The following is a 144,179-nucleotide window of genomic DNA, read 5'->3' as shown; positions in this document are numbered from 1 at the left end:
TGAAGGAGGGTGTTGGGAAAGGAAGATGTCCCAGTGGAAGGAGCCAAAAGCCAAGGAGAACAATGGAGGGGAGAGCCAGCTCCATGACCGTGACCATGACCATGACCGTGACGGTGACCATGACCAGCGTGTGGGAAAGGGGTAGCGTGTGTACTGCGAGACTTCGGAATCGTCAAAGGCCTGTGACTTCCCATCGTTCCCCTCTTCAGATGGCAGAGCTCATTGTAGTTACCCTGTGCTTGTTTCCTTGCTGTATGTTCAGTGTGTGGGAGGAAGATTACTTCTGTTTTTAGCTCATAAGCCTTTGGATCAAGAGGAAGCACCTTGGGACCTGTTGTTGGTCGCCTTTTGCAGGTCTTGGAGGAGGATGGTGAGCATCACTGCGTGTGAGCATCTGTGGCCAGAGAGTGGACTATGGTTTACTGACTGCAAAACTGATTCCAGGGCTTCCCTAGTGGCGCAGTGGTTGAGAGTCTGCCTGCTGATGCAGGGGACATGGGTTCGTGCCCCGGTCCGGGAGGATCCCGCATGCCGCGGAGTGGCTGGGCCCGTGAGCCATGGCTGCTGGGCCTGCACGTCCGGAGCCTGTGCTCCGCAATGGGGGAGGCCACAACAGTGAGAGGCCCGGGTACCTCAAAAACAAACAAACAAACAAAAAAACTGATTCCAATTCTCTATGCATCTCTGTATCCCCAGTGTGGACCTGACGGCTCCATCCGTCAAGACGTGGAGTATATTTCCCCAACCCTGGAGGCCAGGTTGTGACCACGCCTGGGACTTCGTGCTCCAGGTCGTTCCTTTGGGTGGAGGTGCTGGGGCCAATCAGTTCTCCAGCCATTTGCTAAGAACTCAAAGCCACCCTCAAGGTCCCTGTTGTTCCTGGTGACGCCTTGCTGGCATAAGACCAGGGCCTTTCACTCTACTCAGGTGGAGGCGGGTCGTCTCAATAGGGAGAGAGCTTGCTAAGGAAGCTGAGACTGTGGGGAGGTAAGCAAAGCGGGGTAGTTGAAAAGCTCTCCGGTGCTGTTGCCCCGGCGATACCCGTGGCGTTCCTCAGTAAGCTGCTCTACTTCCGCACCTGCGTTTCGCCGAACCAATGGTACAGGTTGAGCCACTGCTTCCATGCTTCTGTTGCCCTCGTGCGCTTCCCTCCTCGGCTCTCTGCCCAGCTTTGAGCAGCACCCAGGTCTGTGAAGAGCCTTTGGCTGTGGGCCCTCAACCAATGCCAGCCCTTCCCCCCTCCCTTTCCACTCTGGGCCTCTGCACCTTTGCTCAAAACTGTTCCCACTGCCTGGACTCCCTTTCTCCTCCTCCTCCTGGGAAACACCCACTCAGACTAAAATGAGAGTCAGCTGCCACCACCGGCTCCTTCCTCTGTACTGTGCCACCTCTGTTCTAATACGTGCCAAGACAGATGTCATTTTTCTTCTGCCATTTCTATCACTACCCGCAGACTGGTAGCTCCACAAAGGCAGGAACAATTTCTTCTTTTTTTTTTTTTATGCTCAGAGCCTAGCAGAGTGTCTAAGATTGAGGAGGAACTTATCCAAATTCATAAAACAACTAAAACAGAGAGTCCCGTTCAGGATTTTCTGCTAAGTCTCAACCACGCCAATCTCATCCTACCTCCCTGACTCTCGACACTAATGACCTATTGTTTCCCAGTAGTACATTTCTCTAGGAAATGGAAATGGACTTTTAAACTGGAAGAAAAATTCATAAGGTGTGCACTTTTCTTCATTACTCCCCCATCACTACTTGTGTTGCAGGGAGAATTGCAGGTGGTGCAGCAAAGGGGAAGGTGAATGTTCATTTAGGAAATTTAAAACCTGGTTGAAAAGCAAAACGCTCTTCCCATGCCATTGCCTCATGTGGAACCAGAATATGGCATCCTACGTTTATCAGTCACGTGGCATTTTAGCAGTTTACTGTGTGCTTTTGCTTAAGCTCTTCTTACTTGGTGAGAAAGTAAATGAAGGCAGAATTCTAAAGCCAAACGGGGTCTACAGTCAAGTCAGTGGCATAGTGTTAAGGGATTCTAGGCTGAATGGTGCAGTTGGTGTCAGAAGGTCTGAGTCTTTGGAAAAATATGTGTCAAAATTCATGGCCCATCACATTACAAACCAGCCTGCTTTCCCTGTTCTCAGTGGATGGATGGGCTATCATACCACCCTATAGTAAATGCCATGATAAGGGTACTTACTAGTTTTTGGCACAGGCTACCTGACCCTGGCTTGAAGGAGCAAAAAGGCTAGGGAAGCTGAGACTGCAGGGTTGGCCTACAAGTGTGGATGTGTGTGTGTGTGTGTGTGTTTGTGTGTGTGTGTGTTGAGCATCAGTTGGCAGAAGATAAGAATGGGCCAGATCCTGAAGGGCCTTGGGTACCATGTCCATTCATTCACTCAGCAAATATTTACTGTGCCCCTATTACGCCATGCACTGTGACCAAAACATGTTACCATAACTGGGCTTTTATTCTAATAGCATGTAATAGCCAGAGTTCTAAAATGGCCCCCAAGATTGTCACCCCCTGGTACCTTCAATGTGGACAGATCCTCAGAGTATGAGGGAGTAACACTCCCATGTGGTTGAAGATTTTATGTTACGTGACAAAAGAGATTTTGCAGATGTAATTAAGGTTGCTAATTGGATGGCTTTGATTTCATCAAAAGGGAAATCATCTGGGTGGGCCTGATGTAATCACGTGAGCCCATTAAATCTGGGTGGAGAGACCCAGGGAGTTTTTTCCACTGCTGGCTTTGAAGGAGGATGAAAGTAGCCGGTCAGGAGCCGAGAAGGAAAGAGAAACCTCAGTCCGATAACCTCCAGGAGTTGAATTCTGTTGATAACCTGCGTGAGCTTAGAAAAGGACCCTGAGCTCCAGATAGGAATGCAGCATAGCCTATACTTTGCTTTCGGTCTTGTGAGACCCTGAGCAGAGAACCCAGGCACACCATACCCAGACCTCCGACCTAGAGGACTGTGAGCTAATAAATGGGCATTATTTTAAGCTGCTAAGTTTGTGATAAATTGTTACAGAGCAATAGAAAGCTAATTTAGGACATTTCACCACAAATTCAGATTTGACTAATGTTTGAGCGTCTTCTATGTGCTAGGGGTGGTGCTGGGAACGCTCATATATGCTAAATTACCTAATCTTCCCTTTAATCCTTCATGCATGATGCTACTTTTCATCAACATCACCAGCACGGTGCAGGAAGGGGGACCCCTTCCAGGGCCCAAGAGTGGCCTCTTGTCTAACACTCAGAAATGAATTGTCGGTGGAGACACACGTACTGACAGAGCAAGAGATTTTATTGGAAAGGGGCACTCAGGCAGAGAGCAGCAGGGTAAGGGAACCCAGGAGAATTGCTCTGCTACGTGGCTGGAAGTCTTAGGTTTTAAGGTAATGGGGTTAGTTTCCAGGTTGTCTCCAGCCAATCGTCTTGCTTGGCCCATAGTCTGACTCAGGGTCCTTCCTGGTGGCTGTGCATCTTTCAGCGAAGATGGAGTCTTATTATCATTTTTTTTTTACAAACTTTTACAAATTTTTTATCATTTAAATTTTAATTTAACAAATTTTTTTATCATTTTACAAATTTTTTTATCATTTCACTTTACAAACTTTATTAAATAATGAGCATTACTAACTTTCATTATCATATATACAGTATTTGAACTATGTTTTCCTAGATGCATAGTTTTTTGTTTGTTCAAGCCCTTGATCAAACCATGCCTGAAGCTTTGGCCACTAATGGACTTTTCATGAGCCATGAGCTAAATCATTTCCTCTAGTATTTAAGCCACTTTGAATTGGGTTTTCAGTTCTCTGCAAGTAAAACCATCCTGATACATTACTATTCCTATGGGATAGATGACCAAATGAAACTTAAGGAAGTTATTCCCGGAGGTCACAAAGCTAGTAAGTTGCAGAGTTGAGACTTAAAACCCAATCCTTTAGCCCCCAATTCAGGGCTTGTTCTGTTACACAAAGTGCCTCACCCAACTTACCTTTGTCCCGTCCTAACTGGTAGAATACCTTCACTTCTCTCTGAAAAAATCATTCTCATTTTAGGGATTCCCACTTCTCCTCATTCCTGGAAAGGGACCCCCAGCTTCACAATCTAAATGCTTCCACATCTCAGTTTCCAGCACCATCCTATGTCCCAGTCTTCTCAACCACAATTTAAATCCAATAATGGCAGAACTCTTTTTTTTTTTTTCCACTCACTGCTTTTTCCTTCAATGGGTCACAACACAGCCATCCTTTGGAAATAAGCACAGACCTTTCCGGTTAGGTGGAGAATGGGGCTTAGACCAGCACAGCAGGTGAGGAAAAGTGCCTTCCTGGTCTCTAAACACCCATCTGAGCTGGTCTCAGTCTCTGAGGAATGTCTCAGGAGGTGGGCAGTGAGTAAACAAAAGAGAAAGCCCAGACGTAAATGAGAAGCCCGCTCTTTAGCAAGAAAATGTCCCATTAATCACTGTCAAGACACCTCCACCTCCCAAGGGACTGGCATCTGAAAGAAAATTAAGTAACCAAATACAAGTTCCTTCCTGTCAGTGGAAGGCAATATTATTAGCAAATTAGCAAACGTATCCATCAGTGATAAAAGAAAATCAATGGGTTTTGGAGTTTTACAAAAACAGGAAAAAGGTTAGAACAAGCTACACATCCCTTATAGAGCTTGATGTCTCTCGCACAGGGATTAGGGCCCCGGCCAGCCTCACAGCCCGAGCCCCGCTTCCTCCCCTGGGGAGGGGGCCTTACCGAATTAATTGCTGCATACCAGCTGGCCAAAGAGCCCCCTCATCCTGGAGTGGGGAGTGCCTTCGGGGGCCATCACTTGGAAATCATTCTGGAACATGTGCCTGGTGGAGGAGGAGAGGTGTGGATCTGAAGCTGCCTGGTGATGTCACCTTCGAGCGTTTTCCCTGCCTGGCAATGAGTGGCTGGGCAGCTGGGAGCCTTCAAGTGACTAAGGGGGCAAGAAGGGGTGGTCTAGTGTCCTGCGTTTGGAAAAGTAGGGGGACATTTGGACTGTACAGAGAACAGCGAGTCAGCTGGTGGTCTGGGGAGGGGTTTTGCATTATTAATGTCTTCTCTTTATTCTTTTTTCTTTTTAAGAACCTGATAATAGTTACAGAGCCTATTAAAAACAACAAAAAAAACACATTTTCTGGAGATTCACACATACTTTGGGGGCCCAGTTACTCCAAAAAACCCCTCGTCTTAAGAAAAATCACTCTGCTCTGGAGACGGGCCCACCTGACATCCTTCTCAATGAAGTGCTGCGAAGGACATGAACCTGGCACTCTGCATCAGGGCGGCCCAGGTCGCTTTGAACTAACAAAGGGGGCCTTAAATCACGGAATGGAGCATAGCCTCCTTCCGACATCTGGAATTTTAATGAGGTAGGAGCAGGCAGACAGAGTCAGAAAGCGTACTTTAGGGCTCATAGAAAAGCTTTTTTTATAAGCATCTTGGTTGATTTTCCAAGCATACAGCGGGCACTTTAATAAAGATTTCTGTAAATTAATTTGTTTTGTTGAATAGACAACCATTGCTAAAATGTCTCCACCTGGGATTTTTTTCTCGTGCAGCCCAAGAGGAACCACCAGAAAGGGCAAGGGAAGTTAATTCCCACTGTCCAACCCCGCAAGACACAGCTTGGGGCAGTTGGGCTTCTCCACAGGGAGGACCGTGGGCCTTGGGACACGCTGGGGGGAAGCCTGTAACTGCCATCCTTCACCAGTTTGGAAGTGAAGAGAGGCACGGCCAGAGCACCTCTGCGTGGCAGCCCCATGCCCCGCTGGTGGTGGCTCTCGCCCTCCTGACTAGGTTTGCATTTCAGCCTCTTTATAGGTTTTTATGAACATTGACTTTTAGAAATGAGAGACGTCAAAAGTAACCTGAAGGACAGTATATGGTTTGCATGCTTTTGAGTCAGCATTAGGAGAGCTATAGGCTAACTTTTATGCTACTCGCTTATTCTATTGAGTATTAACGCTTATTTAATACCTGCCCTTTACCAGGCACTGTGTATAGAGTGCATGAGTTGGACAAAGTCCCTGCTTTCTGAGTTTGCAAATCTAGTGGGGAAGACAGCTAGAGAAGGCTGTCCCTGCAACATATGACAATTGCTAAAATAAAGGATAAACAAAACATTATAGGAACACAGAGCAAAGACATTTTACCTGCTCTGGGTGTAGGAGCTTCCGAGGGGGGTGACACTTGGCCCCAGAATGAAAGCGTGACTAAGAGTTCAACAGGCAGAGGGGATGAGGGTGTGGGTAGAGCAGGGCACGGAGGGCGTTCCGAGCCCAGGGTACAGCGCAGCTGACCCACAGACACACGACGCCTCACGACAGCAAGTGTGAGCCGAGTGTTCTTCCCCCCACACCTCCCCATCTGAATCCTTCCTGCTGATCTGCATGTTTTGATTTCGACAACAGTTTCTCCAAAACGATTTCTCTGACTTTCCCCACCTCGCATCTTGGGACTCCCTTCCTTTTCTTTCTTTTTTTTTTTTTTTTGAGAGTTTTTTTTTTTAATTGAGATATAATCGACATAAAACCTTGCATTAGTTTCAGGTGTACAGCATAGTGATTTGATATATGTATAAATTACGAAATGATCACCAAAATAAGTTTAGTTGACATTCATCATCATACAGAGTTACAGATTTTTTTCTTGTGGTGAGAACTTTGAGATCTAATTTCTTATCAACCTTCAAATTTGCAATCCAGTATTGTTAACCATAGCTACCACGCTGTGCATTACATCTCCAGGACTTATGTGTCTTATAAGTGGCCGTTTGTACTTTTTTTTTTTTTACATCTTTATTGGAGTATAATTGCTTACAATGGTGTGTTAGTTTCTGCTTTATAACGAAGTGAATCAGTTATACCTATACATATGTTCCCATATCTCTTCCCTCTTGCGTCTCCCTCCCTCCCACCCTCCCTATCCCACCCCTCCAGGCGGTCACAAAGCACCGAGCTGATCTCCCTGTGCTATGCGGCTGCTTCCCACTAGCTATCTACCTTACGTTGGGTAGTGTATATATGTCCATGCCTCTCTCTTGCTTTGTCACAGCTCACCCTTCCCCCTCCCCGTGTCCTCAAGTCCATTCTTTAGTAGGTCTGTGTCTTTATTCCTGTCCTTTTGACCCCCTTCACCTATTTTGTCCGATCCCTACTCCCCACCTCTGGCAACCACCGTCTTCTGTATCTATGAGTTTGGTTTGTCTAGATTACATATGTAAGTGATATCATACAGTATTTGTCTTTCACTGTCTGACTTATTTCACTTAGCAGAATACTCTGAAGATCTAACCAAGCTGTCACAAACGGCAGGACTTCCTTCTTTATGGCTGAGTAGTATTCCACTGTATGCATGTACTACATCTTCATTATCCATTCATCCATCAGTGGACACTTAGGTTGTCTCCATATCCTGGCTTTTGTGAGTAGTGCTGAAATGGACATGGGGTTACAGATAGCTTTTCGAGATAGTGGTTTCATTTCTTTCAGATCAAAGGGGACTCCCTTCCTAACCACTACCCCTGCTGTTCGCCGGTCTGTGTTCTCCATTGCTGAAGCCCCATGAAGACAAATCAGTGTTTCTTTCGCTCACAGTTTTCACCCTGGTGCTGAGCACACTGGCATATGGAACATGGCCTGCAGTAATCTCTCAAGAAATACCTTTGATATGATTAAACCAAAATTTCTACAAAGAGTCCATTATATACATTTTCTAACAGGAGTGGGAAAATATGCTACCATGTGCTCAAGAAGTTAGTGGCTTAATGTGAACTACATTATCAAGCATTTCCCATTTCCATTATGCGAGATCTAGTTGAGAAAAGAGGGGCTCTCAAGACACAATCCCAAGAGCAAGTCCTGTCTCTGTTACTAAGGAGCTTGTAACCTTGAAGGTACCTCCGGGCTCTGGGACTCATCTTCCTTCTCTGCAAAATGAGGGGATTTCAAAATCGTGTTTAATGCTAGTTCCCATTCTCACCCATGACTCTTTGCTTGTTTACTCAAGCCCAAAGCAAAGCCTGCATCCAGAATTTTTAATACAACTGGAATCAACCACCAACACATTTGGAATCAACCACCAACGCGTTTGGAATCTTCTCTTTTGAAACAGAAGCTTCCTTTTTGCCTTTCAAATAAAAGCTTTATGTTGAGCCCAGTTCTCTAAGAGAACCCAGGACTCGCTCTCAGGGAATGACATGGCACAGGTGAGGGTGTGGTGAGAACAGAATCGGTAGAACTTACTGGATTAGCCGAGGGCAGAGGGGCTTTTGTGCCAGTGTCGTTCTGTTTCCTGAGACCTTTAGGAATCTTAACAGTGTGGTTCTGCCCCAGAGGGTGTAGTCTATCAGCAAACACCAGACTCAAGGCACGATCTCTCAATTCCACTACCACCCAAGGACTTCAGGTATATTTGAAACAAAACAAGCAAAACCCAAACACTGCTATATACTAACTGCAGAATGTCTCTCACTTATTGGGGAAATTGCAGTTGCACGCGCCCAAACTATAGAAATGACCTCTTCAGCTGCAGAGCCTACTGATGTTTTAAATTTGAACCACATTCAATAGATGAAAATTGCTAGTTGAATGCAAAGCGTTCGCCTCCCAACGATATTAAGGTGCCAGCTACATTCAGGGGTTTTTGACGCTGTGAGATCCAAACAGGGCGCCTCCGGAATATGGGATGAAGTTTAGACGACGTCACCATCTGGACTTGAGTCTAAAAAGAATCCAGGTAAAACTGGATGATATATGCCTCCTTCCCTCTAAAAAATGACACACCAAAGACTGATACAAGTGTGTTGCTAGTGAAGCTAGAGCATTTACAGAATATTAAACCAAGGACTTAAGAGTTCCTCCCCCAAAGGAAGACCTTCATTTAGAATGCAAAATGAAAGATAAGCCGGAATCCTGGACACTGAAACATAGCCATTAGGAGGAAATAATGCCATTACAGAAGTTTTAATGACTGGCCAGGAATACTGGGAAGGCGGCGGAGAACTGTGGGAATTTGTTAGAGTGCCTTCCGATGCTGCTGAGAGGGGAGTCCCCTGTCCCTCTGGTCTGCGTCCCCCCAGTGTAAGTCAAGCCTATCGAGCAGTCCTGACATGAATGTCTCGCTTCTTTCCTTAGCTCTATCCGCTGGGCAGCATTCTGATTTTGATTTGGCGTCTCAAATAAACTTCCATATTAAAAAGAGAACATGCTAATCTTTGAAGCTCACCAGGAGCTTTGAAGGACCTCCTGGTGAGCTCTGTTTCTCAGTGAAAATTGATGATTTGCCATTTTGGTCTGTTAGGCATCTTAGAAGTTGGGTATGAATGAACCAGGCCCCCACAAGCAATAGACTCGCCCTGAGTGAGCTGACAAAGGTTCCTGAATCCTGTGATGTCACCAGGAAGCAGGCCTCCGGGGAAGCCGGCCTCCATACACTTCCTTGCTGCAACACCAAGCTTCCAGTGACCGTGGGATGAATGGATGCTTGGCAGGATGTACATTCCAACGTGTTTTCTCTGAGAGGAAGCGCATTTTCTAGAACGCTAACCAAGAGGATAATTGAAAAAAAAAAACCCAAACTCTTTATGGATAGGAAAGATAGCGCTAATGACGCTTTTTGTGAGTTATAGGTTTTAACGTTTGCAATAGAGGATGAAGCCACAGCAATCGCCTTGGAAATCATTCACTAGATATTTACTCAGTGCCTGCTACTTACAGGTGGGATGAGGGCTAGCAGGCAGAAACAGCCACCGCTCTCCTGCCAGGAACTTTCAGTCTAGGAAAAGAGAGAAGAAAATGTATATAATAGAGAGTAGAAATGGTACGCACTATAGAAGATATCGTTGAAATGTTGTTAATAGCTCAGAAGAGGAAATACTATTTATTTAACAAACACTTCTGTAATCCTTACCACGCGCCAGGCACTGTTTTAAGCGCTTAATGTGTAATAGCTTATTGAACGCGCCTAGTAATTTTTGAGGTAGTTACTATTATTATCCCCATTTTACATATGACACAAGACACAGTGAGAAACCTTACGAAAATCCTGTGGCTAGAAAGTGGCCAAGCTGGGATGTGAACTGTGGTGATGGTCTGGCCCCAGAATCCTTTCTCTCTGCCAACCTCCTGCTGTCTTACAACTGGCAGCTGGAGGACCCAAGGAAACGTTCACGAAAGTGAGGTTATTTTTCCAGAGCCTTGAAGAGGGTGGGCAGCTTTTGAATATGCAGACATGGAAGGAAGCACATTCCAGGCAAAGTAAACAGTGCTAGGGAAGGCGGGGAGGCTAGCGTGTTCGGGACTATTGTTTCCTAGTCAGCCAACAATTATCCTACTGCCTCAGCACAAGTTCAGGTTCAGAAAGAATAACTTGTTAGAATAAAGGGCCTGAATAAAGGGTCAAGTATGAGGGACAAACAATGGTTGAAAATCTAGCCTTTGAACTTCAGTTCCACAATTTCCATTCATTCTCTCTATCTCAGTCTTCAAGTAATTGACTCAAAAAGAAGGCGTGGGTTTGATAGGAGCAAACCAACGTTAAGGTACCGTAAGCAGGGCAAATCATATCCTGACGTGGCACGGACCCAAAGGCAGGGTTAGCCATTGCCCTAAAACCTCAAGGTTTGGTATTTCCTGATCTATAGGGAGGAGTAAACAGACCACATTTATTTTTTTATATATCCCGGAACAGAGGAGAAGGCAATGCTGGGAGACGTGGGACAATGTTCTCTTTCTTAAGAAAAATTCAACCCTGTTTGAAAAGTAAGAGCTCTTCTTTTGCTGCAAGGCTGTCTCACGAGGCTTTAAAGGCAACCAAATAATGATGGTGGCACTCTTCGTGAGCGATGACGTTACTCCCTGAGTACTGAGCTTGAAGAAGCTGCATGATATTTCGTTGAACTAATTCCTGATTTCCTTCGTCTCCACCCCCTGAATTGGGACTGTGACGAAAAACCAGGAAGACTGAAGGTCAGGTCCACGACCCCACAAAAGCTGAGTCAGGACAAGCGAATAAGTGTGCCAAGGTCCTGGGCCCTGTCTTCCAGGGTGACGTAGAGAGGGGCTTTAGCTTCTTTTGACTCCGACACCAGCCTCCGGCCCGTGCCCACACGCTCTGGCGAAGGCGGGGTAATTGGTGTGGTCATGGTGCCAGTAGTTCACATTTGAATAAAACACGGTCCAAAAATCAGATCGTCGGGTTTGCCATCCCCATCCCAAGGGCCTGCCTGGGGAAGAGAAGGTTTGCCTCCAGGCAGACATCGGTGTAGATCCTTGCTGTAGCACATGCTAGCTGTGCAACCCAGAGGAAGTTACCCAACTTCAAAAAATCTCAGTTTGCTCCCATGGAGAATGGAAATTATAACATTATATTTAAGAGGATATTTGGAAGAATCAAATACCATGATGTAAAGCACTTAGCACGGCGCCTGATGCATAACAGACGCTAGAAAGAGCCTCAGTTCCCTTGCCTGTCTTCTCCATGGATTCATCCACATCCTTGTAACGCCCTACATTCTGAGCACACAGGATTATAACCATTCCTCCTCCGGTTCAATAAGAAGGCAACCTGGAAATCAGAGACTCAATCCCTGTAACGGAGAGAAGAACTGGCATGAAGTGCTAAGAGTAGAAGTGACATCAGAGCCTGTTGGAGGCTGTAACAGGAAACACTGGCAAGAGAAAGGCCTTAAGTTTAAAGGGCGTCATGAAGTCAAAAGAGACAAACATTCAGGCCTCCTGAAGTCCGCTGTCTACTGAAGCAGCCATTCATGCCTCTGGCCAACGTTGCCGCCAACAGGATCCTCCCACGTGGGCCCTGAGCTCTCCACCACCTGCATCAAGCCCCAGCCAAGGAGAAGGATGGGTTGCCTGTTTCAGAAGGAGAGGAACTGGCTACTGACAACACAGCTCCTAAAACATATATGCGGCTCCAGGGTGGTTACACGTGAGAAAAAGGCACTCCTAGGCAACTGCATCATAGCAACATCCTGAAGAGTCTGCTTGCACCGTCCCACACAGGACCGTTACAGCCTCGCCGAGGACTCAGGCGCGCCCTCAGAGGATGAAGCATGAGTGTGGCGGCTGGTGTGTGGCAGGACCGGCCTAGCGATCACGCTACCGCCAGCCCTTTACATCAGAGGGAGGAAGAGCGCCCTAGGGGGAGAACTGCCCCAGGACAGGACCTCCTTCTCAGTCAGAGACAGCGGGCTGTGAGGAGAAAGCCAGGACGGCCGGCGGATGTTTTCAGAGAGGAAGACAGAGCTGCAGGAGGAGAGACGCCGGCCGTCACGTCCTCCACCTCAGACGAGGATCTGAGCTCTAGGGGGAAACACTCTGGAGGGAAAGCCCACCTTTACACACAGAGACAGTGCTCAGTGAAGACAAACGTTGAGTGGCCAACCTTTTTCAGATAGAGAGAAAGCCCTCTGAGAGGAAATGCCAGAGGGTTCACCCTCCACCTCATGCAGAGAAACAGAGCCCTCTGAGGAGAAAGGCAGGGGGTTGGAGCTCCCCTTCAGTCAGAGACCGTGCTCTAGGCTTTAGGAGGAGAAAGGCTGGCGAGCCAGCCATCTTCTTTGGGATGACCAGCTCACTTCTCCAGGCAGAGAGATACAGCTCTCTGACGAGAAACGCCCGATGGATGGAGGTTCTCCACCTCAGACAGGGAGACCGCACTCTGAGGAGAAATGCCAGATTGCCAGCTCTCTCCCTCAGAAAGAGAGCCAGCGCTTTATGAGGAGAAATCCCGAATGGTGCCCTTCGTTTTCAGACAGAGAGAAAGGGTTCTGAGAAGAAAAGACAGATGCCCACCTCTCTTTTTCAGACAGGGAGACAGCTTTCTATAAGGCGAAATGCCAGAGGGTCAGCCCCCCTCCTGCAATGGAGAGACAGCGCTGGAAGAGGAGAAACGCCCCATGGCAGACACACAGCACCTCAGATAGACACACTGTGCTCTAGAAGAGCATGACGGAGACATGTTCCGTCGGCCCTCATTTTTGGACAGAGAGACAGTGCTCTCTGAGGAGACATGCCAGGTGTCCACCTCTCTAAAAAGAACAGGAAAGAATCATATGAACCGATCTGACAAACATCCAATGTATATATTGTTAAATAAAAAAAGCAAGTCGCAGAACAATATATACAGAGTAGTCCCATTTTGTTTAGAGTATACACACAAATAAAATTGTACCTGTCTCTATGTGTGTATATGTTTTTACAAGTCTAGAAGGATGCACACAATACTGGTGACAATGTTTCTCTCTGGGAAGGAAGGCAGGATTCAGTGGGGTGAGAGAAAGAAAGGGGACATCTGCTTTTTGCCTCTATAGTTTTTTCCGTTTTGCTGGAAGTTTATACATTGAGAATGTTTTCATATGTTATTTGTGCATTTATGGATATGTAGTGAGGGGGTAAGGAGTTTGGGAGGAGGGTGGGAGAGTATTTTTCACACAGAGTCAACTACTGCCAGCCTTTGGGTGAACTCTCCTTCCAGAAGTCCCCCTATATTACATACACATATACAGATAAAGGTACAGAAAATACAGAAGTGAGATTCATGTATGCATTTGTTCATTCAACAGACATTTTAAAATTCCTACGATGTTCAAGAATCTGGGTATAGCTATAAACTTAAATTCCCTGATTTATGTAGTGAGGGCAACAGGTAATAAACAAATAAAAATATATAATTTCAAGTGGACATAAGTTCTACATAGAAAATAAACGAATGCTCTTACTGTAAATGCACCCAATGCAATCTGTCTAACAACAGGGGAATCTTTTCGTTTTGGTAAATGTAGATCCGCAGCAATATTTTTAATGGCTGGGCATCCATCGTATGGAGGATCATGGTTTCTTTTACACATGGTTTTTCTTTTTTTTTCTTTTTCTTTTTCTTTCTTTTTTTTTTTTTTTTTTGCGGTACGCGGGCCTCTCACTGTTGTGGCCTCTCCTGTTGCGGAGCACAGGCTCCGGACGGGCAGGCTCAGCGGCCATGGCTCACGGGCCCAGCCGCTCCGCGGCACGTGGGATCTTCCCGGACCGGGGTATGAACCCGTGTACCCTGCATCGGCAGGCGGACTCTCAACCACTGCGCCACCAGGGAAGCCCGGTTTTTCTTTTTTTATGTAAAAGAAGTCAGAAAAACAGAAATAAAAAAAGAAAGAACAGAGGGGCAGATAAAAAAGTAGCAAGATGATAAATTTAAATTCAATTCTATCAAGAATCACATTAATTGTAAACAGTCTAAACACTAATTAAAAGAGATTGATCTGAAAAGTAAGGCCCAAATATATACTGCTTAAGGGAAATTACCTTATATATAAAGACATAGGTAGGGTAAAAGTGAAAAGATGAAAAAAGATACACCATTACACTAATCAAAAGAAAGCTGGAGTAGCCATATTAATTATCACAAAATAGATTTCAAAATAAACAATATTACTAGAGATAAACAGGGACATTACTTAATGATAAACAGGTCAATTCACCAAGAAGGTACATATGGGGCTTCCCTGGTGGCGCAGTGGTTGAGAGTCCACCTGCCGATGCAGGGGACGCGGGTTCGTGCCCCGGTCCGGGAAGATCCCACATGCCGCGGAGCGGCTGGGCCCGTGAGCCATGGCCGCTGAGCCTGCGCGTCCGGAGCTTGTGCTCCGCAACGGGAGAGGCCACAACAGTGAGAGGCCCGCGTACCGCAAAAAAAAAAAAAAAAAAAAGAAGGTACATATGTTGAAGCTCTATTGTTAGGTACATACATATTCAGGATTGTTCCATCTTTTTGATGAAGGCGCCAAACAGTGAAGCTTCGAAATACATGAGACAAAATGTGATAGAGTTGAAAGGAGAAACAGACAAATCCACAACTATCAATGGAGATTTCAATATTCCTCTCTCAATAACTGATAGAACAAGTAGACAGAAAATCAGCAAAGATATAGACAACTAGAACAATTTTATTTAATTAACATTTATAGAATATTCCATTTAGAGCAGTATGCACATAATTTTCCAACGCACATAGAACATTCACATAGACCCCTTTCTGGGCTGTAAATTAAACCTTAATAAGTTTAAAAGAATTGAAGTCATACCAATTATTCTTGCTGACTACAATGCAATTAAAATAGAAAATCAATATCAGAACAATATTTGGAAAATCCTCCAATATTTAGAAATCAAACAAGTTGCTCATCTGAGAACAAGATATCTCACCATTTATTCAGACCATCTTTTATGACTCTTGGTTGGGTTTCATTGTTCTCTTCATCTATCATGTATATATTTTAAAAGTTTATTCTAGGTATTTATTTCATTTTATCTTATTTTATTTTATAGCGTGGCTGCTTTTGTGAATGGGGTCATTACATTGTATTTCTAACTGACTCTAAGGACATTGATTTTGCTTTTTTGAAAAAAAATCTGACCTCCTTATTGAACTCAATATTTCCAATGATTTCATTTTATTCAGCTTTTCAACTGTGTGATCAGATTATCTATAAATAAATAAATTAATAATAATAATAATGACAATTTCCCCCTCTTTTAAAATATTTATATTTCTTCATGCTTTTGTCTAATTGTATTGACTAACACTTTTGAAACAATGTTAAATAAAGTAGTGGTACCCAGGACACTTGTTTTGTTCCTGATCTGGAAGGCGTGCCTCTGGTATCTCACTACTTACCCAGCCTGGTTTCTAATGGCTGCAGTGAACTGATGGGTTGTGAAGGCAGACACAACCCAGTTGCCTTGAGCAAGTAAAACTGAAGAACCTAGTTCCATGCAGTGAACAGCCTCTGTGGGGGGAAAGCTGAGCTAAAAGTCTCAGACTTCAGCAGAGAACCAGGGTTGCTCAAGTGCAGAAGTGCAGCGCCATATATGCGGCTCTCCAGGTAGCTCCTCTGTTGGCTTTTGGAGAAGGAGAGGGGCTGAGAGCGTGATTTCAGGGGAGTGTAGACATCGCCTGACTTGGAGACTGAAATTCCTCAAGAAGTTCATTTGAGATCTGGGGCTTTTTGTTCTTTGTCCTGAAAAGATCCCACCGTTAGCCTTTGCAGCTTCCAGGGATTAGCTGACAGTAGTTCTGGGCTGAGAGGAGGGGCAGAAATCCTGGGAAAGACACTGGTCGCTGGCTGGCATGCAGTGCGAGGAAGAGATTGTTAGAAGGACTGTTAGAAGGACGCAAATACAAACCTTACTCTTTCCACAGTGTTGACTGAGGCTTCCCCATCCTTCCCAGGGCCCCTTATCAACCTTAGTGAAGGGAGTTCACACCTCTGAGGATCAGCTGGGTATCTTGAGGAAACAGCCCAGGGCAGTCTTTGGTGCCAGAAAATCCTGGCCGCTTCTTCAGAGGTGAGACTCAAGGTCACAGCACTACAGTGGAAATCATAAAATCGACTTCACAAGAAAGGCATGAAGGAATTCAATAATACACATAAAATTCCTAGCCCAGTTCTAGGCACATAAATGCTTGTTGCCTTGCTGTACTAAGGAGGGGGGAGGGAAGGGTTTACCTGATCCTTATTATGTGGATGGGGCCACTGAGGCTCTGTGCTGATGTCTGTTTTCCTCCTTTCCTGTTCCTAGGACTTTGAACCTCAGTAGTTAGCATGGGGTCAGCCTCGGGTGATTTCTACAATAATAAAGGAGTATTAGAAATGCCTGTTGTTTTTGCCACCTCTGTTGCTACCTGACATGAAATAGACTATGATGAAAACACTGTGGGCTGAGTGGGACAGTCTTAAATCCCACCTTCATGCTTCCCTCTTAGGCTACTTTTGACTTTAAAAAAAATACGCACAATGTGAGAGTCCCGAGTTAAGTTTTACTTGGGGCAAAATGAGGACTGCAGCCGGGAGACAGATAACACAGAAACTGTCCAAGGAGGCGAGGGGAGGAGCCGGGATAATAGAGGAGTTTTGCAACAAAGGATAGGTAACTGGGAACATCAAAAGATTATTGTTAAATAAAGAAAACCAGGTATCTCAAGTTAAGGAATTTAGCGCTTTTCTACGTATGGGAAGATGCAAGAGTCTGGGCTCACTGAAATCATTCCTTTGATATGCACCTCAGCTTTCTGGGGCCAGTATCCTGTATTTTCACAAACAGTTTCCTCAGGGCTCACCGCAGGGAGTGGCTTCAGTCTGATGGCTGCTAGATGGCAGGTATTCTTTTCAGCCAGGAGTTTCCTCAGGGCTCACCGGCTCACGCTGGAGGGCTCAATCATCGGTGACTGTGACATCCTTTGTTTATCGATATGGCAGGAAATAGTCCATTTATAAATATTCCATTTATCGCTACCATGCCGCCCGGAAGGATGGGGCAGAATCTCTCTCTGCTATGGTGACACCAGAGGTAAATGACTGAGTGGAGAAAGCGCACGCCTTGGGTCAGGCAGCTGCTGCCTCTGACCTGTCCTGGTCTTGTTAATGGTGGTGGTACCAAAACATACTCAGAAAGAGCCGTCATCACAGCTGCCCCCTGTGTGATGCCATAAGAGCCGTCATCACAGCTGCCCCCCGTGTGATGCCGTAAGAGCCGTCATCACAGCTGCCCCCCGTGTGATGCCGTAAGAGCCGTCATCACAGCTGCCCCCCATGTGATGCCGTAAGAGCCGTCATCACAGCTGCCCCCCGTGTGATGCCGTAAATCTCTAGCAAAAGATCCTGAACATCGTATCCACCTTCTCTCCAAGTAACTTTGTTTTAGGAGGGAAAGTATCATTAACACACAGACTGAGTTCACTTGAAGAGGAGAATCACCAGGGGTGCTGGATGAAATGGTAGACACAGTCTAAATAATAGAATGTTAGCCCCACGAGGGGGATGGTGCTTCTTGGTGACCTCCCTGTGCTGTGACTGGTACAGCAGAGAAAGAGCCAGGACCAGGTCAGAAAGATGCCTCAGTGCAGAGGAGGGACATCCTATCAGTGACAGCCAGAAGGTGAGACGAGTTGGATGTAGCAACTGGGGTGCAAAGGAACAGAGGTGGGGAGGTCATAAAAAAGAATGACAACAAACTAGTGAATATAACAAAAAAGAAGCGGAATCACATATAGAGAGAACAAACGTGTGGTTATCAGTGGGGAGAAAGGAGCGGGGAGGGGCCACATAGGGGTAGGGCAGTGGGAGGTGCAACCTACTGGGTGTAAGATAGGCTCAAGGATGCATTGTACGACCCGGGGAATAGAATCAATAATTTTGTAATAACTGTAAATGGAAAGTAACCTTTAAAAATTGCATAAAAATAAAAAGTATTTTATAGCTACTAAATTCCAGCACTATATTAAGAATAAAGTATTTTCTTTATGCACCTTCCAAAAAACAAAAAATAACATGGCTAGGAGCCGCCCCCGAACGCTGGCTCCAGCCACAAGTTCCACCAAGCATTGTCTTTCACTCACATGGGGCGGGTCTGACCCCCTGCTTCCGCTCTTTCCAAGAAAAGACAGTTTAAGCTTCTAAATGCCACACATGAATGCTCAGTTTTATAACTTCCTTGTGAAATGAGTTCCCAGAAAAGTCACTGTTTTGTTATTCCCTAAGTTCAGTGTTAGGGGGCCTGAATCTGGAGACAGAGACAAGCCCTCAAGTTTTTCTTTCACACCAGAAACCATCCACATGGGACAGCGACAGCCCCGTCCCACCCCAGCCAGCCAAAATGTCATGTGAAGTTGGGCCACGTCTTTCTGACTTGGTTTCTTCAGGAGTTGAGAATCTATCAAATGACAAACATGGAAGTAAGAAGAGGCAAAGAATACACATCTCAGCATTCTACGTGTGACTAGAGACGAGGGGCCCTGTCCCCTGCTGGTCTCACCTCTGATTCCCTGGCAGAGAGCTTTCCCTCGCAGGTTCCAAGGAGTGGCTTTTTGACACATGGAGGAAACTGGACATTTTCAAGCACTAGGAGGCAGTTCGGTCAAAAAGTGAATTTTGCCTTTTCCGTAAAGCAGCCACCTCTAGGCCTGGAGGGGGAGCTGTCCACAGGGTCGATTGCAAGGAAGAGGCTGACATGGAAAGGAAAGCTCAGCCCTTCTGAAATGAAAGACAGCACACGGAATAAACTCACTCTCCCCCACCAGCAAATGCTTTTTCCCTGCGCTGTGGCCCAAAGGCCTGTCCGGCAGTTGCCCACTTCTGTACTTAGTCTGCGGCGCAGGCCCGGTGATGGCCCCTGTGGGCCTTTCAGGAGAGCGGCCAGAACCAATCCAGCCATCGTAGGTGTGGAGACCCCCATCCAGCCTGGTCATACCTTCTAGGCTGGCATTCTGGAACTGCAAACAGGAGAAGTTAGCCTTGTAGGCAACCAGGAGGCCAGAGAAGGAGGCCAGCCGGTCCACAGACAGAGAGGAGGCAGATCTGACCAGAAGACAAGCCACTCAGGTACAGCACTGAGGATTCTCCGGTTCCTGGACCCACGTCAAGCCCTGACCTGCATTCTGTGACTCATCCCTGCACCCTTATAACATTTAACCCCCATTTTAGGTCATACACTTAAACAAACAAACAAAAACCTTGTTCAGTAGTGAAGTGAATTGGACCCGGGCTTTAGTTGATTGCCAGCCACCGAAACGGTCTAAGCTAAGACAGAAGAGAAAGTCCTTCATCTGGGCTTTATCTCACCCACGGGTGTCTGACTCCGTTTCCTTTGTCCGTGGCCTCAATCACCTCCACCGGCCACTTCCACCTTTTGATGATGGGGGTTCCTCATATGTGAGTCACCTCTGACTCTGTGTGACCTTTGGAAGGCCGCCTGGCCTCTCTGCGTCTCAGCCGCTTGTCTGTAAGACTGCAGTTGGCTCAGCTGCCACACTGTGCTGGAGGGAACCCTTGGTAAGATCTCAGGATCCTTGAAACATGTTTTGCACAGGCAGGGTTGTTGCACGAATGAACCCCGTGCTTATTAAGTTAGCTGCAGACTCTGTTCTTTCAGCTCCGCATGTTTGGGACCCTCTGTAATCCGGTTCCTTTCTCAGCACCCTGGCCCAACTCAACAAAAGCCTCCTTGTAGGAGGGAAGTCTCATGGCCCAAGGAGTAGGTGGAGGGTCCTGCCCTCTCTGGTGGCAGGGGGCCCATTTTCAGGAGTGATAGAGTTGAAAGAGAAGGGGATTTGGAGTCAGGAGTCCTGGATTTCAGAGCTGGCTCTAGCATTTGCTAGAAGTCTGGCCTTGGGCGAGCCTGTCAAATTCTCTGAGTTTTAGTTTCCAGATCTGTAAAATCAGGGTAGAAATGATCTCCCCTGTTGTGGCATTGTTGAGAGGATTCAAGGGGGCAATATTTGAAAGTGCTTTGTAAGCCAGAAATCTCTACTCAAATCGTGTGTTATTAAGTATCGTGATGCAGTTCTTTTTCACACCATGCTCAGATGTTGCAAAGTAAACATAACATCTTATTTTTCATAACTGACCTAGCTGTCCCCAGGAATGCCACCTCTCTGGGGAACAACTGTCACAGCAAGGATGTCGATTACAACTTGTCAGATTCCAAACGCTTTCTACATACTATTTATTTAATTCTTACAGCAACCCTGTAAGGGCAGTGAAGCAGGTGCCAATGCCAACTGCAGTTCAAAGAAAAGGAGGCTTGGATAGGCTAGTTAATATCTGAGTCTCTTCCTAAAAATGGTCTCTTTTCAGTTGAAAGCAGTCCTTTTCAAGGACATGCTGAGCTCTGCCCCACTCCATCCTCCTCCCCAAGATGGCCTCTGAGTAGGGGGAGTTCATGGAGTCCTTGTGGCTGCAGAGGTGGTCTCCGATGCCTGCGGTGCCCTTGTACTATTCTCTGTACTGTGGGACATGGCGCCCCCTGTCGGCCTGATGCTGCTGGTGCTGTGGCCCCTCTGGGTCAGCACAGCCCCCAAATCCCCCCTGCTGACTCAGCCCCATCTGGCTGTTGGTGGAGCTGGGTGTCACCCTGACACTAGCTGAGGACACTATTGCCCCTCCGGCCCACAGGGTCCTCCTTGAAGCCTCCATTGTGGCAACACCCCACATAAGATCACCACCCAGCCCCCTCCACTCACCATGTCCCCCTACGTGGCTTATAGAAACTCTTGGACGCCTTCCAAGCCACACGGGGGCACTCTGCCCAGAGGCAGCCTCCCATCCGTTTTACTCTGATGTAGTCACCCCGGAAATATTTATTGAGCACGTACTATGTTCTGGGCACTGTTCTAGGTTTTGGGGATCAGTGAACCAAACAAACATCCCTGCTCTAGTGGAGCTGACATTCCAGCAATGCCATGGCAGTGGACAGGGCATCCTCCTAGGGGGTCTCCTCCCAGGGTCCCAAGATGTGGTGCAAAAGCCCCTCTCACCTCGGCCTCCCTCTCAACTAACAGCGCCCCCTCCTGGGGAGAGAAGTCCAGGCATACTGATCTCAACCCACGCTCAACCCATGTAGCCGGCAGGTATAGGCATTTCACTTTACGGTCCTCATTGGCAAGGGTTTCCTTTGCCCCGATCCATCCCCTTCTGGGCAGTGAATTGGGAAGGGCTGAGGGGGTGTCTGCTCTCCCTTCCACTCTTTGATAGAGATGCAGGTGGTCTCGGCCCTTAACATGCCAAAGGGAAATATTGGGGATTTAGAAAAGATTTCCCCTCTTTCTACAAAAACTGACTTTCAAGAGTATGGTCCTGATAAATAGGCAAAGAAAGTCAACTTTGAGACTCAAAATCAAGTGGGGACCTGCCCTGTACTTCCTTGGGTGTGTCCAGCCTCGGGGTTCCGTGTTGGAGGTACAATGTTGATAGGGAACAAAAGATTTCAGGGGAAAGTGAAAATACATCAGCAACCTCAGGGACTAACCAGGACAGAAATATCATCAAACAAGTCTCATATTCTGACACATATGCTGAAGGTCAGTAACTTTGTCATGTGTTCCCTGCAACTTTCACTATAGCTCTTTATGACAAAGTCAGTGGGGATTGTAACAAGATTTACACCCAGTAAATCTTTCTTTGAATGAACAAATGATCTATTAGAGAGCATACTTCATGTTATTCATGTCAAGGAATAAAGTCTGAGGACCCTAGACTACAGTCAGTTCACAAAACAGTGTATTTAACTGCTATTTGACACCCAGCACTGAGGAATAGACATGAAGACAGTTCTTGCCTGTGAGAAGGAAGAGAAAACTTGCACATGTGAAGCAATGACTAACCTATTAATTCAGAGAAGGGAGAGGTGAGTGTAGGATGGAGTTTTCCGAGGCTCTTCCTGGAAGAACTAGAGACTGAGGTCAGCAAAGGGAAGGAGACAGAGGGCAGGAGGTGCAGCGGGCTTGGGGTGGGAAGACAGGAGTGGGCTTGCTGAGGGCTGAAAGAGACAGGCTGACCAGAGTGGACGGCAGAGGAAACAGCGGCGGGAATTGAAGCCAGACAGGGGCAGGGGCAACCATGGGAAACCTGAAAAATCAGATAGAGGACTCTGGACTTGAAATGGGTTTTGACCCAAATATTTTCAAACACAAAACAAGCTTATTTCTTGTTGGTATAGATGGAAGTCTGATCTCACTGGTGGTGGCTTTCCTCCTCACTGTAATCAGGGACCGGGCACCTTCCGTTTCCAAGGCTGCCATCACCTAAGCCTCCTCGTCATCTGCTTCTAGCTGGTACTCTTCTTAATTTTGCTCATATTCGCCTGCCTAGAACTCAGCGATTTGCTACATTTAGTACCTGGGAGTCTGGTAAATGTAAGCCAGCCACGCTCCCAGGGAGAGAAAATGGATTTTGGGTGCACAGTTAGCAGATTCTGCCGCGTATTCTTGACCCAGTCCATTCCCTCATCATCCAGGCACAGCTCAGGGAGGTTTGGGGAGAGAAACACCAGCTGCAAATCGACAGCTCGGCGGTCATACGTGATGTTATGAAGGCCCAAAGCTGTCTGAGGACAGTAGAATGCAGAAGAAAAGAAGGGTGTAAAAAGAACACTGGAATTGGGAAGCGGGGGCGGGGGCAGGATTGATTTTAGGAAATGAGTGAAAGAGTGCTCAGTGAATTTGCTAAATCCAAGGCGACTCCAGGGTCTGTGACCTCAGAGACCAGAGAGGGATGGCGCATGTGACAGAAACATGGACGATCAGTGCCAGGTTGAGGGAGCCAGTCTGGGGGAAGAAGGTGATGAGAGAAGGTGAGAAACCGAGCACCTTGCAAAAGCAGAAAGAAGGGATTCAAGGAAAGAGATGAATGCTAACGGACCTCAACCTTCTTATTGGGACTGAGACCTCAACCCCTTAGGACTATGTCCTGTGGTCCCCAGATGATGAATTGAGAGGCCGCGGGTCCACAGACCTTCAAGGGCTGAACCAGATAAGCTGGTGTCACCCTAACCTTCAGATCGGCCCCTGCCCGTTTTAGACACAGAGGGTACTCATGCTCCTTTTGAAAAAGGTTCCAGAAAAGTGGATGCTGCTTCCACTGTGAAGTCTAATACCACCATCCCCCCAGCTGCACGTTTAAGCCTCTTCCCATGTATCTTTTTCAAAGGCAACAGTACTGTAAAGCAGCTGTGGGGTAACACACACAATACCGCGGCTCACCTGGGTGGGATTGCTCAGGAAACAGAGCCCTCACTTTGCCATGGAGAGGCTGGAAATCAGTTCAGCACCTTCGAGCACTTAGGACACACGAGGCACAGAGCTGGAAGGAAACTCGGAGACCACGTCCTCTGCACCAACTAGTGGCGCCCAAGCCAGAAGCCCAGCTCCCGTTTCCTGTATCTCTTCACCATCCACTCTCTCCCACCTTCTCCCAGGCAATTATTTTATAATAAATGAGACAGGCTTTCCCAGGAAACCTCAAGATTGAGAGCAGGAGAGAGAAGATGTCCAGCCGTTGAGGTGTGATTCCCAGGGCCATGCCTGTGGGGAGAAGCCAGGTGTCCCTAGACCCGACAACCCTTTCCATTCTCATTAAACCCAGGCAGGCCCCTTTCCCCATCTCACGGCAAGACCGTCTCCTGCCCCAATTCACTGGTATCCCTAGAATCAGGGATTCCACCTACTTGTCCCTTAAAGGTCAACAGCCACAGAGCCGCGCCAGAAGGAAATGTGGTTTCCATTTCCCCCTCATTGCTATTTCCTTGCATCAGCCTCACTTCCCCATTCCTCATTGCTTCCCCCCAGCAAGAGGACCTCTGATCTGGTGCAATGAGCATGTAGCGAGTGAACGCTGAGCGTCAGATGGACGTTGTTTGCATCCAACATCCATCCTCACTAGCTGTACAGTCATGAGCAAGTTCTTTAATCTCTCCATCTGTGTCTTTATTTACAAATTGAAATTGAAAATATCCTGCTTTCAGAAGTTTTGTGAGAGCCCTAGCGCATAAATGTGACATACAGACAGAACTCGATACTATACTAATATCCTTTATTCGATTATTTATTCCAATCTATGCTAGCTTGGTGGTGGTGGTGGTGTTTTAGAGCACAGAGCTGGGCCAAGGAGGAGGAAGGTGGATGATGAGAAGGAGGTGCCCAGCCGCTGTGCCCTTCCCAGCTCTCCCTCCTGGTCTCACGCCCCACCCCACCACCAGCCTGGTTTCCTCTTCACCTCAGTACCAGCGTGCCCCCATATGACCCCACCTGTGGACTGGCCCAGTCACAAAGGCCCAAGAGACTCACGGCTTCTGGCTTTCCGTCTAAAGCAGCAGCGCTCTGACTATAGGGTCTTCTGTGACTCCCGTAGTCACCATTGCCATCTCTGGGCTCCTTCATTTGCAAGGCCTAATCAGGAAAGAGATGGGGGGGCCCTGAGGAGGAAGTGCCTTTGCCTGAATCCCGTTCCCTTGTCTGCCAGCAGCGACATCAAAATGGTACAGATGAACCGGTTTACAGGGCAGAAGTTGAGACACAGATGTAGAGAACAAACGTATGGACACCAAGGGGGGAAAGTGGCGGGGGATGGGTGGTGGTGTGATGAATTGGGAGATTGGGATCGACATATATACACTAATATGTATAAAATGGATAACGAATAAGAACCTGTTTTATAAAAAAATAAATAAAATTCAAAAAACAGAAAGAAGAGGCAGAAGGGCTCTGAGCTCACCTGGGGACAAAAGGGCTGGAAGTCCGTTCCTCTGAGAATGTGGTATTTGTGTTTTTCAGAGATGACTTTAATGGTTAATATTATGCATCAACTTGACGGGGCCTCGGGGTGCTCAGATATTTGGTCCAACGTTTTTCTGGGTGTGTCTGTTTCTGGATGAGATTAACAGTTGAATCGGTAGACTGAGTAAAGCAGGTTGTTCTCCCCAGTGTGGGTGGGTCTCACCCAATGCATCGAAGGCCTGAATAGAACCAACAAGCTGACGAAAAAGAACTTTTCTTGCCCGCCTGTTGAGCTGGAACCACAGTCTTTCCTGCCCACAGACTGGAACTTACGCCACTGGCTCCCCAGGGAGCGGACTGCAGATCCTGGGATGTCTCAGCTTCCAGAACGGCATGAGCCAATTGCTTATATCAATCAATCCGTCTCCAGCTGGTTCCTTTGTTCTGGAGAACCCTCATACATGCCTGCAGCAATAGCTGCTGTCCCACCCTTCTCCTTACTAGGAATGTTGTCGAGAGGTCGGGTCTATACCCCCTCCCTTTGACCCTGGGTAGGCTTGTGACAGAAACGAAAATGACACTATGCAACTGCCAGGTCAGAAAAGGTGATACAGCTTCTGCTTGGTTCTCTTTTCCTATTGTCACCTTTGCTGATATAACACAGAGAAGTTCAGAGCCCAAAGAAGCAAGAAAGCTAGAGGCAGGGCAGGGACCGGGACGGGCGCCCACCTCTCAGCCTGAGCTGTGCCCACCTCGGTGGACTCCCACTTCCCACAGCCTGGCCCCTACCTTACTGGCAGTTTGATCAGTCTCCAGGCTCCCTGACCCAACTCCCTTGGGGGCACAATGCTGAACGGATGTCCAGCACCCAGAAAACAGAACAGCTTTCTAGGACAAGAGCTCAGTGACAACCCACTGCTCAGTGACAGTTTCCTGAGGGACTCAGGCTATGGTCCTGAAGCATGTCTTCCCAGTTTCACTTTTAAGACTCCTGCTTGCCGCAGACTCCCGCCCTTCCTCTGACCCTGGAATCTTCCAGAGTATACTTTCCACCAAGGAAAGGGGAGAGAGAAAGATATTTCGCTCCCCATTGTAGGCCAGCTTTTATGTCTCGGTCGGAACAGTGTGGCCTTCCGATCCAGGGAGACAGAGATGGAGACAAGAGGAGACAGACAGACAGTGGGAAGCAGAGAGAGCTGGGAGTCTGAGAGGCCCAGGAGATGAACTCGGCTCAGCCAGTGTTGACGTGGAGCCTGCCCTTTGCCAGCTCTGCTCTGCACTGAGGGGAAAGAGGTAAATGTGCCCCAGCCTTGCCCTTGGGGCCCTTGGAATCTAGGGGATTTGGACACACACATAAACAAAGTCAGACAAAGACATGTGCTAAGTAAGCCCAGGGTGGTCACGAAGGCAGCACTATGGGATTGGGACCAGCTGGCTCAGGGCCCCAGAGCAGGCTGCAAAGAGGGTGACACGGAGCTGAGTTCATTTGTAGTTTTAATACAACAAACGTATTCTTGAGCCCTGGCTGTCAGTCAGGCACCGTTCTATACTCTTTACTTATTTAACTTCATTTAATCAGCAACAAGCCTACATGATTGATATTCTTATCACGCCCATTCTACAGATGAGGAAACTGAGGCATAAGGAGGCATGACTGGCCGAGGTCACACTGCTGGTAGATCACAGAGCCAGGGTTTGAACTCAGGCGTTCAGGCTTCTGGGCTCTTGCTGTAGCCCTTGCCCTACTGCCCTTCCGGATGTCACAGGAGAGCGAGGCTGAGAGGGTCTTGAGAAATCACCTACGTCTGTTTCCCACACTCCCTGTTTCTCACCCCCCCGATCCCTTTGACCACAGCAACACTTAGCAGCAACAGAGATGCCCACATCCCTCTGTGGAGAGTCGGATCCAGGTGGTCTGTCGTGAGGCCCAGAGAGCTGGGTTTTCTACAATTAGCCTGGATGACTCTTCTACCATTGGCCTGGATAATTTTTCTGGTCAGACCCTGATCTAATTTGACCTGGTTTACCACTAACTTCTACAGGTGAGCAAAGCAACTCAGAGGAGTTTAGAGAAGGCCCAGGATCACATGACCAATCGGCGGCTGAGCCCGCCCCAGAAGCAGCCACCCTGGCTCTCTCAGCCTCCCCCGACCCATTGTCCTGCAGGCTCTTTGAGGGAAGCCTTCTTTAGAAGAAACTCAAGGAAACGTTTCTTTTCGTGGCTCTGACTTCTGAGGTGAGGCTGAAAAACCTCTGCAGATCTAAACAAATTCACTTCCTATGTTGGTCCTGAGTCTGTTGAGTTCACCAGTGCAGCCGGCAGTCACATATGTCCTGTGCTTGGAGGGCCTCTAAGAGACACTCCCTCACTGCCCAGTCCACCATGGCGCTGCAATTCCCACCATTAGATCCAAGAAGGCTCTGAAATGCAGATGGATTACCTAGGAATGCAGGATGCCCATGGCCACTAGGATCTTTGTTCATCGACAGATCCAGCCTTTAAAGGGTTGAGACAAAGGACAGCTATGCTTTGATAGAGAAAAATGACAAGAAGAAAAAGAAGACAAAAGTTTGAAATCTGAGTGCTGCCACAGAGGCGGACCCAGATGGAAAGTAGGTTTCAGGGATTGCAGGAAAACCACCAAAGGTCAGCCACCACAAAGCATCAGAGCATAGCTTGGGGCCTTATTAGCAGCAAAGTGTTCTTAACTGGAGCGTTTTCCGGTACTCCAGAAATAAATTCCCTTGGGTGGAGACAGTATTGATCTATCTAATATATAGTTCTCTTTTGGAGTAGCTAACTCCAGAGATTTCCTTGAAAAACACAGCCTCTGGGAAAGACTGACCTCAGGTTGTATATTTTTCCAGCCGAGAACTTGAGGACAATTCCGAATAACACATGCCTCACACATGGGTAAGAGTGACCCAACAATGTAACATCCCTGCCGCAGGCCTGTGTTTATTTCTTCTGTTCTGCAAGGAAGGCCCTTCTCACCCACAGTCACCCAACGCTAATTTTCCAGAGTCATGCCTTCCTACCCTCCAGGGATGGCTGGAACCCAGCCAGGCGACAATCTCTCTCATGTCTTCATGAAATAACTCACTGAGTTCCCAGTTCTGGAAAGTCATCATGCTGTATTTTAGGAAGATATTTCCTTCCATAGTAAATCAACCAAGCTATTCAAAGGGTGATAGATTGCATCACCTCCAAATACTCTCCAAAAAAGTTGGGTTATCAACCCACCACCCCCCATCCCCTTGCTAGAATGCTAGTGTGTCAAAGATGGGGAAGACTTGAGAGAGCGTGTGACCCAGAGGACACAAGCTCAAATGCTCACAGGAGGCAGACAGGAAAAGTCATGAGCAATGCAAGCCAGGTAGGGGCCATCGTGACTCCGAGAGTTCATTTCTCAGACAAGTAAATAAAATGCAAAAAAAATTTAAGACACGTGTCCTTCTGACTCCAAATCTTTTTTTTTTTTTTTTTTTTTTTTTATGGTACGCGGGCCTCTCACTGTTGTGGCCTCTCCCGTTGTGGAGCACAGGCTCCGGACGCGCAGGCTCAGCGGCCATGGCTCACGGGCCCAGCCGCTCCGCGGCATGTGGGATCTTCCCAGACTGGGGCACGAACCTGTGTCCCCTGCATCGGCAGGCGGACTCTCAAACACTGTGCCACCAGGGAAGCCCCCAAATCTTTTTCCTTAGACCAGGTGTATTCATTTCCTGGAACTGCCATAGCAAATTTCCACAAACTACATAGCTTAAAACTACAGAAATTTATTATCTCACAGTTCCAGAGGCCAGGAGTCTGAGATTAAGGTGTTGGCCAGGCCATGGTCCCTCTGAAGCCTCTAGCGGGAAAGACTCTTCCAGCTTCCGGTGGCTCCAGGCATTCCTTGGTCTATGGCTGTGTAACTCTAGTCTCTGCCTGCATCTTCTCATCTCCTTCTGTGTGTGTCTGTCTCCTCTTCTGTGCGTTATGAAAAGACTTTCTTGGATTCAGGGCTCACCTACATAATCCAGGATGATCTTATCTTGAGATCCTTAATTTGATTACATCTACAAAGACTCTTTTCCCAAATAAGGTCACATTCACAGGTTCTGGAGGCTAGGACGTGGACATAGTTTTTGAGGGCCACCATTCATCCCATACCAGACCAGAGGAGAGAGAGAAGATCCCCCTCTGGGATCTGCAGGTGAATCTCAGCCATGTAATTCCCTTTTTTTATTTCAAAGAGTAATTTGCATCCACGTTTGTTCTTTTACCTTTGTTGGCTGTGTCTCTCCTTAAAACTTCTGCATGATGTCAGTGGTCAGCATATGCTAACTAAGGATCCAGGCTACCTTGAGTGGCTACAGTCATGACTCACATTCTTTTACGATCCCAGCAGCCCTCATCACTTTTCCTTTGTACAGAGCAGAACTTCTTCTTTCTACTTTTGAGTCCATTCTCTACTCCTTCCTCTGCCCCACTTCTCCCCTAACCCAGTGCTATCAAGACTCTCTCTTCCTCATTCCGGAAGGGCTCCTAACACATTTTAGCCTGAATCAGAAACACCAGAAGGACTTGCTCAAGTAGAGATGGCTGGGCTCACCCTCAAAGATCATGACTCAGTAGGTCCCAGGTGATGCTGATGCTTCTGGTCCCGGGGCCACCGTGACAAGCACTGCTCTAGCGCAGCACCATTCTCCTCCCTCCTCTGGTGGTGTTCACTTATTCCCATCCCCCCAGTACCACATCCGCCTTCCTCTGCGCCCTATGGTCACTTGCTCAACCCCATCTGCTGGAGTTACCTCCAAACAACTGGAGCCACAGCTGATTCAGCTTCCATCCTACACACATAGAATCCTACCTAACCATTTCATACCTTTGATGTTGATGCAAAACCTTTCTGCTATTCCTCCACTCTCTTACTTCTCCAAGTCAAAGCTGAGGAAACCCAAGTACGTAACTTGGACTTATAATCAAAAAGCAGGAACATCTAGTCCTGAACGGGGAAGGTGGCAGCCTTGGTGACAAGCCTGACTTTAGATGCTCTCAAAGGGCTAAGAAAGTGGGCAGTCTGGAGTTGGCTCCAACCCAGTCTGGGACAATTACTGAGAAAACATCCAAGCCCACTTCCACCCCCTCCTCCACCCATGCTTCTCCTGTCCTCACCAGACCCACGTGCCCCAGAGCATTGCAACCCTTCTCCAGGGGGAGCGTCCAGATGCCAACAGACTGTCTTCCCAGGATGTTGAGCAACACATGGCGAAGTATTTCCAGCATTCGTGCTCTCCCCCAACGGCCTGCAAGACATTTTCTCTAAGGAATTTCAACACACATAACTACTGCTTTGTTCCGATGTGAATGAGGGTTTGTCTGGGTGCCAGTGTTTCACCATGTAGGAGATTAGCAACATGAGCTGAAGCCTCTTAGCAGCCACATTACAGGCTTAACAATCTTTCTTCATATTATGCGCAAATGTCAAGCAGTCTAGAAAAAAAAGGGGGGAGGGCGTCAGTCCTGTTTGGAGAGCTAATTAATATAGACAGTCTGCTGTTATGAACCCTTTTAATGTCAAGTCCCCACCAACAGTTTTGTTAAAGATGGTTTGAGCTAAGCATGGACTGGGTACTTTAGCCAGGATCCTGCTAGCAGAGGGTTGATATTCAAAAGCTCATCACACTTTCCCCTTCTGGCCACATAAGTGCAATTAAAAAAAAATAAGAAGTCAATTCAAAAAGATACATGTGCCACAATGTTCATTGCAGCACTGTTTACAATAGCCGGGACATGGAAACAACCTAAATGTCCATTGACAGATGAATGGATAAAGAAGATGTGGCACATATATACAGTGGAATATTACTCAGCCATAAAAAGGAATGAAATTGAGTTATTTGTAATGAGGTGGATGGACCAAGAGTCTGTCATACAGAGTGAAGTAAGTCAGAAAGAGAAAAACGAATACCATATGCTAACGCATATTTACGGAATCTAAGAAAACGGCACTGATGAACCTAGTGGCAGGGCAGGAATAAAGACGCACACATAGAGAATGGACTTGAGGACACAGTGGGGGAAGGGTAAGCTGGGACGAAGTGAGGGAGTGGCATGGACATATACACACTACCACATGTAAAATGGATGGCTAGTGGGAAGCTGCTGCATAGCACAGGGAGATCAGCTCAGTGCTTTGTGACCACCTGAAGGCATGGGATAGGGAGGGTGGGAGGGAAGCTCAACAGGGAGAGGATATGGGGATATATGTATACATACAGCTGATTCACTTTGTTATACAGAAGAAAGTAACACAACATTGTAAAGCAATTATACTCCAATAAAGATAAAAAGAATAAGTCAAGCACTAGTGGTTCTGGTTTACATATAGCTCTGACGTGCCAAGTGGCCAGTTGACTTCTCAGTGGATGGAGACCCAGGTGGAAGGGAAGCTCCAACTTGGTACTGGGTTGATGGGATACAGGGACCAGGTGAAGAGGTCTTCTGCTAAGACAGGGCTGTCCCATCACTCAGTTCCCTGTCCTGTGGTCTTAGAAAGCTCTATTGAGGGATCTATAGTTGTTTGGTAGGGCTGCCATACAAAGTACCACAGACTAGGTGGCTTAAACGACAGAAATTCATTTTATCACGGTTCTGGAGGTCAAAGGTCAAGATCAAGGTGTCGGCAGGGTTATTTCTTCAGAAAGTTCCTCCCAGGCTTGCTGGTGGCCGTTGTCTCCCTGTGTGTCGCACGGTCTTCCCTCAGTGTGCATGTCTGTATCCTAATCTCCTCTTCGTATAAAGACCCCATTCATATTGCATTAGGGTCCACTCATATGGCCTAATTTCACTTCATTTACCTCTTTAAAGACTTTATCTCCAAATATAGTCACATTCTGAGGTACTGGAAGTTAAAATTTCAACATATAAGTTTTGAGAGGACACAATTCATCCCAGAACAGTATCATCATTCGTTTAAATTATATACCACACCTCATTGGTTGTAAGATGCATGTTTTCCCACATTTTAACCCCTGTGAGATCATGCCACATCTAACAATCTCTGGTGCTCAGATATTGATGGAAAGAGTTTTCTCTGTTAGTGGTGCACAGAGTAATGGTGCACCCTACAACAGATGACATCTTGGATTCAGTGAATTTAGTCCTCACCATACACCGCTGAAGTAGCTACTATTTTTGTCCTCATTTTACAAACGAAGAGCTTGAAGTATACAGGTTAAGCAACTTGCCCAAGGACACCAGCTAGAAAGTGGTGGAAGCAGGTTTCAAACCCAGTGAGTCTGACTCCCAGGCCCACCCTCTTAACCACGGCACAGGACTGTCTCCTGGACGTGCTGTGAAGCGAAATGAGTTAGTGCTCGTGGGGCAGTTGGATCAGTGCCTGGAACAGAGTACCTGATAAATCTATGCTAGCAACTGTTATTCCTTGTTTGAGGGCATCATAAATGGCATGGGTGTACCTCACAAGTCACAGTGTGTTCCTGATAACAGGGTCATCGCCATAGTGATATGTGACCCTGGTGCCTTCCCCCTTCATGAGCGAACACTTTCGGTCTAATAAAATATAATAAAAGTGTACCTGTTTGTTCCTTCAACCTCAATGTATGCTTTCTAATCATCTACCATATACAAGGTTTGATGAGCTTTGAAGGAAAAAATAAATAAATAAGGAAGATGACTGTTTTTGAGGGACTTAGTGTCAAGCAGGGGAAAAAGGTAACAGGTAAGTACATATGAAGGGCTGCGTGACAAATGACATTCGGGTGGCATTAAGGAGTCACAGTAAGGGCTGAGCGGATGGGCATTGCACGTGGCCCGTCAGAAAGATGGAGTCGAGGGTGGAAGCATTCGTTGCTGGGACTTAAACGATGGGTATGATTTCAAAATGGGCCAAGAAGGTGATTGCAGCCAAAACACAGCACAGACAGAGACCCAGAAGTGAGGCTATCCTATGTGAAGTGCAGCTCAGTTGACCAAACTCTACATGTAGGAGTAATGGAAGATGAAACCAGAAAGGCAGGTTAGGCCAGACTGCTGGCAGCCTTGAATGTTACCGTAATTAATGTAAACTAATTAGAAAGCAAATTAAAAGTCCTTCAAGGTTGAAGATTTGGAGGTCAGGAGCAATTCTGCCTGGGGAAATTCAGCTGGGGATAGTGATGTATAGAGTGGAGATGACGTGGGCTCAGAAGCCAGGGAGATGCTTGCTGCAGTGGTCCAGGCGTGGGGGGACCGACTCGTCCTAATTTCTTGGGACCTTCCCAGTTTTAGCATGGACAGTCCTGCGTTCCTCAGTCCCAGGCAGGCCAGGAGGGTTGGCCACCTGGTCCTCATGAGAGAAGGAGGTCCTAAACTCGACTGCAGGAGACGGAGGGAGAGGAACGCCATAAAGGTGGTAGACACAGTGAAGGGATGATCTATCCCCCGTGGGAACTGGTCAGGTGGGCAGTGGGTGGGGGACAAGAAAGATTTAAGCATATTTTAGTTCGTGAGCCCGGTTGTTGAGGAAAAGGAATCAGTAGGTCAGGGAGCAAAGCTGAGTTTGGAGGAATAGACAAGGAATTTCATTTCAGATGCCCTGAGTTAAGGTGGTTTGGGGCCAGCCAGAGGGGCTTGTGAGTGTGTGGACCCGGGGATGGTCAGAGCTGCCAGAACAGACTCTGGAAACATCGCCTGGAATGTGGCCACTGCCCAAGGTTGTGGTGAACCGCCAAGGGCAGCCTGCAGAGGAGAGTCAGCTCCTGGGGTCAGAGAACAGGCAGTGCGGTGGCACTAAGTCTCCTGTCCTTCTCTGCCCTCTCCCACTTCCCTGCTCTCTTTGCTGGTCCTATCGTGTGTGTGCCTCCCCTGAGGTGTCGATTGTAGGCTCCGACTGGCAGTGCCACTCCCTCTCCGCTTGGCTGCCCTGTCCCCGCAGTCCCGGCTGTCTGGGTCATAAGTAAAGCAGGGCCCCTACGTCTGGGTGTGCCCAGCACCTGACTTCCTACCCACAGTGGGTAGTGCCAGGAATATCGGTTGATTCCCCCAGAAGACTGACCTCGTATGTTCTAGATTTTATCAAAAGCATAATTGTAACCTAAGCTAAAGAATTCTGTGGGTTTGTCAGCCGGCTCACCTGTTGGAGCCCATCACTTTCAACCGTGACCCCATTCAACTCAGTTTCTCTAGTAACCTGACTCCAAGAGTTCGCAGCCCCCCGGGACCTCTCATCACCTTATCTTACCATCTGCTCATGGCTCTGCACTCCCTCCATGTCCTCTTTTTCCTTCTTATCCACTTACATCCCAAGGTTAATCGTTACTAATCGCTCCCTGCCAAGCCCTCAGCTCCCTTGGCCTCTCTTTTACAAAGTGCGGTTTTGACAAAACCACAGCCCTGATCATTCCTGCTATCCCCCCACCCCACATCTGCACCTCTGCAACCGAGTGTGGCTGGAGAAAACATTCACTCACTGGTCACATGTTAAAGTCATGACCACCCAAAAGCCACAGTCAGGCCTGCGTGCTAGCAGAGAAATGGAGTATAGCACCGTCCCATTCACGCTGCCGAATCTTGACCAATTTGTTTGTGATTTCTCTTCCCTCCTCCACCCTCCTGACCTTGCTTCTTATTTCCTGAGAAGACTTATGCGTCTGCCACGGATGGAGTGTGACCCAGGAACAGGTGGCTGAGGTAGAGGAGAGGACAACACCATTGGAGGAGAGGAGGTCAAAGGACTGAGAGGCCAGGGTGTGGGAAAGACCGTGTGTGTATAAGAATCCTGAAATCACCAAACATTAAGACCAGAGAAAAATGGAGGGTGACAGGAAACCAGGAGCTAAAATCCCTAAGAAATAAGGGGGAAGTGACCTCCTTCATACAAGGCAGCAACAATGAAGGGTACTGAGGGACACAGTCTGATGTGAGATTCACAGCTGGTGATGTTTGGGGAGGAGAGTGAGGAAAGGGCTTTAAGAGTCCATGGGAATCACAGAGAACACCTAGCTCTCCTCCAGGCCCGGTGCTACAAAGACTACAGGAGAAAAATAGTCATCCTTTGAGGAGCTGCAGGGGACAGGGGAAGCACTGTCCTCAGGGGAGATTCAGGCAAAGAGAAGAGATTAGGATATATGGGATTTTGCTGAGGATGGACTGGGAATTGCAGAGACATGGTAGAAAAGGTTCAGGAGTTAGGAAGGGGAAAGAGATGGAGATAGAATAGCGGGTATGCAGAACCTACAGGGATTAGAGGGTGGGGATGGGAGGTGACCTGAGAGGCTAAGGCTTCTTGGGATAACTTAGGACACAGGGCATACTGAGATTAGTCCTACTGGACTCAAGAAAAATGTTGGTGGTGAAGCTGTAAGTATTGAAAGGTTGGGGGGGGGGGCTCGGTACCTCAGCCTCCCTCTGGAGCCCCAGGATGGTGGGATAGAAGGCTTAGGGAAGCAAGGTCTTGATTCCTGAGCTCAGGGGCCATTCTTAATACCTGTAAGTGACTCTGAGTGCTGGTTCTGCCTGTCTCCCCTTTGAGCCTTGTATGTGAAGTTGCAGACATTTGGAGGGGCCAAGTGTTAATCCAAGACCAAGTCTGCTCTTGAACCCTGCCGGTAGAGAGTGGAAAGCTTACTGTTTTTATGAGTTTTGAGAATAGTATTAACCCCGTTATATCTGATGTAATCAAAATATTAAGCATGTTGAAGGTCCTAGTAAGAAGAGGTAGAATTTCTAACGAAACAAATATAGAAATAAGAATATTGACCGTGGTGAGAAAAATGTCAAATGTTGCTGGTTTGGAGACACTTTGAACTTGTAAATAACTAGATCTAAGAAGGACCTGAAAATCAAAGTGGAATGGTGGTTTTCAGAGGCTGCGGGGGGAGGGGCAAATGGGGAGTTGTTCATCAACTGGCATAAAGTTTCAGTTAAACAAGATGAATGAGTTCTAGAGACCTGCCGTGCAACATTTACTTACAGTCAGCAACACTGTATTATACACTGAAAATGTGGTTGTGTTCTTACCGTAATGAAATAAAATTCTAATACAAGAATGACGTTATAAGCCTAACCTGTTTGTAGGTAAAGAACCCTCAGTGTACTCTGTACGTTCACTGGTCAATATTTTGACATAATGTGTCTTGCATATTAGGTGCAGGTAATGGAACATGGCTACTAGTGCGGGCAAGCCATCTTTAATTCCACACGACTTGCTCTTCTGAATCCTTTTCTGATGTAAATACAATCCGAGGAAGAGAAGAAAACCTGTTTGGATGATAAAACTCTGACCTCAAAGCACTTATTGTCAGATTCATACAATGATGGATCTAAAGTCAGGGTCCAAGGGAATCATCTAATCCAACCGCCTTTGTTCTTCCACTTCAGTGGACAGTCTATGCTCACACCATGCTTATATATCATCTCGTGAGATCTCAGTTGTCTTAGTATGTTTGGGCCGTTATGACAAAATATCATAGGCTTGGTGGCTTAGAAACAACAGAAGTTTATTTCTCACAGTTCTGGTGGCTGTGAAGTCCAAGGTTAAGGCGCCAGCAGATTCCACGACGGGTGAAGGCCTGGTTCCTAGCTCTCAGGCAGCGGTCTTCTTGTCGTGTGCTCACAGGGCAGGAGGGACAAGGGAGCTCTTGGAGGTCTCCTTTATAAGGGCATGAATCCCATGCCTTAGCGCTCCACCCTTATGACCTAATCACCCCCAAAGGCCCCACCTCTTAATGCCATCACATTGGGGGAATAGGTTTCAACATATGAATTTGTGAGGGATATAAACATTCAGTCTATAGCATCCGTTTATACTCGTATTGCTATTTACTTACTCGTGTATTTACATCTTCGCCTTTGCATCTACTCATACGCTCCTGGAGAGAAGGTTGTGCTTTGAATATTCATCACGCACGATACACATTTGATGGTGAATAATTCAGGTGCGATCGATCCCAATCTACAAACTCCAAGGGACTGCCTGAGTTTTCTTATACTGTTACTTTATGCTTCCAACAGGAGTCCTTTTCTTGAGACTCTGCATTAGTATGAGTGCAGATAGCATAGTTCATCAGTTTTACTCCAGAGTCCCTGCTTCTTGTTTGGAGTTTTGTGTCTTCTGGCCATTTCAGAGGAGATTCTTAATGAGTGGGACCAACGCCAACCAGTAGGAGCGAAGGTGGGTACGGGGGAGGGGGAGGTCCCTGAAAGTTAGGAGGAGGGAGCCGGGGGTGCGCTCCCTGGAGGGGCTCTCCTTTGCCTTTGCCGTGGTCCCTCTTATTTATGGTGAGGAGAGGTACAGATCTGTGTCACCTTGAGTAGAAGGGACAGACTCCGAGATGATGAAGAATCCCTGGCAAGCATAAGAGGAAGAGTGGGTGTCCTCCCCCCTCCTCTGATTTTTGAAGTGTTAATTATCCTTTAATGTCCTGCCCAAAGAGAGCTTCTTCTCTAAATGAAGCCATGAACCACCACCCCTCCCCTGTGCTCTCATAGTCTCTCGGTCACTCCTTTGGGGGACAGATCATTTCTGCCTCCGCTGTAACACTGCATCATTGAGACTGTCCTCCTCCCGCTTTGGATGACACGCCAGGGTCTAGTGTGCAGCCCTCTGCAAACGTTTATCCCTAGCCGAGGGCCGTTTTCTGCTTTTGAGAGGAATAAGTGTGTGTGTGTGCACACGTGTGCACGCACACGAGCGTGTGTATGTCCTACTATAGACTGCAAACTCCTTGAGCATAGGTACTTTATGTTTTGTTATTGCCTTTGTTTAAATTACAAGTGTCCCCATTGTTTGCTTAAGAATATCCTATTTATCTCTTAAATTCCACTGACTCTGCGAAACCTGCTTAGACACCTCAGGACAAACTAGCCCTCTGCTTTACATATCTCATAATGACAGTGATTAAACATTAATTGTGTCATGGTTTCTTTAGGTATAAATCTGTTATCTTTCCATGAGAAGCTGAGACATGGGTATTATTCATGTTTATATCCCTAGCTCTTTGCCTAGTGTCCAGCACATATTAGGGTTAGAAATATGTTGTTGACCCGAACTCAAGACATTTCACAAGTAGAAGTCCAAATAAATAAGGTCAGAATTATATAGCGTGACTTTAAGAGGCTGGAAGTTTTCTCCCAAATTTTTGTAACATCCAACTAGGGCAGGAAATTGCACCAGAAGGGTCCAGTCTTTTTAGGTTTAAGGCTTAGACGGTGTCACAGTGAGATTTTCTCAAGATGGCGCTCCATTTGGGTTCTGTTTCAAGCAGTCCCATCCCAGGAGACTTGGAGGGTCAAGAGGACACATTCAAGGGTCCTGGGGCAAGCCTCGCATGCCCACTATGTGATTTCTTCAGGATATCAGCGCCGATACTGCAGTTCCCCAGAAACCGCCCAGTCCACGGTCAGGAAGGGGGACAGAAGCAAACACTGCTCAACCAGAGGGAAACTTTGGAGAAAGGAAATGGGCTACAGAGAAAATAAGAAAGCAAACTCTTAAGTGTACCATTAATTTGCAACTCATCTTACATCATCCTCCCCCCAGTTCTGTTGTTTGTCTGTTTCCCCATAATTTAGAAAATGAAATCACTTCCTACCCTGCAGTGCACTTAACACACATTTAGAGGAGGGACATCAGCCTGCTTAATGCCAACTCTGCTTTCGCAACCTAGAGATAAAAATCAGAACCCCATCTCACCTTTGACAGAGTTATGCCAGTTGCTTTGGGCAGGAACAGGAGAGGCTGCCACACCAGCGACAAAGTGAAACCAACCTCAGAACAGGGAATGAGCAAAATGAAATTCTCTGCTGTTCGCATCATTAGTGCTGCAGGCAGGTGGGTGCACCATTCAAATGGTGACAATGAAGGCAATTTAAGAAGTAATGATGTCTTATATACACTACTTTACATACAATAGATAACCAGTGAGAACAGAAACAGTGAGAACCAGCACAGGGAACTCTACTCAGTGCTCTGTGGGGACCCAAATAGGAAGGAAATCTTATGAAAGGGGGTTATATGCATATGTATAACTGACTCACGTTGCTGTACAGCAGAAGCTAACACAATATTGTAAAGCAACTATACTCCAATAAAAATTAATTTTTTAAAAAAAGAAGTACTGGTGTCTCTGTGAGGATGGATGACTCCATCCATCCACAGGGCCGTGGGCGTAAGGTGGAGGATTTTCCTTGACAGCTTTTTAAGGCTGCAAATAAAACACCAGAATTGTTATGGGTGTTTTTCCAGTTTTTTGTGTGTTTTCCAAGAAAAGTCCATTTTAAAGCAGCACATTTCAATTAATTTTACAAATAGAGAAATTCTCGAAATTTAATAGAATATTTTCTCTTCTTTTTTCCTCCTTTTGCAAAGTCTCAGTGTAACTGGCTCAGTGAAAAGAACAAACAGACGACAGATGGTAGGTATTAGGGATTCAACAGGCACAATTATTTGGTCCACTCTTTCCAAATATTATTTCTCGAGGACCCTCAGTGTGTCTGGCACACTATTAAGTGCTAAAGGAATCGCAAAAAATGCAAAATGCTATGCTCCCTGCCCTCAAAGAGCCACGTGCTCACTAGAGATTCAAGGTGTCCGTGCAGAAAACTACTGCAGCATCTGGTGAGTTTCAACAGCCCTTTCCATTGGCCTGGCCCCTCCCAGAAAGTTGCGTTAAAAAGAGCCCAACATCCTGAGTCTTTAGTGTTTCCACCATAGAATCTTATTAGAACCCTGCAGCTGGGTAGTTTTGCACACTCGTGTGATTACCAAGCTTCGCGTCCTGGCCACTGCCCCTTCCATCCATTAAATCAACAAGCAACAAGCACTGCTTCAGGTATAAAGTCTCTGCTCTTTCCCCCAGATTCTCATCCTCAGCTGTGGCCCAGGCCCCCATCTCCTCTAGAAGTGATCCTTGACCGTCGATGTTGTGTTGTACAGGCTGTGTGTCAGGGAAAGCAAAGTTGCAGCTTATAATGAGGGGGTGGAAAGTGTGTGTGTGCGTTTTGGGGGGCGGGAAACAAGATGAGAGAGGTTTGCTTTAAAGAGAAGCAGTAGTCTAGAGGGTCTAGACTCAAGTCCTCTAGCCTGTGTCCTTGAACCTGTGTCCTCAAGTCTGCATCCTCGAGCCTGTGTCTTCTAGACTGTGTGACCCAGACTGTGGCCTCTAGAATATGTCTCCCAGTGTGTGTCCTTGAGGCTATAGGTTACCTTGAGTCTAGACACCCACCATTCTTCCCTCACCTGTCCTTTTCCTTCTCCCTTCTCCACACATAGCACCTTAATGTTTGACAAGGTTAGGAAATGAACAGTCCTCAGGTCAATCTAGTTAATTCATTTGGTGATCTTCAGACTGTGCACCTTGGCAACCTAGGGCAGCAAAGACAGCTTGCAGGAGTTTCCCATGAAATATTTTCCATCAGATGCTGAAGACACAAATTGCCCAGTATACCATTTGTTAAAAGCCATTTACCGGGCTTCCCTGGTGGCGCAGTGGTTGAGAGTCCGCCTGCCGCTGCAGGGGAAACGGGTTCGTGCCCCAGTCCGGGAAGATCCCACATGCTGCGGAGCAGCTGGGCCCGTGAGCCACGGCCACTGAGCCTGCGCGTCCGGAGCCTGTGCTCCGCAGCGGGAGAGGCCACAACAGTGAGAGGCCCGCGTACCGCAAAAAAAAAAAAAAAAAAAAAAAAAGCCATTTACCATGTCAAGATTCTGCCTAAGGTTTCCTTTGTAAAAGAGAGCTCTACCACTAAAACATTTTTAAGCCACTGTACTAGTTACTAATTGCTGCACTAAAAATAAGGGTGACGCTCAGATATGGTTAAGGAACAACTCTGAAGCCAGGACTCTGAGGCTCATTGTTCAATAGACAGATGAATGACAGTTACCAATGGCATTGATTCCTTCTGCACGGACTGACTGTCTGCAGTAACCCCCATGCTGGGCCAGGTGCTGGGGACACAAAGGTAAATCATATTTAGTTCCTGACTTAAGGAGCTTCCAGCCTAGTACTTTGTATTTGAAATTAAAGGCTGTATTGAACTTTTTTTCACAATACTTAATAACATTGTTCCATGAAAAGAGCCTGACATTCATCATCAGATGTCCTGAGTTCTAGCCCACTCTTTGTGTCTTGTCAAACCTCAGTTTCTCGTTGGTGATATGTGGCTAGTAATTCACTAAGTTACCGTGAAGGGCCAGGAAAATATTGGATGTAAAATCACTCTGTAAGTGTTCAGCTGCTGCACAGTCTAAAGCGTTCTGCTTATTGTGACCTGAATTTTTCTCTGAAGACTTCAGAGTGAGGGACTTCCCTGGTGGTCCAGTGGTTAAGACTCAGCACTTCCAATGCAAGGGATGCAGGTTCAATCCCTGGTTGGGGAACTAAGATCCCACATGCCACGTGGAGCAGACAAAAAAAATAAGACTTCAGAGTGAGGAAGTCCAGAAGGGCCTGGCTCATCCTGACTCCCCCTGAGCCCAGGAGCCACCCGGCTGTGTGACAGTGGCAAGAGCAGAGGCCTTGACAGAACTCCTAACTTGAGCTCTATCCTTTACAAGCTGTGTGACCTCAAGCAGGTGACTCCCCCTCTCTGAGCCTCAATTTCCTCCTCACTAAAGCAGGGCCATATTTCCTCCTCAGGAGGCTGCTATGCAGATGAAGTGAAATAATGCACATTATGTGCCTGGTTCAGTGCCTGGCACATGGAAACTCTTGAACAGATACGTTATCTGCCAACCTCCTCAACTTCCCCCACCCTGCAGCTCTCTGCTGTATGGCTCTATTCTGTCCAAACTTCTACACAGTCATCTGCTGCTTGGGGACAGCATAGAAAGAAAGGCTTCTAGGCTTTGCAGTACACTTTCAGAAGAGCTTCTCTTTAAGCCAAGCTTACCACCACACTGAGAATGTTTTCAAGCGGATAAGCGATCCAGAAGCTGTTCCATTTATCCAATTCACTCAACAGGTACTTATTGATCGCCCACTGTGAGCTTCTCACAGGCACTCCTAGAGTGAGAATGACCTTAGGAAAGAACTGGTCACTGTTCTTTATCTGGTAAGAGCTATGGAGCTCTGAGAACATCCTGTGCCCGATAAGCGTGTCAGAAGACAGCTGTTTGCAGGGCCAAGTGGTGAGGAACAAAAGGACATCTCAAGCCTCAGCCAGGGGGCACTGGCTGCCTGCTGGGCAGTGGAAGTGTCCTGCCAGCTTAGCATTGACACAAGCAGGAAGCCAGCTCCACCCAGCGGACCACATTTAAGGTTCTTTGTATGTCAAGAACATGGGGCATTAAATGAAATCCAGACGTGCACCTGGACCACAGAAGGTGACAACACTACAGCACAAGCACTGTCCCCAGGGCCCTAGAATCCTCCCTGTCATTTGCATTTAAATGTTTGGAGCCAAGTGCATTAGGCTAGGTGTAGGCTATGGGAAATACTGTGTAATTACCTCGGGAGAGAGCAGGAAGGGGCAGCCGCCCCCGTGCTTAGGTAGGGCGCTGCCAGCCGCTTGCTTTGGAACTGGAAGTGGACACTTGTCAGGCAGCCATGCATCCCGGGAGCACATCCTGCCAGCACAGAGTAGACCCTGCCCTTTTCTGTGGCCAACCCTCAAGCTCTACAAGCCACCAGCAAAGGCTGTGTGATAACAGACACCAGTCTGAAGGCTGAGTCAGACTTCACAGCGGACTCTTTGGTCAGCAAAGACCTCAGGGAGGCAGCTGGACGACGTTCAAGTTCAATAACTTAACTCGAGAAGTGACCTGAGCATCCCAGCAAAAAACAAAAAACAAAGCAAAAACAAACAAAATAAAATGTAAAAAACTGGATTAGAATCAAGTGAAAAGATATTCATTCAGAATTTCCATGGAGTTCAGATCCCTTAACTCTTATGTCAGCAGTAATGGCTTCAATAACTCAAGAAGGTGTCAATTCTTAAAAAGAGCCAAGTGCAAATTCAGCTCAACTGAATAACCCCTGATCACAGCTCTCATCTTGGTTTTAATTCTGTTTGGTTAGACCCAGACAAGTTAAAACCCTCTCTCAGCCGCATTGGAACCATTAAGTTATTAGGTGTTTCTCAGTACAGTTCTAAATCAACCCATTTTTGCAGAAACCCCTTATTATCTTTAATTTTTTTTATTGATTTATTTAATTTTGGCTGCGTTGGGTCTTCGTTGCTGCGCACGGGCTTTCTCTAGTTGCAATGAGCAGGGGCTACTCTTCGTTGCGGTGCGCGGACTTCTCATTACGGTGGCTTCTCTTGTTGTGGAGCACGGGCTCTAGGCGCACAGACTTCAGTAGTTGTGGCACGGGGGCTCAGAGTTGTGGCTTGCGGGCTCTAGAGCTCAGGCTCAGTAGTTGTGGCGCATGGGCTCAGTTGCTCTGCAGCATGTGGGATCTTCCCGGACCAGGGCTCGAACCCGTGTCCCCTGCATTGGCAGGCTGATTCTTAACCACTGCACCACCAGGGAAGCCCCCTTATGATCATTAAATAGCACAGGAAGGAGAGAAAAAATATTATAGGCTGTGGGGTTTGGGTTTGGGAAATAGAACTGCAGAGCAGGGTTTGTTGGTACAGATGAAGTCCTAACAAACAATAAATTGTTCTCTCCTTCCCCTTTTCTTTGAAACTCAAACTCCAGAAGGCAATGGAGTTCCAGACACCAACTGCTGCATTAGGCAGTCCATAATGAACAGGAAGCACCCACATACCTGTGCAGGATTAACTCCACTACCCGGCAAGTGGATGTCATGCAGTGGAGTAGTCTGCGTTATTTATAAGCATAATCAGCTGGTGAGTGTGAATGAGGTCATAAACTCTGCTGTCTCATCATCCCTTTTGTCTATGTAAAGTCTTCTCAAAATCCTATGGGAGGATTTCTCAGAGGCCTGTGGGAATGTCTTTGATGTCTGTGAACAAGTTCCAGGCTGTTCTTCTCCCACTGGGCATCCACCTGGTCTCCACTGAGGAAAGGCCGCCCTCCCCGCCCAGGACCTGTCTTCCTGTGTCTCCACATCTGCCCCTCCTCCCAGTGCCGGGTATAAGAGCTGCATTACTCCAGCCCTCGCCATCCTAGAGCCAGGCCGGTCCCTGCAGAAAATAGAAATGGGGAGGATACTGACCTTTCCTTCCAAATGGACACCCCTCCACTGTCACCATCTCTTCCTTCAGTCCCCCAGGTGTCTTAGCACCTAAAACTTTCTACTCCAGGATCCTATTCTGGGTCTTACTTCCAGGAAAAACAACTCACCTAAGACACCTCAAGGCCCTGAATGAGTTTAAGCTCATCCAGGATTACTCTGCTCTAAGAAACCCCAGAAGTTCACAAGGCAAGGCCAACATTTGAGAGGAAGTTTGCAAAGGAGGTGAGACTTGAACAGGATTTTGAAACCAAGGAGCCAAATAGGTAGCAAAGAGGACGGAAGATGTTACAAGAACTCAAGAACTTTGTCTAGTCACTGAGAAGGAAAAAGAGGCAATGATGTTGCTGGGAGCCCAGCCCTGGGCAAGGTTCTTTCCACATGTGTCATTTCATCTACTCCACAGACAACTTTATTAGTTCCCATTGTTTTACAGATGAGAAAACCAGCACTTTGACGGATCAAGTAACAGTCTTTGTTACACCATGGATTATACTTTGGGAAGCGCTCCTCAAAGGAGTTCTCAATGGAAGAGTCAGGTTTCCGGAAAACACAGGGTAGCTCTGAGCATCTCTTCTCTGGGGTAACGGGACACTGTGGACTGGGAGAATGGAGGCAGTTGTCTTCCTGGCGTCTTGCACACTAGGTCCTTGGTCCACACCGCACACTCCTTTGGGCATGACCACGTCTGCAAGATCATCGTCGTTACTTCTCAGATCAAGAGAGGTACAAGGTGCCCAAACCCCAAAAAGGGGGCATGGGATTGAAACTACTTGACGCCCTCTTTGTCTATGAGCAGAGGAGCCTGGGAAGAAAATAAAGCGATTGATAGCTCTGCTTCCAAATACAACGATTTTTATGCTTCCCCTGGCGCAAGTTCAGAGGAGACCCCCTTCCATGGCTTAATTTGCATGGGCATATCTAAATTCAGACTGGCGGGATTATTCAAAGCTACTTAAAGTCCTAAACCATTGGGCTTCCCTGGTGACGCAGTGGTTGAGAGTCCACCTGCTGATGCAGGGGACACGGGTTCGTGCCCCGGTCCGGGAAGATCCCACATGCCGCGGAACGGCTAGGCTTGTGAGCCATGGCCGCTGAGCCTGCGCGTCCGGAGCCTGTGCTCCGCAACGGGAGAGGCCACAACAGTGAGGGGCCCAAGTACCGCAAAAAAAAAAAAAAGTCCTAAACCATGGATAGGAATGGAACCCAGTAATGCAAGGGACGAGTGAACAGGTTTCTGTGGTCCTTAGCTATTCATGCAGACAACGGTGTACTGAGTGTCTTCTATGGGCAGTGCCTTTCTATGTGCTGGGCTAAGGGCCGGGGGAAGATGGGAAGGTAAATAACTCAGGGTATTTCATACATTGCTGGTAGGAATGTAAAATAGTACAGACACTCTGGAAAATAATTCGGTAGTTTCTTTAAAAACTAAACATACACGTACCACATGACCCAGCAATCGCACTCTTGGGCGTTTATCCCAGAAAAATGAAAACTTACGTACACACAAAAATGTGTACATGATTGTTCATACCAGCTTTATTTGTAACAACTGCCTCCCAGATAGGACAACCAAAACGTCCTCCAACAGGTAAATGATTAAACAAACTGTGGAACATCTGTACCATGGCATACTATATCAGCAATAAAAAGGAATGAACTATTGATAACACGCCACTGCTTGGATGGATTTCAAGGATATTAAGCTGACTGAAAAAACCCCTTCTCTAAAGGTCACACACTGTATGACTCTACTTATCTAACATTTTCAAAATTTCAAAATTATAATGATGGAAAACACATTAGTGGTTGCCAGAGGTTTGGGAAGTTTGAGGGGGAAAGTAGGTGGGTCTGACTATAAAGAGTTTGCACAAGGGAGATCTTTGTGATTGAAGGAATAGTTCTGCACCTTGACTGTGTGTTGGCTACATAGTCTGGCATGTTCTAGAAAGATCTAGCATGCACATACACAGCACCAATGTCAGTTTCTTGGTTTTGATGTGTTATACTTATGCCACACGTAACTACTGGGGCACATTCTTAAAAGTTACATAGGACCTCTCTATACTATCTTTGCAACTTCCTGTAAATCTTTATTTCAAAATAAAAAGTTAAAAAAATTTTTTAAAAACCCCAACAACCTCAGGGTCCCTACCTTCAAGTGAAAATCAACCTCTCTTTCTCTCTCCTCGAAAGAGTTTTGTTCCCTCCTCAATAAACAAAGGAGCTGATAGAGTGACATCAACAGGGTATCTTCCCCTATTGGAAACACTCAGCCTGGGCCCATCTATACCCGCAACAGTTTTCAAATTCACCCACAGTTTCACTGCTTTACTCGAGTTTTAAAGGACAGGTGTAGGGCTTCCCTGCTGGCGCAGTGGTTGAGAGTGCGCCTGCCGATGCAGGGGACACGGGTTCGTGCCCCGGTCCGGGGAGATCCCACATGCCGCAGAGAGGCTAGGCCCGTGAGCCATGGCCGCTGAGCCTGCGCGTCCGGAGCCTGTGCTCCGCAACGGGAGAGGCCACAACAGTGAGAGGCCCACTTACCGCAAATAAATAAATAAATAAATAAATATAAAGGACAGGTGTACCAATGGGTTAAAAAAAAAAAAATGCCAGTGGTGAAACAAGGAAATACTCAGCTGAACTTTGCAAATCCCAAACACAGTTTCCTCTGTATACAAATGAACACAGAAGCATGGCTTGGGACAAAGATGACCCTGTAATCCAATCCTCTCTGTGCAAATAGGAGTATGTGAGTGGGGGCGGTGTGCGCCTCGATCGAAACCTGTGTTCAGGGGAGGTGGGTCGTGCCTCGGCCTTGGAAGGCCATTTATGTTGGAGGTCAGCAGCATCTCAAGACCCGAGAGCAGAAGGAGCTACTAATCAAGGCTGCTTTTTTGTGTGGCTGAAAGTGGGAAACACTGGACCAAGGGTCAGAAGGTTTGAACTGGAATCACAGCTCTGTAGCTCACGGACGAGGGTTCCCAGGCAACCCCTATAGACCCTGTGAGCCTCAGTTTTCCTATATTTAAATAAGAGGTGGGGGTTTAACGATACTGGGCCTGATGATCACAAAGCAACACTGAGAGTCTAAAGAGGTATTGGAAACCCTGCTGTAAGCTGCTTAATGCGTCACAAGTGTAACGGATTCCCTGTGTTACTGGTATAATAGTCTCCAGAACAGTATATGTATTTAGAAAATTCAAGTAATCCCATTGTGATTCTGTGTGTTTCCTACCATTTCCCTTCCACAGAAGCGAAAAGTAGCTACCTGTGAATAGAAGGCATGCCCAACAGAGAGATGGGCAATTTTTCCTGAATTCTATGAAGACTCTAACCTTCCTACTTGGGGGGTATTATGCTTAGTGAAATAAGTCAGACAGAGAAAGACAAATACTGTATGATTTCACTTACATGTGGAATCTAAAAAGTACAACAAACTAGTGAATATAACAAAACAGAAACAGACTTGCAGAGAACTAGTGGTTACCAGTGGGGAGAGGGAAGCAGGAGGGGCAAGATAAGGGTTGGGGGTTAAGAGGTACAAACTATGATGTATAAAATAAATAGGCTACAAGGATATATTGTACTGCCCAGGGAATATGACCTATATTTTATAATAACTATAAATGGAGTACAATCTTTAAAAATTATGAATTACTATGTTGTACACCTGAAACATATAATATTGTAAATCAACTATACCTCAATTTTTTAAAAAAACTATAAAAAAATAAATTAAAAATGATCACATTAACTCAATTTTAGAAAGAGAGAAATGAATCAGAAAGATGGTAGAATGTTGTAGGTTCAAATATGTGTTTGTATTTTTCTGTTCATATTTTCACTGTAATGATCATAGTATTTTATTTTGAAAAATGAAACTTCTAAGAGGAGAAAGTAATGTAAGTCCAATTATAGTCATTAAAAATAAATTAAATTAAAAAATAAAATTTCTGATGTTTTAAAAAAAAATGTAACCATCCTGCTTCAACTGACTGTCATATAAACGCTAGTAATAATTAGGTATGCTGCTAAAACAGCCTGGGCCTAGTTTTTATTGTTTCCAAAAATCTGTCTTCTTTTCTTCTGCTAGAGGCAGAGAAACCCACAAGAGGGAAGCCCCGCGAGGCCAGGGAAGGAAGCCCAAAGCTTAATTCTGTCCCAGCACTGCCACAGTGATGTCACAGACAGCCCTTAGAGGAAGCTGCAACTAAGCCCCTGCTGTCCCTGCATGCCTTGTCCTGGGCTCAGGAACCCCACTCCCTGGAGCAAAGCTGATGGCTGCTATGAGAACAGGTCCAGTTGGCCTCCCAAGGGGCTCTCAGCAACTATGCGCTTCCTATTTTGTGGTTAATTATTCACCCTTAGCTTACAAAAGGCAGACAGGAGCTCAGTCTGTAAAATCCTCATCCAAACACCATACCAATGGTTTTTCTCTTGTCGAAAGAGAAAGCCCCAATTTCTTAACCAGGCATGCAAGGTCCCTCACAGTTTCTTCCTAATCTAGCCTTTCAGTTCCATATCCAGTTCTATCTATCTATCTATCTATCCATGTATCTATCATCTATCTATCTATCTATCTATCTATCATCTACCTATCCATCTATCTATCTATCATCTATCCATTTACCTACCCATCTACCTATCTTATCTATACATATATGAAAATAACCACATGGGAGAAAATTATTCTAAGTTCCAAGGGACCCCCTGATGTAAATTGTATCTGAAACAGTAGATTTATTTATTTATTGACTCTAACAGCCACATGAACTTAGATGCAAAATGTAATTGTACAGATATTACACTCTTGATTTCCATGTGGGCAGAAAAAGCTCTTAGCAGTATTATCTTCTCACAGATTCACTATTTCTTGTTAAGAAAAGTTTAATTTTTATGCTGCCTTTTAAAGTCATTCTGACTCACAATGATCTCCACTCGCCTCATAATTCTCAAATCCTCATCTGCTATTCACAAACAGTTCTGTGTCCTCTCTCAGTAGGTTGGATGTCCTCATTCTGTCTTTGGTTTAACTCCCAGTGAGTTTGTGTCCACGCTCAGATGGTCAGGTGGCTACAGACAAGCCCCAGGACGTGCCCAGCTGTGCGAGTTCTCCTGTTACAGCTACACTCTGCTTTTGGCTCCAACTCCAAACACCTTTACTAATTCACTTTCTCATACTTTCAGTCGCAGATACACACTCGAATGCCTACTGAGCAACACTTGCTGTAAATAATGCCTTCGGTTGGTCACCTCCCTAGTTTACCCTCATCTGGAAGCAGAGTTCTGAACACCCTCATCCTCCTGTTGTAGTTACACAGTTTTTTGCAGATGTCCTAGCAAGCGTTGGGCTCCCTTGACTGTGTCTTTGGTCTGTGAATTTCACCTGTATTGTTGCATTGCATTGCTTTTGCTATCAGAATCCTACCTCCCTTCAAAGCCCAGCATAAATTCCTCTTCCTCTGAGAAGCTTTTGCTGGCCACCCACAGTTGGGTCTGAGGTAGTATAAGCAGGCACAGCACTTAGACTCCCTGCCAGGCTTCGCACTTGCTGTGTTTCTATCTGTTGTTATTCTTTCTTCAATAAGATGACAATGCCTGGAAGGCAAGGACTGTCCGTCTCTACAAGGCACGTTGCTCTTCGTGAGCATCTCACTGCTCATTCGTAGATGAAATGACACAGGAGTCCTGTAAGAATGAGCCGCTGAAATGAGCTATGTACAGAATACGTTGTGAGCACGAGCTCTTCCATGCCTGCCTTGGTGGAAAATGTTAGTTCTAGAATCCCAGAAGAGCCCTGACCACCGAATCCTTGGCTAGAAGGCTCTTTGGGGTATATAAAAATTCCCTGCCCTTTGGACAAGTGAAGAAACTAAAGCCAAGTTAAGGGTGATGGTTCACATTTGTACAGCTAGTTAACAGCAGAGCTTAAACTAGAATAAAATAAGAAGCCACAACAATCCAGAACAAGTAGTATAAAGTTCAATTCCTTACTGAAGTGTTTGAAGAGTCAGAGAACATCTTCCGTAGTATCAATGATCGCTGTCATCAACATCTACTGAGCACCTTCCAAAGTCAAGGCTCTTCTTGTGGGGAGGGGGTACTGGATGGAGGTGGTCAAAAGGTACACACTTTCAATTATAAGATAAAGAAGTCCTAGGGATGTAATGTACAACATGATAAATATAATTAACACTGCCATATGTTATATATGAAAGTTGATAAAGGGTAAATCCTAAGAGTTCTCATCACAAGGAAAAATACTCTTTCCATTTCTTTAATGCTGTATCTATATGAGATGATGGATGTTCACTAAACTTATTGTGGTACTCATTTTATGATGTAGGTAAGTCATGTCATTATGTTGTACACCTTAAACTTACATGGTGCTGTGTGTCAATTATATCTCAATAAAACTGGAAGAAAAAATTAACATATTTTATAAAAGTCTCTTCTAAGCCAAGGTAATAAAGGGGAGAAAAATTGGTCAAGCAAATCCACTGCTAGTTCAACAGGAGAAGCAGAAAGTTATCACTGCACCGGGGCTTCCAGAGACCAGCCTGGGGAAGCAGCAAGGACATGTTGGAAGAGAACTGGGTTGTCATTTGGGATCTGGTCCAAACCAGCTGTGCCTTCTTCGTTTAGCCCTTCAGCCACTCTGAACATTGGCTTGCTTATCTGTAGAGTTACTGACTGTACTTTCTAGTTCACATGTTCTGAAACTGCTTCTCCTTTAGTATATGGATGATAAGACCTCAAACCTTTATCCTCTGGCATGGAGCCAACCTCACTTCCATGTGTAGCTGTGTCTACATTAAAGCCCCTCTATTCTAGGACCAAATAAATGACTTCTGAATGTGAGGAAGGAGGCAATCACTCCTGCCTTCCTTACCCTTCCAAGTTTTGTCTTAACCTAATCTACTTTTCCCTTGTCCTGGCTCTTACTCTTTCATAGGGAAGAGGGGAGATACTCACGTATAATACAAAGGGTCGTGTTCATTATGTTTCTCAGTTCACGTTACATTAGCACCACTGGGCCCTCATGAGTCACCTCTCCTGTCTTAGATATTTATTTGTTGCCTTTCAGCGCTGCTTCCCACCCCTATTCCCCACCCCCAAGAGCAACCATTACAATGGGTTTAATATATGTCATTTTGCTTGAATGTGTAAAGTGTGGGTTTTTGCTTTGTGTGTATGTGTTTTTAAACTTCTGTAAATTGTATTCAGTTGTATATGTCTATTTTGCTGGTAAAGCCGGCAAAAGAGTCCCCAACCCCAAGCCCCTCCCTCTCCATCTCAGAGGATGTCTTCAAGCAGAGGAGATCTGCTAGTACTACACTCCCCCCAACATGAAAGAGCACATATTACTCATCCTTTCAACAAAAGGAAGGGAAGCAATATAGCACAGTGATTAAGCATACAAACTCTCTCAAGTCAGATGCACTTTAGCCTGAACCCTGTTTTCCCACGTGTATGTGACTTTAGGCAAATTACTCAGCCTCTCAAAAATATCCACTTCTATCTGTAAAACAGAACAAGAGTAAATCATGAGGTTCTTGTGAGGATTAAATAATATAGGCTTAGGGCAATGGGGGCTGGCATAAAGTCTAAATAGATGACAGCTGAATTATTAATAAATACTTATTAGAGAGCTCGCAGATGCCAAACCCACACATCTCGTGCAGGGGAGTGAGCTTAGGGTGAAAGACACACAGAAAGTTAAGAACCTTAAAGACACAACTGAGAACACAGAAAATTATAAAACTAAAATTCTGTAATCGTGAATGCTTCAAGTCCCTGGGATAAAAGTTTCCAATGCAGATGCTTACAAGTGTCATAGCTGGTCGTTTTTTACACTAGCACGAAGAAAGGAAAGGAAAAGAGTCACCTTACATGAATGGAACTTTGTTTTTAAAGGTTAAAATATGTACTTTGAGGCACATGCATTGTCTCCACCTAGCTTTCCCCACCCCCAATGAGAGTCTCCCACACACGTACATTGCCACCTGTCTGGTGGCATCAACTTGGTCAAGAGTGTAGTACAAGGGCAATCTTTATTATGAGATTTACTCTTGAAGGAAGCTTAGAGTTATACAAAGTTGGTCAGAGCCTGGGAGATCCTTAGAGGCCATCTGCCCTACTCCTCCTTTACACATTACTCCTCCTTGAGTAGATTAAGCCTCCATCACATCACATGGTTTTTTGTAATGTGTTCCAGTAGACATGCAGTGATCATACAAATAACCCCTGTGACTGATAGTTAGCAAGTTCTGTTGTTACCTGCAAGTTCATGGGCAACTGCAATGGGGACAGCAGTGGGACTGATGCCTGACCTCTCCTTAGGACAAAAAAACACTCCAGAATGATCTCTGGAACCAGAATCTACTAGGGAAGAATGCAACCTAAATATAGCAAGTCACATATTCCTGAGCCCCACAGCCTGTCCCATCTCCCCACCGATTTAACCTTTAAAGGCCATGCCCTGGGAAACAATGACCTCAGTCATTGCCCTTCAGCAATGTGAACTCTGGATCAGTTGTCTAAAGCAGACCCAACCAGGTGAGTCACAAAAGTGACGTCTAAAGCTGCAGTGATCACAACATGATTATGAAAAACCCACACTGGGGGTGGTTAGCTTAGGGAAGCAAGTTGAGTACTTCCTCAAAGAAATGTCTTTCAACTAGCCTAATGATTCATAAGAGGTCAGAAAATATGTTATGCTTCTATTTATACTTTCCAAACTAGATTAACTGCCATTATCAACTGCTATGTGCTGTTAGCACCTGGGGAAATTATCTACTGAGTTTTAGCAGAGGGATAGATTAAATTTATCTTTTCTCTGTTTCTCAACGTGTTGTTGCTTTCAAATACCTTCTTTTAAATGTACTACCAGCTTCCACAGACATCAACTCATGAAGTTGAAATTACATACACAATTAAGACTAAATAGCCAGTGATGTCTGTGATGGACATTAGCTGGTCAGTGGATCATAGTCATAACTAGCATCAAAAGTATAAGAAAGGGCAATTAGACTTCATACTGTGAATGTTAAGGCAACCAGAGAGAAGAAGTATATGTAATCCTGTGATTCCAGAAGAATTTTGAAAGAGGTACGTTTTAGAGTTGCATGTGCATCCATGCTCTGCCTGTTTCTAGATATATGTAGAAAGTACCCCAAATTTATCATAATTTTTTTCTGATGAGTTTCAGGTCTTATAAAATTCTGCCTATCAAATAAACTGCATTTATTAAGACATAATTAACTTATTTTTACATTTTAATCATCTAAGACATATATAACTGTAATCACAGCTTCAGATCAGCATGATAATCAATGTTATCAAACTGAATTAATTTAACACTAATCAAAAGCAAAAATACCATGACATTCTACTTAATTCATGCAGTTTTATTTTGGGAAATGTGCAATTTCTGTTGGACGTTTTAAAATTAATGAAAATAATTCAAAAATCATTCTTATTTCCTTCAAAGATGCCCTAAGGGCTCAGGTACCCCAGGAGGTGAAGAACTGACTTAGGGCCTCATGAAGGGCCCAGTAGTAAAGGTTATATAGCCTTGAACTGGAGAGGATGACCTGCCTTTTCTTTCTGTCTTGGTCCCCCCAAAAAGGTGTGTGTAACTAAGACATGAGCACAATGTTTATGTTTCCAGTGTTTCCATTTCCCCACCTGAAAAGTGGGAATAACTAACAGTTAAAAAGATGAAGGGAGGGAAGGAAGGGAGGTAGGGAGAGAGGAATTGAAAGTCTGCACCTCAGGGCTAAACAACAGTGCTCCATAGAACACTTCAGTGCGCTGAGTTCAGAGAAAACGTTGTAATATTGAAGTTCATCTGAGTCCCAGATAAAATCAACTTGTTTGAGGGTTTAAAGAATTCCAAAAATTCTACCACACCAGGTTAGCTCCAATTCACATGATTTGAATTGAATATTATTCAGAAAAAGAGTAAAGACCAGAGGGAGAAATTATTTTGAATTCTGGATCAGTGAATGAAGTCAAAAGTATTAACTCAAGCCCTAAGGAGATTCAAGTTATATTTCAGTTGGAAATAAAAATTTGAATTATGTCCACAATCATCTTCTTCTGCAGTTTATATCATAGGTGTTTGGGGTGACTTTTCTTAGGAAACAGTTTGTACCTTAATAGAAAAGGGGTCCTTTAAAAAGTACACAGAGAGGGCAGACAGCAGAAGCAAGAAGAACTACAATCCTGCAGCCTGTGGAACAAAAACCACATTCACAGAAAGAAAGACAAAATGAAAAGGCAGAGGACTATGTACCAGATGAAGGAACAAGATAAAACCCCAGAAAAACAACTAAATGAAATGGAGATAAGCAGCCTTCCAGAAAAAAATAATTCAGAATAATGATAGTGAAGGTGATGCAGCACCTCAGAAAAAGAATGGAGGCAAAGATAGAGAAGATCCAAGAAACGTTTAACAAAGACCGAGAAGAATTAAAGAACAGACATCTAGAAGAATTAAAGCACAAACAAACACAGATGAACAATACAATAACTGAAATGAAAGATACACTAGAAGGAATCAGTAGCAGAATAACTGAGGCAGAAAAATGGATAAGTGACCTGGAAGACAGAATGGTGGAATTCACTGCCACGGAACAGAATAAAGAGAAAAGAATGAAAAGAAACGAAGAGAGCCTAAGAGACCTCTGGGACAACATTAAACGCAACAACATTCACATTATAGAGGTCCCAGAAGGAGAAGAGAGAGGACCTGAGAGAATATTTGAAGAGATTATAGTTGAAAACTTCCCTAACGTGGGAAATGAAATAGCCACCCAAGTCCAGGAAGCACAGAGAGTCCCAGGCCGGATAAACCCCAGGAGAAACATGCTGAGACACATAGTAATCAAACTGACAAAAATTAAAGACAAAGAAAAATTATTAAAAGCAACAAGGGAAAAACAACAAATAACATACAAGGGAACTCCCATAAGGTTAACAACTGATTTCTCAGCAGAAACTCTACAAGCCAGAAGGGAGTGGCATGATATATTTAAAGTGATGAAAGGGAAGAACCTACAACCAAGATTACCAGGCAAGGATCTCATTCAGATTTGACAGAGAAATCAAAAGCTTTACAGACAAGCAAAAGCTAAGATAATTCAGCACCACCAAACCAGCTCTACAACAAATGCTAAAGGAATTTCTCTAAATGGGAAACACAAGAGAAGAAAGAGACCTACAAAAAACAAACCCAAAACAATTAAGAGAATGGTAATAGGAACATACATATCAGTAACTACCTTAAATGTGAATGAATTAAATGCTCCAACCAAAAGACACAGGCTCACTGAATGGATACAAAAACAAGACGCATATATATATATGCTGTCTACAAGAGATCCACTTCCGACCTAGGGACACATACAGACTGAAAGTGAGGGGATAGAAAAAGATATTCCATGCAAATGGAAATAAAAGAAAGCTGGAGTAGCAATACTCATATCAGATAAAATGGACTCTAAAATAAAGAATGTTACAAGATACAAGGAAACACACTACATAATGATCAAAGGATCAATCCAAGAAGAAGATATAACAATTATAAATATATGTGCACCCAACACAGGAGCACTTCAATATATAAGGCAAATGCTAACAGCTATAAAACAGGAAATCGACAGTAACACAATAATAGTGGAGAACTCTAACACCTCACTTACACCAATGGACAGATCATCCAAAATGAAAACAAATAAGGAAAGAGAAGCTTTAAATGACACAATAGACCAGATAGATTTAATTGATATTTATAGGACATTCCATCAAAAACAGCACATTACACTTTCTTCTCAAGTGCACACAGAACATTCTCCAGGATAGATCACTCGTGGGTCACAAACCAAGCCTCAGTAAATTTAAGAAAATTGAAATCATATCAAGCATCTTTTCTGACCACAATGCTATGAGATTAGAAATAAATTACAGAGGGAAAAACGTAAAAAAACAAACACGTGGAGGTGAAGCAATACGTTACTAAATAACCAAGAGATCACTGAAGAAATAAAAAAATACCTAGAGACAAATGACAATGAAAACATGATGATCCAAAACCTATGGGATGCAGCAAAAGCAGTTCTAAGAGGGATGTTTATAGCAATACAATCCTACCTCAAGAAGCAAGAAAAATCTCAAATAAACAATCTAACCTTACACCTAAAGGAACTAGAGAAAGAAGAACAAGCAAAACCCAAAGTTAGTAGAAGGAAAGAAATCATAAAGAGCAGAGCAGAAATAAATAAAATAGAAACAAAGAAAACAATAGCAAAGATCAATAAAACTAAAACCTGGTTCTCTGAGAAGATAAAAAAAAATTGATAAACCTTTAGCCAGACTTATCAAGAAAAAGAGGGAGAGGATTCAAATCAATAAAATTAGAAACGAAAAAGGAGAAGTTACAACGGACACTGCAGAAATACAAAGCATCCTAAGAGACTACTACAAGCAACTCTATGTCAATAACTTGGAAAACTTGGAAGAAATGGACAAATTCTTAGAAAGGTATAACCTTCCAAGACTGAACCAGGAAGAAATGGAAAATATGAACAGACCAATCACAAGTAATGAAATTGAAACTGTGATTAAAAATCTTCCAACAACAACAACAAAAAAAAACAAAAATCTTCCAACAGGGCTTCCCTGGCGGTGCAGTGGTTGGGAGTCCGCCTGCTGATACGGGGGACGTGGGTTTGTGCCCTGGTCCGGGAGGTCCCGCGTGCCGCGGGGCAGCTGGGCCCGTGAGCTGTGGCTGCTGGGCCTGTGCGTCCGGAGCCTGTACTCCACGGTGGGAGGGGCCGCAGCAGTGAGAGGCCTGCATACCACAAAAAATAATAATAATAAATAAAATAAAAATCTTCCAACAAACAGAAGTCCAGGACCAGATGGCTTCACATGTGAATTCTATCAAAAATTTAGAGAAGGGCTAACACCCATCCTTCTCAAACTCTTCCAGAAAATTGCAGAGGAAGGAACACTCCCAAACTCATTCTATGAGGCCACCATCACCCTGATGCCAAAACCAGACAAAGATACTACAAAAAAAGAAAATTACAGACCAATATCACTCATGAATATAGATGCAAAAATCCTCAACAAAATACTAGCAAACAGAATCCAACAACACAGTAAAAGCATCATACACCATGATCAAGTAGGATTTATCCCAGGGATGCAAGGATTCTTCAACATAGGCAAATCAATCAATGTGATACACCATATTAATAAACTGAAGAATAAAAACCATATGATCATCTCAATAGATGCAGTAAAAGCTTTTGACACAATTCAACACCCATTTAAGATAAAAACTCTCCAGAAAGTGGCCATAGAGGGAACCTACCGCAACATAATAAAGGCCATATACGACAAACCCACAGCAAACATCATTCTCAATAGTGAAAAACTGAAAGCATTTCCTCTAAGATCAGGAACAAGACAAGGATGTCCACTCTCGCCACTATTATTTGACATAGCTTTGGGAGTCCTAGCCATGGCAATCAGAGAAGAAAAGGAAATAAAAGGAATCCAAATTGGAAAAGAAGTAAAACTGTCACTGTTTGCAGATGACATGATACTATACATAGAGAATCCTAAAGATGCCACCAGAAAACTACTAGAGCTAATCAATTAATTTGGTAAAGTTGCAGGATACAAAATTAATGTACAGAAATCTCTTGCATTCCTATACACTAACAGCAAAAGATCAGAAAGAGAAATTGAGGAAATAATCCCATTCACCATTGCAACAAAAAGAATAAAATACCTAGGAATAAACCTACCTAAGGAGGTAAAAGACCTGTACTCAGAAAACTATAAGACACTGATGAAAGAAATTAAAGATGATACCAGCATGTGGAAAGATACACCATGTTCTTGAATTGGAAGAATCAATATTGTGAAAATGACTATGCTACCCAAAGCAATCTACAGATTCAATGAAATCCCTATCAAATTACCAATGACATTTTTTACCAAACTAAAACAAAAAATCTTAAAATTTGTATGGAGACACAAAAGACCCCAAATAGCCAAAGAGATTTTGAGGGAAAAAAATGAAGCTGGTGAAATCAGACTCCCTGAATTCAGACTATGCTACAAAGCTACAGTAATCAAGACAATATGGTACTGGCACAAAAACAGAAACATAGATCAATGGAAAAAGATAGAAAGCCCAGAGATAAACCCATGCATCTATGGTCAACTAATCTATGACAAAGGAGGCAAGGATTTACAATGCAGAAAAGACAGTCTCTTCAATAAGTGGTGCAGGGAAAACTGGACAGCTACATGTAAAAGAATGAAATTAGAACACTCCCTAACACCATACATAATAATAAACTCAAAATGGATTAAAGACCTAAATGTAAGACTGGATACTATAAAACTCTTAGAGGAAAACACAGGAAGGACACTCTTTGACATAAATCACAGCAAGATCTTTTTTGATCCACCTCCTAGAGTAATGGAAATAAAAACAAAAATAAACAAATGGGACCTAATGAAACTTAAAAGCTTTTGCATAGCAAAGGAAACTATAAACAAGACAAAAAGACTATGCTCAGAATGGGAGAAAATATTTGCAAATGAATCAATGGACAAAAGATTAACCTCCAAAATATATAAACAACTCATGCAGCTCAATATTAAAAAAACAAACAACCCAATCCAAAAATGGGCAGAAGATCTAAATAGACATTTCTCCAAAGACGACATACAGACGGCCAAGAGGCACATGAAAAGCTGCTCAACAACACTAACTATTAGAGAAATGTAAATCAAAACTACAATGAGGTATCACCTCACACTGTTTAGAATGGACATCATCAGATAATCTACAAACAACAAATGCTGGAGAGGGTGTGGAGAAAAGGGAACCCTCTTGCACTGTTGATGGGAATGTAAATTGATACAGCCACTATGGAGAACAGTATGGAAGTTCTTTAAAAAAATTAAAAATAGAACTACCATATGACCCAGCAATCCCACTACTGGGCATATAGCCAGAGAAAACCATAATTCAGAAGGACACATGCACCCCAATGTTCATTGCAGCACTATTTACAATAGCCAGGTCATGGAAGCAACCTAAATGCCCATTGACAGATAAATGGATAAAGAAGATGTGGTACATATATACAGTGGAATATTACTCAGCCATAAAAAGGAATGAAATCGGGTCATCTGTAGAGACGTGAATGGACCTAGAGACTGTCATACAAGGTGAAGTAAGTCAGAAAGAGAAAAACAAATATCGTGTATTAATGCATATATGCAGAATCTAGAAAAATGGTACAGATGAACTGGTTTGCACGGCAGAAATAGAGACACAGATGTAGAGAACAAACGTATGGACACGAAGTGGGGAAAGAGGGGGATGGGGTGGTGGGATGAATTGGGAGATTGGGATTGACATATATACACTAATATGTATAAAATAGATAACTAATAAGAACCTGCTGTATAAAAAATGTAAAATAAAAATTTTTTTTAAAGTACACAAATTTCTCTAGAGCAAATTTACTGAGACCTAAGTTAATTGACTAGAGTAGTATGAATTAAGAATGAAGCCAATTCCTAATTAAGTTGATCTAACAGACCAAATACTACACTTTGGGGTCTTGAGTTTACAGGAAGGTAGGTATAAAAATTAACTTCCAGAAATGAAGGCAGTAACCTTCACAAAGATTTCCAGTGTGTATGCAGGGTCCTGACGTGACTGGTTCTATGGGATTATCATTGTACAGAGCAGTAGAGTTGATATTGCTTAACTGAATGCAGGTGAGAAAAAGCCAGAAAGAATGGCAACCAAGTCATCTCTTTACAGCAAAGGGGTCATGTTTGCTGTACATTGTAGTGACTTCCTGATAGGAATTTACAGAGTATGAATGTTAGGAAGACCTCCAAATTTTACCCGTAAAATCTTATTCCAAATCCCTATTTCCGATGGACCCTGGGAAAAACAAAAGCCAAACCCAAAACAAAAAACTGTTTCCTATCATGGAATATGGTCTCAAGCGATTTGTGTTTGTCATCCTGAAGCAATTTTACTGACTTAAAAATCAGGTGCTGCCTCTCACTGGTAGCACCAGTCCCATTTATGATAATGGCATGTCAGACACACATCAGGAGGCTCTTTGTTGCTCATGCAGCCTAAGCCAATAATAACATAAGCAGCACTTACGGACCACTGACTGTCTGCAAGTCCTTAAGCTCCACCCCCATATTCTGATTTGGGAAGATTAAGGTAGGGGCCAGAAATCTGTATTTTTAGCAAGCATGCCAGGTGATTCTGATGTTTGAAGCCCTTAGCCACATTTTTAAAAGCGCTGCTTTAAAGGAATACTCTTATTTTGGCCCACTGAGGCTGGAAAAACCTAACCTCTGCCACTTTGAGACTAAGTGGAAGAGCAGCAGAGATTCTGTCTGATTTAGAAGGTTCCATGCCACAATCTTCCCTTACCTCCCACTTTATTTATATGTCATTTCACGATCATTAAAAGATCTTGTCGGGGTGAATATAGTGGCGGTGGTACTGTCATTTGCACACAGAAACTCCAAAAATCTCAGAAATTGGTGGCACTGAGTTACTTTGGAAGTGGAGGTCATGACTGAAAATATAATTGTTTAAAAGAAGTTAGAAGGAGTTTACTTCTGGTATAGCAGAGTGAGCTCGTACTGGACCTGCCCTCTCACAGGTAATAACTATTAACTCTGAACAACATTAAAAAGGAATAAACTATCTGAAGGCACTGTGCAGTGAGCAGAAATGGGCAGATTCTAGACAGGGCAGTTGACATTTGGAAAAAGGGGATGGTACAGGTTGGCAGGGTGTTTCCCGCCACTTATTTTCCCCTTAGACGAAGGAAGGTGACCAAGCAGCACAGCTAAAACTCCAATAGGAAACCTGCGGTCTTTCCAGCCTGAAGAACCATAGAGCTGAGTTCAGGGCAACCACAGCCACTAGAAAGTGAAGTCATAATATTGGAAAGGTGAGGGCCAGTGATGGGGGGGCCACAGATTACGTGTGTAAACTCTGACTAAATATCTGAGTGACTCTCAGGCTACTCGTGCACAGAGAAAACTGCAAACAGCCCAGATAAAAGTACATGAACCAAAAGAATATTTTAGCTGCCACCCAAAATCAGAGTTTTCAGTTAGAATGCAGTCAAGGTAACTGCTTACTAAAATAAATCAATGGAAGAAGACAGCATTCTTCCAGATTACCCACAACATAACATTCATAATGTCTAGAATATAATCCATAAAGATTCAACATATAAAGAAACAGGAAAATGTGACTCATACTCAAGAGAGAAAGTAATCAACAGAAACTGAGCATGATACGACCAAGATGTTTACAACAGCAGACAAGGACTTTAAACCATCTAGTATAACTATGACCAATAAAGCAGATGAAGATATGTTATAATGAATGAAAGGTAGAAAATCTCAGCAGAAATATGGGAACTTTTTTTTTAAAGGAAATTCTAAAACTGACTACAATTGAGCAACATGGGTTTGAACTGAGCAAGTCCACTTATGTGTAGATTCTTTTCAGTAGTAAATACTGCAGTCCTACCCGATACGGGGTTGGTTGAATCCCTGCTGGGGAACCACCATATGGCGGAACTATGGATTGGGAGGAACCATGCATAGGGAGGGTCGACTATAAGTTATACTTGGATTTTCAGCTTCGAGGAGGTTGAACACCCCTGTTTTCAGCTCCACCCTCTGCTGTGTCAAATATTCCTGCCAAGGTGGTGAACTGGATGTCTGAGGAATGGGGGCCCAAGGGAGGCTTACTTCTACCTATGTTTGCTTTTGTAATTTTGAATTTTTAACATGAGCATATATTATTCACTAAAAAAATAAATAAAACATGAATTTTTAAGTGCTCAGTAAAGGGGTTGATGGACAAATTTGAGGAAATACCCCCAAAGGAGCAAAAAAGAAGAAAAATAGAAGTAAGAAATTTAGAGAATCAATTTAAAAAGTCTGACATCAACTAATAGTGGTTCTAAGAAAAGAATGAAGAAAATGTAAAAGAGGAAATTGTCAAAGAATAAAAGAAAACTTCCCAGAGCTCAATAATACGAATCTCTGGACTGAAAATAACCACAAAGTGCTCAACACAATGAATAAATAAACAATGAATAAAGTATGCCAGCATAAAAAGGAAGATACCAAGAGCATTTAGAGAGAACAAAAACGGTCACATATGAACGACATGAAATTAGAAAGGCATATGAACCACATGAAATTAGAAAGGCTCAGGAGCTAGAAAGCAATCAAACCAATACTAACTTCAAAATTCCGGGGGAAATTATTTTCAACCTAGAACTCTGTAACCAGCCAAAGGAGTGATCAAGTGTACACATAGAGGAAAGACATTTTCAAATATTCAGGGAGTCAAGAATTTTAGCTCCAATGCACTCTTCCTTAATATGCGTCTAGAAGGCGTTCTTCAGGAAAGTAAGGGAGTAAAATAATATGAAGAGAGAGGGCACAGGAAAAGTGTAAGGAAAACCCAGGAGGCAGCCAGGCAACAAATCTAGGATACAGCTGAGCCCAGATTGTGAGAGTGGGATAAGGGGTTCAGGGAGGGCAGGCTTTTGGAGCACAGCGCAATCAGTTGATTATCCAAGGGAGTTGATCATTTGAAAATAATACAGGAGGTGTCTGACAGACCTGAATGACCCTGTGTGTGTATGGGGATGGGAGGGGGATTAAAGAAATGTAAGGAAATGAAGAAGTAAAGCAATTAATTATCTCCAGTAAAAACAACAATTTCTAAAACAAACAAAACATAACTACAGCACACCACTTGGCTCAGAGGTCAGCGACATATACACAATCGTAATAAATACCGAATCTGATTTAACCATAGTTTTCGGTAGAATTAGAGAAATGGAAAAGGGAAGGGTTCAAAATCTAAACTTGACTGCTATAATAGAAGTTAATAGATAATGTCAAAAGTTGATAAATCAAGAAATAGCAGTATATGCATCTTATTTATTTTTCTTTTTATATAAACATTTTGTTTACAACTGGACTATGTAAGAATTTTCTTCACACCCACAAAAATATTTACCTTCCCCTGTTCTTTTTTTTTTTTAACATCTTTATTGGGGTATAATTGCCTTATGCATCTTATTTAGAACTAAGGAAGTAAATACCAAAATAATCAGCTAAAAGAATAGATTAGAAGTGACTGCCTCTGGACAGCAAGATCATGGCACGGTTGTGGAGATGGGGAAGGCTGTTTTTCAAGCTTACTCTTCAAATATAATTTGATTTTTAACCAGGTTATGTATAACTTTGACAAATATAAAAAGCAGTTTAAACCAAATAAATACAATAAAGGCTGAATCGCCACTCATCAGGAATATTCTAGAGAGTGATTCTGGGAGGGATAATCATAATGATAGCTAAGACAGGTTCTGCTTACTATGTGCCATTGTTTTCTAAGCATTTAATATATATTAACTCATTAAATCTCATATTTATGTTATGTTCCCATTTTGCCGTCAAAGAAACTGAGGCAGAGTGAAGTTAAGTAACTCGTCCAAGGTTCCTATAACTGTTAAGTGGTCGAGTTAGAATCTGGAAGAAGTTTCCGGAATCTGGACAATTTACTTCTAATTGCCCCTTTAACGGCAATATTGCAGCAGACAGCTGAAATTTTTTCTAACTCTCCTCCCCCTTCCTTATGTTTTATGCTCTATTTAGCTTCAACGATCACAGTGCATATGAAATATATCAAAACAAATTTCAATTTCTAAAAATATTCAAAGAATATTTTGCTTGCAAGAATTTTAAAAAGTAAACATTTGATGACTATAAATCATATACATTATAAAATGATGATTACCCATTGTGTAAGATTTATTAAAAACTCAGAAGAACATAAAGAACAGATTACTCTTCTCCCCAAAGGTTCAAGCTTAGCAGGTCGCTGAAGTCGGGCAGAGAGGTTTGAAGACTACTGAAACAAAGACCCTGGGTTGTTACAGAGCTTCTGTCCTTTGGAACTGTTCAAGTTGGAAGTGATTTAATTCTTGAAACATCATCATCTAAGCCAGGTCACAATTTCATATCAACATCCTCCCCATGTCTAGAAGTATCATTTCCCCATGCATGGGCAGCAGACCAATGATACTAATCGTTTTGCAGGAAGAGTAGGTACTGCTACCATCATTGCCCCAACTATCACGGTCCCTGAGCTACCTGGTCACGTAATCCCAGGCAAAGCAAGCTGCTTGTGGTATCCCAACAAACAACTTTGAAAATAGATGCGTAGCACCCTCAAGTTCACGTATGCTAGATTGGTTTGTTAGGAACCATGACAGTTTTCCAGGTTCCAAGTATGTGACCATGTTCTCTTTGTCTCGTAGGTTGTCTGCCAACATAGCATTCTCAGTAAGAGCCCTGAACTCTGAGAAGGCTCACAAATTACTGTGGCTGTTTTCTCACACTGTATTCCATGTAAAAAGTACCCTCAGGAAAAATACCTCAATGCCCACACAAAAATCCACTTGCCATTTACAATAAGCATGCAGGATAGTATTGTTATCCTTATTTTACAATGAGAAGACTGAAATTCAGAGAGGTTAGGTAACTTGCCTATAATCACACAGTAGAATCCAAATAAGTGGCATTCAAATCCAGTTGTATTAACAGATTTCTTCATTGCCCAAACTGTTCTTGGTTTCTTTTAGCTGCAAGAACAAAGCTATAATATACTTAGATGATTCAAACCTGTATAGTATTTTTCAAATGTCAGCTGTCCCTTCTTCACAAGTCAGTGCAAAGGCCTTGACAAGAAATCATTACTTTAAAGAATGGTTTGACATGTATTCAGAAGCAGGGAATGCCTTGTCTTTCATTAAAATCACATATGCTAAAGGTCAGTCTAACATTATGAGCTTTGTCTTGGGGGGTTTTGGAGAAGGAGGGGAGGGGGTAGTGCTTAAATCATTTAAATTACCTCTTAAGTTTCCCTTAGCTTCAACATAATTCCTTATAAGTTGATGGCATGTCCAGCTCTGAAGGGTTTTTGCATATATTTGATGTTCTGCAACTTCCCCTTCCTTTGAAAGAAACATTAGTTATCTTCCAGAGAGCTCTGGGAACATTTTAGAGATCTAAGTATCTTTGGGGGGAAATGGTTTCTTACATAAAATATTGTTTAAAGCATTTAAAGCTGGCTTTGTTCACCTTCCATTTTTTAAAAATTGGGACATCACAGTGACATTATAAGAGAGCAGTTGTCTATAATTTGCCCAGCTAAATTTGGTTTCCGGACTGTCAAATATGCAAGTGTATTGTTTGGAATAATAGTTAATAATAGTTTCCAAGCAAGTCGGAAATAGAGCCACTATCATTTGAAAGCTGGAGCCAAAATGCTACTGCCTCTCCAGCAAGATAATGAGTTAATGAGGAGGAACTCTTTCAAACTGACAAACAACACCATCATTCAGAGTTATCTGGGCACCCACTACCTTGAACTTCAAGTCACTAACTCATGACAATGTGCTCACTAAGAATAGACCCATTACCGCCTCTTCAGCCAGGGCTTGAGCTAAACAGCTGGCACTTGTATCTGGGTTCTGCAGGAAATGATGATTCCAATAAGAATAAGGTCCTGGGTTTATAGAGCTGCTATTAAGAACAAGGACAAAACTGTTGGATTACAAAAGGGAGTGGATTTAAAACGCTGAGATTCTAGGGCACCTGGAATAGCTCCTCTGATGTACTGCCCAGAAAAGCCTTCCCGGATCCCCCTAGCCCAGGTTTTGCACTGACATTCTCCACCTGTCCCTCCAAATCCACCGTCTGTCCTTTTCCACTCTGCCCTGTACCCCAGGAGGCTGACCTCTGGGGACTATGCCCACACAGTTCCCATGACCTTTGGCTTTCTCTTGGTTTGGGTCAATAGGAGAAACTGGTAAGTGACCAGAGGATGTGGGGACAGTAAGGAAGAGGTATTTATTCTCTGACCTAAAGCTCTGCACACTGGTTCTGGCACCCCTCCTCCTTCCCCTTGCCCCTCACACTTGGGGGTGGCAATGGCTTCCTGCTTTGTCTGGTCCTGGTGCTTCACGATCCTTTTTTACTTTTTTCTAAACCTGCTCCACCTTTTTCAGTGGGCCCTCCCCGGAACGCCCTTCAATCACCCCTTTTGAGTGTGTCATCTGTCTCCTGTGGGACTCCCATGCTGTGGTCTAATTAAGATTGGTTCTTATGATATAAAGATTTCAGCTTCTGGAGGATACAGAGGTTGGTAAGATGTACAGACTCTGTAACCGAGTGGGATTGGTTCCGGGACACCCCGCAGATTCCAAATCCGTGGATGCTCAAGTCCCGTATATAAAATGACATAATATTTGCATATAACCTTTGCACATTCTACCGTGGACACTTTAAAACATCTCTAGATTACTTATAATTCCTAATACAATGTAAATGCTATGTAAGTACAAAGGAAGTGCTATGTAAATAGTTGCTAGCACAGCAAATTCAAGTTCTGCTTTTTGGAATTTTCTGGAAGTTTTTTCAAAGATTTTTGATTTGCAGTTGGTTGCATTCGCAGCTGCTGAACCCACAGATAGGGAGGGCCAACCGTATAACTGGGCAGGACGCCTGCCACTCAGCCCTAGCTTGGCTCTTAGCTCTCCACGTAAACGTGAGCAAGTTGTCAGAACTTCACCGTCTGGTTTTTAAAGCTCTGTATGTTGAGACCCTTAACTACACATCCAACTCTTCATCCTCCAGTTCTCTTCCCCCAAGTCAGGCCCTTCCCAGAACCGCACCACTCTCACAGTCACGGCATAGCGTCCCCCACTTAACGACTCACATCTCCAGCAACGTGATACCCTCTTTGCCAGCAGATGCTACAGCTCATCCTTATTTTGTTTCCATCAAAATGCAGAGCACAATTCTTAGGCCATAATAAAACTTCTTAGCACTTGTAACTAGAACATTTGAAGTCAACTCAATATATGTCGTTTCATACAAAGAGCAAAAGTCACTTAATCCCTGTATTTTATAACCAATTTGCCTCCATGCTCTCTTATGGACCATTTTTTTTTTCCTAAGGGCTTTGGGAGTGTATAACATGTAACATACAGCACATCCCAATAGGTAGGTATGTATATGTGTGTATATATATATGTGTGTGTGTATGTATGTATATATATATATATAATCTATATATCTATATCTATATATAAATTGTTAATATTTGTCTAGAGGTGGGGAGCAGACGGTAGAACCATGATATAAAAAGGTTGAACTCTAAAATAAAACAGCTCTGAGTTTCAACTCCAGCTCATGTCACCTTGACCAACTTGCTTAGACTCTCAGATCCTATTTCCTCTTCTATAAAAATGGTGATAATCCCATTTCCGTTGCAGTTATTTTGAGGATTAAATTATTTATTTTATGTGAAGTGCTTGACACTTAGAAGATGCTTAATGAGTGTTTACATCCTTCCTCCCAGAATTATGGTTTATAAACAAAGGAAATCCTGAAATTCCATGGAACTTCTGTCTCTTTTTTCCCAGAATCCTTGAATCTTTGAGTTAAACTGCTCGAGATCAGAAGCTTTGGCACTAGGAGTTTTACAGGCTGACAAAAATAAGCTTTTTACTACAAATACCTTCAAATTAATCTTCCCAAAGTCCCTTGAGTTCAAATGTTTAATCGTCAGAAATTAGACGATTAATAAGACATAGCAGTAGTAAAGACTTAGGTTCTGTTATCTACCTCCTGGGCTCTTAAGAAACTGCTGGACCCTCAAAGAAATAACCATGAGGGTGTAAATCAGCATAATGTTAGATGTCTTTAGCTCAACTCATCAATCTGTTTCAACCTAGTAGCTAATAAGAAAATATAGAGGTGGGAATTACCCGGCGGTCCAGTGGTTAAGACTCTGCGCTTCTAATGCAGGGAGCACAGGTTCGATCCCTGGTCCAGGAAGAGCCCACATGCCGCAGAGCAACTAAGCCCGTGAACCACAACTACTGAGCCCACGAGCCACAACTACTGAGCCCACGAGCCACAACTACTGAAGCCCGCGTGCCTAGAGCCCGTGCTCCGCAACAAGAGAAGCCACCGCAATGAGAAGCCCACGCACCGCAATGAAGAGTAACCCCCGCTCGCCGCAACTAGGGAAAGCCCACGTGCAGCAACGAAGACCCAACACAGGCAAAAATAAATAAAATAAAATAAATAAATTTATAAAAAGAAAAAGTCAAGCAAGAAAAAATAAACTTTAAAAAAGGAAAAAAATTCATTGGCCTGTACACTTATGTTTTGTACATTTTACTGCATATGTTATACTTCAGTAAAGTACTGTTTTCATGAAAAAAGCAAATTGTCCAAGGATGAATATTGTTGCTGTCTTTTGTATAAGAAATACACAGCAGGAATAAGAATATATATCTTTATGTGTTGTTACCTGCCTAAGAGTGTTAGAAAAATAAGAATCTAAAGACAGTTGTCCATCCCTGTGGCCCAGAGAGAGGATGAGGACAGAGGAGGGAATGAGACTTCCCAGTGCATACTTTTTACGTCATCTTGCTTTTTGAAAATCCTGTAAAAACAAAAAATAAATAGTCTCTAAAGGAAAATGAGTTACCAGGTAATTGGGGTGGGGACTTGAAGCAGAGAAGAGAAAAGGCAAGATGAGTGTTTTCTAAAATCAGAAACACCTTGAAAAAACAAACAAGAAGAGCCCAAGCTGGAAGATTTGCAAAGGTTGGCGACCATGCCGTCCAGTCCAAGATCACTGACTAGATGGAAATCCGCTTGCCATGTGACTTATCTCCTGCCCAGGAGTGTAAGGATACTGCTATACTCTAAACAGATTTGCCAGAAATATTTAAAATTACACAAACCCAGACGACCCTAGGCTGCACTCCTGCTGCGATGCCAAATCACCCAACTAGTAAATACAGATTGAGAGACCCGTGCATGCCAAGCACGTCCTGGCACGGACAGAGACCCAGAGGAAAGTCCCCATAAGATGAGGTTTATTCCCTGAGGGTCTTCTGATCCCATCACAGGTGAAATGGCAGCAGACAGTTTTCATCTGCTGAATGAAGAGGTGCAAGTTCAAAGGGGATGAGACCAACCAGAGATGATGTCAGAGACTTAATTTCTGGACATTAATTCTTTGCTCCCTACTGCCGGGCCCCCCAGTGGCTAGAAAAGAAATAGGCCGGTTTCTTATTATTTTATTTTATTTATTTTTTATTTATTTATGGCTGTGTTGGGTCTTTGTTGCTGCGCGCGGGCTTTCTCTACTTGTGGCGAGCGAGGGCTACTCTTCGTTGCGATGTGTGGGCTTCTTATTGCAGTGGCTTCTCTTGTTGCAGAGCACAGGCTCTAGGCGCACGGGCTTCAGTAGTTGTGGCACATGGGCTCAGTAGTTGTGGCTCACGGGCTCTAGAGCGCAGGCTCAGTAGTTGTGGCGCACGGGCTTAGTTGCTCCGCGGCATGTGGGATCTTCCCCGACCAGGGCTCGAACCCATGTCCCCTGCATTGGCAAGCGGATTCTTAACCCCTGTGCCACCAGGGAAGCCCCATGGTCCCGGTTTCTGATCAGCTAGAAAGGGACCCACATGTTGCTTTGCTATTCCCCTTGCTCACCTTTAGGCAGCACCAGATAAGCCCCACATGGGCTTCTGAGGGCCCTTCCTGGGCCCCCCTCCCTCCTTCCTTTTCTAACCCCATCTCCAGATCCTGGCTTCCTCCCACCTCAGCTTCCTGGGTTCCAGCGAACAAGTACCATTTGCCCTGTGTATTTTCCTAGGGCTGCTGTAACCAAGTGCCACAAAGCAGTGGCTTAGAACAGCCATTTTAGTCCCTCCCAATTCTGGAGGCTGTAAGTCTGGCATCAAGGTGTCAGCAGAAGCCTCTAGGGGAGGATCCTTCCTTGCCCTTTCCAGCTTCCAGTGGCCCCGGGCATTTCTTGCCTTGTGGCAGCATAATTCCAGTCTCTGCCTCCGTCTTCACAAGGTGTTCTTCTCTGTGTATGTTTATTTTGTGTCTCCTTTCTTCCTATAAGGACACCAGTCATATTGGATTAAGGGCCCAGCCTACTCCAGTATGACCTGATCTTAACTTGTATCTTATTTACACTTGCAGAGACCCCCCTATCCAAATAAGGTCGCATTGACGGGTACCCAGGGTTAGGACTTCAGGATATCTTTTGGGGGTCGGGGGACAATTTAACCCACAGCACCCCATATCCCTATATTTTACTGAGACGGATCTCCACCCCACAAACAAGTCTTTTTTTATCGTTGGGATGGTATCTCATAGCAAAACTTTGATGGGTAATTATGTTAAAAGCCTCCCTCCCCACCGCAGGGGAGGATGGAGATGAGCGGAGGGAGGAGAGGGTGGAAACCCACTTCCTTCCACCTTGGGGAGGATGTGCAACGACAAAGCGGGGAGAAGGGCAGAAGGTCTGCTTCAGTGCTCTCCGGAGTTATGCTGACTCGAAGGATGTGGGCTGCAGGCTGAGCTGTGCCTTCCAGCCCTCATCCCCACCACCTCTGATAAGCTGCTTGACCTTCTGAGCCCCGGCTTCCCCGGCTGTAAAATACAGGGGTTCAAATATATTGCCCAGGTCCCTTTTAGCTTGCAAATGTCCCGACTTCATGGTGACATCTGGGGGTTTCCTGTCATCACAGACTGTGGGTAACCAGAGGTAACAGGCTGGGGTGTATACTGCAGTCAGCACGCAACATGGCCTGGGCTGGAAGGCAGAAGCCTGGACTGGCAAGAAGGAAGGGGCGGCCCCAGAAGGGCGAGGAATGCAGCTCTACAGGACGCAGGCCCAGAGCCTTTCACACCCCGGAAGGGATTCTTTTGGGTTCCTTTGACTACTCCTCTTCAGCCAGACCCTTTCCAGGCTCAGTGGCCCCTTTGTCAGAGCAGGAAAGGGACACTGAAAAAGACTAGTTAGAGTTCCTGACCTACAAGGGCTTAGGCAAAGCCTTAGATTCCTTGAAACGGGCCCTTCCAGCATCTCCACCTCCGTATCCCAGCCCTGCATGCCCACTGCCCGCCCCGAACAACACCAGGTGGCCTGCCTGCTCTCCTGTGCCATCCGTGCTCTCCTGCTCTCAGCCCCACAGGCATGCATTCATGCATTCAGGCAACAAACTGCTTTCAGGCCCCTACAGTGTGACTAAGGTGCCCTGCCTGCCCCCAGAGAGCTCACAGCACAGTAAGAGTAATCAGTCTCCATGATTACTGATGTCTGAGCCTCATAAGAGGGGCACCCGGAGGACGGGCGACGGGACCTGTCTGATACTGTGCTTTACAGATTAGAGTTTGAACTCAGATCACTTAAAGCTTTAAGGCCTTTGGCTTGGGGGGTTGGAGCAGTTTGTACTGAGAGTCCCTAGAGCTGATAGAAGGGTCATATTCCTTAGGCCCTGTTTTGTGAGTTGGTGTCTCCCGTGTTCCTGAATACCCAGCCACTGGATGAATGTGTAACCATCTGTATCTCTGCCTCTCTGCTGCAGGGAATGTTTTTCTCTTGGTTTCCCCACTCTTCCACCGTCTAGCAGCCCCCATGGGTCAGAATCGTCCCAAACCTTTGCTTCCTCCGTAGTCAGGACTGACATCCAGTAATTATGATCACTATTGTTTCATTCAGGTTACAAAATTTTTTCTGCGTGGCAACACAAGCCTCTACTCAAGATTGATCCCTTCCCTCCACTGCTACCATTTCTCAAGTCTTGTTTTTACACTGATTTCATCCCAACAGCTTCATTTCAAGTGAATGCAAGCAGATTTCCTCTTTTAACTTAATTCAGTCTTAGGGAAAACCGGTCTTCAAGTGCATTAAAAGATCTACTGACCCTTGTAAGTGCAGAGAGTAAACTTTCTCCTTATTTTTGCCTTAGTGGCCTCTGACCCAAGTCCACTCCTCCTGTGTATTCTGGTCCTTGCTTTGGAAGTCCTCTACCCAGAATCTATAGGTAGAGGATGACAAGGGTCACAGGATGCCTGTGATGGTACTTCATAGAACTACCAATCAGCCCCTGTTGTTCTAGTTATGTACTTCTAGGAGCAAACACTCCAAAACCTAGTGGGTTAAAAAAACAATCACTTATCTATCTCTCAAGTGTATAATATGGACAGGCCTTACAGGAAAGGCTCATGTCTGCTTCATACAGTATCAACTGGAGTGGCTTAACTGGACGTTGAAGGATCACTTCCAAGATGCCTTATTCTCATGCCTGGAAAGTTGGTGCTGGCGGTAGGATGGGAGGTCAGGGCAAGGGCTGGGGGCCTCAGTTCCTCTCCACGTGGACTTCTGCCTAAACTACTTGATGTACCGGCAGCATGGTAGATGGTTTCCAAGAGCAAGCAACCCAAGAGAACGTGACACTTTTATGACCTAGCCTCAGAAGTCACATAATGTCACTTCTACCATACCCTATAGGTATAGACAGTCATAAAGGCCTACATAGGGCCAAGGGAAAGAAACATAGACCCCACCACTGCATGGGAGGAATGTCAAGGTTACACTGTAAGCGCATGTGGAATGGGACATATTGTAGTGGATGTCTTTGGGAAATAGGATCTACCATGATTTATTCTCTGGCCATAACAATTCACATTTATCCCACATACAAAATATACTCAACCCCTCTGTAAAAGTCCCCGAATCTTATCCAACAACAGCATCCTTTTGGAAGCCCAGGACCTTAGTATCTAAATCCAGTCCAGGGGCAGATGAGGCTCAGCTTTTTGAGAATAGCTCCTTGAAACTGCTTCTCTCTGCCCGAAGCCCTATGAAGACCTATGAACTAAAGAGACAAGGTATTAGCTTCCGCCACCACCACCACTTACACAACCAACATTCAACAGTGAGACTGGCATGGGGTAACCACGACAGGCTCTCATTCAAGAAGAGGAGAAATGGAAGCACACAGTATTCTCTGGTGCGTAGCAGCTCTGAAATCCAGCCAGGAACACATTGCCGGGTCCTTGATTAGGGCTCGGAGCTACTGCCTGGGAATTGTTCACTGTGGCTTTTGGCTTTGCCTTCTGGGTACTTAGTTCTTTCCTCTCAATCATCTTTTTTCCAAAAAAAGTAAGCTTCTGTTTGCAGCTGACTAGTTTTCCCAACCTGTTTCCTACAAGTAGAAATTTGGAGACCCAAAGACATCTTTTCATTTTGTGCTCTCTACCCCTTTCAGTTCAAGCTGGAGTGATTCTTGTTTTAGAGGTCAATTTATAAATCTATAGCAGTAGATAAAGGCCACGTCCACAAACGTCTTTGAGAAGAGTTCTTCTCTACTTTGGACTCCTGGTGAGGCTGGGGTGGGACAATGCCTTAAGGTTTTTAGAAGTCCTGTTTCTTTAATGAATTGAAGATGTAACACCTGCCCCTAGGATCCTTACAAAGGCGTTTGTCTATCCGAAAGTTTTTATGAGGCACTGCCTTACATCTTTCTGATGTCTTAACAAAAAACCTTAGAGACCCTCCATGAATCTGATTTTTGCCTAAAATTCATTTCTTAATTTGAATATAATTTACTATCCAGAGAAGTTGAGAATGAGAAAGTTAGCCCAAGCAAAACAGAGGCAGCGCACTTAGATAGACCGCAGGGGCCAGCAAAGCCCTCCTGACTTTTGATGTCACACGCAGGTTCATGGTCAAGTTTGATCAGAATTGGTCCAAATCTATACTTGAGGTTTCTTAGCACAGGTAACAATATTTTCAAAAGTCACCTCGTTCCACTTTGACTAGTGGTCTTGCCACGTCATATCCTCCAGTGTCCTGTTGGTTCGTGCCAGTAACTTAATTGCTTTCTTTGCAGTGGCTCAGTTCTACAGACAGCCTGACTTGAGGTTTGGCTAACTCTTAAATATTTATCATTTCACTGGATTTATGAAGAGAAGAAAAAAGTTTAGAACCCATTAAGACATCAAAGACAAGCACATCCATGCTCCCAAGGCAAAAATGAAGGGGCCAGCCGAGGACCTCATCTCTCCTTTGGCCTCCCTTGCAATGACAACGCCAGGGCTTTGTGTTAACACCCCGTGTGCGCTGGGCAGATTTTCATGATGTTCTCAGTATTAAGAGCAGCTGTCCTGTGATTTGCTGGTGTCTCCAGGGAGTTGGAGCTGAACTGTTGGACAAACTGCTAGTGATTAGTCTAAAGCTCAGATTTAAAGAGAGAAAGAGACAGGGCTTTCTGAGCTAAATGATAACTCCAAGTGGGTCCACCATTGATCCATATCCTCAAGGGTTAATAGCTTAAAGATTATTGGGGTTTCTGGCCACAGGGCAAGCCGGCAAGAAGCATCTCTCTTCCTAACCTAAGCCCCTGCCCCATTCTTTTAATACACAACTTCCTCCAGCACTTCCTCTGACTTGAAGAAGAAGGATGCAAATTTGTCTAACCTCGCAAAAAAAAAAAAAAAAAAACCCCAAAACTTGTCGTATGTGCAGTGAGTGTTTTAGGCAGAAAGAAAGCAAAGAAACCCGAGGCTGTTTCCGCCCACACGCCTCAGCTCAGCTTCCAGAGAACACCATGCGGTTTGGTTTGACCGTCCCAGAGTCCCTTCCAGATGCTGTTAGAAAAAAAACAACCTGGGCAGCAAATGTCATAACGCAGATCCCTGCTGGGCGCAGAAGCAGCGGAAACAAAAGACACAGCATTTACAGCACCAGGCAGGTGCGGGGCCCTGGGTGCCGCCTTCTGCTTGGTGCCACAGCCTCTGTCTGAATCTTTGAGGGACTTCACTCGGAAGGGGAGAAGGGGCACCTTCCTACCCACCACACTAAACTAAGGTGCGTGGGTGGGAAGCAGAGAAATGACTGATAGCCCCAGGGGTGTGTTAGAGCCACAAGCGTGCTAGCGACTCATCACTGGCAGAAACCGTCCCACTCGCTCTGGGTCTTTGGTGACAGAGAAAAGTTCCTGGCAGCTGTCGTGCCCTGGGCTATTTATGCGGTTGGTAACTAGTGGCCTGGAGGTCAGAACACACCAAAATACAATCTTGGCCATTACTACTTATTTCAGGACCCTGAAACGGTGCTCTTTTATTACTTAAATTTATTAAGAATGAACTGGCTGGTTCCACTGTAAGGAATCTGACTTCAGCCCATCTAGTAAGGACAGAATCTCCCTCCTGCCTTCTCTCCCACCTGGCTGGTCCCCAGGCCCACCCTGAGTGGTAACTGGCCCAGGTAAGGCCATCGTGTGGGAAAGGCTGTGGCTGAGGGAGACCAGGGCAGTTTCAGATGTCCTTCCAGGCAGGGATATGACCAGCTGTGCCTCCACCTTTGCTCTGAGGACCACCTACATCGCATCCCCAGAGAGCTGTGAAAAGGCAGCTCCCCAGGCCCCATCCCACTCCAGCTAAACTGCACGGTCTGGGAGAGGCGTCTCGGAACCTTTATTGTAAGCAAGCTCCTCAGGTACTTCTTACACACATTTGAGCTCGTGGACTACTCTGTCACTACTTTAGGAATTCACAAAATACTTGTTGAATGAATAAAAGCCAACTAACGCCTGCTAATCAATCTCTCCCAACAAAGAGTCGCATTTAAAAAACAAAATCTTGAAGATTCCAAAACTAAAGTTAAAATGGCAGAACCTTGGGTGTGAACTCTCAGGGTGGCAGCACCGTCCATGTCCCCTCTAACTGCCACGTAGGCCCTCCACTTGCAGGTCCAAAATCCCACAGAGAGAGACACTATTGGTGTTGGGTGCTGACAATTTTCTCATCACCTAGCAGGTACTCACCAGGTACTTTACAAACACTATCTCAAATTGCCATCAAAGTGCAGACAGGGAAACCGAGGCTCAGATAGGTTAAGGGGCTGGTAGTCCCTCATATGGCTACTAAGGTATGTTACCTTAGTAGCAGGCACAGATTGAAACCTAGTCATTCAGGTCACGCCACACCCACTAAAATCGATTTCATAAAACCCAGAGGGCATCAGAGGACCAGGACCTCCATGCTTATCGAGTCCAGCCTCCTCACACACAGGTGAGAGGCAATTCAGTGTGAACCTGAGGTTCCCTGATGTGTTTTGTCTGACCTGCCTAGTGTTTTTAAGAAACTCGAATTAGTCAACATTTAAAACTCTGATGATTTTGCATGAAAACCCAGACTTTTCCTCTTGAAAAAGCAAAAAATTTTACAACCCTGGGCCTTATTCCTGGGTCAGGAAATGGTTAGCTATACAGGTTTCAGAATCCACAGACCTGGATTTGAGTCTTGACTCTAGACCTTATTGGTTGTGTGACCTTGAATAAGTCACTTCACCACTCTGAGCCTCTTTCCTTTAACTGTAAAGTAGATATAGTAATAGTATCCACCTCGCAGGTTGTTGTGAACATAGAATGAGATGATATATGCTCACTGCTAAGTCCTTGTGTTTAATAAATATTAGTCAGTATAAGCTCGGGGAGGGCAGGCCTTACCCACGGCAACACACCTAGTGCACAAGAGAGCCAAGACTCACGCCCAGATTCTAGATTCCATTCCCTAAGTTGCTCCCTCTGCATCATTCTTCTATCCATCCCCAGATTCTGCCACTCCCCGTGAAATGCCCAAGTCATCACGCAGGTGATGAGAAAACCTGAGTTTTCCAAATGTCCTACACAGCACTAGCCAGATACATCATTTTGCCTCAAGAGACAAAGTGGTCACAGTATTGCAATCCAGATCGTAGTCTCAACTGGTTTATTGACCCCTAGCAAGTCACTTATCCTCACTGGGCCTCAGTTTACTCATCTGTGAGATGGGAAACACCTGTGTTATGGGCTAAATTGTGTCCCCCTAAAATTCTTATGTTGAAGTCCCAACCCCCAGTACTTCACAATGTAAGCGTATTTGGAGATAGGGTCTTTAAACAGGTGATTGAGTTTAAATGAGACCATCAGGGTAGGTCCCTAATCCAATATGATGAGTGTCTTATACGAAGAGGAAGAGACACCAAGGGCCCATGTGCATAGAAGACAGCCACCTCCAAGCAGAAGAGAGGAAACCAGCCCCGTTGCCACCTTGATATTGGACTTCCAGCCTCCAGAACTGTAAGAAAATCAATTTCTGTTGTTAAACCACCCAGGCTGTGGTATCTTGTTATGACAGACCTAGCAAGAGAACGCAGTCTGCTTTACAGAAGAATCATTGGAGAGCCTGGTACGTGGTAGGTGTTTGACCAGGGTTAGCCATCGCCCTTACACAACGGGAGCAGAGGGCGTGGGATTTCCCCAGCGGAGACTTTTTGTGTTCTGAGGCTGCTGGTTGATCCGGGGTCTTCCTGCCGAGCACCTGGAAAGTACACGTTGGCCAGAATACCCTCTGCCTTGGACAGGACTGGGAAGAGAGGACAGATTTGTCAGCTCTCCTTCAAGGCACCACCTCTGTGTTCGCACTTGTCATGACAATAAATCCTTTCTTTACTTCAATATGTTTCTTGACATGCCTCAGTCTCTAAACACGTCCAGCCCAATCACCATGACAGCCTTTAAGATTACTTCTTAACAACCTCTAGGGGACTACTTGGACTCACCAGTGAAACATGTTTCAAAGGGCAATGGATTACTCATAGGACACACCCCTAGCATGCTAATATTACTGATTCTTGGGAATCTCCCTTTCCGTATCTGATGGCTTTCACCTAACAAGGCCACCTATTCTTGACCTTGCCTCAAATGGTCTCTTGTAATTCATAGGCTCCTCATCTGATCGTTTGAAGTTTACCTGACCTTCCAGCCCACCCACGAAGGAAAAAAGACTATTCGTATTTTTTTCTTGGCATCACTGTGAATCCTTACCCACATCTGTCAGATTGTTTAAGGCAGATGTACCCTCAGCTCCAAAATACTCTACAATACCCCTCAAAGAGCAATAGACATTGATTCCTCTTGTTTTGAGAACAGTACACCCGTTCCTCGACCGTAGAATAACCCCCGTGACTCAATATTACTATATTGTGGTGTCGTTTTGTGCAACTTTGAACAATTAAAAGACTTTTTTTGAAACAACAACAAAAAACAAAAGACATCTTCCACGTTATAGAGCTGCTCTGTCTGCCAGCCACGTGTGGCTTGTGAGCGCTTGAAACGCGGCTAGTCTGAATCAAGATGCGCTATAAGTATAAAATACACAGCAGATTTTAAGGACTTGGTATGAATAATAAGAATGTAAAATATCTCATTAATTTTCGTATTGATCTCACCTTGAAGTGATGCTATTTCAGATATATTGAGTGAAATAAAATATATTCAACACAGTTCACTCATTTCTCTTTATTCTTTTAATGGGACTCCTAGAACATCTAAAATTACGTATGTAGCTCACATCCTATTTCTATCGGACACCACTGATAAGAAAAATTGAGGCACGGGAATATTTTTAAGTGACTTGCTCTAGATTCCACAGAGAGTCAGAACTAAAATCAATGTCTTATATACACTACCAAGTGTCGAATAGATAGCTAGTGGGAAGCAGCCGCATAGCACAGGGAGATCAGCTCCGTGCTTTGTGTCCACCTAGAGGGGTGGGATAGGGAGGGTGGGAGGGAGACGCAAGAGGGAGGGGATATGGGGATATAGGTATACATATAGCTGATTCACTTTGTTATACAGCAGAAACTAACACACCATTGTAAAGCAATTATACTCCAATAAAGATGTTAAAAAAATAAAAAAGAAAGAAATTAAAAACAAAGTCTGACACCCTGGGCGGGAGTATAATCATTCCTCCAGTGAAATAGGACCGGAACTATTGGGCATGATGATTTGAAAACATTTCTCTAACACTGAGATCTTCATCCACCACTTTGTGTCTCCCGAGAAGGAAGCATGGGAAGACAAAGCCCAGAGGATGAACAAAGAGCCATCAGCCTCTATGAGTCTTGAGGGCTAAACTGAATGAGGTAAGAATTTTCCGTCCCTGATGTCTAGAGTAGTCATCAGAGTCCTATTTACTCCCACTACCATTTCAGAACATATGTGACTAAGAAACTTCCTGAGACTCAGATGACAAATATTCTCATAGTTATCTCTTCTTTATCAGCAGCAGTGTGGTCACTCCACAAATCCCCAGATGATGTCATCTAAGGTACTGAAAGGATCATTATCTTGCAGAGGGACCCACCTGGGGATGAGCATTGAATCTAAGTGAAAATATGAGGCAAAGACAGGGCACCTCAGCTGCATTTGTCTCAGCATTGAGGAGGGCAAGGGCACCCGTAAAAACCACCAGCATCCAGCGTGGCAAACTTCACTGAGTGTAGGGACCAAGCTCCGAGCAAAAAGGTCCTTCTCTCACCCAGATCTTGCCCATACCCTTAAACCCTCAACCTAGTCAGAGCCATTCAGGAAAGACCCCTGGCTCACCTTCTCAGAGCCTGCGAGACAGGCAGGAACCTTGATATAAGAATAAAACAAAAACAGGTCTGGGAAGAGCCTACAGAGCTGTCAGTGAAGTTCATAAGAATCTCATTAGTTCTTTCCAGAGCTTATTTATTCTTACTTTACAGATGAACATAACAAAGCAATTTATTAGTTTCAGTAGAAACGAGAGGGAAGAAAAAAAAGAAGGAAGTACTTTCACATAGACTCCAAAAAGACGTCAAAGCAGCAAGAAAGGTTAAGATGATGAAAGATAGACTCACACACTCTAAAAGCATAGCGCCTTGTAGCTGGTTGTTAGACCCCCTACAAGTTTCAAGATAGAATTCATAACAACAAAATCAAAGAATAGCTATAATAATTAAATTCATTATATGCAGAAACTGATGTTCATATTAATGACCCAAAGCCATGCGTGGATGTTTATAATTTGTTCCCTGTTTTCTGCTCTCAGAGGCATTAAGATACAATACTTAGAACGCAGTCTGATTAATTTGTCTTAAATGTTTAATCACTTGCAGGGGTGAGCTTCAGTGAGCCTTCACCCTCCCTATAATACCCCCTGACAAAAGAGGCTTTGTTAGAGAAAGGATACTTAGGACGTTCACGGAACATATGTCCCGGTAATCCCGGGACAGAAGTCAGTTGTCTCCCGCTCAGAAAGGGGCCCCTAACTGACCTCCCTGCGCTCAGAGCCTGTCATTTGCTCCGTGGCCACGTGGGCCAGCATCCTGGCAAAGACGATGCTGAGGGCAGTGGCTTCCTGCGTGCAGCCGACCCTCCTCTCCCTGAGCAGATGGGCCAGCCCTCAGGGAAAGGAAGCTCTTCTGAGATCCTCCTGTCTTCATTCTCCCCAAATGGGCTTGGCTATAAAAAGCAAATTAAACAGCCATTGTTCCTTCCCTCCGTGAAGCTGGCAGACCAACATCCTGCCTAATACCAAAGGCTCCCGGATGTGTGCTGTTTGGCTGCTGACGCCGGCTACTCACTGCTTAAAGCAATGAGAAAAAAGGCACCTTCCACCGGGAACAGGATTTTTCTTAAGCTCCGAGCCTTCCTTTATCGTTGGGTCCTTTTTGTGTGTGATGACATATAATACACAGCAGAAGAGGGCTTTCTTTTCAGCGCTGGCATTCTCCTCCATACCTGCAGAAGCACTCCCACTGGCTGTCCAAATAGGTTAGGGTCAGCATGGGAGGCGAGCCTGAAACACAGCCCTTAGATCTTCCCCTGCCTGCGAACCTGGGCTATTTCTCAGTGAAAGACTTATTTCAATGTTGTCAGGCGTTCTAAAATACCCAGTAGTCAAAAAAATAGCTATGTGAGGTGATGGGGATGTGCTAATTAACTTGTTGTGGTAAACGTTTGACAATGAATATGTGTATGAAGTTATGTACACTTTAAATACATAAGATGTTACTTGTCATTTAGACTTCAATAAAGCTGGAAATAAAAAATAAAATATCCCACCCCTAATCTAAAATAGAAAACAAAATATAACCAATATTTTATAATGACTATAAATGGAATATAAGCTTTAAAAATTGTGACTCACTAGATTGTACACCTGTAACTTGTATAATATTGTACAGCAACTATACTTCAATTAGAAGAGAAATCAGAAAAATAAATTTGAAAAAATCAAACTCATACAACTTTTAAAAATAAAGTAGAAAACAAAATATTTTCTGAAAAAGCAAACAGCTGAGATGAAGATAATATAGACCCCACCGAGTACACTTACAAAGCAGGGCCCTGAGGTGCGGAAAAAAGGAAGTCGATCAGATCAGCAGCAGCTTTTGGTCTCTGCAGGGAGAAGAAAAACTGGGGAGAAGAGAAAGAGGTAGAGAAATTGGAAGAGAGCTAGGGAGAGAGAGAGAAAGAAGAGAAGCAGCCTGTATTTCTCATATGGCAGCATTTATCAGACTGTGATATAATTGCTTGTGTAATACACTCTCTCTCCTTACTATATATACTCCAGGATTTACATTTTAGGCTTCTACTTTCTATGTAAACTTCATCTCAAATTTGACTTTCACTATAATCTAACGTTTATCAATAGCTCACTGAAAGCTGTGACATCCTAAAGAGACCCACTGGCTCATCCTCACGGGAGAGCGTCTCCAAGGCTTCTCCCTGGGTCATCTGAAGATGCTCTGTGCTGGCTGAAGTCCTGTGACTGGATAAGCTGAGAGCCCTGTTTTCACACATTTATATAGTCCTAAGAGTGCCATAAACCACGGATCTCTCTAGCTTTGTAATTAATAACTTAGAACAAACAACAAATATCTGAGTCATTGCACTTTGGAAACCCTAAGGCAGAAATTCGACATTTCCAATAAACCTCAGGTTGTTGATACAAGGTGCTAAACAGGGATGGTTCTATCAAAGTGAGTCCCGGGAAGAAAAACACGTCTTTAAAACCTAATCAGGCTTTAGGCCAAGAGGCTAAAATTATTCACAAGTCATCTTTGATCCTTTAGAGTGAAGACTAGAAGAGGTTTTTTTCAAAACTAATTTCTGAAAAGCCCAGTGTAACATTGGGACATTTCATACTTACCAGTTCTCTAAACTATTACTAAACTTGGGGGTCTTTGAGGTTTTCAACGTCACCTCTTACATTAAGATTTTCAGAATGAAACCTTGATACGTGTTTCCTGAACATCTTCTCTCTACATGGTCGAGTGGACTTGTTCTCAGAAAGGGAGAGATGGTTCTTCTAAATAAAGGACCAAAGCAGGAAGTGAGCCCATGACAAGCAGAGTGTGTGTATTATGTGGAGGGATGAGGAAAGCTTGTGTGGATGGTGTGGAGGGATGAAGAATGTTCCATGGGGATGTGGCTCATACTTCTCCAGGTAGATCCTCTGGGGAATAGCCTTCCCCCCTCAGCCCCCCAGCCATGAGAGTCCTGTATGAAGCCACCAGCCGGTACGACCGCAGGGGCTAATTTTCAGACTCATGGCAGAAATTCAACATTTCCAATAAACCTCAGGTTGTTGATACAAGGTGCTAAACAGGAATGGTTCTACCAAAGTGAGTCCCCAGATGCATCTACCTGATGGGGCAGTACTGACCAAGCTAATATTTTGAGAGATGCAAATTGTACTAGATGCCTATGGCTGCTGTGATAACTGACCACAAACTTAGTGGCTGAAACAATACGATTTATTATCTTAAGGTTCTGGAGGTCAGAAGTCTGACACAGGTCTCACCAGGTTAAAATCAAGGTGTCAGGGGGTCCCTGTTCCTTCCGGAGGCTCTAGAGGAGAATCCGTTTCCTTACTTTTTCCAGCTTCTAGAAGCCACCCGCACTCCTTGGCTCGTGGCCCCTTCCCTCCATCTTCAAAGCCAGCAAAGGCAGATTGAGTCCGTCTCACATTGAATCACTCTGACCTACTCTTCTGCTTCCCCCTTCTACTTTTAAGGACCTCACGTTGACACAGGGCCCATCCAGATAATCCAGGGTAGTCTCTCTATTTTAAGGTCAGAGGATTAACAACCTTAATCCATATACAACTTTAATTCCCCTTTGCCATATAATGTAACGTTTACAGATTCCGGGGATTTAGATGTAGACCTCTTTCAGGGGCCTATATTCTGCCTACCATACAAGTAAACCAAAATGAAAAGGATATAAAATAGGGAAACACTCCCTCTACATCAGCACACATGAAAATATCTTGAAAACGCCAGGGAATAAATGCAAGGTAATAGGTCAAAAGTGAAGAAACAAAGTACAACATCAATTCAGGGCCAGAAAGCTCACCGTGTATCATTAGTGAAATCAAAGCGGAATGAAGAACCCCAAGAGATTTTTGATCTATGAGAAGCGGTAGGACCCTCGAGAAGTCACATGGCCACGCTTGCTGAGCACTCATACAGTAGTTCATGCTCAAACGTTTTCACAGTCAGACGTTTCAATGCAACAGATTAAGATGCCAAAAGATGTAAACCAACACTAAGCAAGTTGTCCATCCCTGCAACATTTCGCATTGCCTTTAAAAGCGTCCAAGGGTTTCACACTATTTGCTTGGTTCCCACCCCTACCCCCTTCAACTCTTGAGTCACTGTTGAAAAGAAGTGTTTATAGTCCTGACAGCTTGGAAAGCAAAATTCTTACATTTAATGGTTAAAAAAAAAAAAAAAAATTTGACACGAGCTTTCATGTAGAAAATTGAATCCCTATTACCCTACATGTTGAACTGGATGTTGAAAAATCTGATAAATGTCTGGTGCCCATTAGGGAAAGATGCACAGCGGACATCCCTGAGAAGGGCCTGAGGGATACCAGTTTATCCTTTATCTTGGGCCCAAGAACCTATTAAGTACCAGGTCAGACCTCTCTTTTCATCCACCCAGCAACCCATTGAGGTAAAGTACTGGCATCCTTGTTTGTTAGACAAGTGAATTGAAATTCCAGCTGAAATGGAGCTGTGGACAAAAAAATGTTCCCCACCATATTAGTAAATGAAGGATGTTGCAGGCATCGGCCCCTGCAGCTGCCCCAACTGTGCAACCTGAGGGGATTCAGGATGAAGGGAAGCAGGATACTGGCCTTAGATAGTTAAGGTGCACGTCAAGGGAATGATTTCAACGAGCCCAGGCTCTTGCACCTTCCCATACATAGAAAGTGCTAAATTCATTAACTTGGTATGTCTGGTTTTCTTTAATCAGCAGTAATCTTTCGATGTTCGACTATCTGGGTTTTTTTGTTTGAACTCCTGTATCTCCTGGCTCCACCCTTACCTCTTTGGAACAGTCCCTCAGAGCTATCTAAGAGGCTGCATCCTGGGCTTAAGTCCTCAGCAAGTCCACTGAATAGAACATCATTCTCAGCTTTTAGGCTGTGCGTTATTTTTCATAACCTAGGTCTGATCCACTCCTAAGTCGGACTTTTTCTACTGTATTTGACTGTCACTTATCGAATCATCCCTGAAGCCTCTGCTATGCCTAGAACCTTACAGAGAAGATGCATTTCCTGACTATTGCTTTATAAATGTATGTATATGTTATCTGGGTCTGCAAGTTAGTGTCAGTAAATATCTCTTTCTGTCCCTTCTCTAAATTTTCCCAAACACTGAATTTCATTATTCTTAGTTTTTCTATGAAATACTGTATCTATAAAAGTCTGTCTCTCTGTCTCTGTCTCTCAATCTCTCTCCCTCTCCCTTCCCTTGCTTTAGAAATTCACTCCAGTGTGTGACAGGCACTTTTCTCCATCAGGAAGAGATAAGCTCTCCTCAGTCGTAGATCTTACTGTACTTCCTCCTCTTAAACCGCCTTGTTCATTTGCCTCCACTGCTCTCTAGCCCATCAGTCTCAGGTTGGACGCACTTCCCTTTTCTAATATGACTTACAGCTCTGTGCTCAGTCTCCGTCCAAACCATTGGTCCACCACCCATCAATTCGAGGCCCCCTGCCCTACTGAGCTCTGCCTTTTCCTTCTTTTGTTGATTTCATCCACATTTTTAAGGTCCTATGCAATGTGTTCCCATCAGAAGGTTTTTTTTACCCCAGATACCCACCCACTCCCCTCCCCCCCTTCCCCATCTGGCAAACTCCTCTCATCTTGCAAAATTTCCATCTGTCCTACAACATTGTCCCAAGCGCTCTGCTTTAACAAAGACACACTTTCCTCTAGGGTGGCGGGGTAAGTGAATAATACCAGGTAGCAGCTTTTTAACATAAGATCCAGAGAGAAAATGTCTGACATTATAATTCATGAATGTAAATTCATGCAAGAATGGAAATGCGTTCATCAAAGCAGACTCCTCCTCTCTTCATCAAAGGGATGTTTCACTCTGTCAAAGGAAAGAGAATAGGTCTTCTCAAGATATTGAGCCACTCAGCTCACTCAGATGCAGAGGTTTGTAACACCCCTTAGGTGAGAGTTTTTGCAAAGGAGGAGCTATGTTCGAAAGGCTTCTGTGCTAGAAAAAGTCCCAAGGTTCAGAAGAACAATTAAAAGAAGGTGCGTCGCTGAAGCGAGGCAAAAGGAGCGGAGAGAACTGATCCTTCTCCCTGGTGAGCAGACGGGGGAGGGAGGAAGGGGTTTTGTTAAGATCAGAAGAGATGGGAGCCTAGTGTGGAAATCCCACATTGTCTTTCTGTATAGAGAGCAGGGACAACAATACAGACAGTCTGGCCTCAAAACTTGCTTTAAACTGAGATGTTTTATCTCATTATCTGGCCATTAGCTTTACATTTGAGAAGATACCAGAAAGGGTTGCTGTCCAGAAGGGCAACACTATTTTGCTTCCATCTTTTAATGCTTGGGGCAAATACCAAATGGGAAAACTGGACCAGAAAAAAAAGTGGAAACAGAGCCCAGTAGAGGCAAGAACCTTATCATTTTGGAGACCAGCTCCCTGAGAAGAATGGACAGCTCTAAAGTGTTCAGAACCACGCAGAAATTCTAGGATTTTTTTTATACCCAGGAGGAGAATACTATCATTTATTTAGCAACTATTATGTACCAGGCATGAGTCATCGTTTTTACAAATTACTATAATCCTGCAAGAAAAATATTTTATGCCCATTTTACAGTTGTAAAAACTAAGGTTTTACCAACAAAGGAGTTGGTAGAGCCAGGACCCAAAGCTAACTTACCCTGATTCCAAAACTGATGTTCTCTCATTCTTTGAGGGAAGGAGAGGCGTGTTTATCCCTCAATACACGGCAACTTAACAGGCTTTCAATAGGAAACCCACTTGCTCTGGTCTTTAGGAATGAATGTGCATGACAGTCCCGATTCGAATGCTTTGCTCCATAGTCCCTTTGAAGACTGAAATTATCTAGCCATTTTTCCTGATGTTTAGACAGTAAATGTAGATATTCCAACATTGTTAATACTCAGAATGAGAACCTCAATGGCCAACACAGAAGAAACGATCTTTCAAGAGAGAAAGTCTCAACTGACAATTTCCAGTAAGACTTAAAAATCACTTGGGTCCATGGTTAACCATGCTGGTTGCACATTAGAATCACCTGGAGGAACTTTTAAAAATAAATGCCCAGCTCCGTGGCTAGGGATTCTGTCCCATAGGTCTGGGGCAGAGCTAGGCAACCTGTACTTTAAAAATACAGCTCAGATGACTTTGATCTACCTCTAGGGTTGGTACCCACAGAAGCATGGCTCAAACAGACTTCAACATTCCTCTCCTTCCTGTCACTTGGAAATGCAATCACAATGCAATCAAAGAGAGTCACAAATCCCTAATCCAGAAACTCCTCCAAAGCACCACAAAGCAATCACAGAATAGTTGTTTGTTTGTTTGTTTGTTTTAAATGAAGGCCAAAACTAAGCATCACTGGAGCAGGAAATCACCAGATGTGAATATATTAAGCTTTATTTTAAGAGATGGAGATTGGAAATTGTTTAAATACTAGGGAGTTCTGTGAGCTGACAGATGGCCAGCGGGGCGGAGGAGGAAAGAAGCCTGGTTCAGCCAGCTCTACCTTAATCCCGCCCCACCTCTCTGGACATCATTATAGGTGGGAGATGCTGTATTGTGTCTTTGACACGACTGCTCTCTGGCTGCCCCTGAACCATTCCCATTTTAATCCAAACTTGATCTTTTAAAACAGACAAGGTCTCAAGTGCTATCATTTATAAAACTATAATTTCAACAGTAATACCCCAAAGACATATTATTCATTTGTCCCATGTACAGACATAAAAGCATGAGTTTTAAGCCCAAGTGCACAGACTGCTGGAGAAACAATGGGAGCATTTCCCGTGGGCCATAGCATGTCAGGGATAACTGTACACAAGTCGTGTTCACTTACTGTAGTCTGAGGACTGTGTTTCAACACCAGGGATCTATTAAAACTAGCCCTGCAGCTGCCTGCTACAAAGTACTGTGCTCTGGGATCCACTAGATTTGTTCAGAAGGTTTTCGATGTCTCATAATTGTGTTGCTTTAAGAGTTTGGGGCAGGGCTTCCCTGGTGGAGCAGTGGTTAAGAATCTGCCTGCCAATGCAGGGGACACGGGTTCGAGCCCTGGTCTGGGAAGATCCCACATGCCGCAGAGCAACTAAGCCCGTGTGCCACAACTACTGAGCCCGTGTGCCACAACTACTGAAGCCCACGTGCCTAGAGCCCGTGCTCTGCAACAAGAGAAGCCACCATAATGAAAAGCCCACGCACGGCAACAAAGACCCAATGCAGCCAAAAATAAATAAAATAAAATAATTAATTTTTTTAAAAAGGAGTTTGGGGCATACATTTTGTGTTCAGAAAGAGCAAAAAAGCCTTCAGGAAGCAGGTTTGGGCTATAAGCTTAGAAGTTTGTGTAAACTCAACAGACAAGACTCTGGAAGCATCTGTGTAGCTCACTCCCAGCTGCCCTTTCCTCTAAATGCTGCTCTCCGGGGGTAAAGCAGTGCTCCCAGCTCCCTGAGTGGAGTGGTGAAGGAAACTCCCCAACAGGAAGAGCGGATGAACTAAGATGTGAAGGGGATGGTGGTGAGAATTAGAGTGATAAAAATTGTAGCGGGGAGAGAGAGAACAGCATGTGAGAAAGCACAGTCCACTCCAGGTGATGTAAGTTCAGTGTGACCGGACTGTGGAATGACAGGGTGAGAAAAATCCCAGGAGTTAGAAAGAGGCTGGGCAGGTGGGCCTCGGCTGATTGAAATGGTCTTGTAAAGCCCAGTGAGAGGTTTAGACTTTATTCTAGAAGCTATAGGGTATAGTTGGAGGGGTTTGTTTTTTTTTTTGTCTGTTTGGTTGGGTTTTTTTAGCTGGACCGCACGGCATGTGGGATCTTAGTTCCCCAACCAGGGATCGAACCCTCACCCCCTGCATTGGAAGCACGGAGTCTTAACCACTGGACTGCCAGGGAAGTCCCGTAGTAGGAGGGTTTAAAGCCAGGAAGAGATCTGAGCAAATTTTCATTCTAGAAACATTGTTCTGGCCAGGAGAACGGGCTGGAAGGGGGTAGAACCAGCAAAAGGAGACCGGCTGGCAGGCAGGAGATCGTAATGGTAGGCAAGATGAGAATGACAGCACAGTGCAGTTGGAGGGGAATCAGTATATCCCATAGGAAGCTGTGTTAGCAGGACTTGAGGGTTAATTTGATTGGGAGGCAGGCAGGTGAGAGAGAGAGAAAAAAACAAGATGGCTCCCGTGCCGTTTGTTGAAGGTGGAGAGAGTCTGAGACCATTGTGGACTGGCTGAGTTTGAGGTGCCTATGACATATTCACGCGGAGGTGTCAGGTAGGCAAACAACTAACCAGCCTCCAGCCCTTCAGGCAAGTTCCTCCCCCTAAGGCCACACTGCCAGCTCACTTATTTGGCTTTCCTGTACCCTTTTCATGTTTCTCACAGTGACATATAACCGGCACCAGAAAACTCTCTAAAGTAATTCACACAACAAGGCAAATACCCAGTGGTGTGCTGGTAAATATTTACAGGTGCTTATTCTTCCCACTTCCAAGAAAGTCCTGATCTGTAGCCTTTGCTGATTCCCATAGTATAAATATTCTCACTATGGCCAAGTTCAAGATACTGATGTGACATCTCTGAATGTGAAGTTGGGAAGAGATGGTCAGAATCAGCTTGACACATACCCATCAAAACTAAAATAAATAAACACATAAATAAATAGCCCTATAGCAGAGTCCAAACCATACTGGCCCATCAGGACAACGCCAAGTGGCCTCCACTCTCAAATACGTTTCCTTCAAAAGCTCTAGAGAAAAACAATCCTGTTTTGTGCCTGGGACCATCAGAGACCTTACCGGAAGCTGAGTTAGACACTTAGTTGGATTCTTGTTCTCTAAAACAGGGATCAGCCCCTCACAGCCCTCAGGCCAAATTTGGCCAGCTGCCTACTTTTTAAGGTCTGCCAGCTAAGAATAATTTTTACATTTTTAAACAGTAGCATTTAAAATAGTTATATAAGAACCCACATAATAGCCTTCACTGTGCCTCTTCCCATGCAATCCCCAAAGCCTAAACTATATACCATCTGGCCCTTTCACGTGAAGTCTGCTAACTCCTGCTATAAAGGGTCCTGAAAACAAAGCCAATGCTGCTTCCTGAAACCTTGTCGACAGCACCGGTAGCAAGGATTTTTTCCCTCCGCACCCAGGCCATCTCCCATCGGGGGCGTGGGCAGAACCTAACCAGACGCATGAGGTTAGGAGATCACATCTAGTTCTCCTCACTTCTCAGGCTCCTCGGACACTTGGTCCATCTGAGGTCGACCTGGACATCTCCCGCTGCTCCCTCCATGGCCAGATTTGGCTAAAACTCCAAACCACGGGATGTGAGCTCTGGCTTTCCCAGGAGCTGGCCTGTGCAACCTGCAAGTGTAGGTTCCCACCAGACAAACCTTGACCTACAGAGACAAAAGATAAAAGCGAACCAACGGATAAGTTGCCATCGAAATGAAAACCCGTATGATAATCCTTTATACAGACCTGCAGAGGTTTTCCTGAGGTGGTTTCCAAACACAATTACGCAACTTAAGCTTTTAAAAATGTGCAGGATTTAGGAGGGCTTTCTATGCAACAAAATCATTTAGGATTTTACAGGGAAATGTTTTCTTTTTAAATGAATAAAACTTCCCTGAGCCCCGTACAGGGTTGAACTTTCTTAGAGAACAGTAAACATTTGGCCACGAATGACTTGCACACGCAAACAGGTTCTTGCCCACTTGGGCCTGAAATGAGAATACTTTTTCTGTTGCCATCTGCTCTAACATGTGTGTGTGTGTGTGTACGCACACACACACACACACACAGCCCCCACTGGCCTCATGCCTCCATTGACATCTGAGAAGAGTAATACTATATCTTTACATTGACTCTCTACCTTGCTATTGCCTTTAGGAGTCCAGTGAACCAGAGAATTCTCTCGTTCCTGACTCTGCAATATTATTTCTTCCCCTCTTGCCAAACTTACTCAGCTGCTAATCACCTGCTCAGAGGCATCGGTGACTTCCATATGCCAAAGAGCAGCTGTCAGTCAATGGAAAAGGTGACAGGGCTCTGTGGGGGCTGAGGCCACGGCAGCAGTGACACAGCAAGACGCTGGCATGGGGGAGCTTCCAGGAGGCGAAAAGGTGCTCACCACCCTTCCATAGACTTTCGACCCTCAGCTGTCTTCCATGAAAGTTATATCTGAAGCATATGCTTCATAAAGCTATTTCAGACACTATTTGAGACATTTTTTCTCAGGATACCCGGCTCCTGGCTTCCACAGCCCATGACACCTCCCCTGCACCTTGAGACTTTCCTGCGGCATCATCACTGAGGTTCATTGGTGCTACGGAAAGAGTTAGGGGGCCTGGTTCTAATTCATCCATCTCTTCACCTCTTTGTAGTCTTGGAAAAACCATCTTTAATTTAAAGGAAACAGACTAGATATCTCTAAGGACCTTTCTAAACCAGGGACTATTCTAACATTGAATGAGTGAGGAAGAGTACCTCTGACTCTGCTGAATGAGAAAAGATTCCCACCCGTGGGTGCCTGACCCAGACTGAGAGAGCATCACCGGAAGAGACCAATACAAGGGAGACTATGAAGTAGAGGGAAGCAGGGATGCCAGGACAGGTTCAGTCCTGTTCAGGATTTTAAGTCAATATTAAAGAAGCCCCTGGAAGAGTGAATGCATCAATTTAGTCAACCAAAACATAATTGAATAAATATTAAAGGAAGGGGAAGGGAGATGCTAAAAATTTACTCCATCATTTTCTAGAAATGTCCTAACTGTCCAGTGGAGACCTGGGGGAGAAGTTTAGTACAGAGTCATGTTTGCCAAGATACACTCCCAGGCTTGAGATCTTCTGGATGAGCAGTGCGAGACCACGTCTCTGGGGCTGCCACTGTTCACCGCTCAGCTGAGTCTTCAAAAGTGCAACAGCTGTCCATCCTCCTTCCAGGTCAGGACACAACCTCTTCCCTACTTCACGGGGTGCACCATGGGACACACAGCAGGGAAAAGACAATAGCAGTAGTGTTCAAATCAGAAAAGGAGTGTTATGGAGTACGTTTGTGCCCCCATTCTTATGTTGAAGCCTTAATCCCCAAAGATTAGATTTAGATGGGGGTGATTAGATTTAGATGGGGTCATGAGAATGGGCTTCTCACGATGGAATTACTGCCCTTAGAACAAGAGATGACAGTGAACCTGCTCTTTCTCTCTCTCTCTCCACCATGTGAGGACACGGCAAGAAGGCAGCCATCTGCAAGCCCAGAATAGAGCCCTCACCAAGAACCTGACCATGCTGACACCCTAATCTTGGACTCCTCAGCCCCCAGAACTTGAGAAATAAAAGTCTGTTTATGGTATTTGGTACACCCAGTCTTTGGCATTTTGTTATAACAGTCCAAGCTGACTAAGACAGGGAAATCTCTAAATAAAACAGAAGTGGGAGACTTCCCTGGTGGCACAGTGGTTAAGAATCTGCCTGTCAGTGCAGGAGACATGGGTTCGAGCCCTGGTCCGGGAAGATCCCACATGCCTCGGAGCAACTAAGCCCACGCGCCACAACTACTGAAGTCCGCGCGCCTAGAGCCCGTGCTCTGCAACAAGAGAAGCCACCGCAATGAGAAGCATGTGCACCGCAAGGAAGAGTAGCCCCTGCTCACCGCAACTAGAGAAAGCCCAACGCAGCCAAAAATAAATAAATAAAATAAATTTATTTTAAAAAACCCCCAAAAGCAGAAGTGGGTCCAACGTCTTTTGTAACGCTCTCTAAGCTCTGGCGAAACAACAGCTACCTTGTTCTCATCCAATCTAATCTTTCAGAATTTATGTTCCTAATTCTCCTACTTGGCCTCAGTACAGACAAAGGAAGTAACGTGACCTTTGCCAAATCAGGTCCTAGTGTCCTGCCAAGTCACAGACCTTACCCAAAAGCCAGAAAGCCTATGTTCCTTCAGGCAGCTAACTTATTACAGAGCTAGGTGTGTGGCATCCAGGCACAAGGTAGGTGAAAACTGAGGCTGTCTAGGAAGGTGGAGCTTTTCTGAGGGTCCCCGGGGAGGGAGGTGATTTCTCTTCTTGAAGGTCACTTGGATTCCATAGATTGACTCTAATGTCCTTCCCCAGAATCAAAACACACAGACGATCAGATGCCCGATGGAGTATGCTGTACAGAGGCTGCAGGAAGCTGCGTTTCATGCCAGACACAAGCTTCTGTCAGAGCAAAGTGAGAAGGATACACTCACTTCTGGGGGCGAAACTGAACTCCAGCATCAGCCCTAAAGTCCCTCCAAAAATTGGCACAGAATGAAGCAAGTTAGACCTTCATGAGACCACTTTAAAGAGCTCATGATCTGAAAATGCTGCCAGCTGGCACGGGCTATAAAGTAACCCTGACCAAAAGCAGGTAATATACAAATGATTTGCTTGTATCCAGAGCCAGTTTTGAACAAATCACATCCAAGCAGCCCTTCTGTGGAGCGCTGAGTCTGCTCTTTGTGTTTTTGGTGGTCCCTCTAGGCCACTCAAGATTCCCAGGACCAGGAACGCTTGGGGCAAAGCTTGAGAGTTTAAGTGGTGAACAAATAAATAGAAGTAAATTGCCTCTTCTGAAGGCCCAGTCTTCTCGAATAAAGAGAATTCACTTCGTACAGATGAGCACTTTAAATGAACGCAAGAGGGAACACATTTCTAAATCCTTCACTGTGATTGCATAAAAGTGCTCACGTGCTAACACCACACAGGTGCTGCAGAGATTGGGGAAAAGGCATGGTTTTTACCTGCGGTTTTCTGAGGTAAAGAAAAGTGACTCTCGCATTTGGAGGATGGGTGATTTCACAAGTGAAAATCGGGCTGATTCAGTCCTGTTAAGAAGAAGCAGATGGACGTCTGCCCCGGCTGCCTTCCCTCGCTCTGAGTTTGTGGTGGTTGTATTTGCGGGGAAGGGAGACAGAATTGGGGATTTAATATTTTCTCTTCCCATCTAGCAACTGCCCAAGAGGAGTTATAGGGTCCATTGCATTTGGGAAGGGATTTGAGAAAAGCAGGACGACAATGTAAAGGAAAGCCAATCCCATTCACACGTGGGAATGACTCCAGCTGTATCCAGACAAAGGGAAAGGAGACAAACTCTCAGCAAGTAGCAGTGAATCTCACGGGCTTGAAATTAGGAGAAGGATTAGCTTCTCCTGTATGAGATATGCCAGGAGTGGTCTGCTTCCCTTTCTTATTTAGTATCAAATTTTCTCATGCTATAGTGTCCTAGAATACACAGGCATCAATACAGAAATCTTTATTTTATAAGTGGTACAATAAGTTAGAGTCCATGAATTTACTTGTTCAGCATAACCCAGTAGAGACACAATCCCAGAGCCAGTACCAGACTCTCTAAATAGCCAGGAGAGTGGGATAAGAATTTGAATCATCTGCTTGGAACAGGTGAGTTTCTTGGATGCTGGTACCTACTCACATGAGCAAACACCAATCAGTGCTGTCAGATCCAATACGGGACACCTTAGTTCATTTGGCTTTTGAATAAACAGCAAATAATTTTTAGTATAAGTTATGTGCCTAATATTATACGTGCCAAATATGGGACATAATTATACTAAACATGTACTCAGGGTTTATCTGCAATTCAAATTCACCTGGGCATCCAGTATTTTTATTGGCTAAATTTCACCACCCTAACACTCATGGCTTTTCCTCCCCACTCAGTGTGTTCCTCCTGCTAGAAAAGCTATCCTCTGCCCTTGTCCCTATTTCAATCACGCCCATCCCATGAGGCTGAGACCACACCTTGTCTACTCTGAAGTCTTCTCCTGACTAGTCCCACCCATGCCATTTGTCTCCCTCGTGAGAACACCTATAATGTCTCCTGTTGGGACGACAGGGGCCAGCCTGGCGTACACGGCTGCACCATTCTCAGATTGTTTCATAAGCTTTCAATGCCTCTCTGTATCAAGGCTTCAAGCCGCTTTGATCAAACAATGCCTGACTCCCACTCTGTATCCTCTGTTACATCTGCCACAGGACTAGGCAGAATAGTCCATAATGGACGGAAAATCATTTGCTTTAGGGCGCACAGAGAAGCTGACACGGAGAAGATGGTGATATCTTTTTCTCTCTTGTTTCTCCCAGGTGTGAAAAAGGCAAAAGATGGAGGAGGAAGCGTCTAGAATGCTCAAAAAAATGATTTACACATAAATCGAAGATAATATTTGTGTGTAAGATAAGAAGCCACAACCAAATTATGAATTAGGACAATTATAAGAGCAGTCCGTGGATTTGCTCCTGTGGAAATTCTTCTCCCCATGGAAAATCTCTGCAAGTCCTGTTCCACACCCTGAGCATTAGATCTGGCAAGACCTCAGACATCACTGGGGTCAGACTATCACCATACAGGAAAAGAAACCGAGACCAGGAGAGGAAAGTCACTAGTCCTTGGCCACGTAGCGGGTTAGTGACAGTCTCCTGGTCCCGGGTCAAAGCTCTTTCAGTTTGTTGAGCTGAACCTCCAGTTTCAGGGAGAAAGTCTCCTGCCAAGGAGCAGGTTTTCAGCTCTGCTCATTTTAAAAAATATTATTTGCTACCTTTTTCTGTCTATAAGAGGCGTTTACTTTTAGTGGAAAATCTGATAGATGTAGAAACTCGTAAAGACAATTTAAGTTACCCACCACCCAGAATAAAAAAATTATGAATATTTGATATATTTGCTTTTGATGCCTTTTCCTATGCATACTAAACTATAAACTGCATGGTGGCAGGAACTGAATTAATCTCATTTGGCTCTCTACCCTCAGCCCTTTAGCACGGTGTCTGGTACATAAAATGCACTTGATCCATGCTTACTGAATAAATGACTATATAAATATACGTATTTATGTATCTGTGCATATAATTATGTTTATGTAATTTAAAAAATTGAAGCCATACCATTATACACTTAGGGGTTTTTTTCACTTAATATCATAGAGTAAGTATTTTCCTCTGTCTGTAAATATCCTAAAATTATTAAAAATAATATTTTTAATAGGTACATAATCTTCTATTGTATAGTTAAACCATAATTTATTGACCCATCTCCAATGTACATTTAGGTCATTTCCAAATTAGTTTGAATTATAAATAGTACTATGATAAATATCTCTGGACATGAATTTCAGTGAGAATCAGTCTGTGGGGAAATTGAGTCTACCTTCCCTAATGAAAGAGCTTTGGGCAGGAAAGTGATAGGGAGTCGACAGTCTGGGGTTATCTTATCAGCCTTATAGGTCGTTTGACTCAACTTCCTTCGCAAATCCCAAGCCTCAGGTCAGAACTGCCAGCCTGTGATGGCAGGCATTAGAAGATCAATTTAAATTTTATCTCAGTCGCATCTTACATGTAAAAGTCATCCCACGTGGGTGAGATAAAGTAATCGAACAAAAGACGTTTTCGAGTTGATTTTATCAGTCTCATGCTTAGCCAAAGAGTACTAAAGTATAAACAAAATAAAGCACCCTCCTCTCTCCAAACAAGCTCAAAATACATATTCCACTAAGAAAGTGACTTTAAATTCAAGAAAAATAGAACAGATGGCCCAAACTTAAGTAACAAATATATTTAAGTAACAGATATATTTTTCTAATGAAATCTGTGCACCAAGTTCCCGGCAGGACCCACACTTGCTTGAATATTTTTTTTACGATTGTATATTACACATCCACTGATGCTCAACAGACTATGATTTCAAGCTGCCTCGTTATTTTCCCTTTGGGCTGAGGCAAAGCAGATCCTTCAACGGCCAGAAGTCTCTGTGCAAAGATGCAAAGGGGATCTTCATGGTATCGTTTTATATTCTGCTATGAGCACTGAGGTAAGAAAAAATTCTTCTAGGGAAGAAGCAGGGAGAGGACGTTTCTTTCTCACCAAAGTCACCTGCTCTTCTCATTCAAGTCCAAACTCAGCTTAGTTCTTGGTCTGGGGAAAGGATATCAGATTCCAGGACTGGGCTGGTATACAAGGCAGAGAGCGTTAGTAAACTCTCTAATGTAAAATGTTTTGGCATCAATATTCTGCATGTGATTTCAGACCACATCTGTTTCAGGACTGCTCACACCTGCTGTAGTGTACATTGCTGTTTTGCTAGCCAAGTCATGGCAGGACATGTAATGCCTCTCTCACCTAACGTTCTAGCAGGAATCCAACTCATGCAGAGGACTGTGGTCATTTCTGATCCTCACCTTATATATTGCTGAAGATTTGGAAGAGCTAGACTTGTTCAGCAAGAGCCTCAGTTTCTCCAACTGAAAAATAAAAGATTGGACGAGGATAAACATTTTCCATCTTATGAGCTAGTTCTAACTGACTAGTAGTAACTTCCTTGAGTACTATCTGAGGACAGAAATCACCTAGAGCATAGAAAAAAAAAAAGTTTTAGAGTCACAGAGTGATGGGGCCAGAAATAAAATCTAGCATACCCAAACCCCGGGCCTGTGGGTCTTGAAAGTAGGCATTTCTCTGATTCGTCTTGTAACCTCAGTGGCTGACACAGTGCCTGGCACATAATGGACACTGAGTCATGACACTGGACATAATTGAATGAATAAACAAATACTAAAAGTCTGACCACAGAGCTTACTTTATTTTAAGTTGTTACCATTGGGTATAAACAAAAGAAAATCCTCTGCAAATAGAGGGACATGTTGCCAACTTTTCACAGAGATAAAAGTAAATTTTAAAATGAAAGATACCTTACCAGGGACTGCTGGGGAATCAGAGGATGGGAAGAACAGTAGAGATGTTCTGGGTCCTCCACCTCATGCTTAATCAGCAATATGCTGGGTGTGATCAACAGGTAAAGGCAGTTTTCCACATACACTGGAGACAACATTCCTGGAGCAGAACCAGCTGCTACAAGATGGATGGTATCATCAGTCAGGCCTTCATTTTCCCACCCGCTTCTTCTATTCTGGTAGCTATGAACCTCATTTTAGAGAGCTAACGCACCAGATACCTTCACAACTTCCTCTGCAGTTAGAGGTTGAGCATATTATACCCAGTCTAGGAGGTTCCTCTTCCGTCAAACACTGCTGTGTCTATGGGTGATGCCTGCAACTGTGACCACCATCTTTTAAGCACGAGAAGATAATTTTAAGGATGCAGCAGGTACAGGGTGGAGGGTAGAGGAGAAAAATGGAGAAAATCCAAATCTTTGGTGATACTACTGAATGACAGAAGCGAGCTTGAACTACCCTATTCAAGAAACTTTTGTTGTATGATTTTAAAATTGTATTATGTAAGCTACTTTTAGTTGGGTATTCTGTTGTATTTTGTCAAAAACATTCTATTGCATGTATCCAAGTTCCATGGCTGCAGAAGGCCTGTAATAGGCATGATTCCAGGAACCAATTCACCTTTAGGTGCAGGTACCTAGGTCTTTAATTCTAGAGGTGGAAGTTTTTCCCAAGAAATCCGGGGGACAATTGCTACAACGCAAGATTGGCTGGAGCAGTCCATTTCAGGTTGTGAATGACAAAGACAGGCCGAGGGAGGAAACAGTTCTAGAAAGAAATCATCCATGGAAAATGAAGAAGAAATTGAAATCTGTACACTTCCCTGCTTCCTGTCCCCCAGGAGAGTTTTCTTGAGGCAATTTTTTAAAAGATCAAACGTCGCAAAGGAAAATAGATGACTTCTATTTATAACTTATGGGTGGTAACCCTGCCAGCAACAGCATTTATATCCCTATTTTCTTTCCTAGTTACTATTTTTCCATGTGAGTATTGTAAGAGTATGTTATCAGCAATTGTCGTTGGCAAAATGAAAAGAGTTCAGTGGAGAATAAAACTGAATTAGAAAAAAGTCAGTAGAGTCGATCTACAACAGTGAATAATGAAAGAAAGAAAGAAAGAAAGAAAGAGAGAGAGAGAGAGAGGAAGGGAGGAAGGAAGGAAGGAAAAAGGAAGGTAGGAAGGAAGGTAGGAAGGAAGAAAGAGGGAGAGAAGGAAGGAAGGAAGGAAAGAAGTAAAAAAAGAGAGTGGCAGGAAGGAAGAAAAGAAGGGTGGAAGAAGAAATAAAAGGATGGGAGGAAAGAAAGAAGAGTGAAAAAAGAGGGGAAAAAAGAATCTCTTACAATAGGCCTTCAAAATGCTAGAGTGAGGTGAGTGATGCAGAAATAGATGGGGTACTCTGTCTGTGCTTCTTCTAGGATGATCTCATCACTAAAAAGACTAAAACAGTTCATTAGTGGGAGGCAATGTGAGATATTGGAAAGAGCACAGACTTTGAAGAAAGAAAACATAGATCTGGATCCCAGCTATGCCAGTTGCTATTTGCAAAACTTAGGCCACAGATCAGCAAACTACAGCCTACAGGCCAGTCACCTGTTTTTGTTAATAAGGTTTTATTGGAACACAGTTGCAACCACTGGTTTACATAGTCTATATAGTTTTTGAGCTACCGTGGCCGAGTTGAGTAGTTGTGACAGAGACCACATAAACTGCAAGCCTAAAATGTTTGTTATTTTGCCCTTTAAGTAATGGTTTGCCTTAGGCAATTACCTAACCTCTTTTGTACACGGTTTTTCCATCTGTAAATAAGGTTAGGACTCAAATGCAGGTTTGAACTTCAGAAGAAAAAATCAGTCAACTCAAAGACAGATTAGATAGTAGAAATTTTCCAATCTGAAGAACAGAGAGAAAAAAAAATTAAAGAAAAATAGTCTCAGAGACCTGAGGGAAAATATCAAGCAAACCAACGTACATGTAATGAGAGTTCCAAAAGAAGAAAAAGGCAAAAAGAATATTTAAGAAAATAATGGCGGGGGGCTTCCCTGGTGGTGCAGTTGTTGAGAATCTGCCTGCCAATGCAGGGGACACGGGTTTGAGCCCTGGTCCGGGAAGATCCCACATGCCGCGGAGCAACTAGGCCCGTGAGCTACAACTACTGAGCCTGCGCGTCTGTGCTCCACAACAAGAGAGGCCGCGATAGTGAGAGGCCCGTGCACTGGGATGAAGAGTGGCCCCCTGCTTGCCACACTAGAGAAAGCCCTCGCACAGAAACTCAGACCCAACACAGCAAAAATAAATAAATAAATTAATAAACTCCTACCCCCAACATCTAAAAAAAAAAAAAAAAAAAAACCATATGATCATCTCAATAGATGCAGAAAAAGCTTTCAACAAAATTCAACACTCATTTATGATAAAAACTCTCCAGGAAGTAGGCATAGAGTAAACTTACCTCAACATAATAAAGGCCATATATGACAAACCCACAGCCAACATCGTCCTCATTGGTGAAAAACTGAAACCATTTCCACTAAGATCAGGAACAAGACAAGGTTGCCAACTCTCACCATTATTATTCAACATAGTTTTGGAAGTTTTAGCCACAGCAGTCAGAGAATAAAAAGAGATAAAAGGAATCCAAATCAGAAAAGAAGTATAACTGTCACTGTTTGCAGATGACATGATACTATACATAGAGAATCCTAAAGATGCCACCAGAAAACTACTAGAGCTAATCAATGAATTTGGTAAAGTAGCAGGATACAAAATTAATGCACAGAAATCTCTTGCATTCCTATTCACTAATGATGAAAAATCTGAAAGAGAAATTAAGGAAACACTCCCATTTACCACTGCAACAAAAAGAATAAAATACCTAGGGATAAACCTACCTAAGGAGACAAAAGATCTGTATGCAGTAAACTATAAGACACTGATGAAAGAAATTAAAGATGGTACAAACAAATAGAGAGATATACCATGTTCTTGGATTGGAAGAATCAACATTGTGAAAATGACTATACTACCCAAAGCAATCTACAGATTCAATGCAATTCCTATCAAACTACCACTGACATTTTTCACAGAACTAGAACAAAAAACTTCACAATTTGTATGGAAACACAAAAGACCCTGAATAGCCAAATTAGTCTTGAGAGAAAAAAACAGAGCTGGAGGAATCAGACTCCCTGACTTCAGACTATACTACAAAGCTACAGTAATCAAGACAGTATGGTACCGGTACAAAAACAGAAATATAGATCAATGGAACAGGATAGAAAGCCCAGAGATAAACCCATGCACGTATGGTCACCTTATCTTTGATAAAGGAGGCAAGAATATACAATGGAGAAAAGACGGCTTCTTCAAAAAGTGGTGCTGGGAAAACTGGACAGCTTCATGGAAAAGAATGAAATTAGAACACTCCCTAACACCATACACAAAAATAAACTCAAAATGGATTAAAGACTTAAATGTAAGGCCAGACACTCTAAAACTCTTAAAGGAAGACATAGGCAGAAAACTCTATGACATAAATCACAGCAAGATCCTTTTTGACCCACCTCCTAGAGAAATGGAAATAAAAACAAAGATAAACAAATGGGACCTAATGAAACTTAAAAGCTTTTGCACATCAAAGGAAACCATAAACAAGACGAAAAGACAACCCTAAGAATGGGAAAAAATATTTGCAAACGAAGCAACTGACAAAGGATTAATCTCCAATATATAAGCAGCTCATACAGCTCAATATCAAAAAAAAAAAAAAACACCAAACAACCCAATCCAAAAAAGGGCAGAAGACCTAAATCAACGTTTCTTCAAAGAAGATATACAGATTGCCAAGAAACACATGAAAGGATGCTCAACATCACTAATTATTAGAGAAATGCAAATCAAAACTACAATGAGGTATCACTTCACACCGGTCAGAATGGCCATCATCAAAAAATCTACAAACAATAAATGCTGGAGAGGGTGTGGAGAAAAGGGAACCCTCTTGCACTGTTGGTGGGAATGTAAATTGATACAGTCACTATGCAGAACAGTAGGGAGGTTCCTTAAAAAACTAAAAATAGAACTATCATATGACCCAGCAATCCCACTGCTGGGCATATACCCTGAGAAAACCATAATTCAAAAAGAGTCAGGTACCACAATGTTCATTGCAGCACTGTTTACAATAGCCAGGACATGAAAGCAACCTAAGTGTCCATCAACAGATGAATGAATAAAGAAGATGTGGCACATATATACAATGGAATATTACTCAGCCATAAAAGGAAATGAAATTGAGTTGTCTGTAGTGAGGTGGATGGACCTAGAGTCTGTCATACAAAGTGAAGTAAGTCAGAAAGAGAAAAACAAATACCATATGCTAACACATATGTATGGAATCTAAAAAAAAATAATAATGGTTCTGAAGAACCTAGGGGCAGGACAGGAATAAATACACAGACACAGAGAATGGACTTAAGGACACAGGGAGGGAGAAGGGTAAGCTGGAACGAAGTGAGAGAGTGGCATGGACATATATACACTACCAAATATAAAATAGATAGCTAGTGGGAAGCAGCCACATAGCACAGGGAGATGAGCTATGTTCTTTGTGACCACCTAGAGGGGTGGGATAGAGAGGGTGAGAGGGAGACACAAGAGGGAGGGAATATGGGGATATATGTGTATTTATAGCTGATTCACTTTGTTATACAACAGAAACTAACAAAACTTTTTGTAAAACTCCAATAAAGATGTTAATAAATAAAGTCCAGCATGGGACTTCCCTGGTGGCGCAGTGGTTAAGAGCCCACCTGCCAATGCAGGGGACACGGGTTCAAGCCCTGGTCCGGGAAGATCCCACATGCCGCGGAGCAACTAAGCCCGTGAGCCACAACTACTGAGCTCGCATGCTGCAACTACCGAAGTCTGCACACTTAGAGCCCACACTCTGCAACAAGAGAAGCCACCGCAATGAGAGCCCACGCACCACAACAAAGAGCCCCTGTTCACCACATCTAATGAAAGCCGGCGCAGAGCAACGAAGACCCAATGCAGCCAAAAATAAAATAAAGTATATTAAAAATTAAAAAGAAATCCAGCATTTGCACCCAAAACCACCACAAAAGCGCAGGCTGGTTCATGTATTATTTTAGCAGCAACCTGTGTGAAATTGACTCCTGCATGTTTTAACTGAGCCAATTTAAGTGCGTGGTCTGATCAAGATGGTGCCAAAAGTTCATGGTTCATCACACTCCCTCTGCTCCAAACACAAACAAAGAAAGATAAATTATCCAAAGAGAAACCTAGTAAAACACAACTGGTCTCAAAACAAGCTAGACATCTCCAAGGACCAGAAGCAGATGGAAACCAAAGCAATGGGTAGAATGGGAGCCTTGAGCCTGCTGGCTTCCGGGGTCTGATTCGGGCAGTGGTGGCTAAGAGGTAGCTGCCTCGAATAACAAGGATTAAATGTGTTCCTCCTGCTGGGGCAGAGGTGGAGCCAGGCTTACTGCTTGATGCCACCCATACGAGGCAACTGAAACAAACGACGGCAGCCCAGTGCCTGGGGCTGTGCCTTTATGGAAAATGGTGGCTCTAAGACATGGAGAGGATTAAGACTCAGCCCCAAGATCAGGAACTGAATTAGCTGCCCACTGCCTGGGACCCTGGACCTGAGCCACAGTCCCAGGGCAGGAGGGAGCTCCCACCCAAATAACTGCAGATGGGAGCACGGTCCTGGCTGGAGGCCCCTCAGATGTGCTGAACAGAGATGAATGGTGGGGGGGTTAGGCGGAGGGCTGGGCCTGCTTGAGCAACAGCAAGGGGACAGCAGAGAAAATATGGGGACAGTGACAGGAAATGAGGTTGAAGAGCAGCCGGGGGCCATATCCTGCGGGACCCGGTAGACAGTGGTAGTTAAGTATGGAGTAGGTTGTGGGAATGGAGCTGAACAGCAGAAAGATTGGACTGTGTCATTCAGTTGCCTGTTTGGCTCTCAGATCTGTACATTCCTCATCTTTCTTTGCTCTGGTCTGTATTCATAGGAAAATGTACTTTCCAAATTCTCTTGCTGAATTCAGGTCGTTTTCAGAAATGGGAGGCATTGGCAGAAAAACAGGAAGGCAGAGGAGAGGGAGAAGCCAGGGTATTTCTGCCCTTCGTTCTCTGTCTCTGGGGGCATCTCTTTCAGCAGGTACTTCTTCAGCTCTCTTCTGACAGCCTTTCTTTCCATCCCCCCAGCTCCTGCCAGGCAGGCAGTTCCAGCTTCATCCAATGGTCCTGCCTCCTGGGGTCCAGCAGCCCTGCCAGCTCTTTGGCCCATGGGTGGTAGCAGCTTCCTGCAATGACTCTTCCCTGAGCTGCCTCCCTAGCCCATGTTTGACTTCAGTTCTTCCACCACCCGCATACCTAGTCCCCCTTTTAAGATTTCTTCTGTTGAAAATCCTGAACGATAACTCTTTTTCCTGACTGGTCCTTGGCTGATAATGTGAGAAAGTGGGAAAACCAGCAGGTGGGAATTAGAATGAAGTAGAACATTCTTTGCCAGTAAGAGTGTAAACTGGCAAAACTCTCTGGAGTATAATTGGGCAACATCTATGTGTCTATCAGAATTACAAAAGCATACACCCTTTGTCCCAGAAGTTCCACTTCTAGAAATTTCTCCCACAGATATATTTGTACATGTTTAAATAATGTTTGCACAAAGATTATTCATTGCAACATTGTTTGTAAAAATAAAAGATTGGAAACTACCTAAAAATCCACTGATGGGAGATAAGTTAATAGATTAGCATACATTCATAAAGTGAACTGATATGTAGTCACTCAAAAAAATGAGGAAGTTCTTTATGTATAGTTAAGAATAAATCGCTAAAAGATGAAAAAGCAAGGTACAGACAGTGCGTATAATGCTACCATAAAAGAAATAAGTATACAAATCATATTTACTTACACTCACGATGGCTATCTCCAGCAAGAAACTAACGATATCAATTGCTTTTAAAGAGAAAGACTGGGAAGATGGGAAAAGATGAGAGGGAAAATTTTCAGTTACTCTTTAGTATGTTAATTTTTTAAATTAATTTTTATTGGAGTATAGCTGCTTTACAATGTTGTGTTAGTTTCTGCTGTACAGCAAATTGAATCAGCTCTACATATATATCTATCCCCTCTTTCTTAGATTCCCTTCCCATTTAGGTCACCACAGAGTATTGAGTAGAGTTCCCTGTGCTATACAGTAGGTTCTTGTCAGTTATCTATTTTTATATATAGTAGTGTGTATATGTCAATCCCAATCTCCCAGTTCATCCCATCCTCCCTTCTCTGCTTGGTAACCATAAGTTTGTTTTCTACATCTGTATCTCTATTTCTGCTTTGCAAATAAGTTAATCTGTACCATTTTTCTAGATTCCAGATATAAGCGATATTATACCTTTAGTATACTTAGAATTTGGCGATATATGTGGGATTACATAGTTCAAAGATTAAATAAAATTTAATTTAAAATGCAGCTCTACACTTCTTCTAAGAGACACACTTAAAATATACACATTCATGGGGAGCGAGAGAGAGAGTTGGAAACAAATGGGTGAAAAATATATGTTATGAAAAAGTAAATAAAAAGCACAAGAAGGCTGGGGAATAAATCATAATCAGACAAAATAGAGTAAGGCAAAGCATTAATAGGGACAAAGAATGACATTATATAAAATTTAAGGGAAAAACTATCCACCAATCATGAATATGTATATAGCTAACCACATAGTCTCAAATATACAAAGCAAAAACTAAAATAATCACAGGGAAGAAGCTGATTGTGTCAATAAAAAATTAATAAGAACATGGAAGGTTAGAATAATAAAATTATTATGCTAATTATGTAATCAGATCAAGTCTCACCTAACAGATACACATAGAATCTTTCATCAACAAATGGAGACGCTGCAATCTTTTCAAGCACACATGGAGTATACAAAAAAACCAACCACGACCACAGGAGACAGAAGAAATCTCAACACATTTCAAAGACCATGTCATACCTACAGCCCATCTTCTCTGACCACATGTTGATTAGAAATCAGCAGTGAAAAAAGATAGTTTTACAATATGTTTGGAAATTTTAAAATCCATTCCTAAGTAACTTGTGAACTTAAGCAGAAATCACAGTGGAAATGACAATATCTTTGGAACCCAGCAACAGTGGAAGTACTATCAAAATGTGTGGGAAGAATATTTAGTGGGAAATTGATAGTTTTGAATGCATCTATGACAAAGCAAGAAGGGTTGAGAATAAATGAATAAACCATTCACCTCACAAGGCTAATGAGTTTATAGAAAATGGAAGGATTCTGGGTTAGGATGTTTGAACACATGCATGTAGTTTCTCTCCCTCCAGAGGCTCCACTAAAAGTGCAGTAAAGAGATTACTTAAAAGGATAGAAAGTCACAGCACACTGAGGACAGAAGAGGAGACGACAGCAATAAAACTTGGAAGCTGGAGCACAGAAGTGAATGATAACTGACACGACAGACCTGCCACAGGCAAATCCTCAGATGGCGGTGGGCAGAGCTGGGAACAAACCCGGCTTTCACAGCAGCTTCACAGGCTCGGTGACTGGCAGCACTGTGTAACTCTGGAATCGGGAAGAAAGGAGGTATTAAGGAGGATTTGGTGAAAGCTGTTTGGGAAACAGTTCATCCTTAGAGTCCTGCTGTACTCCACACTGTGTGTAACCACCTGGAAGATGACAAAAATCTTCTGGACTGGGCACCACAAAGACACAGCTGAAGGTATGGGCATCTGCTACAATCTTAATATTTGTGTCCTCCCGAAATTCGTATGTTGAAACCTAACCCGCAAGGCAATGGTATTAGAAGGTGGGGACTTTGGGAGGTGGTGAGGTCATGAGGGTAGAGCCCTCATGAATGGGATTAGTGCCCTTATAAAATCACCCCAGAGAGCTCCCATGCCCCTTCCACCACGTGAGGACACGGGGAGGAGATGACTTTCAACGGGGAAGCGGGCTCTCACCAGACACTAAATCTTTTTGTTTCTTGATCTTGGACTTCCCAGCCTGCAGAACTGTGAGAAATAAACATTGTTTATAAACCACCCACTTCATGGTATTTTTGTCATAGCATCATGAATGGATTAAGATAGTATCCTGCCCAAAAGAGGGAGATTGTCACGTGTAACTGAATGCCGAATACTGAGATCCCAGCCCTCTGCCTCCACTTGGTTAAGATAAAAACTTGTAAAACTTCTCTTCTGGGAATCTGATAGCCCAAGAGGAAAAATCTGAAGAGACTGATTCAGGGGTTTCTCCAACAGTCCACCTAGATCGCTCTACCGTGAAGATACGTCTTGGCCAGCCTCAACGCTCTCTCAATTCTTCCAAACAGCTTTTAAATCTCCTACTTTTAAATATGTACAGATTTCAGAGGACCGCTTTCTTCAAAAGGGGCTCTTGTAAATTCTCCAGAAATCCGAAGCCACAGCATGACTTGAAGACTCGACTCAGCGTATCCTCTCTGGCAGGGGAACTACTGCCCTTTCTCTGCACAGCTTGCTTTGGACTGGCCACCCAGTTTTGGACAACCTACTTTCAACAATGCTAAATTGGGATACATATATAGGTTGCAAAACTATAATGAAACAGAGTGATGCATCTCTGGGAGAAGGACTGGTAAATGAGGTAGATGTACACCGTGGAGAACTGGTCTCACTTGTACCACTTGTACCACACACAGATCCCTCCTCTGGCCTTCAATGTGCTGCTCTGAGCCCTGAGTAGGTCGACCCCTACACACTGCATCACCAGGGCACCGTCCCCTATGGCTTGCTTTGGGTTTGACCAATGGGAAGTACCAGCGAAAGAATGGAAGGCAGAAGAGAGAGGTGGAGATATTTATTACCCTACCCCCTCTCACTTTGTCATTCTTCTGTCAGAGACTATATCTGTCCATGACTGTAACTCTTGTGGGGTGGCCCCTTTTCCTCAGCCCCAGGTCTCACTTGGGCTCCACTAACACTGTCCCCTACCCTTGCCTACACAGGTGGAACTGGACCAGTAAGAGAGAGTAGTGTTCTGCAAAAAATATTCTGGGGCAACTGGTGATCTTTATGAAAAATACAATAAAATTAAAATCTCTATATCACACCACACAAAATATCAATTCCTGGTCAATTAGAAACCCAAATTAAGGTTAGAGGGGCTGTAAATCTTAACAAAGAAAATATAGACTAGTCCATTTATGACCTCTTGTGAGAAGTAGGAAGATTTCCTTAAAAAGAGACACACTAAAAGAGAGCAAACCATTAAAGTACATTTTATTACATTAAAATATAAATCTTTTTGTTCACCAAAAGACACACATAGTTAGAAGACAAGACACAGTCTGGGAAAAGATATTTGTACTGCTTAAAACTAACAACTAACTAACTGGCAGAAACCCTAGCCATCAGGTCCACCTCTCTCTTCACACTTATGTCAGTATTTCCATCTGAAATACTGCATGTGTACTTAGGCCATGGATAAACAGGTGTCTGACTAATAAGTAGGGACCAGGACCTGTTAGCAGACACAAACTGGTCAGAAAAGAAATGGGGAGGCATCTGGGATATTTAGGCTGGAGTCAAAGACTTTCCGAAGTTTTACAAGCGGCGGGGCATGCCAGCAACTCATGGAACGTCATCGTGGAAAGTGGCAGCCTTCCAGTGAGCACCTTGTGCTCCACAAAGGTTGTAAGTCCAGACAAGAGACAAATGCTGTCCGGTTCTCAGCCTCACTCTCATTGCAGAGCAGCTCTGGTGATACGGATTCATTAAGAAAAAAACAACTGCACTTCCTCTGCCCTAAAGATGCACAGAGCCAAGCCTTCCAGTACTTGCCAGAAAGACGCATATCCCCTTGCTGCCCCCTGAGTCCTGAACCAGATCCCCTGGCGGGGCTGACTTGGGCTGACTTCTGGGGGCTGGAAGGTACAGCAGCCCATTAGCTGACTCAGGGTCACCCATGGTCTTCCAGAGCATCGGAGTCTTGGTCTTGGTCTGAGCCCTTCAGTTCTGGTGTCTAAGTGCTTAGATACAGTGATCTATTTACATGGACTGGAACGAACCAATAAATGGGCAAAGAACTCATTTGTGACACTAAGTATGGCTTTCTAACGTGAACCGTCAACCACACGCTCCCAATCATTTCTATTCCATTAAACATTGCGAATTAGAGTCCAAGGAGGAAGCTAATTTCCAATCAGACAGAAGAACCCAGGGCCCCCACATCTGTTCCCCAGTTTTTGCCCAGATTGACATGCAGGCACACAGTCACAGGCCAACTCACCCACTCTGAAATACAACAGAGCAAACACACACAAAAATAAACAAGTGACTAGATCCTGTGTCATGTGCTCTTTTGCTATTATTATCATCATCCATTTTTGAAACAACTCCAGGGGCATGATTTGGACGCTCCCATATTTTATGGAAAGAATTCAGGCATTTAAAAGTCTGCTCTCTGACTTGGGTCCTCTTATACTGACGCTAGTAGGTTGTGCCACAAATGCCCAGAAATCCTGGAAGCACAACTACAACTTTCCATTAGCACTGATCTTACCCTGTGCCAAATGAAAGCACTACATGCACACGGCAGACCAATTCATTCTACTTGAATATAATGTCTCATTAATCTCTTCCATCTGTTGTTTATGTGCAAGAACAATTCTAATGGGAAATCTAAAAGTCTGACACAGGATTTCCTACTTGGGCCTCTGAGTCCAGGTTTAATTTGTCACGAGTTACTATTCCTACAGATGGGACACAGATATCTAAGAACTGACTTTCCCCCAGTCACAAAGACATTTGTGAGAACTTCCTTGTCTGCCTGGGCAGCGTTCCCATGGCCAGTGCCACACAGATGCTCATATGTGAACCTCTCCTGGCATTATCAGAAGTCAAAATGGGATTTCCAAGACAGGAACAGAGGGCTGCCAACTCTGTTACTCTCTTTTCCTCTTCCTACTGCCACTGCTTTCAGATCAACTCATTGCTTCACGTACCCTCCACCAGGCTCCAGACAGGAGAGACAAAAGTCAATGTCAGTCAGTTTTATACTTGGTATTAGAGCAGGCGAGAAGACTCTGACGTTAAATTGGCTACACTCAGGATTGGGAATTACTGACAATACAGTCTTCCAATTCCCACATCACCAAGGATAATCAGCATCTTTGAGGGAAAATTAACACCTTATAAACAGCCAATCTAAAAACCCCCGTTATAATTAGATGAGGATTACTAAGTGTGTTCATTACCTCAGCTAATTTATGGGGGTCCAATATGTGCCATGCCTTGTGCTAGACATGGGGGCCTTGCGTGGTGAATGAGACAGATGCCATCCCTACTTGTCTAAAGTATTCGATGCTGTTATGGGTTGAATTGTGCCCCACAGCCCAAAATTCATATGTTGAAGTCCTAATTCCCGGTACTTCAGAATGCGACCTTATTTTGGAGCTAGGGTCTTTAAAGAAGTATCAAGTTAAAATGAGGCCATTAGAGTTGACCTTAATCTAAAATGACTAGTGTCCTTATAAAAGGAGGAAATTTGTAGACAGATAGGCACATAGGGAGAATAGCCAAGGAGCACCAAATGTTGCCAGCAAACCACCAGAAACTAGAGGAGAGGCATGGAACAAGTGTTCTCACCCAGTCCTTGGAAGGAACCAGCCCTGCTGACACTCTGATCTTGGACTTCTAGCTCCCATAACTATGAGGCAATACATTTTTGTTGCTTAAGTACTTAGTCTGTGGTACTTTGTAACACAACCCTAGTAAACTAAATACAAATGCCTTCTATGAAACAATGTCACTTAAAGAGGAAGAATTCATGAAAATTAGAAAAAAAAACTTTCCCGATTTCCATTCTACCGTGTAAGGAATCCAGCTTCCAATAAACATGGCAGACTTTCATCTCTCCCAAGAGCAACAAGTGTTCCCAGCTGTGCATAAAGCCAAGACACAGCTCTGGTGCAGCCACTCTGAAGCAAACAGAGCCAGAATATGTGAGGGCTCCCTGGGGTCCCGTGGAGGGGATCTTAGGGGTCAATGGAATAAGAAACTATGAGAAGAACCTCTCCAAAACTTCTCTGGGGAATCCAGGATTTTCCTGCCACTTTAGTGTCTCAAAAACTTCTGGGATGCACTAGCTGGCTTCAAAGATATACAATTTCTAAATTAATATTTTTCACCTGGATTCTAATCCCATTTATGTTACTAGTAAATTCTGGGACCTCAGGCAAGTCTTGTCTCCTCTCTGAATCCCAGTTTACCCATTAGCAAAGTGAGGGTTTAGAACAGAAGATATCTAGGTCCTCTCCTTAGAATCAGTCACCTTGCAACTAGCAAAGTGCTGGATAGTGTATGATAATAATAATAATAATAGTAGTAATAATGTGAGTATTTACTTTACCAAGTTTCATTCTATGTAATTTTTCTAAGTTAATGCATTTAGTCCATGCAACTGCTTTATAAGAAGAGTAAAAGCAAATAGCTCTTGGTTATTCTCAAGTTTCTTCCTGTAATCAGACTCAGTGGAATAGAAAAGTTGTTGCCACAAGAAAGAAAGCCACTGTCTCAGGCAGTGTATGAGACGGTCCTTCACCGTCAGAGCACCAGAGGAGGTGGCTTGGTCTGCCCCACGTGCTAGAGAAGGGCCTAGAATCAGCTGCAGAGGCCGCTTCCTGGGCAAACTACCTACACAATGAACAGCCTGTACAGCCCATTAGAAACCTCTCATAAACAAGCATACAGAGGCCAGTGGCCAAAAAGCCGGTGATAGAGAAGGGGATTCAGTATGTGATGAAAATCATTGCTAATAATTCCACAGCATAGAAGCAAAGTTTCCTAAAATATATCCTCCATGAAAAATAGCTCCTCTCAAGAAGGGGCCAAAGGCCAGTGCCTTGTGATGACTTCCAGGTGCTGCTAGGGGTTAATGCTTTAATCTAGAATTTAGAAGCAATGGGGCAGGCCTGTAACTTGGAGAAGGAAGTCACTAGGGTCCATCTCTCACTGCACAGAGCAGGACAATAGGACCAAGATGACCAGGGACACTCCAAGTGGTTGCCTGCTGCCCGGAAAGAATTTATGAACCCAGAAATAACAACTCTTGGACCTCTCTGTGGCCAAGCCAAGGAAGAATGCGGCAAAAATTCATGATTGAGTTCAGCCTCTTGGCCACACGTTTTAAACTGCCTCTTTGTAATGAGAGTAGCTTTAAAAGTTATACAAGCAAAAGCACTTTGAAAAGTGGGTTAAAAGGTATTTTACATTCTTATTCATGCTAAAACCAAAACTTTAGTGTACATTGTCTTGTAACAGAAGACAAATAGCTGATTTAATTTAGATCAATTAATTATCCATTATTAAATTTGACGCCATTGATTCACCTCTAAGAACCACTAAGTTTGTCTTAAATCCATCATTCTTTAGTCAACCCCTGGGTGGAAAGGGTAATCAGACTGTAGACCCATATCTCTTAGAGCTGAAAGGAGCCTTCTAGAACATGTGGTCTAACTCCCTTTTTACACTGAGGATACTGAGGTGTGGAAAGAAATGAAGTGATGTTCCCGAGATCACGTCAGCTCAGACACAGAGCTGACAGGGAAACCCAGAGCTGTTGACAGCAGCTAAGCCAGGATTTACACCTCCTAGAGACCCTTCCATGTACCCCCTCCTTGGCCTGGTTCTTCATTTCTATCTCTTATGCACGGAGGCTTGGGGCTGACCTTCTATAAGATGGAAGCATCTTTAAAATTATATTTCGAATCTAAAAACATCATTTTAAGTTTCTAGGCTTATAGCCAGATTTTTCCACTGAGTGCTACAACTTACTGCCTTGAATCTCATTTGCCAGACTTTCTTCCCTAATCTCCCTTCTCCTGTCCTCTATTTAAAAGAAAAAAAAGAATCAGGAAGAAGGAACAAGGAAGAGGCTCTACATACCTAGAAAAACACAGAACCAGCCCCTGGTCATTAAGGCCTGGCTGAAGCCCAGGAGAAGGCTGAGAACAGGTTTAAGGAAACAGGTTCCTCTAGAAGGTTCCCAGGCTGACAAGCAGTGGTGCTGGATGTGAACTGAAGAACTAACCTTTGTGGGTAAATCACAGGTCAGTGAACTTTGATGGAAAACAATGAGCTGAGGGAGATCTTAGTCATGGCCCGACTTGCATAATGCCGTAGGCCCTTAGCACTCTGGCACTTGTGCTTGGCTTTCAGCTATGGACACGTGATCCCGCAGCCCATGACATACTCATTCGTAACTGGGGGGGTACCAGTTTGAATCCACATGCTTTGAGTCAACTATGAAGTGTAGGTCACTCAGCTAAAGACTGGGCCTCATTAAGTATCCAACTTACATACTTCACTGGCGTCTTATTATTTCTTGAGATCCCAGCTCCTAACATGAAAGTATGTTAGAATAGTATCTGTCTATGGAAATTTTCAGAGGTCTCGTATTTTCCCAAATATCAAAGATTTACTCTGCAAAACCTCTCTGTGGAATCCCTCAGAGATACTTCATCAGCCTCTAGTTGAAAACTGAAACAATACAATCCCTTGACCTACTTGCCTTGAAATTCGTCCTCATTCTCTTGGCAGTTTACCTGCTGTTTCTTCTTCAGCTCTATTTCTTCCCTTTCATTATTGCTCTTTTTTTTTCTCACTTGTCTAACTCAATGGTATTTCATGTTCCCATTGTAGGGTCTTTCCAGTGATTCACTAGTGTAGTGGTGGAGCTCAGTTTACCAGAGCAGAGATTCAGACACACATGGAACCCAGAGCTGGGTGATATTCCCTATCGTGGCATCCTCTGGTACCCTTCCAGCTAGTTTCATCCAGAGAGAAGCACCCTAGGAAAAAAACGGAAAGTGTGTCCATGTATAGGGGTCAGGTAGCTACAGACACATCCGGCAAGTTGGCAAAAAATTAATAGAAACCAATCTGCACGAGGGGACCTTGTGAAGACTCTGGCCTCGGGAAGGTGGCAACAGGTGTGACAAAACTGATTCAGCAACAGGTTTAAGAGATGGAAGGAAGTGGTCCCTGGAACAACACAGGGACTCTTCCTGGAATCTTTTTCCAGTTCAGCCCCTCCCCACCAACAGCTTTTCTGGAAGGCAGAGGCAGGAGGGCCGTGTCCCTGTATGTTTTGCAGGAGAGCAGTAAACGTCAGTAATCTGGACCTTAGCAGCTGGAGAGCATAGAGCAGGGGTCTGGGTAAGGTGGCTCTGATGGTGAGCATTCTGCTCAAGTGAGTGGCACACCCTGGAGGAGAGTGGTGGTGTGAACAGCTGCCCTCTGGGGTGGCCCGGGGGTCTGGAGGGGGCAGCCCCTGCAGAGCAGCAGGCAGTGGTTCCAGCCAGGGTGGCTCAAGAGAGTCTCAGTGGGCATCCCCAAGAGACCAATGCAGAGCGATGAGGCCAAAACTGCCAAGAGCATCGTCTAGATTAAAGACAACCTCTGTCCAGTGAACTCTCAGATGTTCTGCCGGAGGGAGGGGACTGACCTTGAAAGGTGCCTGGAGTCTGGCAGTCAAAAAAGGAGGAAAGGGGCTTCCCTGGTGGCACAGTGGTTGAGAGTCCGCCTGCCGATCCAGGGGACACGGGTTTGTGCCCCAGTCCAGGAAGATCCCGCATGCCGTGGAGCGGCTGGGCCCGTGAACCATGGCCGCTGAGCCTGCGCGTCCGGAGCCTGTGCTCCGCAACGGGAGAGGCCACAACAGTGAGAGGCCCGCGTACGGCAAAAAAAAAAAAAAAAAAGGCGGAAAGAACCAGCAACATTTGGACCCGCATAGTAACGTGATCTCATTTTTCTTGAGGTTCATGAAGTCTGGCAACAAATATTAAGTTTAACAATACAAAAAAGGCTTTGATGACAGACAGCTTTTAACCATTCACAGAAAGAGGCATCCCTTAATTTCTCCATGAATCACTGCGCATGACTTGGCACAAATACAGCCATAAAAGGAATAAATAGTAAAGAACAGGTGGGCAGATGAAACCTGCTGGGCACCACGGGAAGGGCAGTTTGCTGTAGGACAGTGGGGCGCAGGATGCTATCAACAAGTATTTTAAAATTGTGTATGGGGTATAGGCTCTTTTTGACCTTTTCTCATTCAGTGAGCAGTCTTTTGGGTATATGTGGTCTCAGACTGACTTTGCCCTTGAGTTCACCCAAATCCTGTGCGCTCTGGAACAGCCTGTGTCTGTTAGTGATGCCGAAGAGTACCCTGAAGCCTTCCTACAAGGTGATGTCACCTTAACACTTCAGATTGTGTGCACTGCCTTTCATCGACTCCGTAGAACGCTGTCTTACATTCTGAACCGTAAAAGCAAGGAGGCAGAGGCAGAGGCTAACTCTTCTCCCCAGGAAGCCTCTGAAGGTTGAGAGGACTTTCTCCGCATGTGCCATAAACATAATAAGTGCCTATTGTTTTGTTTTGATTATTGAAGTATAGTTGATTTATAATATTGTGTTAGCTTCAGGTGTACAGCATAGTGATTCTGGTTTTTGTTTTGTTTTACAGATTATAATGCCATTGTCTTTTTTTTTTAAGACTTAGAGTATAGAAATGAATAAAAGTAAAAAAATTAAAGTTTTTACTTTTCTGTTTTTCAGCAGCCCTCGCCCCCATGCAGACAGTCCAGATTCTCCAAGATGGACACTGTGAAGAGATTGGGGTGTGTTTTATTTTCTAAGCATTTACAAGAACACACACACACACACACACAGAGCAAGAAATGTCATCAGACAAACATAGTGTAGGCATCTTACTATTTTCAATCAATACTCTGTCTTGGAAAATTTTCCACATTAGCACTTACAGATTTTCCTTATTATATTTTTTAATAGCTGCATGGTTATTCCCTTCTGTCTATGAACCATATTTATTTAACCCATCTTTTATTAATAGACGCTTAAGTTATTGTGTGTTTTTTGCTGTTACAAAGAACGCTGTAACTTGAGGACACGGGGGGGAAGGGGGAGCTGGAATGAAGTGAGAGAGTAGCATGGACATATACACACTACCAAATGTAAAATGGATGGCTAGTGGGAAGCAGCTGCATAGCACAGGGAGATCAGCTCAATGCTTTGTGACCACCTAGAGGGGTGGGATAGGGAGGGTGGGAGGGAGACACAAGAGGGAGGGGATATGGGGACATATGTATACATATGACTGATTCACTTTCCTGTACAGCAGAAACTAACACAACATTGTAGAGCAATTATACTCCAGTAAAGATATTACAAAACAACAACAACAAAGAATGCTGAAGAAAAAGTATCTTTGTAAAGATATCCTAGCCACTTGCATTGATTCATTTCTATAAGGTAAATTTCCTGATGTAAAATTGCTGAATCAAAGGGTATGTGTAGTTTTTTTTCATGAGTATTTTCAAAAGGTTGTGCCAGTTTACCCTCCCAGAGAACTGGGTTTTACAGATATGGAGTATGTCACTGTTGGAGGTCTTGGTAGGTCCCAATCTTGCCCATTGGCTTAGAAGTAAAATCCTGGGCTCCCATCGTGACTAAAAAGTACTCTCGGCCATTAGAAATTCAGCACGTTTACACAGCTCTGCCGGTTTATTTATGGACAAGGTGGTCCTCAGCAGTTACCAGGGAGGCAGCGTTTCAGAATCACAGAAGGTTGGCACAGTTAGGTCCTTGGGGAGATGATTTAATCGACCTCCTCATTTGACAGATGAGCAAATGCAGACGTGGGCGGCTGCTGGCTCTGGACGTGCATCACGCTGTCCCCATCCCTCTGTAAGACGTGGGTGTTCATCAGTCATCCAGATCACCTGGACGTTTCCAATGCAACCTCTGGGGGGAAACACGCTTTTGTAGATACGGCTGCCACCAAGGCTATCAGAGGTATTCTCAAAATGTACATCATCCCAGTGTGAATACACAGTGCCTGCTCTGGGACGAACAAAATGATGAAAATCTATTTGTTGAACAACAGATTGAAGTACACATCTACCTCCTGTGGCATGACACTCTCCAGCGTGGTCTGCAGGAGTATCTCTCTCCAGCCCAGTCTTCCTCTCTGAGCCCTTAAAGTCAAACTTTCTCCCTTTCAGAAATAAGAGGGAGGAAATGTCTACTCATTTTCCCACCTCTCTCCCTTCTCATCGAAGGTGAAAGCCTGGCTCATCTAAGTGGTCAGGTTGGGGGAAAGGAAAGCCCACCCCCAGCTCCTGTCTTGGGAGAGCTCTACTTAGAGCGCTGTCCTCCCTCGCTGCCTTCTTCTCAACGACCGCATACCCTGGAGAGGGCGGCCTGATGCTGTCCCGCTCTGACTCTGGGTACTCATGCATCTGGGGAGGGACGGGCAAATTGATGCAGGCTCATTCTGGTCCTAGTTCTAAGCTGGCTGGGTCTGGCTTATCAGTAAGAGGATATTTTCATCTGACCCTTGTTTTGATCTCTTGATGGATTCAGAGCTCTGATGAACAAAGGGCTTTTGTTAATTGGCCATCTTGAAATCAAAATATTCTCCCTCCATGACGGTGGGTTTAAAAGCTCAGGAAAGGAGAGCTGGATCCAATTATTCACCTGACAAGTGCTCAATGGCTTTCTATGTGCAGAAGCTGCTGGACCACGAGACCCTCATTCTCTTTTCCCTGAAAGAACAGGGATCTGTTTCGATTGCGTCTCTCAAGTATATAGTTAAGTGATGACCTTTTTCCATAATAGGATTGGGAGCTAGGAACCTCCTGGAACATCAGCAGGTCTGAGGTGCCTGCAAAGCCAAACTGCAAATAAGAATCGTGAGACAGTCCGCCTGCCGATGCAGGGGACATGGGTTCGTGCCCATGTCCGGGAAGATCCCACATGCCGCCGAGTAGCTGGGCCCGTGAGCCATGGCCGCTGAGCCTGCGCGTCTGGAGCCTGTGCTCCGCAACGGGAGAGGCCACAGCAGTGAGAGGCCCGCGTACCGAAAAAAAAAAAGAAAAGAAAAAAAAAGAATCGTGAGACAAACAAACAAAAATTTATATACATATATATATATATATATATATATATAAACACACACATGTGTAAAAAGAGAGAGAAAGAGGAATTAGAAAGGAAAACTATAATCAAGCCGTATCTCTTGAATTGTTAGGAATGTTCTTAATATATTGTCAAGGGGGTAGGGGCACCAAGAGACCAATTACAGACTAATGCATTTACTTTAATTATATGTGAGTAAAAACAAACCAAAAAAGAATCTATCTATATGTAAATATGCATTTGCATCTGTTTGAATGAGCACGGGAGAAGAGGGAAAAGCATGGGCAGTAGGTAGCAGGTGTTAGCATGGGTAGCTCAGGGGGATGGGACTGGAGATGGGGTCAAAGGAGATAGTTTGCTTTTATTTTATATGTCTTTGTACCATTTCCATTTGTTACGATAAGCGTGTATTACTTTTGTATTGAAAAACATCACTAAAGGAAGCGAGATGAAAATGGAAAGAAAATGTTAGTTACAAATTAGTATATTTCTCTGTGTTTGGGGAGAATTGTGTGTGTGTGCGCACGTGTAAGAGAAGAAAGCAAGGTAAAGAATTGTGTATATCATATGATCTATTTATAGCAACAAAAATTATTCATTCACGTATATGCTACTGCGTGCATTGACATATTTTTCAGTACTGTTTGGAGGTTGCCAAGGGTATGTAATTCTTTCACTTGTCAAAAATTTAATTATATTTATGAATAATTTATAATACAAGGAGAAAAATGCTTGCGATGTATTAAACAAAAGAGCAGTATAGCAAACTGCTTATATATTAAAATTTCAGTAGTAAGAGAACAGTCAGGGTGAAATTCACAAACAAAAACCTGGATGAGAAAATGCCATAATGTTAACAGTGATGGTTAATTATAGGTGGCATTGGTTAAAATTAAAAACAGGTCCTGTGGGCATGAGTTTAGTGCTGCTGCAGTGTTGGGAAAGGTTTTGCCTGGTTGTGGATAGACAGAGGATTTTAGGACCACTGCATCTGCCTGGTATCCCTTTGAGGTCCCAAGTGATACCCTTAGCCTTGGCTGGGACACATGAGGGCACAAGAAACACAAAGCTACCAGTGCAGAGAGAAAAGCAGCCATGAGCCCTGCCCCAATGACAGGGTCAGTACCTTTTTCTTTGACTACAAACAACATTATTAAAGACAGAAAAGGACTCCACTGGGATTAACAGAAGTTAGGAATATTCTATGTTAAACAGCTTCCTTTTGCTAGAGTGATGCAGAATACAGACTTGTTGTTAGACTGCCTGGATTCAAATTCCAGGTCCACAATCTGGACCAGCACAAGCTTCTTAACCTCTCCATGCCTTGATTTCTTCATCTGTAAAGTGAGAAGAATAATAATAACCTATGCCCCATAAGATTATTATGAAGAGGCAATGAGCTAAGAGATGTGCAAATCTTAGAGCATAGCACTTTGAACATAGCACTATATGGGTTTGCTATTATTAATATTATTATCATTCCTTTCACATTTAAACATGATGGTGTTAATATTGGCTTTGTCATCATGCTTTAATAACTACTATAGTTTATTGGAGCTCAAAGTTGTGTCTGGAAATCACATGGATTTTTTTCTGAGGAAGAGCCACGGGTTTGAAATGAATGGTACTTCAAGTGAGGAACAGCGGTTGTGAGCTCCAGAAAGCCTTTCCCAAATTGGCACCCCCATGAAGGCTTCGGTTAGGGGTCTTATGGAGAAGTTATGCATTGGGACAGGTGGTAGAGACAAAAGACATTCTCAACAGGAAACATCACACACCAAGGTCTTGGAATTTTCCCTAGATTTAAGAAGCTTGGTACTGTTTCAACACCTGAAGATAACTAACCAGGTCGGAACCATTCATTATATTTCAGGACATGGTCTGTTTCTTGAAGCCATAACATCACATGTCTCATTCCTGCCATGAACCAAAGTGGGCAAAAGAGAAAGTGCTACAAACGATAGGCCTTTTGCATCTCCTTGTATAAATATACAAATAAGTGACAACCACACAAATAAATGAATATATGTAAATATAGTGCCTGTAGATGTATGTTTTTCAGGTACTTTATATGTACGTGGAATGCTCACATCTTCATCTCTCAAGTTCTGCCCAGGTGAAGTTTTACATGACCATGTCTTCCCTAGAATGTCCCGTAATCACTCCCAGAACCTATGGATTCCCAGTCCATTGGAATTCTTAAGGCTTTTAAATAATTTCCAATTTAATTATAGACTATCTTGCACTGTTTATAGGTGTTTCATATATATTTATCTCTCTCATCTTGATAAACTTCTTAATGATAAGTGGTGTAAAGGGTTAGACTTTTTTTAAATCTACTCCCTTCTCCCCCTCCCTCCACCCCAGAAAAAAAAAAAGGCTGAACCTACTATGGAACTCAATATAGAATGACTGGCTCACAGAATGTTAGAGCTAGAAGGGACTTGAATCTATGAAGAGATTCCTTTCATAAGATGAAGAACATGATCTAGCATCACCTACTTGGATGACTGTGAAACCTAACTTATGGACACTGCCAATAAACACACACACACACACACACACACACACACACACACACACACACACACACACATATTCTTAATACACCTAGCTACCCAGGTCTGAAACTAAATGGGCACTGTCTCCTATGACAGAATTAAACACACCAGAATTTTGAAGCAACCTCTGATCAGCCAAAGAGAGACCTAGAAAGTCTTTCCCCACCTGCCTCAGGCAGGACTCATGAGATTTCTGGATGCTGGGTGTTTGGGGGTTTTTTTAAATTGTTTTGCCTTACAAATGCAAAGGGAGAGCAACAAGGTTTGACTAGCCCTAAAGTCTCAGCCAGTAAACCATGGAAGCTAGTTTCCTGGTTCTAAATGCAAAGTACTATATTATTTAACATGCTACTTAATCCTGTTGGTCACATTAGTGGGGAGAATCTGTGCATTATTTTATATTTTTATGCTAATCTATTAGCCCAGGATAATGTTTCACCACTGCATACAAAAGAGAAAGAAGTGCTAGCTGCGGGCATGGGTGGGTGATTATAGACACCAGGAACAGGGCCCAAGTCTTAGTTTCCTCACCCACTGAGGAACACAAATGGAACCAGGAAGTTGGTTCCCATGGCTTACGAACTGTGACTCTGGGATAAGTCCGACCCTGTGCTTTTCCACTGCATTTATAAAACACACACAATAAGGTGTGGATGAGGAATACCCCCTGCCCTATCAGTCAGCAAAGGATGTTGCAGCCATCAAGCCATGGGCTACTGCAGCCACCCCCAGTGGTGCCCCCTGAGGGGATTCAGGATGGAGAAAAGCAGGACTCTGGCCCTAGATAGCAAAAGTGCATATCAAAGGAGTGATTTCAATGAGCCCAGGCTCTTGCACCTTCCCCTATATAGATAAGCACCAAATTCATTAACTTGAAATATCTGGTTTTCTTTAATTAACAGTAATCTTTTTTAAAAAAATGTATTTCTATTTATTTTTGGCTGCGTTGGGTCTTTGTTGCTGTGTGCGGGCTTTCTCTAGTTGCGGCGAGCAGGGGCTACTCTTCGCTGCGGTCCACGGGCTTCTCATTGCGGTGGCTTCTCTTGTTGCGGAGCATGGCCTCTAGGCGCACGGGCTTCAGTAGTTGTGGCACGCGGGCTCAGTAGTCGTGGCTCGCAGGCTCAGTAGTTGTGGTGCACGGGCTTAGTTGCTCCACGGCATGTGGGATCTTCCTGGACCAGGGCTTGAACCCGTGTCCCCTGCATTGGCAGGAGGATTCTTAACCACTGCACCACCAGGGAAGTCCTCAACAGTAATCTTCTGATGTTCCAAGTACCTGGGTTTTTCTTTTTGCAAAGACTATATATCCTGGCTCCTCCCTTACCTTTTAGGAAAAGTCCCTCAGCGCTATCTGAGAGGCTGTCTCCTGGGCTTAAGTCTTCAGTAAGTCCGCCGAATAAAACATAATTCTCAATTTTTAGGTTGCGCTTTTTTTTTTTCAGTCAACAAAAGAATAGGACTTGACTATTCTATTGACTATTGACCATTCAACAAAGTTGAATAGTTCGTATTCAACAAAGTTGCCCACAAACGTCTTGAGTCCTATGGGCTGACAGTTGTAAGAGCCATAGGCAAGTGGAAAAGAACTTTGCAACTCTTGAGTTTGGTAGTCAGGCAGTGGGTTCAGAATTTTGCTGTGATTAATCTCTGAAAAATTTCCTTCTTCTTTTCTGTATCCATTAGACTGCAAACGGACCAGCAAACCTGTGTTGTTTATCTCTGTATTCTGGTCCTAACAAAGAACTTGGCATGCAGTAAGTGCTCAAATGGTATCTATTGAACTGATTTGAAACTGAACAGGGTAGACAGTAGGCAGACTACTGCCTGGACAGTAAGTGTTCCTTTAAAACAACACCTTCATACTCTCCACCAATAATCACCTTCCTCTTCCTTTCTCCATATCTCCTGGTTGAGCAGCTTGGCCTTGACTACAGAAAAACCCCCAACAGGCTCTCCTTCCATTTAGAAAACTGACATTTGTTTACAGATGACCCCAGATTATGCAATGTTCCCCATTTTCCCAAAATGTCATGCATTAAAATGCAGCCTGAATATAGATAGTAAAATGAACACTGATGTTCTGCCTAAAGGCCTTCCACAAGCTGCAGGAAGAATATTAATTATGTGTTCTATTTGTCTTCACAGCCTAGGGGAAGCCCACAACAGACACCAATGCATCTTTAATCTCCTTGCCATTTCCTGTCTGAGGGAGAGCTGACTCTTCCCTCCACTGACTTTCTAATTCAACCACATCCATTCTCCTCAAGCTACTGTGCGCCAGCAGAGAGCACTTAGGAATCTGAAACCTGGTGGGGGACGTCTTTTTCCCAGTGAGGAGTGTTGCGTTAGTGTACTAGAAATATAACAAAACCTTACAACAGTTCTGAAATGACTTGTTTCTACATCATTCAAACACAAGATATTTCTTCTTCCATAATGGTCCATTATAATGACTATTAGATTATTTTGCCTCTCTTTGTCAATTTCTATTTCTCAAAGTTCACCTCTAGCCCGGATTTCATACATTTATTGAATTGTAGAATGGCAAGAACCTCATCACAGGTACTAGAGAAATAATAATATTATACTAATTATCTTTTTACTTATAGAACACCGGCCTAAAGGTTTGTGTGTTAAGGCCTTGATCTTTTTATAAACATCTTAGGTATCTATAGTCTCATGCTCCAGTGAATGTCTGGAAAAAAAATGGAATAGTAGCTGTACTTATGATTTATTTGTCAGCATTTCCTGAAATTGATTTTACCATAAATTAAGATTTAGAAAGGGAAATATGTTTAAGGAAGGACCAGATATTTATCATCCAACCTAGAGTCTGCTATATTTGGACTTCGAGAAAAATTGTTCATTTTTCTAGCAAACTTGGAAACCATTTCTTAAACCAATTTTTAGACAAGAGGAAGGATTTTCTGATTATTCTCTGGCAAGCCGTAATCTCTGACAGGATAAGCCTTACAAGTACTTTAGTGACCTGGCTTTTAAAACACTCAGCATGAATCATTCCCACTATTATAGTCCTTTTTAAAGAACATAATAATATATTTAATGCGTATGGAACAATGAAGATTATACAAACTAGTCAATCAAAAAGTACCAACGGTCCTTGCTAAGTGGCTGTGGTTGGCCTAGCTTTTCAGGCTACATAATTGATCTTACGCAGGTGTAAGCAAGGTTGCAGCCTATGCTGAGGATAAACCAGAGCCCTCTTTGCTGATTCTAGATGACACAGCACCCTCTCCCAGGGGTGTCTCATATTACATGTTGCTTAGCACCATGGTCCTTGTGGGTGGTGAAATACAAACCATCACGATAGGAAATCACACGCACGCACGTGAGCGTGCGTGCACACACACACACACACACACTTCATAACACCCAGTGTCTTTCACTGATGTTCCAATTATCCATTTCTTTGATCTCCACCCCAAAGGCAGGACTAGGATATATGTGATGAGTGAGGTACTTGCCTTGGGGAAAAAAATTTAAGAGGATACAAAAAACCTCAGTTATCAAGATAAATAACATTTTAATGTATTATTTACAAAATAAAATTAAATGCAAAAAAATCCATGTTGAACAAAATATTAAAATTGTAAGTAACAACAAGATCCAACCTGCCCTTGCACAACCTTGCCTCACTTGCCCTACCCTAAGCTTGGTCCTGGTTCCAATAAAATGTCATTTACAAAAACAGGGAGACAGCCCATGAGCCATGGTTTGCCAAGTCAATTTTTTAATATATTGCATTAAAATATTATCTTGATTATTGAGTTTTTTGGTACCCTTTTAAATTTATTTCACATCCAGGTCCTGGCTCTGTTCTCCCACTAGACTGTAAATACATTGAGGGCAGAGACCAAGTGTTATTTACCTTTGGTACACAGCAAGCACTCATTAAATGCTCAGAAGTGATTCTCAGAACTAATATTTAATTTCACATTTAAATCATTTCCCTAAATTTAATCCTTAAATTTTTTAGTAAAAGAAATACATTGCTTGTCCCTCAAGGAAAATAGAAATATATAGCATGAACTACAAGTATAATTATCTTATTCAGTATGGGTACTCTACTTCTAGTAATTTATCATAAGAAAGTAATTCAGCTAAGCAAAAAGATGTAGGTGTGAAAATGTTTACTGCAGCATAAATAATTCCCAAGCTATGGAACTGTTTACTATATTGTGGTAGAATATAACAATATATATAGTAATATATATAATGGAATCTTATGTATTAAAGAAAATAATTTTTAAAGACTATGTAAAAATTTGAAACATTTTATATGATAAAGTAATAAGTAAAAATTAACAAAATACAAAGAAATATGAATACATGAAAAATAAGCCAGTATATACAATTAGAAATTAATATGCAAACCAAACTTTGCTTGGATTATGCAATTACATTTTCATAATTTTTACTCAGTTATTCTTTAATCTTGCTTTGATAGTGCTTCTACTAAAATATTTGTAATGAAAATTTATTTTGATTAAAGCATTCTCAGCAGGCACAGGATAAATCCAATATGTGCAGTATATTTCTTCTCTTGATAAGTATCCTAAATCTTGGTGAGAGGAGTTGAAAAACTGAGAACAAAAAAAAATACCCTTTCTTTTACTTCCAGCCAATGAGTTAATTCTTGACTCTTCATTTTTCTTACTAAGCTTTCAAAATTACCCTATTTATAAGCATGGCAAACACTAGGGGAAATCACATCACGTGGAGAGCATTTAGATATCACAAGTTTCCACTTCAAATGTAGATGAGAGTAGAAACAGGAGGGGGAAATGTGGATGGGTCTGATAAAGATTAAGGAAAGAGGAAAAGTGTTCTAGGGCAAAAATCAGTAAATTACAGACCTTGGGCCCAGATTGTAAACCAAGGATGTTGTTTAAGAAAAAGAAAGGGAAAGAAGAGGAAGAAGAGAAGGAGAGGAAATCATAGAGACCTACATGGCCCACAAGCCTGAAATATTTACCATCTGATCCTTTACTGAAAAAGTTTGCCAATCTCTGCTCTAGGATAAAAAAACACACTTCTGGGTGTTAAACAGTCTACTTAATAGTTCTACATTAGTACTTTTTATGTTGTTAGAGCAGTTTTAGATTTACAGAAAGATGGAGTAGAAAGTACAGAGTTCCAGATTCCCCCTCCACCCCAGCACACACACACACACAGTTTCCCTTATTATTAACTTGCGTTACTGTGGTACATTTGTTACAATTGATAAACCAATATTGATACATTATTATTATTAACTAAAGTCCATAGTTTGCCTTAGGGTTCACTCTTGGTGTTGTACAGTTCTATGGGTTTTGACAAATTCATAATGTCACGTATCCACCATTACAGTATCATAGAGAATAGTTTCACGGCCATAAAAATCCTCTGTGCTCCACTAATTCATCCCTCACTTCCTCCTCCATGGAAACTCCTGGCAACCACTGATTTTTTTATTGGCTCTGTAACTTTGCCTTTTCCACAGTGTCACATAGTTAAAATCATATAGTATGTAGCCTTTTCAGACTGGCTTCTTTTACCTCATTTCAATAGCAATATGCATTCAAGATTCCTCTGTATCTTTTGCTAAACCGATAGCTCATTTCTTTTTATCACTGGATAATATTCGATTGCATGGGTTTGTTTATCCATTCACCTACTGAAGGACATTTCTATTGCTTCCAAGTTTTGGAAATTATGAATAAAGCTGGTATAATATTTGTGTGTAGGTTTCTGTTTGGACAAAAGTTTACAACTCATTTGGGTAAGTACCAAGGAGCGCCATTGCTGGATCGTACGGTAAGAGTCTGTTTAGTTTTTTTTTTGGTGGTACGCGGGCCTCTCACTGTTGTGGCCTCTCCCATTGCGGAGCACAGGCTCCGGACGCACAGGCTCAGCGGCCATGGCTCACGGGCCCAGGTGCTCCGCGGCATGTGCAGTCTTCGCGGACCGGGGCACGAACCCGTGTCCCCTGCATCGGAGGGCGGACTCTCAACCACTGCGCCACCCGGGAAGCCCGAGTCTGTTTACTTTTGTAAGAAACCGCCAAACTGTCTTCCAAAGTCGTTGTGCCATTTAGTATTCCCACCAGCAGTGAATTGAGAGACCCTGTTGTTCCTCATCCTCACTGCATTTGATGTTGCCGGTATTTTGGATATTGACCATTCTAATAGGGGTGTCATGGTATCTCACTGTTGTTCTAATCTGCAGTTTCCTAACGATATATCATGTTGAGCATCTTTTCAGATACTTATTTGCCATCCATGCATCTTCTTCAGTGAGGTATCTGTTCAGATCTTTTGCCCATTTTTTTTTTTTTTTTTTTTTTTTTTTTTTTGCGGTAGGCGGGCCTCTCGCTGTTGTGGCCTCTCCTGCTGTGGAGCACAGGCTCCGGACGCGCAGGCCCAGCGGCCATGGCTCACGGGCGCCGCCGCTCCGCGGCATGCAGGATCCTCCCGGACCGGGGCACGAACCCGTGTTCCCCACATCGGCAGGCGGACTCCCAACCACGGCGCCACCAGGGAAGCCCTTGCCCATTTTTTAATTGGGTTTTTTGTTTCCTTATTGGCAAGTTTTAAGAGTTCTTATATATGTTAGATACAAGTCCTTTATCAGATATGTGTTTACAAATATTTCTTCCCATCTGTGACTTGTCTTTTCATTCTCTTAACAGTATCTTTCACAGAGAAGAAGTTTTAAATTGTAATAAAGTCCATTTTGTCAATTTTTTCTTTCACGGATCATGCTTTTTGTGTTGTATCTAAAAACCCATCACCAGACTCAAGATGATCTTAATTTTTTCCCCTATGTTACCTTCTAAAAGTATAGAAAGTTTATAGTTTTGCGTTCTATATTTAGGTCTACGGCCCCTTTGGAATTAATTTTTTTTGAAAGATATAAGGTCTGTGTCTCACTTCCTTTTTTGTGGTTAAGGGTGTCCAATTGTTTCAGCAGCATTTGTTGAAAAAAAAATGCTTTCTGCATTGAATGACCTTTGCCCCTTTGTCAAAGATCAATTGACTATATGCATGTGTGTCTATTTCTGGATTCTCTATTCTATTCCATTGATCTGTTTGTTTATTCTTTCACCAACACCACACTGTCTTGAAACTATAGCTTCATAGTAAGTCAGGTAGTGTCAGTCCTCTAACTTTGTTCACCTTCAGTATTGTGTTGGCTATTCTGGGTCTTTTGCCTCTCCATATAAACTTTAGAGACAGTTTGTCCACAAAATAATTTGCTGGAATTTTGATTGGGATTGTGTTGAATCTATAAATCAAGTTAGAAAGAACTGACATCTTAACAAAATTGAGCCTTCCTATCCATGAACATGGAATATCTTTCCATTTATTTGTGTTTTTTTAAAAAATTTCTTTCATCAGAATTTTATCGTTTTCCTCATATGGATTTTGTACATATCTTGTTAGATTTATACCTAAGTATCTCTTTTTTTTTTTTTTTTTTGACCATGCTGTGCGACTTGCAGGATCTTAGGTCCCCAACCCGGGATTGAACCCAGGCCATGGCAGTGAAAGCACCGAGTCCTAACCACTGGACCACCAGGGAACTCCCCAGTATTTCATTTTTTGTACTATTGTAAGTGTTGTGTTTATATTTCAAATTCCAGATGTTCATTGTTGATATATCGGAAAGCAATAGACTCTTGTATGTTAACTTTCTATATACCCAACAGCCTTGCTATAAATGCTTATTAGTTCTAGGAGTTGTTTTGTTGATTCTTTGGAATTTTCTACATAAATAATTATGTCATCTGTGAACAATTTTAGTTTTCAGACAGTTTTATTTACCCCTTCCCAATCTGTATACCTGTGTTCCTTTTCTTGTCTTACTGTATTAACTAGGACTTTAAGCATAATGGTGAATATGGATGGTGAAAGGAGACATCCTTCCCTTGTTCCTTTTCTTAGGGGGAAAGTATCTAGTATCTCACCATTAAGCATGATAAGAGTTTTTATCATGAATGGGTATATTGGGTTTCATCAAATGCATTTTCTGCCTCTATTGATATAATCATATATTTTTCTTCTTTAGCCTGTTGATGTAAAAGATGATATTAATTGATTTTTGAATATTGAGCAAGCCTCGCATACCTGGGGTAAATCTCATTTGGGCATGGTGAACAATTCTTTTTATATTTTGTTGGATTTTATTTGCTAATATCTCATTGAGGATTTTTGCATATATGTTCACGAGAAACATTGGTCCATAGTTTCCTTCCTTGTAATGTCTTTGGTTTTGTATTGAGGGAATACTGACCTCATAAAATGAGTTAGGAAGTATGCCTTCTGCTTCTATATTCTGGAAGATATTGTAGAGACTTGGTTTCATTTTTTTTTCTAAAAATTGGTTTAATTTTCCAGTAAAGCCATTTAGACCTAATCTTTTATGTTTTAGAAAGTTATGATTCAATTTCTTTTACTGATATAGATGTATTCAGGTTATCTATTTCTCCTTGTGTGAGTTTTGGTAGATTGTGTCTTTTCAAGGCATTGGCTTATTTCACCTAGGTTATCAAATTTGGGGGCATAGAACTCCTCACAATACGCCTTTCTTATTCTTTTAATGTCCATAGGATTAGTAGTGATGGCTCCTCTTTCATTTCTGATACTAATAATTTCTGTCTTCTCTCTTTTTTTCTTGGCTAGTCCAGCTACAGTCTTATCAATTTTACTGATCTTTTCAAAGAACTAGTTTTTGGTTTTGTTGATATTCTCTATTGATTTTCTGTTTTCAGTTTCATTGATCTCTATTCTAATTCTTATTATTTATTTTCTTCTGCTTACTTTGGATTTAATTTCTTCTTTTTTTTTTTCTAGTTTCCTAAGGTGGAAGCTTATATCATTGATTTTAGATCTCTCTTCTTTTCCAGTATATGCATTCAATGCTATACAATTCCCCCAACCACTTCTTTTGCTGCCTACATGCCAGAAATTTTGATGAGCTGTATTTTCATATACTCTTATGTGTTCATCTGCTTTTTTTAAAGTAAACAATATCTATACTATCATATCCAATAGAGTTCTTTTTTAGAAGTTCTTTAAGGTTAGAAAAGACTTAATGGAGGGAAAGTAATAGATAAATAGGAGAAAGCGTCCTACACTGACTTTTCCTGAACTAATTCTTGGAAGAGTGACTCATTCATCTTTCTAATACGTAGAGCATATGCCAAAGAGCTCAGACCAAAAACAGCCACTGTCCACACTCCTCTTCACCTTGCCTTCCTTTTACTTTTTAAATAAATTATTTATTTATTTATGGCTGCTTTGGGTCTTCGTTGCTGCACGCGGGCTTTCTCTAGTTGCAGCAAGTGGGGACTACTCTTCCTTGTGGTGTGCAGGCTTCTCACTGTGGTGGCTTCTCTTGTTGGGGAGCACGGGATCTAGGCATGCGGGCTTCAGTAGTTCTGGCTCTCCGGCTCTAGAGCACAGGCTCAGTAGTTGTGGCACACGGGCTTAGTTGCTCTGCAGCGTGTGAGATCTTCCCAGACCAGGGCTCAAACCAGTGTCCCCTGCACGGCAGACAGATTCTTAACCACTGCATCACCAGGGACGTCCCTTGCCTTCCTTTTAGAAAAGTGATGACTGACTAAATTTTATGGTCTCAGTGGTGTGCTGGAGGCAGGTTGTACCAGCTCTAGAGAGTCTATTGTTCACCTGATGGTACCTTGCAATTGGCCATGGTGAAAGTATTTGTACCAGAGAAATTGGCACATACCAAAAATCAGGGATATTGGGGGTGGGGAGAGTTGATTCATCAGCATACCAGTGCCAAATTATAAAACCTAGGAATTCCTCCCCCTTTCTAAATTTACTGGGCACAATAAGAAACACACACTACTGTATGTGGAAATTGGAGGATCCTAGCGCTTTCAAAAACCATATTCCTGGGCTTCCCTGGTGGCGCAGTGGTTGAGAGTCCGTCTGCAAATGCAGGGAACATGGGTTCGTGCCCTGGTCCGGGAAGATCCCACATGCCATGGAGCGGCTGGGCCCGTGGGCCATGGCCGCTGAGCCTGCGCGTCCGGAGCCTGTGCTCCGCAACGGGAGAGGCCACAACAGTGAGAGGCCCGCGTACCGCAAAAAAACAAAACAAAACAAAAAAAAACCATATTCCTCCAGATGCCATGAATAGGTCAGACCATCTGAGAAGAGGAGTTCTTCTTTCAAGTAGCAATGTAAATGTAGCTGGGCAACAGTCAAAAACAGATTTTCTAAGAACACTGAGTTATGTATTCTATAAACATAATGGAAACATTCTTCAACCAACTTTCATAGGGTTAAACTTAAGTGTAGTGATTTATCCAAATGAACAAGCTAAAAGTAACTAAAATTGGAAGCCACAACTTGGAAGATTATTTACTCCATGGTGGTTCAGATCAAGGTCTTTCCTTAGGAATCAATATCATCCACTAGTACCAGAATAAGGACAATTACCTGAGGTTAGGGGTTTGGAGGGACTGGGCAATAACTGAGGGAAAGAGGTTGGAAGAGGAAGAAAGGATTTTCCAAAAAAGCTAAAAATAAGTTTAGTGACATACAGTTACTTGAAATGTACATTTCTAACATTCCATAATTTGAACAGACTATGGCCCTACAATCTAATTACTGCCAGAAAGAATAGAGATCAATTATTCTAAAATTACAGTGACTATTTTTATTTATAAATAGAAATTGTACAAATTATCTCATTTAATTACTTTGGTCTGTATTTCACAAACTCATGAATACAGGCGCATACACATACATACACATACCCACACATGTGAAAATCTAATTTCCTCTACCTCCTTACGAAAATATAGATAAATAAAAATCAGTATGTACAGCAGTCCAGAAAGCATTTTCACAGACATTATCCTATTAAGTTATCATTTGTTAATAATGTAAACATTATTTACATCCTAGTTTTATAGTTCAGGAAACTGAGCCTCTGAGAGATTAAATGACCTGTCCAAGATCACACTGGAGGTCAGCATACGAATCAGGATTAACATGCAATTTTTTTTTTTTTGGACCAAGCTGTGCCGCTTACAAGATCTTAGTTCCCCGACCAGGGATCAAACCTGGGCCCTCAGCAGTGAAAGCACCGAGTCCTAACCACTGGACCGCCAGGGAATTCCCACATGTAATTTGTTGTGGTTTTTTTTTTTACATTTATTTGTTTATTTTTGGCTGTGTTGGGTCTTTGTTGCTGCGCGCGAGCTTTCTCTAGTTGCGGTGAGCGGGGCTACTCTTTGTTGCGGTGCGTGGGCTTCTCATTGTGGTGGCTTCTCTTGTTGCGGAGCATGGGGTCTAGGCGCACGGGCTTCAGTAGTTGTGGCTCGCGGACTCAGTAGTTGTGGCTCGCGGGCTCTAGAGCACAGGCTCAGTAGTCGTGGTGCACAGGCTTAGTTGCTCGGCAGCACGTGAGATCTTCCTGGACCAGGGCTCGAACCTGTGTCCCCTGCATTGGCAGGCGGATTCTTAACCACTGCGCCACGAGGGAAGTCCCGTAACTTGTTTTTAACTGGTGCCCTCCATGTCCCTTTCATCACACACAACTCCTGCTCCATTTTGTCATTTCCCCCTTATGGGGGCCCCAGACCAATATTTTAACCAGAGTCCACCAGTAGTGTCGTAGAGGAGCAGAATATGCCACCCCCAAATATGCCACGTTGGCATGAGGATTGTTTAGAGCTGAAAGCAATTGAGAAGCAGCAGGTACAAGGAAAGCTCTCTGCCTCCCCCTATTTGCCTAAAAGCAAGACATAAATTTACAAAGGTGTCCCTCTCACCTCTACTGGGAAAGACAGAAGTTAATCACCAGAGACAACTCTAGACCCTGATTAGTCCAGAGGAATCTACATAAGAAACTTTGCTAAAACTAGCCCTTATCTTCCATTCATTCCCCCGTATATTCGCCTTCCCACAATTTGCCAGCCCTAGAAACTCAAAGTCCTTTTCTTTTCACTTGTCACTTCTCTAGAACTTACTGTCCCTTTAAGATGCTGTATAAGCACAATTCTAACCACCACTATGAGTAATTCATCACTGGGTACTCCCACGTGTATGCTCAATGCACTTGTTAATAAACTTCTGTTTGTTCTTCTCTTGTTAATCTGTCTTTCTTAGTCTAATTACAGGGCCTGAGAACCTAAGATGGATATAGGAAAAAGATTTTTTTCCCCTCCCCTACAGTGTCATACAAAAGAAATAGCCTTGGAGCAGGAATTTTCTCATAATATCCATGCTATACTGGGCATTAACCTGAAGGAGTGAAGGATTTGCCCCTGCAGGTAAGAAATGTACCTGCATTGGCCTAAAACATGATCCAGGAGAGGGCCTTTCTGATTCAACCATATCCCTTCTGAGTCCATGGGCTGCAGCCCTGCTTGGGTTTGGTTCTCTAACACACAGATAGCAGTATAGTAAATGCTCAACTCAAAATGCTTAAAAAGAGAGCTTTCACTATGTCCTGAATTCTTTTTGGACTTTCCAGTAAAGAAATAGAGAAAATAACTTTTTAAGTCAAATGAATTACTAAGAATGAAGTCATTTGCATTCCTGGAATGTCTAAATTTGTATCGATCTAGCTCATGTCATTTATCACTAAAAAAAATTTTTTTTTGATTTCTCTAAAAATGAAAACTACTTGCCTAGTACCATTGCAAGGCTCCAAGTCATTCTGATGGTTTTTTTTTTTGATGTTTAAGGATTTTTTTTCTGATTGTTATTACCAATGATTTTCATAATCTTTGTCAGCCACTTCCTCTGTATCTGAGACCTCATGCAAAGTGTATTATTCAGGTCATAGATGCAAATATGAACAAAGACTCTGTGCCTACTTCAAATTCTAAGAATTTATGACCAATTCCAAGAATTTTTTTTTAAGTAGCCATTTTCTTCAAGTGTTTTGAAGCCCAGACTAGTTTTAGAAGACTGTCTTTGGATTTCAAGGTTCCCTAGGTTTTTTAAATGTACATACATAGACAAATGTTCAGGTTATAGAAGTCGTGGAGAAAGGCTAAACAAGCTGGAATCATCCTAGAAGAGCTGCTTGATTAGTATCAAATTTGTTCAAATGCCCCTTTACTTTGCCTCCAGTGGGAGTCTGCTTCTAATTATAGACACTATTTGAAAGCAAACGTGCTATAACCAACTTGGTTCACTAGTGTCAAGAAGTGTCAATTTGCTTCAAGACTGACTCTCTCCAGGTATTTTATTAAGGTGGCGCCTCTAGACATTAGAAGTAGGCTCATAGTTCAGTCTCCAACAGGAAGGTGAGAAAAAGTATTTTCTAAAAGCTCTTATGCATTAAATACCGGAGCAGTTTAGCTGCGTGTTAAATTGAACAAGGAGGCCGTTAGACTGAGGCGGTTCTAATGCCTGGGCAGCGTAAGTAAGCAAACCAGAGCCTGATCCTGTGACTGCCTCAAGGTAAGGAAACTGAAACCTGAGGACCACCAATCACAAACAGCCAACTAGGCTTTGCCAAATACGGTCTCCTAACCACTTTTGGTTTGGTACCAAACCAACTGGAATTGATGTTTGCTCAAATAAACTCTCGAAAATTTTAATATGCCTCAGTTTATCATTTAACATGAAGGAAGATACATGGAATGGTTGTGTTGTTATTTTAATTAATTTTCAAGTATTTGACCCCTGACCTGAAACTCCTCTTTAGCTATGTGGCATAAAAGTTGGAAAACAGACTGGTCCTTAAATTTAAGCAGAAATATGCCACACAAATTATTCCCTCTTCATCTACCCTTTGCTAGCAAGGATTTGGGAGAGAGCCGAAGGGGTTGGTTCTGCAACTCAATACACATTGCCTGTTACTTCACCGGCTGGACCCCTTGCCTGTTTAGGTAGCTCAGATTATGTAATGTCAGCACAGATCCTCAAAGAGAGAGCTTGGGATGGGTTCATAGAGTGGAGAGATCTGAGTTCTGAGATGCTCCTGGTACTTCCTGTTAATGAAGAGCATCCTTTGAGAAATCCAACAATCTTAGGGAGACCAATACCCAACCTCCTCCCTCCTACCCCAAAAGCCTCAGGGCTGTCTCTTTGTTTCAATTTCTTGCTTAATGGAAAAGCACTTCCCCACTGGCAGAAGCAGCAATTTCCCCTCTTCTCTAAAAGAATTAGGCAGGACACACCCAGGGCTTTCCTTTGTATTTGATGATAGCTTGCTGTCCCTTCTTTTACCCTCAAAGCCCACATTGTGTTGCCTAAAGTGATTGATAAAGGCTTCATTTACAATCTCAAACTTGTTTTTTTTTAAGCCGTGGAGGGAATTTAAATAGGTAATTCCAACAGAGCTTTCTGACTAGCCAAGAAACCAATTACTCTAATCCTGCTATTTTAACTCCCTAAGGTCCATCCCTTTCCCACCCTCCCAACGATCGTAAGCAAAATTTTTGTTTTGAAAATACCTATGTGCAGTTTCTTTCCTTGGGAAAGGGTGCAGAGAACTCCTCCGATTTTCAAAGATGTCCAAGACCCAGAAACTTTTAGAACCATCTCTGTGAGGTGGAGACATGGAAGTGCAATCAACAAAGCCTGAAAAAAGGAAATCCACCTGAACCCCTGTGTTCAGCTGCTCCCTAAACCCCAGGCGCACCGCTCCCCTACAGCACTGCTCAAGCAGCAAGGGTTAAGGCCGTTAAAACCAGCCGTCAGATGAGCTTCCTGTGGACTCCCCATGAGGTGTCACTCTCCTGAGACTCTAGGAGGATTTCTGGTCCTTGGATGCAGTGTATCTCCAGGAAAGCAGTCAGACACATACTGAGGAAAAGAAAGGCAACTCCTAGCATTGCTTGTCTGCACTCCTGTAGGAGACAACTAAATCAGTAGGCATGGCTGGATTGGGTGGGGCCTCTCACTGCAAAGGGCATATCAGTGAGTCACTCACTGAAGCTGCAGCCCTGGTGGGGCAGCTGGGGGCTGGTTGACCTAGGGAGTCTCGGCTAGGATGCTTCATCTCTGTTTAGCATAGTTTTGTCCTCTAGTGGGCTAGCCTGGGCTCATAGCTGTGGAAGCGTTCCAACGGAAGGAGAACAGCTATGAGCTCAGGCTAGCCTCCTGTGGCCCAGGCTTGGAAATCATACATTACCTCTCCAACATTCTGTAAGTCAAAGCGAGTCACGAGGCCAGTCCAGCAGCAAGGGGTGGGGATAGATTTCATCTCCTGATGGAAGGACCTGCAAAGGGTTTGTGGCCCTTTTTAAACTACCACATCAATAAATCCATGTGGCTTTATCATCTCTGGTACTGATGCCTAGGCTTCTGTCTTTGTTCTCTGGTGATGATATTCCAACGGGATGGGAGTGGAAACCTTTTCCAAAAAGATACCAACTGTGATGAGGCAGCTGCAGCCCCATTACTTCCTTCATGGTTGTTGATAAGGTGGGACACATCAAACCTTTTCTGAAACTCTCACCAGTATCTTGTAGGAAGGAGGCAGAATGGTCTCAGTTTGCTACCCATGACAGGTTGCTAGGGAAATGGTTGCTTTCTTTACACTCAAGTGCCTTTTTCACAGCACCCTTTGATAAACTAGCGTTAGCCAAAAACCAATAAGCGTGCTGACATTTCACTAAGAGTTGTTATCTCTAGACACCTGTGGATAAATGTGCTAATGAGAGACTTCTCTTAAGGGCTCTTATATCCATGATTATTCCAAGCCACTGTTGAATTCAAACATCATTAGAACAGTGTGTTATGCTTAGTAGCCTAGAATGCTCCTGTAATCCTTAATCCCCTTTATACTTGTGACAGATCAGCCTCTGAAATAGGAACACAGCCCCAGGGGAGAGAGCAGCTTAATCATCAAGCTTCAGGTAGGAAAGCACCAATAAGTAATGACTTCCCAGCCCAGGGATGCTTATATAGACTCTATATATTTCCAGTCTAATCAAGACCGCAACCAAAGTAATCCTTTTTCCCTCAAACTTCATTATTCATTTATGGAATAATTCTCTGAAAGGGGTAGCTGTTTCTTACACATCCTTGGTAGAGTAAGAAGCCAGTAGAAGACTTTTTATATTAGCAAATGCTTTAATGAAAGAGAGACTTGGTGCCCGTACAATGTTGACACAAACTTGATGACCAAGCAACTAGAGTTGGTTCAAGTTCCTATGGGATCAATGTTATCCTTGATGTCCACTTAATAGCAGATCTTAAACCCGGACCTCATGGTAATTTTGCCCCTCCCTTCTTGAGAGTTTCATGTTTATCTGGACGGTCAGCAATTGTGGGTGTCACCTTATCCGTCAATTATAGTTACCGCTTCCTTTTCCTCATCTCTTGCAACTTCTCTTTCCCACCGCCCTCTTTCCTTCTGTTTTGTCCCTTTCTTCATTCTTCCCATGGGACTCGTTTACAGTACAAATTAGGATTCGGTGCTTGAAACATACTCCACTGAATTTTAAACAAAAAGTGATAGAATTAGGGCAGTGGTGGAAAGACCAGAGATGGGGACTCTTGGATGAACCTCCAGGAGAAACTCCTGCAATGCCAAGGAGTCGACCCCTGGGAAGCTGCGCTCCCTGCGCTGAAATCCAGGCACTGGGGGACTCAAGAGGCTGCACCTGAGTCTGTGGAGTTCAGGAACATATCACCCTAAGTGCAGTCCAAGGGTGAAGAAACAGGGATCTGAAAGCCAGGATCAGAAAGTCATTGCTTCTCATCACCTACAGAGCTGGACAAGTGCTCCAGAAAATTCCATGATCCCATGACCTTGCTTGCCTGCAGAAAATAGTCAAAAGCAGCGTGAAAATGGCCACCACCTCACTGCCTCCTTGCAAATATCATATACACAGATCTAATGAAAGGAAACAATTTTCTAGCTGAAAGAGAGTCTGGGAAATGTGGCAGTCTGGGGTTTTCTAACCTCTGTAGTGAGGGAAGGCATTCTGGAAGGAGGTGAGCATGGGTGTGAGTGCCAACCAACCAAATCCTGCTCAAGGACTCTCACTGCTCAGCTCGCCTCCTATAGCAGAAATTAGGACGTTTAACAAACAAGCACGTGCCAGGCATTCCTAAACTCATTGTCAACATTATTCCAGCCAATGCTTACAGCACCCCCATAAATTAGGCACTATCAACCCACTTTTCCGGGCAGAGAACTGGGGGTCAGGGAAGTTGAGTAATTTGCCCAGGGCCACACAACAGCAAGGGGGGAGCTGGTGATCAAACCCGGGTTTGTGGTGCCAAAGGCTCTGAACTTCACCACCAAATTAGCCCACCTTACTGAGGTGCTCACTCTGTCCCCAGACGGGGGACTCAGCCAACCGGGCACATGAGAATAATTTCCCATTCTCCTTTCTGGAATGTCACCAATTACTTCATTTGCTTAATCAACTCCAACCAGACCTGGATCGAGGAGCAGACATGGGCAGAGTAAAGGACGGACAATATTGCCCCACATGTACCATCTCGCCACCCATATGCAATTGGTAGTCTAAGAAAACGATATCCTCACAGAGAGACTTGAAAAGTACTTAGAATCTAATGGCATAAAAAAAAAGAGCTCGAGAAGGATTTTTAGCTCGGCATTCATAATCATCCCATGCATACGGAATATCATTCACAAACATTAGGACGAAAAATGCAGGCCCTCAGATCCACTGCTGACCCAATAAGAAAGAGCTTTTTGACAGATGAAAATCACGACAAGGACGTAGCCTCACCCACGTGATTGGCTGTTTCAAGCGTTTTCTTCTAGTCTGATAAAGAATGTAATTTAGAATCTGATGGAAAAATCCCCCTCCAGAGGCTGCTTGAAGCACCTCTCTGTCATGGCTGATTACCAGACTCGTGTTTATTCTCAGAAAAACAAAAACACAAAAATACTGTTCTTAGAATCGTCCTTTTCCCCCCCATTATGATTCAGTCATGGCTTAAATCCTCTCAACTGAGTGAGCAATTCTTCAATCAAAGGACGCTGCACACGAAAGCACACCGGAGGCGAGTGTGTGACGGCAGAGACAGTCGCCTGACTCCATACCTGGCTGGTCCTTCTGGCAACAGACAGGCTCACCTCCACCCTCCAGACGGTTCCTTCTTAGACACAAATGCCTTGAGAGCGTCTGGGAATCAGTTTACACACACAAACTCATCAGTAAGAAATGCTTTCAGCAGGCAGGCCCTTTTAGAATGACCACTTCCTAAAAAATATGGCAAACACTGCAAAAAGGAGTTATTTTTATCTGAGGAGCCCCATGGCTTCATACCTTCCTTCTTCCTCTTTGAGGATCTCTTTACCGACAGTAAATGTTCTCAGTTAGCCATGAGGTACGCTTTCTGTCTGGAAATCACCTCAGCGTGTGTGGGCATGTGCTAAATGGGGGTGACGATTCATCACGGGTACTAACCAAGGCTCTGGCATCATCAACCAAGAGGATAAGTCCTTTCATCAGTCAGATAACCTTCTCTTTATATCTCAACTGATAATAATATAACAACCCGCGCTTGTACCCATACCCTAAACTTTTGTTTGTTTCCACCAGAATTCGGAAATTCTCTCTCTCATACAGCCCACCTATCCCAATGGGAACTGTTATCATCTTTAAGTATGAATGGCTATTTATTATAGCAAAAGTCTAATGTTCTTGGGCTTAAATAATTCTAGAACATTTGGCTTTTCCTTACTCTCCAACACGAGAAAGTCAGCTCTGTGACTCACCTCCAAAGTCTCTCCTACTTCTTGTATTCTTCTTATTCCCTAAAACCCTGAGCAAGTTTTGACCCTCTAGAGATGTCCCAGCCTCCAGACATGCAAGAGGAGTATGATCTGGCCTGATAAGGGACCAACCCTCCTTTGTACATAGAAGGTAACGTTAGGAAAGGGAGGGAAATGCTAAGAGTCTGAGCCTGGGCTCAAATTGTGACTGAGCCACAAATATACCGTAGGTAGATGCTGGGCACTCAGCTTTACTCCTGCTGTGAGTCCAACCACAGTGACTCAAAACTTTCCTGTTCCAAAAATTCCTTTACCACTTATTTTCCCCAGTGCCTCTTGGGTAAACTCCTTCCCTTTAAAGTTAAATCGATTTTCATCTAATCTGTTTGAAATTCAATGTTTATATTTTTTTCAACCTGATGGTTCGTTAGCATTTTGCTAAAATTTTATATCTACTAATGGGTATTCAAAATATACTTGTTATTTAATTTTTAAACATGTTCTCTCATAAAAATGAAAGACAGTACGTGCAGGAAGCCCCACACCCTGACCATGCTCTGCTCATAATGTGTCTGCAGCTGCCTCTAAAGTAGGGTTGTTTTATTAAGCCCAAGACATGTACTGACACAAAATTCATAAAATAATCTAGCTGTACAAGCACAGATTGTACAACAACATAACCATCTAGGCTGTATGGAATAGATAGAAATAAGCTGATCGATTTGTCATGTGTTTTAAAAAACAAAGGATGAGAGCAAAGATGTCACCTCATATGCCAGTGAGTGAAAAGAGTCATACAGCATCATTACCTTTTGGCTACATTATCCTAAAAACTAACAGACAGTAAACCTGAGATTTTCCATCTTCCTTACCTACCTCACTGTTTCCTCAGAGGCATCATTCATGAAACCAGCTGGCTTCATATCAAGCCCTGGAGAAGTACTACTGATTAAAAAAAATTGATGGATATATGCCTTCCTTTATTATATCGCGAGGTATGAAAATGCTATTGTTTGATTTGAAAATTAAATGTCATCAGCATATGTTGTTGTATCGTATTGGCAGCTCACACCTGTTGAATGCCAGAGCACCAGGCATTCAATACTGATGTTCCAACCTGTCCCCCATAAAACATTTACACACACACACACACACACACACACACACACACACACACCCTGCTGCCATCATGGCACCATGTTTGTAAGAGTTTCTTCCCCAAGAAAACTGCATTCGTTCACAATTTACTTTCCCATTTTTACTCATCAAACAGACCTGGTTTTGATGAGCATATGAGCTGATCAGAATTCTGTAAGAAGCTGATAAAAATCCAGTCAAGGGCTTCCCTGGTGGCGCAGTGGTTGAGAGTCCACCTGCCGATGCAGGGGACTCGGGTTCGTGCCCCGGTCCGGGAAGACCCCACATGCCGCAGAGCGGCTGGGCCCGTGAGCCATGGCCGCTGAGCCTGTGCGTCCGGAGCCTGTGCTCCGCAACGGGAGAGGCCACAACAGTGAGAGGCCCGCGTACCGCAAAAAAAAAAAAAAAAAAAAAAAAAAAATCCAGTCAAGAGCAAGGAATCTTGGGATTTTTAGTTAACCTGAAGCCTTACTGTGAGTCAGTGGAAATTTAAGGCACCGATCTCACCCTTCAGCACACCTGACTATCACAGGGTCTTCCTTTATAGGACCTAAGGGTGTGGGGACTCAGCCTAGAACTTCTGCTCCAGGAGAGAGAGCCTCAGGAGACCTCCTCAGATGGTCCCAGGAATCCCCGAAGCCCCAGTACAGCGGCTGTGATGACCACGGAAACACAAAGCTGCTTCCACCAGATGCTAAGATGTAACCTAGTCTAATTAATCTGGCCACGCACCACGGTTGGGATTTTGTCAGTGGCAGTGTTGGGATGAAGTGGTCAGGGTGGCGTGGTTATTGTTGTTTTGCTCTGTTTTTTCCTCCCAAGATGTTCACTTTTGGAATGATTCTGGGGGCAGATTGGTGACCATTATCTCTGTCATTCCGTTCCCTGATTCTCTTCCTTTCCTCTGTCCTCCCAATCTCTCACAGACTCCCAATTGTCCTAAAGGGATCCACTCTTCCGTGGTTATCTTCCTCCTGCCTCTGCCATCGCACGACAAGTCCAAGGTCTTTGGTGGCTTCGTTACAAAGCAGGGATCCTGGCAGGGCTGAAGCTGAGATTCTGAGGCATCTGCCATGTGGAATTATACACTTGTCTCCACTGATTTGCATGGGAACTAGGGCTCTAGGGCTCAGACATTTTTAGGCACATCTAGAGATCAAGGGAGTAGAGGTTGGGGAACAGACTGTTGGGGCCCAGGGCAGGCCACCCAAAATATACTTCAATGATGTATTGATTATTTTGAATTAAAGTTATTTAAGAAATAGTCGATGCAGGAGGGACACTTTGACTCTCCTGTGTTTCTCTAAAAGCAGGAAATAAGTCTCCCATGTGAAAGTGCTCTCCTGTATCTGAAGACAGAAGTTGTTGGTGGGAATGTAAGTTGGTGCAGCCACTATAGAAAACAGCTGGAGTTTCCCCAAAAAGTAAAAATAGAGTTGCCAGATGATCCAGCAATCCCACTCCTGGGCACATATCCAGACAAAACTATAATTTGAAAAGATACATGTACCCCTGTGTTCATAGCAGCACTATTTACAATAGCCAAGACATGGAAGCTCCCTAAATGCCCATCGACAGATGAATGGATGAAGAAGATGTGGTCCAGCTCCGGGAGGTCACTCCAAGTGATGTCCTTTCAGCTTCATGGATGGGAATCAGGGGCGACGAAAACCTGCATTGAGCTTTGATAGCTCTCAGGCAAGAGCTGCTCTTAGTGAAAAGTTTTCCGTTTACAAATTCTACTCTGTCATCCAAGCAAGAAATCTCGGGGATGTCCTGGACGCTCCCCCTGCACACTGCCTTTATCAGGCCTTGCTTGTCTCTTGCCTGGAAGACTGAAATTGTGTCCTGGGTCCTAGGCACTCAAAGAGTGGCCAGAGAAGCAGGAACCACAGCACGACCTGGAAGCCTGTTAGACATGTAAGACCTCGGGCCTGGCCCCAGGCTTACCCAATCAGAGTCAGCCTTCTAACAATATCCCCAGTGATTCATCAGCCCCGTCCTAACTCACGGCCCTTCTGACCCTGGCTCTCCGACTCCTGTAGATCTTTCTAAAGTATGGCTATGACCAAATCTTCCCCGTACGGTTTTATTAGTATAATATCCTATACCCTGACGCCTCTCTGCTTAACTCTGTTGTCTCTAATCCTGGCTGAACATTAGATTCACCTGGGTTGCTTTAAAAACTATCAACGCCTTTGCCTCAGCCCCTAAAACTCTGATTTAATGGAAATGGGGGCTTGGTATAATGTTCAAGGTCTCCCAAGTGGTTTTAATGACTAGCCAAGAGTTGAGGACCATTGACCCAAAGATGAAGCTTCAGTTCCTTACCATGGAGGTAAGTTTCTCTAGGATCCAGCCCTTTGCTGGCTTTCTCTCTCTCTCTCACCCTGTTGTGTCCGTCAGATGGTGAGCTCAGCCTAGCCAAAGGCATACAGGAGTGCTTTCCATCAGCATCTCTGCATCCTTTTCCCAGAAGCCCCGGATCTCCCACCCACACAGGCTTCTGCTAGCAAACATCTTACTCCCCTTTTAAGGCTAACCTTGTCCCCCACCCCCAGGGACCATTTCCACCTCCCTCCTTCTTCCCTCCGCTCCCACTCCTGCTCTGCTGGGCTTGTTTACAAATCTGCATCTCCTCCCACAGGACTATATGACCCTACCCCGACCCAGGGCCAGGACCGAAATCTAATGCTAGAAAAACGGTCTGCATGAGAACAATACATGTCTGTTTTGATCACCACTCAGGACTGGCTACATAATTTGCAGAAGCCAGTGCAGAATGAAAAGGAGGAGCCCCTTGGTCAGAAAAGAATTAAGAATTTCAAGATGGTACCGGTGGAGCATTAAAGCATAGGGCCCTTCTACCTAATAGGTAGTTAGTGCTTCAAAGTGTTTGTTGAATAAAGGAGTTTTCGCATCTCCTGCGCTTGGCATGGGGACGTTGTGGAAAGAGTGTGTATTCCCAGCATTCTGAAAACACAGAGGCTGCAGAGGAGGAAGGAAAGAGGGGAGGGTGGGAGAGGCATTTTTCAATTTTTGTTGTTGTTGTTGTTTGTTTTTTGCGGTACGCGGGCCTCTCACTGCCATGGCCTCTCCCGTTGCGGAGCACAGGCTCCGGACGCGCAGGCTCAGCGGCCATGGCTCACGGGCCCAGCCGCTCCGCGGCATGTGATATCCTCCCAGACCGGGGCACGAACGCGTGTCCCCCGCATCGGCAGGCGGATTCTCAACCACTGCGCCAGGGAAGCCCCATTTTTCAATTTTTGATGAAGCAAGTGCCTCATTTAACCACAACCAGGCACTGCGAGCAACCACGCAGGGATTCCCTTTATGGCCCTATTGAGGAATCTACACAGTAACAGCTTTCTCCTCCCAGACTGGCAGGCAGGACAAGAAGAAACGGGTCTCTCCATCCAATCAAATATTTTCTACTTTTCATTGGGCAGCAACATAGTCCAGAGAGCTTTAGCAAAGGCACCTGATCCTGGAAATAAAAACACATATTTTTAATTTTGCACATCGCTTTATTGTTTTTTCCATTTGCTAAAACACAATGTGCTTGTTTTTCTAATATTTCTCATGTTCCTCACAGGCAGAGAGGTCACTGCTAACCACACCTTTTACACAAAGATAACTGTTACAGTTTTGGTCTACTTCATATGTTTAAAAGCAAATCTAAGGCATTATGAAATGTTATCCCTCCATGCATCTCTTAAAAGCTTGGACATTGCATCCATCCCATAATGCTGCTAGAAGTCCAGAACCATCATTGTTAGCACCACAGCCTAACGAAACTATGACCATACTGTCATTATCACACCTAGCACAATTATCAACCATTCCTTCCTCCCTCTCATCTGTTTCTCCTTTTATTTATCTATCTCTTTCTTTCTTTCTTTTTGGCTGCGCTGGGTCTTAGTTGCGGCGAGCGGGGGCTACTCTTTGTTGCGGTGCACGGGCTTCTCATTGCGGTGGCTTCTCTTGTTGTGGAGCATGGGCTCTAGGTGCGCGGGCTTCAGTAGTTGTGGCATGGGGGCTCAGTAGTTGTGGCTTGCGGTCTCTAGAGCGCAGGCTCAGTAGTTGTGGCGCACAGGCTTAGTTGCTCTGCGGCATGTGGGATCTTCCCGGACCAGGGCTTGAACCAGTGTTGCCTGAATTGCCAGGCAGATTCTTAACCACTGTGCCACCAGGGAAGTCCACATCTGTTTCTCTCTTGAACAAATTCTCCAGATTCCATCTTTATTAATCTCACCGCCTCACCCCCCCAAATCCTTGTGTCCTTCTCTGTCCACTCAGACCATCTGGAAAAGTACTGCCTAGG

The sequence above is a fragment of the Grampus griseus genome (genome assembly GCF_964374135.1).
Source record: "Grampus griseus genome assembly, chromosome: 21".
Lineage (NCBI taxonomy): Eukaryota > Metazoa > Chordata > Mammalia > Artiodactyla > Delphinidae > Grampus > Grampus griseus.
The sequence above is the reverse complement of the archived record's forward strand: the minus strand, read 5'-3'. Positions refer to the sequence as shown.